Genomic DNA, 144179 nt, shown 5'->3' with positions numbered 1-144179 from the left:
ATTCTCAGTCTGAACATATTTTGTAGTTCCTGTTTTCTCTGTTTCACACACCTTGGTTGGGCTGTGAGGTAGCGACCGTAGGCTATGCCTTGTTTTTAATCTGAGACTTTGACCGTGTCGAGAAACAACCCCGTGTCACCACAACTTTGATGTTTTCATATCTAAAGACACTCAGACAGGCCTAGCTTTTAGCAATCTGGTGATGACTCCAAGTCTTCCAATGCTTCTACTACCCAGGCAGATGGCACTCAAACGATCTTTTGGGATTTGTTTCATTAGTCCACTGTTGATACAGTCTCAAAATATTTTGCATGTCAGCAATTACTCTTTCAAAATATAGAACTTTCAAAATACAGCAAGTGTCACAGTATGATGCTTTTTGCAACAACAAAATGTACTAACCCATTATAATCTAACAATCTTGCTCTCTTCTCCCTCTTTCCCTTTCCCTACAACAGACCCCCTAGCTCTGGAGGCCCTGAGCCAGCAGGCGCGGCTGGGCCAGTGGGGTGAGCCCGGGCCCTTCCTCCAGGGCGGTGTGGCCTTCCCTCTGCCCCAGCAGCTGGCCCATCTGGCCCAGCCCGGCCTAGCACGCTTCCCTCCTCAGCTGCTGGCACGGGCCAACTGGAGGATGAGCGCCGGTATGGAGGACGAGGCTGGCGGACCGCCTTTCACCAGGTAACCTTTGTCCTCTTTCTCTCTCCATTTCGCTCTCTTTCACACTATATCTCTGTCGGTTTCTCCTCTCGACCTCTTACACCCTCTCTTTCTACTGATTTGACTCCCTTGGGATTTTAAGGGTATGTATCGGTCTTCTCTTCTCTGTAGGTTCCCAGGCCTCCTGCGAGAGATGCCCCCTCAGGATCAGCCCGATCCCAGGGACCTGGCAGAGATGCAGCCCCCTCCCCAGTCCCGCCTGCTCCAATACCGCCAGGTCCAGTCCCGCTCCCCAGGAGACCCCTCCTCCCCCTCGTCTGCAACCTCCAACCACACCGGCCCCTTCCCCCCTGGCCCCTATCCTGGCCGAGACCCTACCAGCCACGAGCTGGACCTCCTCAATAACCCGGGTCTCCAGCAGCACCCGGGGAACCAGCTCTACAACCCCAACGCCTACCCCCACCAGCTGGGCCACTCTACTACCCCGCCCCCGCAGGTCAAGTACCTCCTCCAGGAGGCCCAGTGGCCTCACGGCGGAGCTGGCGTTGCTCAGAACCACATGCTGGCCCAGGGCCAGGGCTTCCCCTACGGGCTGCCCGTCATGGCCCACCCCAGTAGACAGGAGCAGGTCCACCTCATGCAGCTCCACCACCAGCACCACCAGCAGCAGCAGCACCACCAACAGCAGCAGCAGCAGGGTCAAGGCCCAGGCCAGGAGCCCTACCACCCCCTCTCCCCCAGAACAACAGGTGCCACCGCCCTTCACAATGTAGAAGAGGTAAGGGCTATGCTCCACCCGTGTGTGTGTGTGTGTGTGTGTGTAGAATAGCGTTGCTGTGACTATTATACTAGTATGCCCTGTTTGTCACCATTACTAGTATGCCCTGTCTGTCACAGTTTTGTGCTACAGTCTTTTCACCTAATTTCCAATGCTATGTTTTAACACGGACGGGTACATGCAAACGTATTTCAAGATTTGAATACAGAAATGTTTGACAACATCACAGGAAATGGAAGCTATGCCTTTCTCACTTTCTGTAATTGTCTGTTTGACCTAAAAATGACTGAGAGAAATGTATCAGCTAAAGCGCAGCATATTGCTCAGAAGCTCTCCGTGGGGCCCTAACGCTGGGAAAATAATTTCCCTACCGTTCCCTCGACGTTGCTGACTTTGTCAGAGTAGAAAATTAATGCCAGGTGACTGAGGACAGGAGATGCTAGGGCATAGCATAAAGGATTCCTGTGGGTGAAAGTGTGGTCCAGGGTTTGGGCGACCTTGGTCCTGGAGAGCTCCAGTGTGTGTGCAGGGTTGTTTATCAGGCACCAAACGGAAGAAAATGGACAGGGGCTACGTGGGCTTGTCCAAAACTCAGTTTCGTTTCCCAGTGCATTATGTTTTAAAACGTTTTCCATTGCATGCCCTAATGAACACGACCCAGACCTTTGGTCCTACCCAGCTGGGTCAGACCACAGAGTGAATAAGCAGCCCTCTCCATCTTACTTTTGTGTTGTCTAGCCTGTTCGATAACATGGCAGCCCAGTTGACCTCGTGGCATTTTCCTTTATTATATTTGAACAGGAAATTAACGTTATTGGAAGACGTTGCTCTTTTTGGATGCCAATATCCGGGCTGAAAGGGATATTTGCCCAGTGTGTATTCAGGTGAAGTGTTAGGACTTTCCAGTGTTTGCAACTCCCGTACAGACTCGGGAGAGGCAAAGGTCGAGAGCCGTGCGTCCTCCAAAACACAACCCAACCAAGCCGCACTGCTTTTTGACACATTGCCCACTTATCCCGGAAGCCAGCCGCACCAATGTGTCAGAGGAAACACCATACACCGTGTCAGTGTGCATGTGCCCGGCCCGCCACAGAAGTCACAAGAGAGCGACGGGACAAGGATATCCTTGCCGGCCAAACCCTCCCCTACTTACGATCATTTGTCCAGGTGCAACATCGTTCTTAAGGTTTTTTTAGGTCTTTTATGCCGCTGTGGCAGTCAAACCTGCCTGATCACGAGAAACAGCACGCTGTCAAGACGGTGGCTCGTCAGACCTGGAGAGATGGCACACCACCTCACCTAGTCAAGTCTCAACACTGCACTAGTCAAGTCTCACCCTTCCTCCTAAAAAAAAAAAATGTTTTAGGGGGATAACGGCAACTTCTAGCAATTTCTCCCCAATTTCGTGATATTACAATATTGTCTCATAGCTGCAACTCCCCAATAGGTTCGGGAGAGGTGAAGGTCGAGTCATGAGTCCTCCGAAACATGACCCGCCAAGCCGCATATCACCCACACGCTTAACCCGGAAGCCAGCCGCACCAATGTGTGGGAGAAATCACAGTTCAACTGGCCCGCCACAAGGAGTCACTAGAGCGAGATGAGCCAAGTAAAGCCCCATCGGCAAAACCCTCCCCTAACCCGGACGGCGCTGGGCCAATTGTGTGCTGCCCTATGGGACTCCCGGTCACGGCCCGAACCCCAGGCTGTATCGACGCCGCAACAGTGAGATGCAGTGCCTTAGACCGCTGCGCCACTCGAGAAGCCCAATTTTACTGTCATTCTAAACACCCCCCCCCCCCAATGCAACGAACATTTCTGGAGATAAAAGGGTCTCTCACAGGGTGTTGGATCTAACAGTCACTCCCCAAAGGCTCATCTCACCACAGTCATCAACACCTCTGGATGGTGTTCTGGTCCGAGGGCTGTTCTGTTTTCATACCACTGTCCAATTTTGGGAACGGGTGTTTTCTCGACTGCTCTTCGGAAGGCTCAGCCTGTCCCGTCACGTGGCTCTCATCCCGTCTTATTGGTATTCCCATGAGTTTCCCAGGATTTGTATCATGATTCCCTGCATGTTCCCAGCTTACGGGAACTGTAATGGTTACTCTGGCTGAAGAGTGAATGTGTTGTGTAAGTGAAATGAGAATGTTGTGGAATGGATTCACTCCTGCTGTTACTAGTTGACAAATAAGAGGAGCACAGAGGAGGGTGTTGTGATTTCTACAGCAATGACCTGCCACTGTGAGGAAAGGAATAGGAAAAGGGATGATCTCTCAATGTACCATGGGCGATTTTGATTGACTTATATCGTCTTCACTTTTTTTTTTTTTTCCCTATCCCACCTTGCCTCCTTTCTGTATCACACCTGTCTCTGTTAATTTTTCTCTCCCTCTTTCAGTATGAACCCAGGGGTCCCGGGCGGCCCCTCTACCAGCGGCGGATCTCCTCCAGCTACCCAGACGAGGGATCCCCCGCCAACGCCGCCGTTATGGCCCAGCAGCAGCCACAGCCCTGCCCGGCAGACCCCCAGGAGCACCCCCACCAACACCCTCACCCCCACCAACACACTCACCAACACCCCCACGCCCCCTACGGCTACCCCCCGCCCGAGCTGTGGCCCGGCAACGGGGGTGGCCCCGGCCCGTTCCAGAACATTCCATGCAACGGAGCCAGCACACTCGTTCAACACCAACACCGGGATCTCCTAGGTACGCATCAGAAGCACCACAAATGACTTTTTGAAACCGTTATCAAAGTGTTGTGCTAATTATTCAGCATTCTATTGACTGTACCTGAGTGAGGTACAGTGCAGATCACTACATTTTTTAAATACAAATATATAATGGTTTAAGTGTAGTCCACTGCACTCATTGTACTTGGCAGTGCCTTTGTTAACGCTCTCGCAGTGGCAGAATAGTGACAGCAGACACCATGGCCAATCCGGACGTGCAAATAGAATTTGTCTCCTCCACACCAAACGCGATCACGAGACGCAGGTTGAAATATCAAAACCAACTCTGAACCAATTATATTAATTTTGGGACAGGTCCAAAAGCATTAAGTATTTATGACAATTTAGCTAGCTTGCAGTTGCTAGCTAATTTGTCCTATTTAGCTAGCTAGCTTGCTGTTGCTATCAAATTTGTCCTGGGATATAAACATTGAGTTATTTTACCTGAAATGCACAAGGTCCTCTACTCCAACAATTAATCCACACATAAAATGGTCAACCGAATGGTTTGTAGTCATCTCTCCTCCTCCCAGGCTTCTTTTTCTTCTTTGGACTTTATATGGCGATTGGCAACTAACCTTCATAATATGGTGTATTACCACAACCGACCTCAGTTCATCTCTCAATCACCCACGTGGTTATAACCAATGAGGAGATGGCACATGGGCATATACTTCTAAAAGCCAACGAGGAGATGGGAGAGGCAGGACTTGCATCGCGTTCTGCGTCACAAATGGAAGCAACTTCTATTTCAACGCCTGGCCACGCATACGCTCGTTGGCGCGCGCAATGATTGAATAACATGAATGTGTACATTTATTTTGCAACGCACGTGTCCGGTTTGGTCAGTGTCTGACACTCAGGTGAGAGCCAGTCGGGTATTCAATTTCTGACGGTTGTCGTCAGGGTTGGACCTGGTGAATACAATTTGAAGGCTGCTGGCCATTTTAACATTGACGAATCCGCATGCTGAAGCGGCTGTCATTGTCAATGATTTCAACAATGCAAGCGTGACAAAAACAAAAGTGTCAGTTTCCTTACTAAGTGCCCATTTGTTCTCCTGACATTGACAAGCAACCCCCAATGTATTGTATATTTTGGAAGTTGAAACTAATCTCTCCAACCCTACTTTTTCCTCTTTCCCTTTCTTCCTCCTTCCTACTCTTCCCTCATCCTTCTTCCTCACTCTACCTTCCTCCTCCTCCTCCCTCTCTCCAGTAGCTTCCAAGGCCCTGCGGCAGGCAGCAGAGGAGCAGATGAAGGCTGAAGCGGCAGCAGCAGTAGCTGCGGCCCAGCCTCCCGCCCACTCCCTCCAGCACCTCGGACAGTTCCCCCCTCTCATGCCCAACAGCAAGCAGCAGCAGCCGCCGCAGCAGCAAGCCCCCCCAGAGCCCGGCCAGGGCCCCGGGGGCCCCCAAAACCCTGGAAAACCCCCCACCATGTCCTACGCCAGTGCCCTCCGCGCCCCACCCAAACCCAGAGCTCGCCCCGAACAGGTCAAAAAGCACAGCGACCCACTTTCCCTACTCCAAGAGCTCAGCATAGGAAGTTCAAATGGTAGCAACGGATACTATTCCTATTTTAAATGAGTTCCACCCCTGAGAAATAACCCTTAGAAAAATATGGAAATACAAAAAAATACGTAAAAAATATAAAAAATTGAAAAAAATCGAATAATGGCAATACTTTTGTGAAAAAGACAAAAAAAAACCCGCTTTTACAAATTGTTTCTATTTGTTTTTGTTTCCCGCTTTTTGTTTTAAACTTTTATTTGTAAAAGTCAAATCTTTCTTCTGTTTCACATATCTGACATAAACATTTTTTTTTTTAAAATATGTAAAACTTAAGTATATATAATGGATGCATTACTGGTATATACATACACATGATGTATATATGAATATATACTTATATTATGTACACTTATATATGTATGTAATGCAAAAAAAAGTTTTAAAAAATGAACTAAAATGATTTTAAAAACAGCATTTGGTTGACCACTTGGCTGCTTGTCTGTTTTCCCTTATTGAAGTTTTTTATGTTGAAGGGTTTTTTTTTCCCGTTATTTTTTTGTTTTTTGTTTTTAAATTGTGTTTGGACTTTCTGTCTTGATTTTCATAATAGTTGTGTAAACAGGGAAAAAGCTAAGTGGTCAACTAATTTCATATAAAGTATATGGAGCATTGTATAGAAGTAGATACATTTTCCTCTAATCTGTACATATAAAGAAAATAAATGACTGAGTTGTATGCAACAGACATGTACCTAAATTCCTGTATCATGTTAGCATTTACATTAGACTTCATTTGGTTTTGCTTTTCATCCTCAACCTTAGACATTCTCGCCTGAAAATCATCTTCAGTGACAGATTAGTGCAGTAAATGGGATTCTTACATCCATACAAACATGCACATGCAAACACACACCATTCAGAGAAACGATTACTTTATTATACATTTATACAAATGTGTTGTACGTAAATTCCTTTTTTCACTGGCCCTCTCTTTTTAATTTTTTTTTTTTTTTTAAAGAGAAAAATCTAGGATAGATGATATGCATGCAAAGCCACATCAAAGGGAGGTCTACTGTTGTCTGATTCCAACTTGGACAAACTAGTTTCAGAAAGAACCACTGTGTGCTTCCTCTGCCGTTTTCACCTGAGGCCCAAAGAGGGTTGTTCTTCCTGTTGGGCGATTGGCTTTCCCTTTAGTCTTGTCGGTTTAACCACGGTCTTCGATGTAGGCGTATTGCGTGATAACAACGGTGTGGAGAAACTTGAGGCCAACTGCATATATTGGTGGATGGGTAACGTGAGTCATAACTAAGGCACGGCTGATGAGGGAGTCTGACGGTATAGAGAGGCATCACTGCCAAGTTGGAAGTGTTTGTTTCATGTTGAGTGAGATGTTGGGTCTACGTCAATGGTCTCCTTGTTTTTCTTTGACCCACTTCAGAGCTTTAAAGGTCATTTTTTAGAAAGTATTGAGAAAGATCCTGTCACAAAATTTCCCAACATTCCCTGGGAATTTCTGAAATCCCGTTTGGTGGTTTTCTTTAATCAGCAAGGGGAGTAAGCAACTAGGGAATCGTCCCGACTTGGAATTCTTCAACTGGGATTTCTGAAAAACCTGGGAATTTTGCAACCGTAGACTATTTTTGTGCTTTATGTAGGACTTCGGCCCGAAATAAAACCGTCTGGTTTAGACCAGCACTATCAGTTACTTTTTGGTTCTGATTTGTACTGCAATACCAGTCTTTTTCACCGATATTCCATGTACTCTGTGTCATCAGTGGACATCACTTTTAGCTACCAGCCTCTTGCTCTGAGTAGATGGTTGCTTAGATGACTGTTTCCCCTGGAAATTTAGACAGGAAAAATATTCAGTTTTTTTTATTTTGAAGACTCAATGTTTCAATTTTTAACAAATAAATGCAATTGGTGTGGGTTATTTTAACCACAAAATAGAGATTGTTCACTGTTTTGTAGGTCTTTTCTGACATGCATTCCAATCAGTGAGGTATTTTGTTTTTGTCAAATAATTTGCAAACAACCATCAAGCTGTCCAATCTTTATACATTTGTATTGGTGTGCACGCTCAAAAAATAAATTGGCAGTCGGATAAAATTATCATGACAATTATTGACGATTGTTATCAAATGCAAATTTGTGACTGATTTTTTTTCTTTTGAGTAATAGCCATATTTGTCACATTTACTGGAAACCGTTTTCTCTCTTCATGATTCATTTGTGTTGCAGCCTTTTTCTCCCCCATCAAATATATATTTTTAATTGGTTAATGGTTTGTTTCAGTATATTGTAATAAAAGACCCTTGGATTCTAACTGGTACATTTATTGAACTATTTTGTCATTCTTTTTAATGTAGGAGCCCGTCAATCAGAAGTATCAGGAAGCAAATCTAGTCTGAATTAAAAACATCTCTTAAACAGTTGAAATGATCATTCAAAACATTTACGGGGACTTAAGTTTATTTAAATATTTGGTCATTAGCTTTCCAAGGTCCAGATTCAAGAGGTTGTGAATTCATCACTGAATTCATCACTACAAAAAACATACTTGTAAATATGCGTTTTCTAGGTATTTACAAACGAGGTTTAGGGAGCGCCTCAATTTTGTAGAAGCTGTTTAAAAGAGGTATGCCCTTTTTAATTATGCAAATTCAAAGACCTGGACCGTGTTGGTAGTCACAGCATCTTATAGTAATAACTTTTTAAATTCATTTTTCTAAGATTGTGTCTGGCTGCTTTTACAAAGTTTTTCTGTTGCAGGCATATACAACATGTTATTGTAGAATACTTCATTTTAAAATCATTCTTGCAGGAATTATTTGTCCTTGTTTAAGTTTCTTCGCTAAATCAGTTGAAAAAAATCTATTTTAATTTCAGCGGTGCTTTGTGGTTCAACAATGATTTTTCACGTAAGACTTCATTCATTCATTCTGTGCATGCCAAGATGACATGGCTTGTTTATATCCCCGGTTTTATCAAATCGTTTGATTTGTGCAACAACAATGAAAATGTTTTTGTTCTCTCCCTACACAGTAACATTTTGGTATATTGTTTGATGTGTACAATGACTTGTGACATACAAAAAAAAAGTATGATATTTTACTAACATGTCAATGAATTATGTAACGCTCATGTAAGAGTTGTTTTCCCTCAATTATTTTGCTCGGCGAAAGTTGCTCCCAGACATACGGGGGGGGGGCACATATTATAAGCTTTGAAAATATTTGCAAAGAAGTGGATATTACATTTGAATCAGTTTTCCACAAATTAGTTGTTGGTTAACCTCCAAATTGTGCAATATTTATTATTCTCAATTTATGCCGTGTCTGATCCGGATTTGTGTGAAATCCAAACCATAAGAGATTGAGCCATTCTGTGTTTGTTCTTAGTAATCTTGTCCAAGAGTAAGTAATAGATCTGTGCTTGTTTCCATACCGTGCCTTTTCAGGCCTTCATTTATTGCTCAAAATCTCAATTTTGTGCCGTTGTCATGACTCGTGACCTGACTGACTTTGCATCGAGACAGAAGCTTTTAATGTGTTTGTCGTCAACAGAGTTTGAATGTCAGTTAGCCTCCACCCAGTCACACATCATCGTGTGTAAAAGGCTTCTGAAAGTTCTTCGCTATGCCCTCATAAAACACCTAAAACAACCCTAACTTGAACAGATGGTTTTGTCTTGGGAGCAGCCTTTAGCCCAGCCAGTAGAGAGCACTGTGTTTCAGCCTTTGTAAAACCACATCTCCTGTTGTCATCCATTTTGTCTCCAGTCTCCTCTGTTTTTTCCCCTCCCACAGTAAATCAATGACACACCTGTTAACTGTTACCCCCCCACTTGACCCACAGGAGTGGGCTACATAATGATGAATATTTCCCTTTCACTCGTTTCAATTCAATTGGTGGTGGTCGTGATAAAGGATTTAGACTTTGTTTCAAAGGTTTTATTTTGTTTTTTGTTCTTCAAAATTTGTTTCTCTATTAAAGTGTTTTTATTGACTCAGTTACTCCTTGTTTTTATTGCAGAGACGTACTTCAATTGTTGGATTGGATGAGGTAGAGTTTTATCTCTCTGAGTGATTTCCCTGTGTGGAAAGGAAGTGCACACCATGTGTCTCAATGTCCCAAAAGGGACCGAAGGGTTACGCAATTGACTTTACTCTCATTAAATCTCCATCATGCGGTTACTTCCTCTCTTCCCTCTTCACTGCCACCAGACTAACCCTGGCTGTGAGTTTGGAATCTAAATGAACCCATCAAGGGAGTGGAGACTGAAAAGATCTGGATCAAAAGCCTCGACTCTTTCTGATGTGGCGAAGGACAGGGAGGGTGCTCTTGCTCCTCTTTCATCACCCCCTACACAGTGAAGATACGCTTCTAAAGATTCCTCCTTCCTTTCATCACCCCCTACACACAGTGAGGATCCTCTTCCAAAGACTCCTCCTTCCTTTCATCACCCCCTACACACAGTGAAGATACGCTTCTAAAGACTCCTCCTTCCTTTCATCACCCCCTACACACAGTGAGAGACGCTTCCAAAGATCCTTCCTTTCATTACACACAGTGAGACTCCTCCTTCCTTTCATCATCCCCCTACACACAGTGAGGATACGCTTCTAAAGATTCCTCCTTCCTTTTTCATCAGATTCCCCCATCACCCCTACACACAGTGAGGATACGCTTCTAAAGATTCCTCCTTCCTTTCATCACCCCCTACACACAGTGAGGATACGCTTCTAAAGATTCCTCCTTCCTTTCATCACCCCTACACACAGTGAGGATACGCTTCAAAGATTCCTCCTTCCTTTCATCACCCCCTACACACAGTGAGGATACGCTTCCAAAGATTCCTCCTTCCTTTCATCACCCCCTACACACAGTGAGGAGACGCTTCCAAAGAGTGAGGAGACGCTTCCTCCTTCCTTTCATCACCCCCTACACACAGTGAGGAGACGCTTCCAAAGATTCCTCCTTCCTTTCATCATTCCTCCCCCCTACACACAGTGAGGATACGCTTCCAAAGATTCCTCCTTCCTTTCATCACCCCCTACACACAGTGAGGATACGCTTCCAAAGATTCCTCCTTCCTTTCATCACCCCCTACACACAGTGAGGATACACAGTTCTTCAAAGATTCCTCCTTTCATCCTTTCATCATTCCTCCCCCTCACCCCCTACACACAGTGAGGATACGCTTCTAAAGATTCCTCCTTCCTTTCATCACCCCCTACACACAGTGAGGATACGCTTCCAAAGATTCCTCCTTCCTTTCATCACCCCCTACACACAGTGAGGATACGCTTCAAAGATTCCTCCTTTCATCACCCCCTACACACAGTGAGGATACGCTTCCAAAGATTCCTCCTTTCATCACCCCCTACACACAGTGAGGAGACGCTTCCAAAGATTCCTCCTTCCTTTCATCACCCCCTACACACAGTGAGGATACGCTTCCAAAGATTCCTCCTTTCATCACCCCCTACACACAGTGAGGAGACGCTTCCAAAGATTCCTCCTTCCTTTCATCACCCCTACACACAGTGAGGAGGCTTCCAAAGATTCCTCCTTCCTTTCATCACCCCCTACACACAGTGAGAGACGCTTCCAAAGATTCCTCCTTCCTTTCATCACCCCCTACACACAGTGAGGAACGCTTCCAAAGATTCCTCCTTCCTTTCATCACCCCCTACACACAGTGAGGAGACGCTTCCAAAGATTTCCTTCCTTTCATCACCCCCTACACACAGTGAGGAGACGCTTCCAAAGATTCCTCCTTCCTTTCATCACCCCCTACACACAGTGAGGAGACGCTTCCAAAGATTCCTCCTTCCTTTCATCACCCCCTACACACAGTGAGGAGACGCTTCCAAAGATTCCTCCTTCCTCATCATCACCCCCTACACACAGTGAGGAAAGGCTTCCAAAGATTCCTCCTTCCTTTCATCACCCCTACACACAGTTCACCCCCTACACACAAAGATTCCTTCCTTTCATCACCCCCTACACACAGTGAGGATACGCTTCCAAAGATTCCTTCCTTTCATCACCCCTACACACAGTGAGGATACGCCCAAAGATTCCTCCTTTCATCACCCCCTACACACAGTGAGGAACGCTTCCAAAGATTCCTCCTTCCTTTCATCACCCCTACACACAGTGAGGATACGCTTCCAAAGATTCCTCCTTTCATCACCCCCTACACAGTGAACGCTTCTAAAGATTCCTCCTTTCATCACCCCCTACACACAGTGAGGATCCTCTTCCAAAGATTCCTCCTTCCTTTCATCACCCCCTACAAACAGTGAGGATACACTTCTAAAGATTCCTCCTTTCATCACCCCTACACACAGTGAGGATACGCTTCCAAAGATTCCTCCTTCCTTTCATTCATCACCCCCTACACACAGTGAGGTGAGCATCACCCCCTCACAAAGATCCTCTTCCAAAGATTCCTCCTTCCTTTCATCACCCCCTACAAACAGTGAGGATACACTTCCAAAGATTCCTCCTTTCATCACCCCCTACACACAGTGAGGAGACGCTTCCAAAGATTCCTCCTTCCTTTCATCACCCCCTACACACAGTGAGACGCTTCCAAAGATTCCTCCTTCCTTTCATCACCCCTACACACAGTGAGGAGACGCTTCCAAAGATTCCTCCTTCCTTTCATCACCCCCTACACACAGTGAGGAGACGCTTCCAAAGATTCCTCCTTCCTTTCATCACCCCCTACACACAGTGAGGAGACGCTTCCAAAGATTCCTCCTTCCTTTCATTACACACAAAGATTCAAAGATTCCTCCTTCCTTTCATCACCCCCTACACACAGTGAGGAGACGCTTCCAAAGATTCCTCCTTCCTTTCATCATTCCTCCCCCCTACACACAGTGAGGAGACGCTTCTAAAGATTCCTCCTTCCTTTCATCACCCCCTACACACAGTGAGGAGACGCTTCCAAAGATTCCTCCTTCCTTTCATCACCCCCTACACACAGTGAGGAGACGCTTCCAAAGATTCCTCCTTCCTTTCATCACCCCCTACACACAGTGAGGATACGCTTCCAAAGATTCCTCCTTCCTTTCATCACCCCCTACACACAGTGAGGAAAGGCTTCCAAAGATTCCTCCTTCCTTTCATCACCCCCTACACACAGTGACGCTTCCAAAGATTCCTCCTTTCATCACCCCCTACACACAGTGAGGAAAGGCTTCCAAAGATTCCTCCTTCCTTTCATCACCCCCTACACACAGTGAGGATACGCTTCCAAAGATTCCTCCTTTCATCACCCCCTACACACAGTGAGGAAGACGCTTCTAAAGATTCCTCCTTTCATCACCCCCTACACACAGTGAGGATCGCTTCCAAAGATTCCTCCTTCCTTTCATCTACACACAGTGAGGATACGCTTTCCTCCTTCCTTTCATCACCCCCTACACACAGTGAGGATACACTTCAAAGATTCCTCCTTTCATCACCCCCTACACACAGTGAGACGCTTCCAAAGATTCCTCCTTTCATCACCCCCTACACACAGTGAGGAGACGCTTCCAAAGATTCCTCCTTCCTTTCATCACCCCCTACACACAGTGAGGAGGCTTCCAAAGATTCCTCCTTCCTTTCATCACCCCCTACACACAGTGAGGAGACGCTTCCAAAGATTCCTCCTTCCTTTCATCATCCCCCTACACACAGTGAGGAGACGCTTCCAAAGATTCCTCCTTTCATCACCCCCTACACACAGTGAGGAGACGCTTCCAAAGATCCAAAGATTCCTCCTTCCTTTCATCACCCCCTACACACAGTGAGGAGACGCTTCCAAAGACTCCTCCTTCCTTTCATCACCCCCTACACACAGTGAGGAGACGCTTCCAAAGATTCCTCCTTCCTTTCATCACCCCCTACACACAGTGAGGAGACGCTTCCAAAGATTCCTCCTTCCTTTCATCACCCCCTACACACAGTGAGGAAAGGCTTCCAAAGATTCCTCCTTCCTTTCATCACCCCTACACACAGTGAGGAAAGGCTTCCAAAGATTCCTCCTTCCTTTCATCACCCCCTACACACAGTGAGGATACGCTTCCAAAGATTCCTCCTTTCATCACCCCCTACACCTTCCAAAGATTCTTCCTTCCTTTCATCACCCCTACACACAGTGAGGATACGCTTCCAAAGATTCCTCCTTTCATCACCCCCTACACACAGTGAGGAAAGGCTTCCAAAGATTCCTCCTTCCTTTCATCACCCCCTACACACAGTGAGGATACGCTTCCAAAGATTCCTCCTTTCATCACCCCCTACACAGTGAGGATACGCTTCTAAAGATTCCTCCTTTCATCACCCCCTACACACAGTGAGGATCCTCTTCCAAAGATTCCTCCTTCCTTTCATCACCCCCTACAAACAGTGAGGATACACTTCTAAAGATTCCTCCTTTCATCACCCCCTACACACAGTGAGGATACGCTTCCAAAGATTCCTCCTTTCATCACCCCCTACACACAGTGAGGATCCTCTTCCAAAGATTCCTCCTTCCTTTCATCACCCCCTACAAACAGTGAGGATACACTTCTAAAGATTCCTCCTTTCATCACCCCTACACACAGTGAGGAGACGCTTCCAAAGATTCCTCCTTCCTTTCATCACCCCCTACAAACAGTGAGGATACACTTCTAAAGATTCCTCCTTTCATCACCCCCTACACACAGTGAGGATACGCTTCCAAAGATTCCTCCTTTCATCACCCCCTACACACAGTGAGGAGACGCTTCCAAAGATTCCTCCTTCCTTTCATCACCCCCTACACACAGTGAGGAAAGGCTTCCAAAGATTCCTCCTTCCTTTCATCACCCCCTACACACAGTGAGGAGACGCTTCCAAAGATTCCTCCTTCCTTTCATCACCCCCTACAAACAGTGAGGATACACTTCTAAAGATCCTCCTTCCTTTCATCACCCCCTACACACAGTGAGGAGACGCTTCCAAAGATTCCTCCTTCCTTTCATCACCCCCTACACACAGTGAGGATACGCTTCCAAAGATTCCTCCTTTCATCACCCCCTACACACAGTGAGGAGACGCTTCCAAAGATTCCTCCTTTCATCACCCCCTACACACAGTGAGGGTACGCTTCCAAAGATTCCTCCTTCCTTTCATCACCCCTACACACAGTGAGGAAAGGCTTCCAAAGATTCCTCCTTCCTTTCATCACCCCCTACACACAGTGAGGAGACGCTTCCAAAGATTCCTCCTTCCTTTCATCACCCCCTACACACAGTGAGGATACGCTTCCAAAGATTCCTCCTTCCTTTCATCACCCCCTACACACAGTGAGGAGACGCTTCTGAAGATTCCTCCTTCCTTTCATCACCCCCTACACACAGTGAGGAGACGCTTCTAAAGATTCCTCCTTCCTTTCATCACCCCCTACACACAGTGAGGATACGCTTCTAAAGATTCCTCCTTCCTTTCATCACCCCCTACACACAGTGAGGATACGCTTCCAAAGATTCCTCCTTTCATCACCCCCTACACACAGTGAGGATACGCTTCCAAAGATTCCTCCTTTCATCACCCCCTACACACAGTGAGGATACGCTTCTAAAGATTCCTCCTTCCTTTCATCACCCCCTACACACAGTGAGGATACGCTTCCAAAGATTCCTCCTTTCATCACCCCCTACACACAGTGAGGATACGCTTCAAAGATTCCTCCTTCCTTTCATCACCCCCTACACACAGTGAGGAACGCTTCCAAAGATTCCTCCTTCCTTTCATCACCCCCTACACACAGTGAGGATACGCTTCTAAAGATTCCTCCTAAAGATTCCTCCTTCCTTTCATCACCCCCTACACACAGTGAGGAGACGCTTCCAAAGATTCCTCATTTCATCACCCCCTCACACACAGTGAGGATACGCTTCTAAAGATTCCTCCTTCCTTTCATCACCCCCTACACACAGTGAGGATACGCTTCTAAAGATTCCTCCTTCCTTTCATCACCCCCTACACACAGTGAGGAGACGCTTCCAAAGATTCCTCCTTTCATCACCCCCTACACACAGTGAGGATACGCTTCCAAAGATTCCTCCTTCCTTTCATCACCCCCTACACACAGTGAGGAGACGCTTCCAAAGATTCCTCCTTCCTTTCATCACCCCCTACACACAGTGAGGAGACGCTTCTAAAGATTCCTCCTTCCTTTCATCACCCCCTACACACAGTGAGGAGACGCTTCCAAAGATTCCTCCTTTCATCACCCCCTACACACAGTGAGGAGACGCTTCAAAGATTCCTCCTTCCTTTCATCACCCCCTACACACAGTGAGGAGACGCCAAAGATTCCTCCTTTCATCACCCCCTACACACAGTGAGGAGACGCTTCCAAAGATTCCTCCTTCCTTTCATCACCCCCTACACACAGTGAGGATACGCTTCAAAGATTCCTCCTTCCTTTCATCACCCCTACACACAGTGAGGAGACGCTTCCAAAGATTCCTCCTTTCATCACCCCCTACACACAGTGAGGATACGCTTCCAAAGATTCCTCCTTCCTTTCATCACCCCCTACACACAGTGAGGGTACGCTTCCAAAGATTCCTCCTTCCTTTCATCACCCCCTACACACAGTGAGGATACGCTTCTAAAGATTCCTCCTTCCTTTCATCACCCCCTACACACAGTGAGGAGACGCTTCCAAAGATTCCTCCTTCCTTTCATCACCCCCTACACACAGTGAGGATACGCTTCTAAAGATTCCTCCTTCCTTTCATCACCATCTACACACAGTGAGGATACGCTTCTAAAGATTCCTCCTTCCTTTCATCACCCCCTACACACAGTGAGGATACGCTTCCAAAGATTCCTCCTTCCTTTCATCACCCCCTACACACAGTGAGGATACGCTTCCAAAGATTCCTCCTTCCTTTCATCACCCCCTACACACAGTGAGGATACGCTTCTAAAGATTCCTCCTTCCTTTCATCACCCCCTACACACAGTGAGGATACGCTTCTAAAGATTCCTCCTTCCTTTCATCACCCCCTACACACAGTGAGGATACGCTTCTAAAGATTCCTCCTTTCATCACCCCCTACACACAGTGAGGAGACGCTTCAAAGATTCCTCCTTCCTTTCATCACCCCCTACACACAGTGAGGAGACGCTTCCAAAGATTCCTCCTTTCATCACCCCCTACACACAGTGAGGAGACGCTTCCAAAGATTCCTCCTTCCTTTCATCACCCCCTACACACAGTGAGGATACGCTTCTAAAGATTCCTCCTTCCTTTCATCACCCCCTACACACAGTGAGGAGACGCTTCCAAAGATTCCTCCTTTCATCACCCCCTACACACAGTGAGGATACGCTTCTAAAGATTCCTCCTTCCTTTCATCACCCCCTACACACAGTGAGGATACGCTTCCAAAGATTCCTCCTTTCATCACCCCCTACACACAGTGAGGATACGCTTCTAAAGATTCCTCCTTCCTTTCATCACCCCCTACACACAGTGAGGAAACGCTTCTAAAGATTCCTCCTTCCTTTCATCACCCCCTACACACCTCTAAAGATTCCTCCTTCCTTTCATCACCCCCTACACACAGTGAGGAGACGCTTCCAAAGATTCCTCCATTTCATCACCCCCTACACACAGTGAGGATACGCTTCTAAAGATTCCTCCTTCCTTTCATCACCCCCTACACACATACAGCTTCTAAAGATTCCTCCTTCCTTTCATCACCCCCTACACACAGTGAGGAGACGCTTCCAAAGATTCCTCCTTTCATCACCCCCTACACACAGTGAGGATACGCTTCCAAAGATTCCTCCTTCCTTTCATCACCCCCCTACACACAGTGAGGAGACGCTTCTGAAGATTCCTCCTTCCTTTCATCACCCCCTACACACAGTGAGGAGACGCTTCTAAAGATTCCTCCTTCCTTTCATCACCCCTACACACAGTGAGGAGACGCTTCAAAGATTCCTCCTTTCATCACCCCCTACACACAGTGAGGAGACGCTTCAAAGATTCCTCCTTCCTTTCATCACCCCCTACACACAGTGAGGAGACGCTTCCAAAGATTCCTCCTTTCATCACCCCCTACACACAGTGAGGAGACGCTTCAAAGATTCCTCCTTCCTTTCATCACCCCCTACACACAGTGAGGATACGCTTCTAAAGATTCCTCCTTCCTTTCATCACCCCCTACACACAGTGAGGAGACGCTTCCAAAGATTCCTCCTTTCATCACCCCCTACACACAGTGAGGAGACGCTTCCAAAGATTCCTCCTTCCTTTCATCACCCCCTACACACAGTGAGGATACGCTTCTAAAGATTCCTCCTTCCTTTCATCACCCCCTACACACAGTGAGGATACGCTTCTAAAGATTCCTCCTTCCTTTCATCACCCCCTACACACAGTGAGGATACGCTTCAAAGATTCCTCCTTCCTTTCATCACCCCCTACACACAGTGAGGATACGCTTCTAAAGATTCCTCCTTCCTTTCATCACCCCCTACACACAGTGAGGATACGCTTCCAAAGATTCCTCCTTCCTTTCATCACCCCCTACACACAGTGAGGATACGCTTCAAAGATTCCTCCTTCCTTTCATCACCCCCTACACACAGTGAGGATACGCTTCAAAGATTCCTCCTTCCTTTCATCACCCCCTACACACAGTGAGGATACGCTTCTAAAGATTCCTCCTTTCATCACCCCCTACACACAGTGAGGAGACGCTTCAAAGATTCCTCCTTCCTTTCATCACCCCCTACACACAGTGAGGAGACGCTTCCAAAGATTCCAAAGATTCCTCCTTTCATCACCCCCTACACACAGTGAGGAGACGCTTCCAAAGATTCCTCCTTCCTTTCATCACCCCCTACACACAGTGAGGATACGCTTCTAAAGATTCCTCCTTCCTTTCATCACCCCCTACACACTGCTTCAAAGATTCCTCCTTTCATCACCCCCTACACACAGTGAGGATACGCTTCCAAAGATTCCTCCTTCCTTTCATCACCCCCTACACACAGTGAGGAGACGCTTCCAAAGATTCCTCCTTTCATCACCCCCTACACACAGTGAGGATACGCTTCCAAAGATTCCTCCTTCCTTTCATCACCCCCTACACACAGTGAGGATACGCTTCTAAAGATTCCTCCTTCCTTTCATCACCCCCTACACACAGTGAGGAGACGCTTCCAAAGATTCCTCCTTTCATCACCCCCTACACACAGTGAGGATACGCTTCCAAAGATTCCTCCTTCCTTTCATCACCCCCTACACACAGTGAGGATACGCTTCTAAAGATTCCTCCTTCCTTTCATCACCCCCTACACACAGTGAGGAGACGCTTCCAAAGATTCCTCCTTCCTTTCATCACCCCCTACACACAGTGAGGATACGCTTCCAAAGATTCCTCCTTCCTTTCATCACCCCTACACACAGTGAGGATACGCTTCTAAAGATTCCTCCTTCCTTTCATCACCCCCTACACACAGTGAGGAGACGCTTCCAAAGATTCCTCCTTCCTTTCATCACCCCTACACACACTCTTCAAAGATTCCTCCTTCCTTTCATCACCCCTACACACAGTGAGGATACGCTTCTAAAGATTCCTCCTTCCTTTCATCACCCCCTACACACAGTGAGGATACGCTTCTAAAGATTCCTCCTTCCTTTCATCACCCCCTACACACAGTGAGGATACGCTTCTAAAGATTCCTCCTTCCTTTCATCACCCCCTACACACAGTGAGGAGACGCTTCCAAAGATTCCTCCTTCCTTTCATCACCCCCTACACACAGTGAGGATACGCTTCTAAAGATTCCTCCTTCCTTTCATCACCCCCTACACACAGTGAGGATACGCTTCCAAAGATTCCTCCTTTCATCACCCCCTACACACAGTGAGGATACGCTTCTAAAGATTCCTCCTTTCATCACCCCCTACACACAGTGAGGAGACGCTTCCAAAGATTCCTCCTTCCTTTCATCACCCCCTACACACAGTGAGGATACGCTTCCAAAGATTCCTCCTTTCATCACCCCCTACACACAGTGAGGAGACGCTTCCAAAGATTCCTCCTTCCTTTCATCACCCCCTACACACAGTGAGGAAAGGCTTCCAAAGATTCCTCCTTCCTTTCATCACCCCCTACACACAGTGAGGAGACGCTTCCAAAGATTCCTCCTTCCTTTCATCACCCCCTACACACAGTGAGGAGACGCTTCCAAAGATTCCTCCTTTCATCACCCCCTACACACAGTGAGGAGACGCTTCCAAAGATTCCTCCTTCCTTTCATCACCCCCTACACACAGTGAGGAGACGCTTCCAAAGATTCCTCCTTCCTTTCATCACCCCCTACACACAGTGAGGAGACGCTTCCAAAGATTCCTCCTTCCTTTCATCACCCCCTACACACAGTGAGGATACACACGCTTCCAAAGATTCCTCCTTCCTTTCATCACCCCCTACACACAGTGAGGAAGGCTTCCAAAGATTCCTCCTTCCTTTCATCACCCCCTACACACAGTGAGGATACGCTTCCAAAGCTTACACAGTGAAAGATTCCTCCTTCCTTTCATCACCCCCTACACACAGTGAGGATACGCTTCCAAAGATTCCTCCTTTCATCACCCCCTACACACAGTGAGGAAAGGCTTCCAAAGATTCCTCCTTCCTTTCATCACCCCCTACACACAGTGAGGATACGCTTCCAAAGATTCCTCCTTTCATCACCCCCTACACAGTGAGGATACGCTTCTCAAAGATTCCTCCTTTCATCACCCCCTACACACAGTGAGGATCCTCTTCCAAAGATTCCTCCTTCCTTTCATTACAAACATCTAAAGATTCCTCCTTTCATCACCCCCTACACACAGTGAGGATACGCTTCAAAGATTCCTCCTTTCATCACCCCCTACACACAGTGAGGAGACGCTTCCAAAGATTCCTCCTTCCTACACACAGTTTTACACACATCCAAAGATTTCCTTCCTTTCATCACCCCCTACACACAGTGAGGAGACGCTTCCAAAGATTCCTCCTTCCTTTCATTACACACAGTGAGGAGACGCTTCCAAAGATTCCTCCTTTCATCACCCCCTACACACAGTGAGGAGACGCTTCCAAAGATTCCTCCTTCCTTTCATCACCCCCTACACACAGTGAGGATACTAAAGCTTCTAAAGATTCCTCCTTCCTTTCATCACCCCCTACACACAGTGAGGATACGCTTCCAAAGATTCCTCCTTTCATCACCCCCTACACACAGTGAGGATACGCTTCCAAAGATTCCTCCTTTCATCACCCCCTACACACAGTGAGGATACGCTTCAAAGATTCCTCCTTCCTTTCATCACCCCCTACACACAGTGAGGATACGCTTCCAAAGATTTCCTTCCTTTCATCACCCCCTACACACAGTGAGGATACGCTTCAAAGATTCCTCCTTCCTTTCATCACCCCCTACACACAGTGAGGAAACGCTTCTAAAGATTCCTCCTTCCTTTCATCACCCCCTACACACAGTGAGGATACGCTTCTAAAGATTCCTCCTTCCTTTCATCACCCCCTACACACAGTGAGGAGAGATTCCTCCTTCCTTTCATCACCCCCTACACACAGTTACAAAGATTCCTTCCTTTCATCACCCCCTACACACAGTTCCTAAAGATTCCTCCTTCCTTTCATCACCCCCTACACACAGTGAGGATACGCTTCTAAAGATTCCTCCTTCCTTTCATCACCCCCTACACACAGTGAGGAAAGATTCCTCCTTCCTTTCATCACCCCCTACACACAGTGAGGAGACGCTTCCAAAGATTCCTCCTTTCATCACCCCCTACACACAGTGAGGATACAAAGATTCCTCCTTCCTTTCATCACCCCCTACACACAAAGATTCCTCCTTCCTTTCATCACCCCCTACACACAGTGAGGAGACGCTTCCAAAGATTCCTCCTTCCTTTCATCACCCCCTACACACAGTGAGGAGACGCTTCCAAAGATTCCTCCTTCCTTTCATCACCCCCTACACACAGTGAGGAGACGCTTCAAAGATTTCCTTCCTTTCATCACCCCTACACACAGTGAGGAGACGCTTCCAAAGATTCCTTCCTTTCATCACCCCCTACACACAGTGAGGAGACGCTTCCAAAGATTCCTCCTTTCATCACCCCCTACACACAGTGAGGACGCTTCAAAGATTCCTCCTTCCTTTCATCACCCCCTACACACAGTCCTTCTAAAGATACACACAGTCCTCTAAAGATTCCTCCTTTCATCACCCCCTACACACAGTGAGGAGACGCTTCCAAAGATTCCTCCTTTCATCACCCCCTACACACAGTGAGGATACGCTTCCAAAGATTCCTCCTTCCTTTCATCACCCCCTACACACAGTGAGGATACGCTTCTAAAGATTCCTCCTTCCTTTCATCACCCCTACACACAGTGAGGATACGCTTCTAAAGATTCCTCCTTCCTTTCATCACCCCCTACACACAGTGAGGATACGCTTCCAAAGATTCCTCCTTCCTTTCATCACCCCCTACACACAGTGAGGATACGCTTCTAAAGATTCCTCCTTCCTTTCATCACCCCCTACACACAGTGAGGATACGCTTCTAAAGATTCCTCCTTCCTTTCATCACCCCCTACACACAGTGAGGATACGCTTCTAAAGATTCCTCCTTCCTTTCATCACCCCCTACACACAGTGAGGATACGCTTCCAAAGATTCCTCCTTCCTTTCATCACCCCCTACACACAGTGAGGATACGCTTCTAAAGATTCCTCCTTCCTTTCATCACCCCCTACACACAGTGAGGATACGCTTCTAAAGATTCCTCCTTCCTTTCATCACCCCCTACACACAGTGAGGATACGCTTCTAAAGATTCCTCCTTTCATCACCCCCTACACACAGTGAGGAGACGCTTCCAAAGATTCCTCCTTCCTTTCATCACCCCCTACACACTCCAAAGATTCCTCCTTTCATCACCCCCTACACACAGTGAGGAGACGCTTCCAAAGATTCCTCCTTCCTTTCATCACCCCCTACACACAGTGAGGATACGCTTCTAAAGATTCCTCCTTCCTTTCATCACCCCCTACACACAGTGAGGATACGCTTCTAAAGATTCCTCCTTCCTTTCATCACCCCCTACACACAGTGAGGATACGCTTCCAAAGATTCCTCCTTTCATCACCCCCTACACACAGTGAGGATACGCTTCTAAAGATTCCTCCTTCCTTTCATCACCCCCTACACACAGTGAGGAAACGCTTCTAAAGATTCCTCCTTCCTTTCATCACCCCCTACACACAGTGAGGATACGCTTCTAAAGATTCCTCCTTCCTTTCATCACCCCCTACACACAGTGAGGAGACGCTTCCAAAGATTCCTCATTTCATCACCCCCTACACACAGTGAGGATACGCTTCTAAAGATTCCTCCTTCCTTTCATCACCCCCTACACACAGTGAGGATACGCTTCTAAAGATTCCTCCTTCCTTTCATCACCCCCTACACACAGTGAGGAGACGCTTCAAAGATTCCTCCTTTCATCACCCCCTACACACAGTGAGGATACGCTTCCAAAGATTCCTCCTTCCTTTCATCACCCCCTACACACAGTGAGGAGACGCTTCCAAAGATTCCTCCTTCCTTTCATCACCCCCTACACACAGTGAGGAGACGCTTCTAAAGATTCCTCCTTCCTTTCATCACCCCCTACACACAGTGAGGAGACGCTTCCAAAGATTCCTCCTTTCATCACCCCTACACACAGTGAGGAGACGCTTCAAAGATTACACACAGTGAGGAGACGCTTCCAAAGATTCCTCCTTTCCTTTCATCACCCCCTACACACAGTGAGGAGACGCTTCCAAAGATTCCTCCTTTCATCACCCCCTACACACAGTGAGGAGACGCTTCCAAAGATTCCTCCTTCCTTTCATCACCCCCTACACACAGTGAGGATACGCTTCTAAAGATTCCTCCTTCCTTTCATCACCCCCTACACACAGTGAGGAGACGCTTCCAAAGATTCCTCCTTTCATCACCCCCTACACACAGTGAGGATACGCTTCCAAAGATTCCTCCTTCCTTTCATCACCCCCTACACACAGTGAGGATACGCTTCTAAAGATTCCTCCTTCCTTTCATCACCCCCTACACACAGTGAGGATACGCTTCTAAAGATTCCTCCTTCCTTTCATCACCCCCTACACACAGTGAGGATACGCTTCTAAAGATTCCTCCTTCCTTTCATCACCCCCTACACACAGTGAGGATACGCTTCTAAAGATTCCTCCTTCCTTTCATCACCCCCTACACACAGTGAGGATACGCTTCCAAAGATTCCTCCTTCCTTTCATCACCCCCTACACACAGTGAGGATACGCTTCTAAAGATTCCTCCTTCCTTTCATCACCCCCTACACACAGTGAGGATACGCTTCTAAAGATTCCTCCTTCCTTTCATCACCCCCTACACACAGTGAGGATACGCTTCTAAAGATTCCTCCTTTCATCACCCCCTACACACAGTGAGGAGACGCTTCTGAAGATTCCTCCTTCCTTTCATCACCCCCTACACACAGTGAGGAGACGCTTCAAAGATTCCTCCTTTCATCACCCCCTACACACAGTGAGGAGACGCTTCCAAAGATTCCTCCTTCCTTTCATCACCCCCTACACACAGTGAGGATACGCTTCTAAAGATTCCTCCTTCCTTTCATCACCCCCTACACACAGTGAGGAGATGCTTCCAAAGATTCCTCCTTTCATCACCCCTACACACAGTGAGGATACGCTTCCAAAGATTCCTCCTTCCTTTCATCACCCCTACACAGTGAGGAGACGCTTCCAAAGATTACGCTTCAAAGATTCCTTCCTTTCATCACCCCCTACACACAGTGAGGATACGCTTCCAAAGATTCCTCCTTCCTTTCATCACCCCCTACACACAGTGAGGATACGCTTCTAAAGATTCCTCCTTCCTTTCATCACCCCCTACACACAGTGAGGAGACGCTTCCAAAGATTCCTCCTTTCATCACCCCCTACACACAGTGAGGATACGCTTCCAAAGATTCCTCCTTCCTTTCATCACCCCCTACACACAGTGAGGATACGCTTCTAAAGATTCCTCCTTCCTTTCATCACCCCCTACACACAGTGAGGAGACGCTTCCAAAGATTCCTCCTTCCTTTCATCACCCCCTACACACAGTGAGGATACGCTTCCAAAGATTCCTCCTTCCTTTCATCACCCCCTACACACAGTGAGGATACGCTTCTAAAGATTCCTCCTTCCTTTCATCACCCCCTACACACAGTGAGGAGACGCTTCCAAAGATTCCTCCTTCCTTTCATCACCCCCTACACACAGTGAGGATACTCTTCCAAAGATTCCTCCTTCCTTTCATCACCCCTACACACAGTGAGGATACGCTTCTAAAGATTCCTCCTTCCTTTCATCACCCCCTACACACAGTGAGGATACGCTTTTCTAAAGATTCCTCCTTCCTTTCATCACCCCCTACACACAGTGAGGATACGCTTCTAAAGATTCCTCCTTCCTTTCATCACCCCCTACACACAGTGAGGAGACGCTTCAAAGATTCCTCCTTCCTTTCATCACCCCCTACACACAGTGAGGATACGCTTCTAAAGATTCCTCCTTCCTTTCATCACCCCCTACACACAGTGAGGATACGCTTCCAAAGATTCCTCCTTTCATCACCCCCTACACACAGTGAGGATACGCTTCTAAAGATTCCTCCTTTCATCACCCCCTACACACAGTGAGGAGACGCTTCCAAAGATTCCTCCTTCCTTTCATCACCCCCTACACACAGTGAGGATACGCTTCCAAAGATTCCTCCTTTCATCACCCCCTACACACAGTGAGGAAAGGCTTCCAAAGATTCCTCCTTCCTTTCATCACCCCCTACACACAGTGAGGATACGCTTCTAAAGATTCCTCCTTCCTTTCATCACCCCCTACACACAGTGAGGATACGCTTCTAAAGATTCCTCCTTCCTTTCATCACCCCCTACACACAGTGAGGATACGCTTCCAAAGATTCCTCCTTTCATCACCCCTACACACAGTTCATCTAAAGATTCCCCCTCACACACAGTGAGGAGACGCTTCCAAAGATTCCTCCTCCTTTCATCACCCCCTACACACAGTGAGGATACGCTTCTAAAGATTCCTCCTTCCTTTCATCACCCCTACACACAGTGAGGATACGCTTCCAAAGATTCCTCCTTCCTTTCATCACCCCCTACACACAGTGAGGAGACGTTTCTAAAGATTCCTCCTTCCTTTCATCACCCCCTACACACAGTGAGGATACGCTTCTAAAGATTCCTCCTTCCTTTCATCACCCCCTACACACAGTGAGGATACGCTTCTAAAGATTCCTCCTTCCTTTCATCACCCCCTACACACAGTGAGGATACGCTTCCAAAGATTCCTCCTTCCTTTCATCACCCCCTACACACAGTGAGGATACGCTTCCAAAGATTCCTCCTTCCTTTCATCACCCCCTACACACAGTGAGGAGACGCTTCCAAAGATTCCTCCTTTCATCACCCCCTACACACAGTGAGGATACGCTTCCAAAGATTCCTCCTTCCTTTCATCACCCCCTACACACAGTGAGGATCCTCTTCCAAAGATTCCTCCTTCCTTTCATCACCCCCTACACACAGTGAGGAAAGGCTTCCAAAGATTCCTCCTTCCTTTCATCACCCCCTACACACAGTGAGGATACGCTTCCAAAGATTCCTCCTTTCATCACCCCCTACACAGTGAGGATACGCTTCTAAAGATTCCTCCTTTCATCACCCCCTACACACAGTGAGGATCCTCTTCCAAAGATTCCTCCTTCCTTTCATCACCCCCTACAAACAGTGAGGATACACTTCTAAAGATTCCTCCTTTCATCACCCCCTACACACAGTGAGGATACGCTTCCAAAGATTCCTCCTTTCATCACCCCCTACACACAGTGAGGATCCTCTTCCAAAGATTCCTCCTTCCTTTCATCACCCCCTACAAACAGTGAGGATACACTTCTAAAGATTCCTCCTTTCATCACCCCCTACACACAGTGAGGAGACGCTTCCAAAGATTCCTCCTTCCTTTCATCACCCCCTACACACAGTGAGGAAAGGCTTCCAAAGATTCCTCCTTCCTTTCATCACCCCCTACACACAGTGAGGAGACGCTTCCAAAGATTCCTCCTTCCTTTCATCACCCCCTACACACAGTGAGGAGACGCTTCCAAAGATTCCTCCTTTCATCACCCCCTACACACAGTGAGGAGACGCTTCCAAAGATTCCTCCTTCCTTTCATCACCCCCTACACACAGTGAGGAGACGCTTCCAAAGACTCCTCCTTCCTTTCATCACCCCCTACACACAGTGAGGAGACGCTTCCAAAGATTCCTCCTTCCTTTCATCACCCCCTACACACAGTGAGGAGACGCTTCCAAAGATTCCTCCTTCCTTTCATCACCCCCTACACACAGTGAGGAAAGGCTTCCAAAGATTCCTCCTTCCTTTCATCACCCCCTACACACAGTGAGGATACGCTTCCAAAGATTCCTCCTTTCATCACCCCCTACACAGTGAGGAAAGGCTTCCAAAGATTCTTCCTTCCTTTCATCACCCCCTACACACAGTGAGGATACGCTTCCAAAGATTCCTCCTTTCATCACCCCCTACACACAGTGAGGAAAGGCTTCCAAAGATTCCTCCTTCCTTTCATCACCCCCTACACACAGTGAGGATACGCTTCCAAAGATTCCTCCTTTCATCACCCCTACACAGTGAGGATACGCTTCTAAAGATTCCTCCTTTCATCACCCCCTACACACAGTGAGGATCCTCTTCCAAAGATTCCTCCTTCCTTTCATCACCCCCTACAAACAGTGAGGATACACTTCTAAAGATTCCTCCTTTCATCACCCCCTACACACAGTCCTCAAAGATTCCTCCTTCCTTTCATCACCCCTACACACAGTGAGGAGACGCTTCCAAAGATTCCTCCTTTCATCACCCCCTACACACAGTCCAAAGATTCCTCCTTCCTTTCATCACCCCCTACACACAGTGAGGAGACGCTTCCAAAGACTCCTCCTTCCTTTCATCACCCCCTACACACAGTGAGGAGACGCTTCCAAAGATTCCTCCTTCCTTTCATCACCCCCTACACACAGTGAGGAGACGCTTCCAAAGATTCCTCCTTCCTTTCATCACCCCCTACACACAGTGAGGAAAGGCTTCCAAAGATTCCTCCTTCCTTTCATCACCCCCTACACACAGTGAGGATACGCTTCCAAAGATTCCTCCTTTCATCACCCCCTACACAGTGAGGAAAGGCTTCCAAAGATTCTTCCTTCCTTTCATCACCCCCTACACACAGTGAGGATACGCTTCCAAAGATTCCTCCTTTCATCACCCCCTACACACAGTGAGGAAAGGCTTCCAAAGATTCCTCCTTCCTTTCATCACCCCCTACACACAGTGAGGATACGCTTCCAAAGATTCCTCCTTTCATCACCCCCTACACAGTGAGGATACGCTTCTAAAGATTCCTCCTTTCATCACCCCCTACACACAGTGAGGATCCTCTTCCAAAGATTCCTCCTTCCTTTCATCACCCCCTACAAACAGTGAGGATACACTTCTAAAGATTCCTCCTTTCATCACCCCCTACACACAGTGAGGATACGCTTCCAAAGATTCCTCCTTTCATCACCCCCTACACACAGTGAGGATCCTCTTCCAAAGATTCCTCCTTCCTTTCATCACCCCCTACAAACAGTGAGGATACACTTCTAAAGATTCCTCCTTTCATCACCCCCTACACACAGTGAGGAGACGCTTCCAAAGATTCCTCCTTCCTTTCATCACCCCCTACAAACAGTGAGGATACACTTCTAAAGATTCCTCCTTTCATCACCCCCTACACACAGTGAGGATACGCTTCCAAAGATTCCTCCTTTCATCACCCCCTACACACAGTGAGGAGACGCTTCCAAAGATTCCTCCTTCCTTTCATCACCCCCTACACACAGTGAGGATACGCTTCCAAAGATTCCTCCTTTCATCACCCCCTACACACAGTGAGGAGACGCTTCCAAAGATTCCTCCTTCCTTTCATCACCCCCTACAAACAGTGAGGATACACTTCTAAAGATTCCTCCTTTCATCACCCCCTACACACAGTGAGGAGACGCTTCCAAAGATTCCTCCTTCCTTTCATCACCCCCTACACACAGTGAGGATACGCTTCCAAAGATTCCTCCCTTCATCACCCCCTACACACAGTGAGGAGACGCTTCCAAAGATTCCTCCTTTCATCACCCCCTACACACAGTGAGGGTACGCTTCCAAAGATTCCTCCTTCCTTTCATCACCCCCTACACACAGTGAGGAAAGGCTTCCAAAGATTCCTCCTTCCTTTCATCACCCCCTACACACAGTGAGGAGACGCTTCCAAAGATTCCTCCTTCCTTTCATCACCCCCTACACACAGTGAGGATACGCTTCCAAAGATTCCTCCTTCCTTTCATCACCCCCTACACACAGTGAGGAGACGCTTCTGAAGATTCCTCCTTCCTTTCATCACCCCCTACACACAGTGAGGAGACGCTTCTAAAGATTCCTCCTTCCTTTCATCACCCCCTACACACAGTGAGGATACGCTTCTAAAGATTCCTCCTTCCTTTCATCACCCCCTACACACAGTGAGGATACGCTTCCAAAGATTCCTCCTTTCATCACCCCCTACACACAGTGAGGATACGCTTCCAAAGATTCCTCCTTTCATCACCCCCTTCCAAAGATTCCTCCTTTCATCACCCCCTACACACAGTGAGGATACGCTTCTAAAGATTCCTCCTTCCTTTCATCACCCCCTACACACAGTGAGGATACGCTTCCAAAGATTCCTCCTTTCATCACCCCCTACACACAGTGAGGATACGCTTCTAAAGATTCCTCCTTCCTTTCATCACCCCCTACACACAGTGAGGAAACGCTTCTAAAGATTCCTCCTTCCTTTCATCACCCCCTACACACAGTGAGGATACGCTTCTAAAGATTCCTCCTTCCTTTCATCACCCCCTACACACAGTGAGGAGACGCTTCCAAAGATTCCTCATTTCATCACCCCCTACACACAGTGAGGATACGCTTCTAAAGATTCCTCCTTCCTTTCATCACCCCCTACACACAGTGAGGATACGCTTCTAAAGATTCCTCCTTCCTTTCATCACCCCCTACACACAGTGAGGAGACGCTTCCAAAGATTCCTCCTTTCATCACCCCCTACACACAGTGAGGATACGCTTCCAAAGATTCCTCCTTCCTTTCATCACCCCCTACACACAGTGAGGAGACGCTTCTGAAGATTCCTCCTTCCTTTCATCACCCCCTACACACAGTGAGGAGACGCTTCTAAAGATTCCTCCTTCCTTTCATCACCCCCTACACACAGTGAGGAGACGCTTCCAAAGATTCCTCCTTTCATCACCCCCTACACACAGTGAGGAGACGCTTCTGAAGATTCCTCCTTCCTTTCATCACCCCCTACACACAGTGAGGAGACGCTTCCAAAGATTCCTCCTTTCATCACCCCCTACACACAGTGAGGAGACGCTTCCAAAGATTCCTCCTTCCTTTCATCACCCCCTACACACAGTGAGGATACGCTTCTAAAGATTCCTCCTTCCTTTCATCACCCCCTACACACAGTGAGGAGACGCTTCCAAAGATTCCTCCTTTCATCACCCCCTACACACAGTGAGGATACGCTTCCAAAGATTCCTCCTTCCTTTCATCACCCCCTACACACAGTGAGGGTACGCTTCTAAAGATTCCTCCTTCCTTTCATCACCCCCTACACACAGTGAGGATACGCTTCTAAAGATTCCTCCTTCCTTTCATCACCCCCTACACACAGTGAGGAGACGCTTCCAAAGATTCCTCCTTCCTTTCATCACCCCCTACACACAGTGAGGATACGCTTCTAAAGATTCCTCCTTCCTTTCATCACCATCTACACACAGTGAGGATACGCTTCTAAAGATTCCTCCTTCCTTTCATCACCCCCTACACACAGTGAGGATACGCTTCTAAAGATTCCTCCTTCCTTTCATCACCCCCTACACACAGTGAGGATACGCTTCCAAAGATTCCTCCTTCCTTTCATCACCCCCTACACACAGTGAGGATACGCTTCTAAAGATTCCTCCTTCCTTTCATCACCCCCTACACACAGTGAGGATACGCTTCTAAAGATTCCTCCTTCCTTTCATCACCCCCTACACACAGTGAGGATACGCTTCTAAAGATTCCTCCTTTCATCACCCCCTACACACAGTGAGGAGACGCTTCTGAAGATTCCTCCTTCCTTTCATCACCCCCTACACACAGTGAGGAGACGCTTCCAAAGAGTCCTCCTTTCATCACCCCTACACACAGTGAGGAGACGCTTCAAAGATTCCTCCTTCCTTTCATCACCCCTACACACAGTGAGGATACGCTTCTAAAGATTCCTCCTTCCTTTCATCACCCCCTACACACAGTGAGGAGACGCTTCCAAAGATTCCTCCTTTCATCACCCCCTACACACAGTGAGGATACGCTTCTAAAGATTCCTCCTTCCTTTCATCACCCCCTACACACAGTGAGGATACGCTTCCAAAGATTCCTCCTTTCATCACCCCTACACACAGTGAGGATACGCTTCTAAAGATTCCTCCTTCCTTTCATCACCCCCTACACACAGTGAGGAAACGCTTCTAAAGATTCCTCCTTCCTTTCATCACCCCCTACACACAGTGAGGATACGCTTCTAAAGATTCCTCCTTCCTTTCATCACCCCCTACACACAGTGAGGAGACGCTTCCAAAGATTCCTCATTTCATCACCCCCTACACACAGTGAGGATACGCTTCTAAAGATTCCTCCTTCCTTTCATCACCCCTACACACAGTGAGGATACGCTTCTAAAGATTCCTCCTTCCTTTCATCACCCCCTACACACAGTGAGGAGACGCTTCCAAAGATTCCTCCTTTCATCACCCCCTACACACAGTGAGGATACGCTTCCAAAGATTCCTCCTTCCTTTCATCACCCCCTACACACAGTGAGGAGACGCTTCTGAAGATTCCTCCTTCCTTTCATCACCCCCTACACACAGTGAGGAGACGCTTCTAAAGATTCCTCCTTCCTTTCATCACCCCCTACACACAGTGAGGAGACGCTTCCAAAGATTCCTCCTTTCATCACCCCCTACACACAGTGAGGAGACGCTTCTGAAGATTCCTCCTTCCTTTCATCACCCCCTACACACAGTGAGGAGACGCTTCCAAAGATTCCTCCTTTCATCACCCCCTACACACAGTGAGGAGACGCTTCCAAAGATTCCTCCTTCCTTTCATCACCCCCTACACACAGTGAGGATACGCTTCTAAAGATTCCTCCTTCCTTTCATCACCCCCTACACACAGTGAGGAGACGCTTCCAAAGATTCCTCCTTTCATCACCCCCTACACACAGTGAGGATACGCTTCCAAAGATTCCTCCTTCCTTTCATCACCCCCTACACACAGTGAGGATACGCTTCTAAAGATTCCTCCTTCCTTTCATCACCCCCTACACACAGTGAGGATACGCTTCTAAAGATTCCTCCTTCCTTTCATCACCCCCTACACACAGTGAGGATACGCTTCTAAAGATTCCTCCTTCCTTTCATCACCCCTACACACAGTGAGGATACGCTTCTAAAGATTCCTCCTTCCTTTCATCACCCCCTACACACAGTGAGGATACGCTTCCAAAGATTCCTCCTTCCTTTCATCACCCCCTACACACAGTGAGGATACGCTTCTAAAGATTCCTCCTTCCTTTCATCACCCCCTACACACAGTGAGGATACGCTTCTAAAGATTCCTCCTTCCTTTCATCACCCCCTACACACAGTGAGGATACGCTTCTAAAGATTCCTCCTTTCATCACCCCCTACACACAGTGAGGAGACGCTTCTGAAGATTCCTCCTTCCTTTCATCACCCCCTACACACAGTGAGGAGACGCTTCCAAAGATTCCTCCTTTCATCACCCCCTACACACAGTGAGGAGACGCTTCCAAAGATTCCTCCTTCCTTTCATCACCCCCTACACACAGTGAGGATACGCTTCTAAAGATTCCTCCTTCCTTTCATCACCCCCTACACACAGTGAGGAGATGCTTCCAAAGATTCCTCCTTTCATCACCCCCTACACACAGTGAGGATACGCTTCCAAAGATTCCTCCTTCCTTTCATCACCCCCTACACACAGTGAGGAGACGCTTCCAAAGATTCCTCCTTTCATCACCCCCTACACACAGTGAGGATACGCTTCCAAAGATTCCTCCTTCCTTTCATCACCCCCTACACACAGTGAGGATACGCTTCTAAAGATTCCTCCTTCCTTTCATCACCCCCTACACACAGTGAGGAGACGCTTCCAAAGATTCCTCCTTTCATCACCCCCTACACACAGTGAGGATACGCTTCCAAAGATTCCTCCTTCCTTTCATCACCCCTACACACAGTGAGGATACGCTTCTAAAGATTCCTCCTTCCTTTCATCACCCCCTACACACAGTGAGGAGACGCTTCCAAAGATTCCTCCTTCCTTTCATCACCCCCTACACACAGTGAGGATACGCTTCCAAAGATTCCTCCTTCCTTTCATCACCCCCTACACACAGTGAGGATACGCTTCTAAAGATTCCTCCTTCCTTTCATCACCCCCTACACACAGTGAGGAGACGCTTCCAAAGATTCCTCCTTCCTTTCATCACTCCCTACACACAGTGAGGATACTCTTCCAAAGATTCCTCCTTCCTTTCATCACTCCCTACACACAGTGAGGATACGCTTCTAAAGATTCCTCCTTCCTTTCATCACCCCCTACACACAGTGAGGATACGCTTCTAAAGATTCCTCCTTCCTTTCATCACCCCCTACACACAGTGAGGATACGCTTCTAAAGATTCCTCCTTCCTTTCATCACCCCCTACACACAGTGAGGAGACGCTTCCAAAGATTCCTCCTTCCTTTCATCACCCCCTACACACAGTGAGGATACGCTTCTAAAGATTCCTCCTTCCTTTCATCACCCCCTACACACAGTGAGGATACGCTTCCAAAGATTCCTCCTTTCATCACCCCCTACACACAGTGAGGATACGCTTCTAAAGATTCCTCCTTTCATCACCCCCTACACACAGTGAGGAGACGCTTCCAAAGATTCCTCCTTCCTTTCATCACCCCCTACACACAGTGAGGATACGCTTCCAAAGATTCCTCCTTTCATCACCCCCTACACACAGTGAGGAAAGGCTTCCAAAGATTCCTCCTTCCTTTCATCACCCCCTACACACAGTGAGGATACGCTTCCAAAGATTCCTCCTTTCATCACCCCCTACACACAGTGAGGATACGCTTCTAAAGATTCCTCCTTTCATCACCCCCTACACAGTGAGGAGACGCTTCCATAGACTCCTCCTTTCATCACCCCCTACACACAGTGAGGATACGCTTCTAAAGATTCCTCCTTCCTTTCATCACCCCCTACACACAGTGAGGATACGCTTCCAAAGATTCCTCCTTCCTTTCATCACCCCCTACACACAGTGAGGAGACGTTTCTAAAGATTCCTCCTTCCTTTCATCACCCCCTACACACAGTGAGGATACGCTTCTAAAGATTCCTCCTTCCTTTCATCACCCCCTACACACAGTGAGGATACGCTTCTAAAGATTCCTCCTTCCTTTCATCACCCCCTACACACAGTGAGGATACGCTTCCAAAGATTCCTACTTCCTTTCATCACCCCCTACACACAGTGAGGATACGCTTCCAAAAATTCCTCCTTCCTTTCATCACCCCCTACACACAGTGAGGAGACGCTTCCAAAGATTCCTCCTTTCATCACCCCCTACACACAGTGAGGATACGCTTCCAAAGATTCCTCCTTCCTTTCATCACCCCCTACACACAGTGAGGATCCTCTTCCAAAGATTCCTCCTTCCTTTCATCACCCCCTACACACAGTGAGGATACGCTTCCAAAGATTCCTCCTTCCTTTCATCACCCCCTACACACAGTGAGGATACGCTTCCAAAGATTCCTCCTTTCATCACCCCCTACACACAGTGAGGATCCTCTTCCAAAGATTCCTCCTTCCTTTCATCACCCCCTACACACAGTGAGGATACGCTTCCAAAGATTCCTCCTTCCTTTCATCACCCCCTACACACAGTGAGGATACGCTTCCAAAGATTCCTCCTTCCTTTCATCACCCCCTACACACAGTGAGGATCCTCTTCCAAAGATTCCTCCTTCCTTTCATCACCCCCTACACACAGTGAGGATACGCTTCTAAAGATTCCTCCTTCCTTTCATCACCCCCTACACACAGTGAGGAGACGCTTCCATAGACTCCTCCTTCCTTTCATCACCCCCTACACACAGTGAGGAGACGCTTCCATAGACTCCTCCTTTCATCACCCCCTACACACAGTGAGGATACGCTTCCATAGATTCCTCCTTTCATCACCCCCTACACACAGTGAGGATACGCTTCCAAAGATTCCTCCTTCCTTTCATCACCCCCTACACACAGTGAGGAGACTCTTCCAAAAATTCCTCCTTCCTTTCATCACCCCCTACACACAGTGAGGAGACGCTTCCAAAGATTCCTCCTTTCATCACCCCCTACACACAGTGAGGAGACGCTTCCAAAGATTCCTCCTTCCTTTCATCACCCCCTACACACAGTGAGGAGACGCTTCCAAAGATTCCTCCTTTCATCACCCCCTACACACAGTGAGGATACGCTTCCAAAGATTCCTCCTTTCATCACCCCCTACACACAGTGAGGAGACGCTTCCAAAGATTCCTCCTTCCTTTCATCACCCCCTACACACAGTGAGGATACGCTTCCAAAGATTCCTCCTTTCATCACCCCCTACACACAGTGAGGAGACGCTTCCAAAGATTCCTCCTTCCTTTCATCACCCCCTACACACAGTGAGGAAAGACTTCCAAAGATTCCTCCTTCCTTTCATCACCCCCTACACACAGTGAGGATACGCTTCTAAAGATTCCCCCTTCCTTTCATCACCCCCTACACACAGTGAGGAGACGCTTCCATAGACTCCTCCTTTCATCACTCCCTACACACAGTGAGGAGACGCTTCCATAGACTCCTCCTTTCATCACCCCTACACACAGTGAGGAGACGCTTCCATAGACTCCTCCTTTCATCACCCCCTACACACAGTGAGGAGACGCTTCCAAAGACTCCTCCTTCCTTTCATCACCCCCTACACACAGTGAGGAGACGCTTCCATAGACTCCTCCTTCCTTTCATCACCCCCTACACACAGTGAGGAGACGCTTCCAAAGACTCCTCCTTCCTTTCATCACCCCCCACACACAGTGAGGAGACCCCCCCAGAACATGGCCTCGCTCTACCGCCACTCACTGTCCCGAGCCCTGAGTTTTCTGGATATTCCCCGCTATGGCTATGATTCAAGGCTTTATTCTCAAAATAATGTGTTCGTTGGGCCAGCCCATTTCTTACGTTTTGTACCTTGTACCTAAATGAACACGACCCAGGTGTCTTGTATACAGGAGAGAAGGACGGAAGAGATACAGGAAACTGGCCTTCTTCCAAGCTAGATATGTGAATTTATTTGACTTAGAAATGCATGGTTTCATGGTTATCATAACATGTACGCACAACTGAAGACAACCACTGTACTGTAATTCATCATTCCATACCAAAAGCTAGTTCTTTCTAACAGACAAGGACCGATAAGATGGCGAAGCAAGTTTTTGTCTGCTACATTCACGAAGTCTTATGGAGTGTTTAGTAACCATAGTGCCAGTACCTTTATCAACTGCCCTCATCTATTCAATCAAAAATCTAATGGGGAAAGCAATGGTATTAGCACTTGCAAGCTTGTTTTGAGACATTAGTAATGTACATTTCTGTATCAAAAAGAATCCTTGTTTAACACATCCACTGAGTAAATACAAAAGCGGTATCATTCATAACAAAAAGAAAAAGTCTGTCCATAGAAGCCAAAAGATGAATGGTTACATGGGAGAGAAGTCCAGTTTAGTTTGGCTGAAAAGACTGGACATTTGGGAAATATTGGTACATATTAAGGCTCTCGAGTTTGTTGAACTGAATGCCCCTGAAAGTGTTGGCTACTGAGTACCTTCCAAGTTTTGAAGTTAAATGCATCAGATGCTAATTAAAATCAGAACTAGAAGAAATTGATACCTTCATCAACAACAAAAACAGATTGCTTGGTTCACCTAAATTGAATGGGATCAAATAGTCCAAGAAATTAGGCTGCAATGTTTTTTCAGCTCTTAAAAAGCATTTTTTTTTGTGTTTGGTGTGCACCTGCTAGAACTGAATCTTTTCCAACCCAAGCATTCAGTGGGCTGTTGGTGTTTAGCATTCTGCCTGGTATGCACACTAAACTCACTAGACAACATTATTTGCTTCTCCAATTTGCTGCGACAGCCATGTATTATTCTTATAAAAGTAAGTCCTTTTGAATACTGAAAAGACTTCTTTTTTCCCCCACTATAAATCTAACATGACCTAAATTCTATAATTAAAATGGATCATTTTAATATCACTTTACATCACAATTAGTGTTATGTATGCTGTGAATATTTTTTTTTAAAAGGAGTTGCAATATTAAATGCTTAATTATGAAGTAATAATTTGGCATCTGATCTGGCATCTGACAATTTCCTGGTTTATCTTGAAATCTGCCTGAATACATTTGACATAAATTCATTGCAATTCATTGCAAGCTTGATGCACTGGAAATAACAGAACCATCCCAGTTATAAATCGATTGACTTATGTACAGAATTATCATAAAAAACACACATTGTGAAAAAGGTGGATTCATAGGTCAAATGTCAATCCATTACTATTTATACCATTAAATAACATGTCAAAATGTGTCATTAACCAGGTTTCCATCCAACCATTTCATGCTGATTAATTACCGGACACTTGAAAAAAAGTAACGACTGGGCTGATGGAAACAGGAAATGCCGGTGCAGTTTTATAAAACAGACCATTTGCATCAATCGACATGGTGGGATGTTTTATGTGTCTGTAAAATTAATTATGCGAGAAATGGCAGTGGAAATGCCTTTTATCTGCAAATATTTATATAATAACTATCACATCGGCGTAAACTTGGGAGTCACACAATGACACTGTTGTGTGGTCCTCCACTATGACTCGGGAAAGCATGCAGGACTCGACTGCTCCCAAGCGCTGTGTGAAATAATCCTCTGGTTCCACTACATCACAACACAAAGTTTATCTTGATCGTGATCTTATTGCTTTTAAAACAAAGTGTCACTCTCTTCCTCGTCCCTCTGTCTATTACTCCACTTCGTGTTCAGCGTCCATGCAGGACTCCCAGGGGTTTTGGGGCATGCGGGGCATGGAGAGCAGGAGGAGGCCGAGGCCACTGAGGAAGAGGAGGCAGAAGCCGGCACAGGCACAGGCGAAGGACCAGGCGTAGGAGTAGTCTATCCAGATGGTTTCCTCGCTCTCGATCATCCGCTTTACCGACTGACGCATCACCTCCACTGAGATGATGGCGCACAGACCTGCGATTGGGCATATAGAGGGAGAGAGGAGGATGGGTTAACGGGCATGACCTCAAAATCAAGCAGTTGAATCAGATATTATTTGTTTTTCATTTTCTATACTATATTATGATTTTAGTACTGTATCTGTTCCCTTAACACACTGATAACAGTACAACCAAAAGATTACAGAGGTAATGTGTTATCTGCGTGTCTGGTCTCACCTGCGAAAGCGAAGAACATTCCGGCAGGTTTGAGGATGTAGTCATTTCCCTTCTTGAAGGAGCACAGGAGACACAAGGTGCCCAGGATCATAAAAGCCAGGCTGAAGATGGCGATGGCCGCTGCCGAGATATTGTACTCTGAAAAGAGAGAAAATAGAGGTCACTTCAAGATGACCCCTGACCTATGAAAATATAGTATGCCATTTAGCAGACGCTTTTATCCAAAGCGACTTACAGTCATGCATGCATATGGGTGGTCCTGGGAATAAAGCCCACTACCTTGGCGTTACATGTGCCATGCTCTACCAACCAAGATGGAATGTATGTAAATACACAACACAGGAAGAGGTTAAAGTTTCCTCTTACCACTGATACAGGGTCAGACATTTTGCCATCCAGATAGGATTGAGGGAAGGGTAGTCTGATCCTAGATCTGTGGTTAAGCGCAACTTCTATCTTACGCAATTGTACATACTGTAAACTTGTAGAGTGCTACTTTCCTTCTATAACACTAAAAATACCTCTCTAAACTGGATCTGCAGAAATTAACTTTAGCTTTTCAATACTCAAATTGTTTTTGTTTTTTACGTTACAGTACACGAAAAGGTAAGAAGGAGTCATTGTGGTGGGTTGTGAGGGTTAATGTCTTTGTATGTGTATATAAAATCAGCCATAAGCCGATAGGAGGCTTACCAAGAAAAATTGTTTCATTCCAGAGCAGCATGAGTCCTTATGTCTCTAGCTGAATTATATCAATTATTTTTCATGACACTGCAGCACTGGCGTGACTGGATGTGCAAACACTCATGGTGATTTTTTCCATTTGTCTTTAGTTTATGCCTGAGAAAATAGTTGAAAGGACCTAACTGAATTGTTACGTGTGCAGACCAATTTAGTTTGTCACCTCATTACCTCAGTACATGAGGTTGTGTACAGTCACAGAATGGACAATTAAATATAGATATTTTTTAATGAACAGGAGTGTAAAGCATGATAAGGAAAACGGAATTTCACTTGGTTGGTGGAATCTGCCATCAGTCAAACTAACAAACTAACGAAATGAAATAACGAGGTTACATTTGAAATGACATTGAGCTCGAAGTCAAAAATTGTTGTGTGAAATGAGAGACATGTTACACAGTGAAAAGATTCCTCATGCAGTAAGGCAGCCATCTTTATTCAACCAAAGGAGAGAACTACGCTTGGCATTATTGTACGTTGTTCCAAGCGGCTTAACCAGCCATTCCGGTTATGTCGGTGTTGTAATGTGGATGGAGGAGCTAGGCTTTGATCTTCCACCTGCGCTCCTAGAATCGGTGCCCAGGGGAGAGCCTCTCCTCGGGGGCTCCCCTTCATCTCATTCTGGGGGAGGATGGGCCAATGCTGGCTCTCACCCCTTGAGTAGTCCTGGAATCATGCTATATCCTGCATGGAGTGCTAGCGCTCTTCCCCTTGCAACCCCAGAGAGAGGGGTGAGTGATGTCAGTCTTGGCTGGATCAGTGGTTTAATGTCTCAGGTTTGGGCTGAAAGATCTCTTTTGCGCTCTATCTGGTGCTTTAGTGATTTATTATCCCAGTGGCATTTTCAGTTTAGCTCTGTTTACGCTGCTTGGATCGATCTGCCTGTGGCTAGTCGTACTGACGTACTGACAGCGCTGGATCTGCCTGTGGCTAGTCGTACTGACAGCGCTGGATCTGCCTGTGGCTAGTCGTACTGACAGCGCTGGATCTGCCTGTGGCTAGTCGTACTGACAGCGCTGGATCTGCCTGTGGCTAGTCGTACTGACAGCGGATCGGAGCTCTATGGCCATGTTCCATATAAATGGTAACCATTGGTTTATTGAGGAGTGAAGAATCCCAATGGTCATTTGGAATGGGTCAGTGCCACATTTCAATGTAAGGGCTATTTCTATTTCTGGGGCTAGCCATTAGCAATTTCATGAGGTTTGTGTGTGTAAATATATTATGAGGTTACACAAACTTACACAAAATAAGCTTTAGACCACACTAATTATCAAGAGATGTCTTATCTATATTCTTCGTATCTGTCTATTTACCACCACAAACCAATGCTGGCACTAAGACCGCACTCAATGAGCTGTATACGGCCATAAGCAAACAGGAAAACGCTCATCCAGAGGCGGAGCTCCTAGTGGCCGGGGACTTTAATGCAGGGAAACTTCAATCCGTTTGTACATCATTTCTACCAGCATGTTAAATGTGCAACGAGGGAAAAAAAACTCTAGACCACCTTTACTCCACACACAGAGACGTCTACAAAGCTCTCCCTCACCCTCCATTTGGCAAATCTGACCATAATTCTATCCTCCTGATTCCTGCTTACAAGCAAAAACTAAAGCAGGAAGCACCAGTGAAGCAGATGCTAAGCTACAGGACTGTTCTGATAGCACAGACTGGAATATGTTCCGGGATTCTTCCGATGGCATTGAGGAATACACCACATCAGTCACTGGCTTCATCAATAACTGCATCAATGACGTCTTCCTCACAGTGACTGTATGTACATACCCCAACCACAGGCCATGGATTACAGGCAACATCCACACTGAGCTAAAGGTTAGAGCTGCCGCTTTCAAGGAGCTGGACTCTAACCTGGAAGCTTATAAGAAATTCCGCTCTGCTCTCCGACGAACCATCAAACAGGCAAAGCGTCAATACAGGACTAAGATTGAATCGTACTACACCGGCTCTGATGCTCGTCGGATGTGGCAGAGCTTGTAAACTATTACAGACTACAAAGGGAAGCACAGCCGCGAGCTGCCCAGCGACACAAGCCTACCAGATGAGCAAAATTACTTCTATGCTCGCTTCGAGGCAAATAACACTGAAACATGCATGATAGCATCAGCTGTTCCGGACGATTGTGTGATCACTCTCTCCGTAACCGATGTGAGTAAGACCTTTAAACAGGTCAACATTCACAAGGTCGCAGGGCCAGATGGATTACCAGGATGTGTGCTCCGAGCATGAGTCTGTAACACCAACATGTTTCAAGCAGACCACCATAGTCCCTGTGCCCAAGAACACTAAGGTAACCTGTCTAAATGACTACTAACCCGTAGCACTCTTATCTTCATGTAGCCATGAAGTGCTTTGAAAGGCTGGTCATGGCTCACATCAACACCATTATCCCAGAAACCCTAGACCTACTCCAATTTGCAACCTATGTGAGAATGCTATTCATTAACTACAGCTCAGCGTTCAACACCATAGTGCCCTCAAAGCTCATCACTAAGCTAAGGACCCTGACACTAAACACCTCCCTCTGCAACTGGATCCTGGACTTCCTGAGGGGCCGCCCCCAGGTGGTAAGGGTAGGCAACAACACATCCGCCACGCTGATCTTCAACACGGGGGCCCCTTGGGTGCGTGCTCAGTCCCCTCCTGTACTCCCTACTCACTAGGCTGATACCTATGAAGTGTGCACCCATGAAATGGGGTAAGGCTGTACATTTGCAATATATGAATTTCCAATACACACAATAGACTGAGTGGGAAGGTGATTTCTCACAGTCAAAGTCCTGCAATAAGAGAGCCCACAGCTCATCCCGCAGTACACTGCATCCTTCTCCCTCTGAAATGCTGCACCTCTCTCCCGACCTGCTGCAGCCACACTCTGCATGTTGCTTTAAACAGATGTGCGATTCAACAAACACCATGTTGTTAGTTCTCAAACCGTGCTTATTGCGGGACTTTAAAGAGCGACTTCCTTTAAAAAGCAACAAACCCCTTTGAAAACGGCCTACGTTGTATCAGTATGAGCCAGAAACAGTTATTTTAAAGTCAAAATGTACTGCAAAGTGTAAATATTATATATTTTTGTGATGAAGTCAGTCTGGTCTAAAACGGAGTTTGGAAAATCCATGCATCACAACAGGTAGAAGGTTGGGTTTTGATTTGACGATGTCCATTTGCCCACTAACATGGAGTGAACCGCTTCGGTGATTGCTCCCTATCCAATAGCATAGACAGTGAGACAGACCTGCCCAGCAACTCCGACTTTGTTTACAAAAGACATCACCTCGTGCATTTTTTTTACTCGAGAAATACTGCCGCAAACACCTTACAGGCTGACTACACCGCTCACATCGGGTGCCTGAGCGTTGCAAAATACATTTAGAACTCTATATTATTCAATTATTGCACCCACACTGCTAGTGCGCGCTAACGAGCGTCTGCGTTGCCAAGGGCTAAAATAGAAGTCAGTTCCATTCCTGACGCAGATCGCGCTGCAAGTCCTGCCCCTCCCATCTCCTCGTTGGTTTATAGAAGCAGGTAGCAACGTGCCATCTCCTCATTGGTTATACCCACGTGGGTGACTGAAAGACGAACGAGGTCAGTGGCAGTAATGCACGTAATTTATGAAAGTTGCCAATCGCAATATAAAGTCAAGAGAAGAAAAAACCTGGAAGGAGGAGAGATGACTATAAACGATCCGGTTGACCGTTTTTTGTGTGGATTAATTGGTGGAGTAGAGGACCTTGTGCATTTCAGGTAAAATAACTCAATGTTTATATCCCAGGAAAAATTAGCTAGCAACATCAAGCTAGCTAAATAGGACAAATTAGCTAGTAAGTGCAAGCTAGCTAGCTAAATTGCCATAAATGTTTAATGCTTTTCGATCTGTCCCCAAATTAATATACATGGTTCAGTTTGTTTTGATATTTTAACCTGGTGTCGTGATCGCGTTTGGTGTGGGGGGACAAAATACATTTATGCATGATGGCGCACGCGCACAGCCGGTTCGGGTTCCGTGTTAGTCAGATGAAAGATTGCACAACTAAAACATCCTTGGCAAAAACGTCAAAATTAATTATAGATTTCTTCTGGGGATTTTTAGGAAGTGAAGTAGGCTTCTGCATCTACAAATGTCTCATGGGGGACAAACATTAACCAAACGTGTTATTAGTCAGAAAACAAACCACCAAGACTGAAATCCAATTTTTCTAATGAGCGACAGAAAAAATAAACATGTGCCGATCGGCGTGTTCAGTGGCTCTTTAACTGTGTGAAATCACCTCACTAGTCAGCCTATTGTACGTATTGTACATTCATCTAGCTTTACCTATAGTGTCTGCCCCCATGAAATGGTGCATCAGCCTACTCACTGACACCCACAGATTACAATTCGGAAGTGTTTACACAAATATTAGCATCATAGCTCTTATTGCAGAAATCACCTCCCCAGTGACCCCTGCAAACAAAAATGAGTCGTTAGGACGTCCTCAGAACGTCAAAAGGTTTTGTCATGGTCACCTGGACGTCAAAACAGTGACATGCTCGTATCTCCTGATCTATGTGAACTGTCTTTACGTTTCTTAACAAAAAATATTGAAAATATTACACCACAGATTTGCAGTAGCCAGTCTTACACCAGCAATTCTTGTTCAGAGGCACAAGAGGCAATTACTCTGGGACAGTCTAATGCTTCCTATTGCTCATTTGAGAAAAAAATCCATTACAACTCTTCTTATAACGTATGTTTTTATAAACTATGTCTTTACAAGCCAGTGAATTTACAGGTATACATGTATATTATTTCAATATGATCCGATGTACACAACTGAAGTTAGATGTACAGTGGGGCAAAAAAGTATTTAGTCAGCCACCTATTGTGCAAGTTCTCCCACTTAAGAAGATGAGAGAGGCCTGTAATTTTCATCATAGGTACACTTCAACTATGACAGACAAAATGAGAAAAGAAATCCAGTAAATCACATTGTATGATTTTTATTGAACGTATTTGCAAATTATGGTGGAAAATAAGGATTTGGTCAATAACAAAAGTTTATCTCAATACTTTGTTATATACCCTTTGTTGGCAATGACAGAGGTCAAACGTTTTCTGTAAGTCTTCACAAGGTTTTCACACACTGTTGCAGGTATTTTGGCCCATTCCTCCATGCAGATCTCCTCTAGAGCAGTGATGTTTTGGGGCTGTTGCTGGGCAGCAACACGGACTTTCAACTCCCTCCAAAGATGTTCTATGGGGTTGAGATCTGGAGACTGGCTAGGCCACTCCAGGACCTTCTTTGGATGCAACTTAGCATTCTTTGTCCTCCAAACACGACAGGTTGAGTTTTTACCAAAAAGTTATATTTTGGTTTCATCTGACCATATGACATTCTCCCAATCTTCTTCTGGATCATCCAAATGCTCTCTAGCAAACTTCAGACGGGCCTGGATATGTACTGGCTTAAGCAGGGGGACACGTCTGGCAATGCAGGATTTGTGTCCCTGGCGGCTTAGTGTGTTACTGATGGTAGGCTTTGTTACTTTGGTCCCAGCTCTCTGCAGGTCATTCACTCGGTGTGGTTCTGGGATTTTTGCTCACCGTTCTTGTGATCATTTTGACCCCACGGGGTGTGATCTTGCGTGGAGCCCCAGATTGAGGGAGATTATCAGTGGTCTTGTATATGTCTTCCATTTCCAAATAATTGCTCCCACAGTTGATTTATTCAAACCAAGCTGCTTACCTATTGCAGATTCAGTCTTCCCAGCCTGGTGCAGGTCTACAATTTTGTTTCTGGTGTCCTTTGACAGCTCTTTGGTCTTGGCCATAGTGGAGTTTGGAGTGTGACTGTTTGAGGTTGTGGACAGGTGTCTTTTATACTGATAACAAGTTCAAACAGGTGCCATTAATACAGGTAACTAGTGGAGGACAGAGGAGCCTCTTAAAGAAGAAGTTATACAGGTCTGTGAGAGCCAGACATCTTGCTTGTTTGTAGGTGACCAAATACTTATTTTCCACCATAATTTGCAAATAAATTAATAAAAAATCCTACAATGTGATTTTCTTTATTTTTCTCCCCTCATTTTGTCTGTCATAGTTGAAGTGAACCTATGATGAAAATTACAGGCCTCTCATCTTTTTAAGTGGGAGAACTTGCACAATTCGTGGCTGACTAAATACTTTTTTGCCCCACTGTTTCTTCTACATATAAAATGAAAAAATGTGATGTGTTTCATTTATAGGACCAAGGAAACGGTGGGTCCCTATAAACCATGTTATAAACTGACGGACATCATAAACTATAAAAACAAGTGTGTGTGTGTGTGCGTAAATATATTCTAATTTACACCCTACTGATTGGGTCTGACAAGGCCCTGCATGTGCTTAGCAGTCCTGTCACATGTGAGAGTACATACGTTGAATGGGCACAGTACTGGCAGGGTCACAGAGGGGGCTAGTGGAAAGATGGGGGAAGGAAAATATCTAAGTGAGAAGGGAATGGGCGTTGAGCGGAATTAGCTCTGTCACATGGTGTTCCATTGATGCTACCTGCCAGATCATATACTCAGCTAACACATAACATTCTGAGAACCATATGTTTTTTGATGGGAATTTCAATACTTCAGCATAACGTTTTCTGCAAGAAAAGAAAACATTAGTAACGTTCAAAGTAGTGTTCTCAAATACCAGTATCGCGATACGAGGAAGTGCGGAAGAAAAGGAAACAAATTATGAAGCGGATTACATTTCTTGAGAGAAACATTCCTAATGTTGGATGCAAGAAGTCATGTTGTCACCCAGTGTCACATATGCTTATTTTCCAAGCTATAGCACATCATACTTAACAAAAGTAGGTTTTAAAGGACCATAGAGTTGAGTCTGCGTCGTGCTTTCTTTTTTTGCCATGGAAAATCTGGTATCGTAGTATCACAATACTGGTATAGTGACAACAGTAGTTCAAAGAATGTTCTAAGAATGTTTTTTTTTTAAAACATATACATTCTGCTCTCAGCGTAGACAAAACTCTCTCTATCCTCTATCTTGCTAAAGTGTGTTCAACTAATTGGCCACACCTGATGTTAATGAGTGCTTGTTTCCTTTGAAATGGGGTCTGTTTGAATAGACAGCTGAGTAAAAAAACAAACATGGCATGCTTGCTCCGTCCTGCTGACGCAGTGGACTAATTCCATGGATAGAGAACAGAAGATCACAGGTTTGAATCTCACTAACGCTGTGCCATATTAAAAAATACATGTATTTGCATGATTAATGCCTAAGCAAGATTTCCATGTTCTTTAAACATTCAGGGAAAGTTTAAACGGGTAGTTATTCAAAAAACACCAAATAACCTATAATTTCTGTTCTCAGAACAGAAAAACTTCCAGGGAACCATAGTAAAACGTTCTCAGAACCTCCCTGCCACCTAAAAACAAACATTCCCAGAACATGCTAAATTATCATTTAGTTTTCAGAATGTTTAAAAGAAAAATCAGTTCTACTGGTCAGGAAACATATGGCTTCGTTCGCAGAACCAATGGGAAACCAAAAATGTACATTTCCACAATTTCCTAGGAACCAAATGTGCTAGCTGGCTATACTGGGAAAAGTCCATATACTTCAATGTTTCTGCTTGTGTTGAAACCAAGGCTTATGGACAAACGCTAACAAAGACCAAGGGCCCCATTCAACCCGTAGCGCTGAAGAGCTGCACTACTGCGCGTTAGGAAAGTAAAGGCAATCTTCCGACTGCATTGACAGTTAGGACTCCATAAGTCGGCTCAATCGGAAATTACCTGTACATTTCAAACGCGCTGTCGCGCTGAACTTTGGTGACGTGGATTGAATCCAGCCCCAAGGCACCATTGGTTATGTGGGTAAGGCTTAGAATGAAGGGGTATGTCTGGCTGCAACACAATAGTAGGAAGATGTTCCTAATGTTTTGTACACTCAGTGTACATGAAAGTTACAAATCAGAATCATGGTGCGTTAGCCATTATTAACTTGTGTATGGATGAGGCACAAAATAAACCTTACCTTTCTGGGTTTTGACTTCAAAAATCTCAGACTCGTCCCCAGGAGTGAAGTGTTTGAAGTAAGTGCAGTTCTCCGCTGTTGGAGACATGAAAACACAGTCAGCTGGAGGTTCAGATAGTAGCACTTCAGGCAATGTTTCTCATCAATACACTGAACATCATAGAAGTTACTAAATCATTGTGAAAATAGCTATATTTCATAATAGATGCACAACACTTCGGAAATAAAAATGGTGTAATTAGACCAATGTGTTTACCAAAAACTGTTTCACGAGACTTCCACAAATGTAAAGATGCTAACTTCATAAAAAACAGATACAAGGATTTTGATGCTTTTTACCTGGACTACCTTAAAACTACTTGCATAACCGATGAACGAGCATTCTGTAGTTGTTAATCCACATGGATCAACATTTAGGCGCACCCCTTTCATCTGATGGTTTATATAAAACCCTTATCTATCTGCACCCTGTTGATTGACAGTGTCTGATTTTGTGTTAACAGGTTATGTTGGGCATCCATAAATTGCGCATCCAATAGGAAGTACTTTTAATTAAACTTGCCAAAATGATATAATTACTTCTGTGTAAACAAAAATAAATAAATGATTGAGCCACAGAGGATGATTTGCTTCTTTAAAAAAAAATAGCTGTGGATTGTTTTAAATCACAATGCCAAGGGCATAACCTACAGTTGAGAAGCGTGAAATTGGGCAGGCGGCACACCATTTCAGATAGCTGATTGTTGATTTGCTGCTGTCAGTGCAATTAGGCTATCAAAATTCTCAACTCACAATAGGCCATTGAGCGAACAGTAGCGTATTTTATTGGCACTCTATAGCGGAGACCATCGGCCATATCCCCGGTGAGTGTGCATATTCACTGTCTTATTCATTGGGTCCCTGTTCCTGTAAGGACAATAATTTCCTCCCCCAGGCTAGTTAAACGTCATAGCCTGTGTCTCCATTGTTGCCAACTTAGCAACTTTGTCGCTATATTTAGCAAGTATTTACTTTTATTTTTTAAATCGACTAGCGACAAATCTAGCGACTTTTTGTGGTGTTATTGGAGACTCTGAAGTGAAAGCACATATCGTTCTTACTCTTCTCAACGAGCAGCGGGTGCTGCCGTGGGCCCCACCCCTGTCCCAAAGCACTCGCAGGCGGCCCAGTCCTCGCGCAACAGTCCCTCCCAGCTGCAGTCAGAGCAGGAGATGTTCACCCCTCCACGTCCAGACTGTAAATGAATCGCGCATGCGGGAAGCTCCCGCTGGCTGATTCCGCCCTGGCTTACATTCAGGGCGGGATGTAAATGTAAAATGTTCTTTCTCTAAAATAAATCACTGCACAAATTTGACTCACACAGCCTCAGTCACTTACTCACCTTGTCCACTGTGTGTGCCTCTCTGTGACATAAGCTAAACATCTAGCTGGCTAGCTCATCATGTCTCAGTCTAAACTGTACACTCAAAAATACAGAAAGGAGTGGGAATCAAACCTTGAATTCAAAGGTTGGTTGAATCCGTTTATTGGAGATGATACACGGGCATACTGCCTGTATTGTAAGGCAGACTTCTACGCCAAACTGAGTTCCACCCCAAAAAAAACAAGCTGCCAGTTATGGTTTAAAAAATTGACTCTGCAAAAAAGGCTGTGGCCACCATGGCATGAGCTGTCGCTGAACACTGTTCCATGCTGGCATGTGATCACATTGGAGAAGCTTGTAGAGCTGCTTTCTCAGACTCCACTGCTGCTACCCACTTCAAAATGCACAGGACAAAGTGCACAGAGATGATTACTGGTGTTCGTTCTAGCACCATACTTTCTGAAAAAGTTGGTCGCAGATGTGGGTGACCAGCCTCCTCCTCGATGAGTCCACAGATGTAAGTGTTTCTAAGTACCTGGGGGTTGTGATAAGGTACTTTAGTGATACCAAGCAGACAATTGTATCAACATTTCTGGGGCTTGTTGAGTTGGAGAGAGGAGATGCCAAATCTATAGCCCGTGCTGTTGTGGCTTTCCTCGAGAAGTGTTGTCTTAAAAAAGAGAAACTTCTGGGGATAGGGACTGACAATGCCTCTGTTATGACTGGAATTAACAATGGGTCCATAAAGTGCTGAAGGAGGAGTATGGCCTCAAATATCTGGTTCTTATTCACTGTGTGTGTTCTAAACATATTTAGGATGTTTTTTTACTAACTTTTTGTCTCTCACCAGGACGTTAATTCCTCTCTCTTACAGCTTCCATCACAATTACAAGCACATTGCAAATTAGGCGATGACGTCATTTAGCGACTTTTAGGGCAGCCAATAGCTACTTTCCTTACTGAGGAGTTGGCAACACTGTAGTGCCTTCCCTTTTCAGAGGCCTTGATTAGATGGTTGCATTTTTGACGTCTTTATTGATCTGAGTCTGTCAGAGTAGCCTGCGATTTTGGTGGCATTAAAGATTCTGTTAGGAGACGAAAGTGTCGTAGAACTGTATGAAATGTTTATAAATGGCCATTTCTTTTCGGATTCTCGTAAAAATGTCCATCTAGCCGAGCTCTGGACGTGTGCAAATAAAGGAAAAGAAAAGCAGAACGGTATCTTTTTGCGAACAGTGAGTTAGTTATATTATTAGCCTAGTTTATGACTATCCAATCTACTCATCATGTTAGGAATAGAAGGCTATATCTTACATTAGTCTGCAAATAGATAGATGCATGCATTTCTTTATTTTTAGCCTCCACTAACTTGAAACTCACACGCAGCCTATCGGGGCATCCCATTCACTTTGCCAGGACCAATGTGTTAACCCCTGGGGATCCGTGCTAAGCACAAGTAAAAGCTGACCCACAGAATACGATCACAGCGATTGCAGAGGGCTAGGAGTATCGCCCTACGCTTTGATGCTAAACCAGAACTTCAAAACATCCATTCGCCAGGGAAACTATATTTGTAAACAGCGGCGACAGACTGCTGTGTCACTCAGACGTTTGGGGGGTGGGGGCTTCAGAGTCGCTCAACTCTGTTCTGTCACCCGAGAGGCCTGCTCTGCATCAGATACGTGGCATCTAATGTTCTGGGCCAACTGCAACGACCACGCAGGAGTAAGTTACAGGCTGTCATGTAGAATTATGTGAGCTAAGCATGTTATCACATCAGCTCCAGCCTTTCTTATATCCGCCCATACATGGCGCCAGCAAAGCACTCTTTAATGAGTAGAATCCAGCAGACCAAATTTGGCACGTGATTAATGACTTAATTTTCTCGGTGTAAACTGGTTTTCTGGTTGAGAAGACATCATCATATAATCAGAGTACAACCAACTGGTCTGTGTTACAACCAGTTAAAGATGTATTTTTCAGTACAGGATGAAAAGCTAAAGTTAAATATGTCACATTTTGCTTGTTGTCTAGTCAGATCACCAGATTTCCACCAGATAAAGATGTATTGTTCTGGTTACTTAAAATATGCTCACAAAACATCCTTATACGACTATTATACAACCTGACAATGATTGGTTTTGGTAAGGTAAAGGACCATGAAAAAAGATCTAAATGTGTTCATGTTTTCACTCTCACTAATAGAGGATGTTTTTGTGAATGAGGACAGAGACTGGCCATCAAGGGAAAACCCAGAGGTGGTTACTTAGCAACTGGCTTGTCTGCTCTTTTTATTAAGTAAGGCGGGCAGGGGAATGAGGTGGCGAGCCACAGAATTCAATTTTTTTTGTTTAGAGAGAGAGAGCTAGTTTATAGAAGAGTCAGAGTACATTCGGGCCTTTAAAGGTCAATTGCTGAGTCGCCTCAGCTCAACCCAGCCATTTTAAGTCGTTCACCCCTCAAACAAAAGCCTTGGCTCTAGCTTCGGTAGTATCTCTCAGCACCACGAACTCCTGTGTTAATAACTGTAATGGACCAGAAGGGATTGTTGTCGTCATGCTGAAGACCAAGTGTCCATTTCATTGCGCTGAGAGGAGAGAGAGCCCACGCTGCATCATGATACACTTGAACAGGCAGTGTTGTTGTCCTTCTGTGTTCGTTAATTGAAACACTAAATCCAGGGATTATGCCAATTATGCGGTGGCGGCGCTCGCCTCATTAGCTTTTGATGTCCTCGTTACACACTCCCATCCTCACCTTTAGAGACACACGCACACACACAATATGAAGGCAGTCAGTCAGGTTGGCACAAATACACACACACACACTATGAACGCAGGTAGGCAAGCACACATGCACGCTCCTTCGCACACACATGGTATGTGCTCTCTAATGGCATTGGAAGACACTCAAAAGGTCTCTCTAATGATGGGTAGAAGAAAGAGACTCAGGCCTTCCAGGAACTGGCTTACAGTATATGTGCTTGGAATTCAAACCCAGGTCTCTATAAGGACTTGTATCTAAGGCTCCCCCATGTCTATCCACATCTGTAGTATTATCTAAAAATAAGGACGCACGACAATGAGGTTCTCGCTCCCGCATGTTTACTAACCTAACCCTCGCATGTCATACCTAGGTACGGATACCCCCAAGGGACATCCTACAACATCTTCCCCTCTCCCATGAACAAGAACTCAACATGCATAACCACTGAAGCATAACTGAAATGCAATTTGGAAACCAGTATTATTCTCTAACATGCTACTTCCCACCCTGAAACAGTATGAAAGCATTAAATCACACAGTATGAACATTAACTTAGGTACAACAGTCTCTTTTTGCTGGGTATGGTCCCCAACAGTATGTTTTCTCTTCACGTAACATAGTCTTTCAGAGCTTCACATCCCTTTTTTTATTTTTTCTCCCCAATTTCATGGTATCCAATTGTTAGTACTTACTATCGCTACAACTCCCGTACGGGCTCGGGAGAGACGAAGTCGAGAGCCATGCGTCCTCCGAAACACAACCCAACCAAGCCGCACTGCTTCTTAACACAGCGCGCATCCAACCCGGAAGCCAGCCGCACCAATGTGTCTAAGGAAACACCGTGCACCTAGTGACCTGGTCAGCGCGCACTGCGCCCGGCCCGCCACAGGAGTCGCTAGTGCGCGATGAGACAAGGATATCCCTACCGGCCAAACCCTCCCTAACCCGGACGACGGACCTCCCGGTCGCGGCCGGCTGCGACAGAGTCTGGGCACAAACCCAGAGTCTCTGGTGGCACAGCTAGCACTGCGATGCAGTGCCTTAGACCACTGCCCCACCCAGGAGGCCCCTCACATTGTGGCTCTGTGGGCATTCTCTCTCCTTCACCCTCTTTTTGTGCATTTTCTGTAGCCTCAGTCTGTACGGCTGAAGAAAGGAGAGCTCTGAGGTGCGTTTTGTTCCTTTTGTACCTCTTCTGAGCCTGTGTCCACCACATAGGACCGTGGGGCATCCGCTTTCCTCAGCACTATTGCTGATGTCTTTGAGTTTGTAATCCGTTGACCTTCTGCCAGCTCTTGCCTCTCCGTAGCACGGTGTCTCCGATTTAAAGTCTCCAGTTTGCATTTGTTTCAGCCCTTTGTCCCTCTCACCGAAGGCCTTCCTGTTAGGCCATCAGGGTTTAAGCTGAGCCGGCGAGACAGGCAATGGGGAATGCAGCCTCCTGCCCGTCAGGAGCTCGGCAGGCGACGGCCCATGATGCAGTGGTGTAACTCTGTAAGCTAACAGAGCCCTGTATGGATCCTTGTTCTTTTTCAGCAGTCCCTTGACTGTTTTCACAGCTCTCTCTGCCTCACCATTACTCTGTGCATGGTAGGGGCTACTGGTCACATGTGAAGTCATACTCTGCGGCAACAGCAGAAAAGGAGCTTGCAGAGAACTGGAGAGCGTTATCTGTAACCAGGACCTCAGCGACCCCTCGCCTGGAAAAAATTTACTTTAATCCATTGATAACACCAGCTGATGTGGTTATGGGTGTCTTTGCTATTTCAATGTATCTTGAGTAGTAATCTACCACTAGCAGATAAGTGTCATTTTCCCAATAGAACATATCTGCCCTTATCCTTTTGCCATGGCCGTTTTGACAGCTCTGTTGCCATTGGCTCCGGATGACAAGGTTGACATTTTGTACAGACCTCACAATGGGCTACCAGCTTGGCAATCTGAGTACTCAGACCAAGCCACTACACTGACTGTTGAGCCCTCAGTCTGCATTTGATTATCCCCATGTGTCCCTCATGCACTCTGTCTAACATTTCTGGTTGTAGAGTCTCTGGGATAACTCTCCGTTGTCCTTTCATGAGAAGGTCTCCATGACAGTGGAAGTCACTTTGGTGCACCCGATAGGGCTTCAGCAGCTGAGGCAGTTCCTCCTGCCTGGGCCATCCCTTTTTGCACTGCTGCACTATCTGTCAGCTTGGCCTGGCGGCGCTGAAATGAACATTCTCGAGGCCATCAAACTACTACGCTCTGAGATAGTTGAAATGAAAACGGAGGTGGTTGCTACGATTGAGGCCCGAATACAGGTTTCTGATACTTTAAAAGCAGATTTAACCATCCTGTGGAACGAGACTATGCCAGCAATCACATCACTCAAAACAACAACGGCGTCGCACACTACAACGATTGCAGCACTGGAGACCTCCGCTACCAATGTCTCCGACTTAACTACATCCCTGTAGGCTGAAGTGAAACGCCTAGCTGCGGATTTGAAAAAGGTGAAGGAAAGCTGTGTGAGTTTAGAGGGATTCTCCCGCTGCAATAATCTGAGACTTGTTTCGGTCCCAGAGTCAGCGGAAATGCATCTCGCCACGGATTTAGTTTCAGGGCTGCTGAAGGATGTTCTTGCCTTAGATGAAAAGCCCCTGATTGAGAGGCCCCGTGACATGATTCTTCAAGTGCACTTTTTTCATGAGAAGATGGAGATCCTCCGACGAGCCCGCAATACCACTCTGAGCTTTCAAGGACAGAGCTTCTCCATCTACCAGGACTACTCCCCCACTGTTTCCATGCAGCGCGCATCTTTCGGACAGGCCAAACAGGCCAAACGAGTACTTCGGGACCATCCAGGTGTGAAGTATGGACTGCGATTCCCGGCCCGTTTATGGCTATCTCATGAGGGTAAAGACCACACATTTGAGTCTCCGGATGAGGCTATGGCTCACATTCAACGTCACATCAAGAAGTCTTGAACATGCTCACAGTTCAGCAACTGTTGCTTGCGAACTGTGGATAGTAAGTAACCCACCGGTGGTACAATTATGTTTAGATATAACAGGCTAGTCTTGTATAGTTGGCGAACCCATTCAGGCTTATTTGATGTGATCTAATGTTTTGATCATCTAGTGTGGGTGCCTTACAAGCATTCAGTCACTTTCATTTAATTGTATTAAGGTTTTACTTAACTCCTGTGTTTCTAGGCTGTATGCCCAGCAAACGTTCAACGTTGCGCACACAGTTTTTTGGTATTGGTTGTAAGCTGTCTCAGCGTCAACTAGACTACTATTATAATTACTATTATTTTTGATTGTCTTACTACGATTTTCTTACTTCAAATTAGGTTTTTGGCTGAGAGCCTTTATACATTTGATTTATTTTCTCTCTCAATGCCTGTTATAAGACTGGGAATATCATTATATACAAGTCTACAAGTGGTGCTTTTGTCATTCCGTTTACACAAGGGATTCACCTTTTTCATTTATTTTACATTTTTTATAAATACATAAAAATCTTTATTTTTGCTGCTTGATCCACTAACAAAACGAGACTTTAAAGAGTGGGACTGTGGGTTTAGGTTTAAGACCGCACTCTCACAGACAGGCTGTGCGAAGAGAACATGTTCTATTTAGACTTGTACCTCGTTTGGGGAGGTATTGTCTGGGATGGGGAGGTTGAATTGTTCAGTTCTAATGTTGTCATTCTGTCTTTTTAGTTTTTCTTCTCTACTTTTTCCAAAGATCTACCACCGTACATTATTACTCTGAGACAAGTTATTCTGGGGGTTTTGGGCGCTCATTGCTTTTCCATTCTATGCTGTTGGTCAAGTGTTCCACTCGAACTTTCATCGTAAATCAAGAGGTGCTGCTATTCTGGTTGATAAAGCTACTCCCTTTGTAGCTTCTGAGGTTATTGCTGATCCTAAGGGACCATACGTCATAGTAACCGGTAAACTGTTTTCTACCCCTCTTGTTTTGGCTAGTGTTTATGCTCCCAATTGGGATGACACAAGTTTAATTTCTTCCTTTCTGTCTGCTATTCCCAATTTAGATTCTCATTTGTTGATTTTAGGGGGGGATTTCAACTGTAAAATGTCCCCAGTTCTTGACAAGTCCTCACAAACAACTACAGGCCCATCTAAATGTGCCCTGCTTATTCAATCCTTTCTTCAGAAATATGCTATGTTTAAGGCCTGGCGTTTCCTACATCCTACAGATAGACAGTATTCCTTTTATTCTCATGTTCATCAAACATACTCCCGGATTGATTACTTATTTTTGGACCAAAACCTTCTGCCTAACCTTCGGCAGTGTACTTACGAGAATATTGTTATTTCTGACCATTCACCATTAGTGCTTGAACTAGAGTTTCCCCAGCGACCTCTTATGTGTTATCAATGGCGTCTCAACCCCATTTTACTCTCAGATAAGGAGTTTGTCAATTTAATTTCTTCTGAAATCACCTTATTCCTAGAAACTAATTCAACACCAGGTATGTCCTGCTCTACCATATGGGAGTCTCTCAAAGCATACCTACGTGGCCGAATTATTTCTTATACAGCCAACCAAAACAGAGTTCTCTCTCAGTGACTTCGGGACCTGAGCGAGTCCATAGCCACACTGGATGAGAAGTATGCTACGGATCCTTCCTCTGATCTGCATAAAGAGCGCCAACTACTCCAATCTGAATTTGATGAGCTTTCTACCAGGCAAGCTGAACAGTTACTCTTGCGAGCTCGATACAAAGTCTATGAACAAGGCGACAAGGCCAGTAAAACTCCTTGCACATCAGATCCGTAAATCTGAGGCCTCACGTTTAATCACACAAATAAGGACCCCGTCTGGTGCCACCACAGTTATACATAAAGAGATCAATGATCAATTCAAACAATTTTACTCTGCGCTATACACCTCTGAATCCCCTCAAGACCCTTTGCTGATTGATTCCTTCGTTAATGGCTTGAATATGCCTTCAATTGATACAGACTCCCATGACTGTCTAGAAGAAGAATTTACACCTGAGGAGATTGCAACAGCAGTGTCCGCAATGAAAAGTGGTAAATCACCGGGTCCGGACGGTTTTCCAACTGAATTTTACAGGACGTTTTCTGGTCTGCTTTGCCCATTCTTGTCTCGACTATTTGCAGAGTGCCTTAAAACTTCAAAGCTACCGCCTAGTCTTTATCAGGCTTCAATTTCATTACTATTTAAAAAAACAAAGACCCCCTGGAATGTGGATCCTATCGCCCAATCTCGCTTTTAAACTGTGATTACAAAATCCTAGCTAAGCTTTTAGCCATCCGTATGGAAGGCTTGCTGCACCAAGTAATACACTCTGACCAGACTGGCTTTGTGAGAAATAGGCATTTATTTTTCAATATTAGGTGCCTTATGAATATACTGTACTCCCCAGCGTCGGAGGACCCGGAGGTGGGGGTCTCACTTGATGCCGAAAAAGCGTTTGACCGCGTTGAGTGGGATTACCTAACAGCTGCCCTTTATAGATTTGGCTTTGGCCCCAAATTCATTGCGTGGATAAAGATTCCTTATTTTTCCCCCATGGCTTCGGTACGGACTAATAACTTGTCCTCTGACTATTTTCCCTTGCACCGCGGATCCAGACAGGGTTGCCCACTCTCCCCCTTGTTGTTTGCTTTGGCAATCGAGCCTCTCGCCATTGCACTACGCTCTAATGATGCCATTCAAGGCATAATCAGGGCGGGCTGGGAGCAGAAAGTCTCGCTATATGCTGACGACCTCCTTTTGTTTATCTCCAACCCTGATACCTCATTGCCACGTGCCCTATCTGTTCTTAAAAAGTTTGGATCAATCTCAGGGTACAAGCTGAATCTAGGCAAGAGTGAGCTTTTTCCGGTAAACAAGGCTGCTTTAAAGTGCTCTTTTACAAGTTCTCAGTTTAGGATTGTCTGGGATCAATTCACCTACTTGGGAGTTAAAGTGAAAAGGAAATATTCAAATTTGTTTCAGGAAAACTTTGTTGCTCTAGCAGACAGTTTGAAACAATCTTTTACTTTTTGGAATTCGCTACCCCTTTCTCTTATCAGAAGGATTAATGTCATTAAAATGAATGTGTTGCCCAAATTTTTATATTTATTTCAATGTTTACCCATTTTTATGCCAAAATATGTCTTTATTTCACTGGATCAAACATTCATGCATTTGATTTGGGATGGCAAGGTACCACGGATTGGTAGAAAACATTTACAGAAGCCTAGGTCATTTAGCTCTACCAAATGTTCAGACATACTACTGGGCTGCAAATTTCAGAGCCCTTCTGTACTGGCTGCAGACTGATCCTACTGGCCCTAGACCACTCTGGGTCCAGATGGAGTCTGAATCGTGTAAACCTGCAGCACTTTCCTCTGTGTTGTGCTCGTCTCTCCCAGTGTCCCTAGGCAAAAGGTGTGTCAACCCAATTGTAAAGCAGTCTCTTCAAATTTGGAATCAGTTCCGTTTAGCCTTTAGCCCCCGAGGCTTCTCTCTACCAGGCCCAATCAATCAGAACATATTTCCTCCATCTTTGAATGATGGGGCATTTGGCACTCACTAGGCCTCTCCTCGCTAGCCCAATTATTCTTTGATGATACATTTGCCTCTTTTTCTCAGCTGCAGGAAAAGTTCAATCTCCCCCAATCCCACTTTTTCCACTATCTCCAGACTAGAAACTTTGTCAGAGCTAACACACCTGGATTTCCCCATAGGCCTGCGAATACAGCTATAGAGAGCATCTTGGAGTTGAACAAGCTTCCTAGGGGCGCAATTTCAGATGTATATGCAATCATTCATGACTTACAGAACTCGTCCTCTTTTATCACTAGACACAGCCTCATTCAATTGGTTCACCGTATCCAAGAGGACGAGTGCACCCTGTGCAGCACAGATTCCCAGGCGTCTTCCCCCAAATCCTTTTCCCATCGAGTCTTTAAAGGCACCAAAGAAGGTTCTGTAAGTCATGAATGATTGCATATACATCTGAAATTGCGCCCCTAGGAAGCTTGGAAGAATATTCTCAGATTTTGATCCTACCTGTGTCAGATGTAAAGTGGAACCAGCCACACTGTTGCATATATTTTGGGGCTGTCATAAACTGTCAGGTTTCTGGGAATTAATATTTAAATGTTTCTCTGATATATATGACACTGTTATAGATCCGTCTCCCCTTATAGCCCTTTTTGGAGTACTGCCCATGGGTACCCCCCTATCAAGAATCCAGTCAGACACTGTTGCTTATACAACTCTTTTAGCTAGACAGCTAATACTACAGAACTGGAAGATGGCAGCTCCCCCATCTTATAAATATTTGGTGAGAGATGTGTTGTGCTCTCTGAAACTAGAAAAAATTCAATTCAATTCACGTGGGAACCCCAAACTGTTTAATGAGGCTTGGGCTCCATCCCGGTCTTACTTTAAACAGTCCATCCTCTGATGGAATTCCAATTAATACTAAAATACGTCTGTATTTGACCCCCCTGTGACTTAAGGGTTGGAGGAGCTTCTCTCTGTGTTTTTGCTGGGGGGGCATTAAGGTCCATGTGCTTATCGATTGTGGCCCTCAGATGCCTTGTTCATCTTGCCCAGGCAGAGACTGAAGTGTGAGCTCCCAGTTATTTGTACACTTTGTTCACGCCTACATGAATAATCATTCTATTTTTTTTATTTTAAAGCATTGTAAACTTTATTTTTGGTCCAGTGGATGGTCGGTCTGTGGCCATGACTGTCTGTGAGTGGTTGCATTTCTCCACCCTTATCCCTTGACTGTTTACAGGAACAATGGTAAGGTGTTTGCTCTGTCCCTGTACTATAGATTGCCCTTTGTAGCCTTCTGCCTGGTGTGTTTAACTTGTCTAAAGTATGGTATATTTAAAGCTATTTTTATTTTATTTTTTTATATATTTTTTCTAGTTGAGTATATTATTTATATTGCTTTGTGTTGTGTGTGTAAAACTTAATAAACAGAGTTAAATATATATAATAAAATGCACTACTACAGGATATTTCTTAACGTAGCTCTTTATTAGCTAGCTATAACTGGCATGTTCACGTATCGCCAACCAGGATCAAACTGACCATGACCTAACCATTTGAGTGGTCTTAACCAATCATAGCACAGTATGATAAGGCGGGAAAATGCATCCAATTATAATTCAATATGTTTACACATATCAATATTACATAGTTTAAATGACACAACCTCCCCATTGAGTTTAATGTTTGAATGCCAGCCAGCATTGTTTTCCCTTACTTCTCCCAGAAAGATGCTGTCCTGCTGTACCTCCTCTGAGACCTCATGCATTTGCTTGAATCGACAGACAGCTGAAAAGTGTCCTCTCCTGTGACATTTCCTGCATTCCGCATCCTTTGCTGGGCAATCTTTCCATCTGTGGAAAGGGGATTTTCCCACATCTGCGACAAACACTTGAACTAGCTACTGGTGCTGTCTGTGATTGTTTTCTCCAGTCTGTCTCTGTTCTGTGTTTCCCCCCCCCTTTTTTTTTTAGCTCAGGTATGAAAATGCATTTATTTCCTCACTCTTCGCTCTTCAGGGAGCTGCTGTCGCGCAGCATCGTCTGCTGTCTTTTTACTGTCTCACTCTGCCTAACCTGATTCACAGCTTTGGACAAGGTAAACTGGGAGTCCAACTGTAACTTTTCAGAAAGTGATCTTTCTTATTCCCACTACAATCCGATCTCAGATCAGCTCTCCCCTGAGCGCGCCAAACTGACAATGTTCTGCTAGTTTGTGAACAGCTGTGATACAACTGTTCGCGGTTTCACCCTGCCGCTGTTTGCGCATATTAAACCTAGCTCTTTCAAATATAATGTTGTGTCTCCCTACAAAATGCGTTTCAAAACAGTATTTAACTGTAGTTAAGTTTCTCTTCCTCAGTCAACGTTGAAACATTTAATATATTCTCGGCCTCATCACCCATAGAGTAGATCAGTGTATTAACTTGAAATGCCTCATTTTTCACGTTTAAGCCTGATGCTACCCCTGTACCTTTCAAAGTGCCTGATCCATTTTGGCCAGTTTTGAATGTCCATACAATCAAAATTCTCCGGGGGACTAATGCGAAATCCGTCAGCACTAGCCACTGGCCTGTCCGTGTTTGCGCCAGAGCCTGTTGAACTTAGAGTCGCAAACCCTGAAATCGCGCCTGTTTTTTCCTCTTGCAACATGTTGCTTAACAGTAACTTAGTCCTTGCTCGTTAGCTAGCAAAATAATGACATGCGGTCTTTTATCTCCAACACTGTGCCCTCCCCTCCCTGCTTCGAAACAGCCTGAATGTACGATTTACTTGGTACGTCCTTCACATTTATGTGATTATTAAAACCACTTCTGACACCATGTAGTATTGTCTAAAATAAGGACACAAGACAATGAGGTTCTAGCTCCAGCATGTTTACTAACCTAACCCTCGTCATACCTAGGTATGGATACCCCCAAGGGACATCCTACTACAACATCCATGGATATAGTCCCACACTACTAGATGCCGTGGCTCTCTTTGTGTTGTATTAATTCCACCCCGGAACCGTATGACTCGGCACATGTCCAGACAATGCTCTGTCTATCAGTGAGTGGATTAGTAATGCCAGGGTGGTCCAACTTTGTAACATTCCAGTGACACCCACACCAACAGGGTTATATACATTTCAGTGCGAATGGAGTCCAAACCGCAACCTAACTAGGAGCCACTTCGCCGACGTCAACATCTCAAAGAGACGATAAGTAAATAGCACGCGATGGAACTCAACTGGTAAGTCAATAGCGTATCAATTAGCTGACCTACTCAAAACAGAAATTCTACGCACCACTAAACAAACCTTCATCTATCTTTAGAAAGGTGAGGAGATGAAAATAAGCCTCCGCTATCGTGTTGTAATGAGGCGCTTCACAGTAAGTTTGTGTGCAATTTCATCAACATAAGTGAGGCATTTCTTTGAGCCCCATGTTTTCATTCTCTTTGCCTGGCTATAGCTACAACGTGTCGTGTTGTAGCCGAAAATGACCCACCCTATGATGACCCACTCGAAAATGACCCACAAATATTTAAGCTCACGTCTAAAATAGAAATAGGGACATATAACCAACCATTTAGATAGTCTACCATTGAGATCATTATATACAGAAAAGCAAACCAGAAAGACCAACATGCAACAAATCATCATTGGCACATCCACAGCCCGGGTTGCCCCTCCCAGCACTGGTGTGTGGTTGAAGTTCCGGTTGTCTACATGCCCGGGCTTTGACTAGCCTACCCCAGGACCCTTGTAGACCACCCCGATGGGATGGGAAATGATTTTGGACGGTGGGTAGCAGGGCAGCGCCAGGGAGGGGGTTAGGGGTTGAAGGGCTATGCCTGGCTTGTGCAGGTGCCCTTGTCACTCAGATGGGCTCTGAAGGTGTGCACACACTTGACTCCCTCACGGCTCTTACCCCAGGACAGCTGGGTATTTGCACAGCCTATATTTATCCTCCATTGGCCCCCTGCATAGTGCTGCGCACAACAGAAAATCCCGCCGATATCTTTGTTTCTGTAACAGTTGCTATATTGGATTCTGCTGAACATCTCGCCACATCCCTGACCTAGATTGTATGTTTGCTGTTCTGGACAGTATTCATATGTAATGAGTTATGTCAATATCCTGTTTTACAGTCATTCTTATTTTTTTTAACCATCTGTTATGATTATTTAGGAAGGCAAACAAGGTGAGCAACAGTGGAAAGCAACCTTTATGTACACATATACATAGATCTCCATTTCTCCTTGATCTATGTAGACTACTAGCTACAATATACATACATTGTTTATTCCAACAGATGGCAAAACCCATGGAGGATCACTTAGAGATGACAGAGGGGCAGGAACTGTCATAGTGGTTGGTATTTCTCTCATTAAGATGTGAGGCTATAATAAATATTGCTATTCATTCCCAAATAGAGTTAGCGATACCAAATGAAACCCTGGTGCCTGGCATTGTACCTACTAGAAAGGTTATATTCCTCTTGGCGTCTATCCACTGCATTACTTTTTTTGTTTGCTGACCGCGTTATCTTCCAAGAAGATTAAAGTCACAGCTGTGAATACCCCCCTCCCACCATCGCTTTTAATCATAGCAAGGCGACCAGAAACAGACGGAAAACAAACTGTGCAGCTATTCCCTCCGCATGGTAATCAAACAGGCAAAGCGTGAGTAGAGAGAAAGTAGAGTCGCAATTCAACGGCTCAAACACGAGACGTATGTGGTAGGGTCTACAGCCCCCCAGGACACCCACAGCACCCGATGTCACCCAAAGCCAAAAAGATCATCAAGGACAACAACCATCCGAGCCACTGACTGTTCACCCCGCTATCATCCAGAAGGGGAGGTCAGTACAGGTGCATAAAAGCTGGGACCGAGAGACTGAAGAACAGCTTCTATCTCAAGGCCATCAGACTGTTAAACAGCCATCACGAACATAGAGAGGCTGCTGCCAACATACAGACTCATATCTCTGGCCACTTAAATAAATGCACTTAATAAAGTTATATCACTAGTTACTTTAAATAATGGCACTTTAATAAGGATTACATATCCTACATTACTCATCTCATATGTATATACTGTATTCTATACCATCTACTGCATCTTGCCTATTCCGCACGCCATCGCCCCTTTACATTTGTGTGTATAAGGTAGTTGTTGTGAATTTGTTAGATATTACTGCATAGTTGGAACTAGAAGCACAAGCATTTCGCTAACCTCGCATTAACATCTGCTAACCATGTGTATGTGACCAATAACATTTGATTTGATTTACTTCACACGCAATGCTGTATGTGTGGCATTAGCAATGTAGGCACATTTTGTTGTTAGCAACAAGGGAGTTTTAGCAACAAGATATTCATTGAGTTTTTCCCCATAAAGACTATTTGAAAATAGGTTTAGGCTTTTTCTTTTGTGATCAGGGTTAAGGAATGTGAGTTGTCTGTAGTTTCGCCAATGAGTTATTTTTCAAAAATGTACAGTTGAAGTCGAAAGTTTACATATACCTTAGCCAAATACATTTAAACTCAGTTTTTCACAATTCCTGACATTTAATCCTAGTAAAAATCCCTGTTTTAGGTCAGTTAGGATCACCACTTTATTTTAAGAATGTGAAGTGTCAGAATAATAGTAGAGGGATTTATTTCAGATTTGACTTCTTTCATCACATTCCCAGTGGGTCAGAAGTTACATACACTCAATTAGTATTTGGTAGCATTGCCTTCAAATTGTTTAACTTGGGTCAAACGTTCGGGTAGCCTTCCGCTTCCCACAATAAGTTTGATGAATTTTTGCCCATTCCAGACAGAGCTGGTGTAACGGAGTTAGGTTTGTAAGACCTCCTTGCTCGCACACACTTTTTCAGTTCATCCAACACATTTTCTATAGGATTGAGGTACGGGCTTTGTGATGGCCACTCCAATACCTTGAGTTTGTTGTCCTTAAGCCATTTTGCCACAACTTTGGAAGTATGCTTGGGGTCATTGTCCATTTGGAAGACACATTTGTGACCAAGCTTTAACTTCCTGACGGATGTCTTGAGATGTTGCTTCAATATATCCACATTATTTTCCTGCCTCATGATGCCATCTATTTTGTGAAGTGTACCAGTCCCTCCTGCAGTAAAGCACCCCCACAACATGATGCTGCCCCCCGTTCTTCACGGTTGGGATGGTGTTCTTCAGCTTGCAAGCATCCCCCTTTTTCCTCCAAACATAAGTGGTCATTATGGCCAAAAGGTTATATTTTTGTTTCATCAGACCAGAGGACATTTCTCCAAAAAGTACAATCTTTGACCCCATGTGCAATTGCAAACCGTAGTCTGGCTTTTTTATGGAGGTTTTGGAGCAGTGGCTTCTTCCTTGCTGAGCGGCCTTTCAGGTTATGTCTATATAGGACTCGTTTTACTTTGGATATAGATACTTTTGTACCTGTTTCCTCCAGCATCTTCACAAGGTCCTTTGCTGTTGTTCTGGGATTGATTTGCACTTTTTGCACCAAAGTACTTTAATCTCTAGGAGACAGAACACGTCTTCTTTCTGAGCGGTAGGACGGCTGCATGGTCCCATGGTGTTTATACTTGCGTACTATTGTGTGTACAGATGAACGTGGTACCTTCAGGCATTTGGAAATTGCTCCTAAAGGATGAACCAGACTTGTGGAGGTCAACAGTCTTGGCTGATTTCCCCATGATGTTTGAAGGTAGGCCTTGAAATACATCCACAGGTACACCCCCAATTGACTCTAAATATGTCAATTAGCCTATCAGAAGCTTCTAAAGCCATGACATAATTTTCTGGAATTTTCCAAGCTGTTTAAAGGCACAGTCAACTTAGTGTATATGAACTTCTGACTCACTGGAATTGTGATACAGTGAAATATTCTGTCTGTAAACAATTGTTGGAAAAATTACTTATGTCATGCACAAAGTAAATGTCCTAACCGACTTGCCAAAACTATAGTTTGTTAACAAGAAATGTGTGGAGCGGTTGAAAAACGAGTTTTAATGACTCCAACCTAAATGTATGTAAACTTCCGACTTCAACTGTAAAAGCCAGCTCTGTGTGGATTTTGACCACCCACACTGACCACCAAATGTATCCATGATACGTCTGTTGGTACTCAACACTATGTATCTAATAAGACACTGTAAGTTTGGGTATCTCTAAATAACCTGCACAACAGTGTTCCTTACTTTAGTAAGGGTCTGATACAAAGCAGAATGATTTATGCTACGTTCAGCCCTGCGTTTCTTGAGGTCTTTCTGACTGCTCCGCTATTTAAAGGGTTCAATCAGCAAAGGTGCCTTGCCCGAACACACACACACCCTTAGGACAATCTTGGCTAGATTCTCTGAAGCAAATGTGCCCACTCCATAGTTAGCTCACCTCTGGGCCTCTGGGAATTTCATAATGTCGACTGGTGCAGGCACTTTAATGAACAGGTGGAAATGCCGGGTTGGGACTCATTTTGTAAACATTCTTGGCTGACCCCTCCTAGCTATAAAGAATTAAGGGATTTACAATGTTAAGCTTGGCGCATTCCCGAACCAACGGCGCAGTCAGACAGTGGTAGTGCTCCTTACATTAAAGCTATGTGTTGTATTGCTTTTACAAGCTCCACTCAACTATTCCCCTTCCTGTCGATGAGTTTATTTCTCACTCAATGTGATATTGACTCAACATTTAGTGTGAGTCATCACAAGTTAGTGTAGTGGGATCAAAGCATCAGTTGTCATTCAATGGTCGGATAAAGCCGGGATTCAATCCGATCGCCCCTTTTTGGCTGTGCACCATTTAAAGGCAATGTTACCACAGTCGCGGAGATCACATTCAAAGTAAATGCTGCAGATTGGAAATTACCTTTTTAAATGTCAACCGTGCTACAAAACGGATCTTCCGTGGTCCAGATTGGATTCTGCCCTAGGTCCTGTTTTGATTGGAGTAAATGATAACTGCAGTCATTATAGAGTGTATGTTAAGGCCTTGGAGCTTGCCTTGTTAGAGCTGGGACTCAGGGGATACTGCAGCTTCAAGAGTTCTTAGTTGCTGAGGAGCTGGCAAACACCTCAGCTTGGGGGAGAGAGACACCTCATCGTTTGATTACTGTGGGGATGTAGCTGGATTGGGACTTTAAAGGTCAAGATTAGTCTGAAAGTATTGTGGTCAGTCTGAACGTGCTCGACTTAGTTTATCTTATTGCTGTGCTATTTATTGTAGCATATGCTAATCCTCACACTGTTGAGCTTCTGAAGCCTCAATATCTCAATTAAATAAAACAAGCAGTTTTACACACCAGGAAGGCTTGTGGTTTAAGAGGAACATTAGCTGACCACATTGCAAAGATGACTGGTGCTTGGTGACATGGCTAACCACTAAGTGTTGAACCATGACCTTAACAAGAGCTAACTGACCCCCTTCCACCAAACCCCGTCTCTCAGGCCTGTTCCAACAATCCAAATACTGTTTTTAATACTGTGTGATAGCACATATTTCTCAGTCAGTAATTAGTGTGTATCCGTTTGAACTTATAGACACAGACAATGTTTTAAAGTGTGTTACATTAAGTAGCCTCAGACATTGGATAGTGAGGTTAGAGATAGAGAGGTTCAGGGTTAGCATAGACACAGACAGTGCAGATTTTCAGGTCCAACCTATAAAGCCGTCTCCGTGTTATCTTGTCTTACCTCCAGGTAAGCTGATGGGGCCACAACCCTTTCCATTGTAGTCCACCTCACTGATGTAGATGACCTTCTTACACAGCCTCCAGAGGCCAAAGTGGGCCGCCTCACACGTCGCGTTCACCTGCTCCACCCGCGGGCTCAGCACGGCCCAATGGTCCGTCACCACCGCCGTAAACATGGACGCCATACCCACCAGGATCACAAAGAACGTCATCTTCACCTTCGTACGCTTGTGCATGGTGCAGTTTGTACGTGGAAACACTGACCAGAAAATGGACAATGAAGAGGAAATGCGTAGCGCCGAGGTCCTCACTTGGAGCAGACTTGAAGGGACATCAAACTTGTGGGGACATCGGACTTCTGGGGACGTCGATGGTGGATTTCTGTGGGCTTCGCTCCTTTAACAGCCACACAGCCTTCCACAAATGTCTCTCTCTTCCCCAGCCTACACCCTCCCACTCTCTCTCTGTTGGATCTGTGCCTCTGGTTTGAGGGAAAGGGGTCAGTTTTGTTGTGCCCTAGTTTTCACGGCCCTCTCCCATCTCTGACTGTGTTGACTGAGGGGGGCCTGTGTGCTTCAGACTACAGCTGTTAAGGTGGATCAGGAAAGTTGATGACCAAACCGACTGCCGTGGGGTGGGGGGCTGCTGCTATAAATGTGTGCTGTGATTCAAGATGTCAGGCTGTCTTTATTGGGTTACATCAAAGTGTGCATGTGTGAAGTGCCATGATAAGGGACGTGACTCATTTTTATTTCCCAGTACTTACTCTAATATATTCAACACACTATTTGGCAAACATCTCAGTGAACTATACATGTGCTGTGACACAGAGTAAGTCTAGGACCTGCCATTTTTACCAGTTCATTTACAACTGTACTGGGGTACTGACATCTCATGTCCATCCTATGGCAATTTGTGGATGCTGTTTTAAAAGGATTTGTGTTATTGCTATCCTCACTGCTTGGTCTGAGTTTCTATGTATCTCTAAACTATTTACAAGGACTAAATGTGTTTGTAAACAGCAGCTGTCTCGCTGCAGGCCTGAGAGTGGCTTTGACATCCCCTCAAGGAACCAGACTCCGGTATTGCCAATCCTGACATTGCTGACTCTCTGCCAAACTCCAGCACATATCAGATTGATAGTACATGGTAGTGAGCTTCACCAATGTCCCAAAAAAGTAATAATACTTGAAAGTCTTAAGCAGTTTTTTTTGGGGGGTATCTGTTTGACAACTTGTACTTTTACTCTGCTCTATTCCTACAGAAAATATGTACTTTTGACTCCCATACATATTCCATGAAACAAAAAGTACCTGTTTCATTTCAAATGCTCAAGTAGAAAAGCAATATGGTCCAATTCACGTGCCTATCAATATAACACAATAAACACAAATATTGCGTTTGAAATTGACTTTGGAGTATGTGCCCCCTCCCCTGTCTCTCCATCTGAGGCATAGGCAGAAATTGCTGTGTCTGGGGCCGAGTAAAAGTGTCTGGAGATGGGCCAACATTTTCCAGCAAAAACATCGACATTGTAAGTGAAAATTTGTGCAATTGCATCACATAACACGTGATACATGTGACCAAGAAACACCACACGTTTCCCTTGTCAAACAAGCCCGTTATTAGGCCTAATGCCAAGTCAGGCAGCACAGGTTAAAACCGTTTACAACACCGCCGACCATCCGAGACCGACAGTAAACAAACATAATTAAATACACATCATAGGAGGCGTGTGAGTTTCTCATGTTTGGCGTAGCAGCTCAGCCCGAACTAGAATACATTTATTTAATCGAATCTAGGCCTGCGAAAAGGGGATACGATACATATTGTACAATATGACATACATCTAGACAGGAGGAAAGTATTGCGCGAAACTTTCCAGTGGCACTGACTTGCCCAATGAAGACAGTGAATATGCGCACTCAACAGGCATATGTCCGACGCTCTCCGCTGGTGCCAATAGATTAGTCCTGGTACACCAGTTTGTTGTAGCCTACTAATGGGAATAAACTACAGTACGTTTTACAGTTAAATCATTTGAAAGGATCAATCAGGAAAAAATGTGCCTTGTGTTTATTCTGCGATTGAATTTTTGAAACATTGAGATAGGCTAGGGCTGTTTTTAGATGCTTTTCACTGACAATATTTCATATTTGCCGGGCGTGCGCTGACCAAGCTGCAGGCTTCCCTGTAGCCTAGGTGCTCATGATTTACCACATGACTGCGATTTAACCAATTAGGTCCCAGTAACTTCTTACTGCATATGCAATGTTTCTGATTAGTTAGGGGACAATACAACCAGCGATATATATATATATATATATATATATATATATATATATGCGTAATATAAGGAATATGAATTACTTTTTACTTTTACTCAAGTATGAAAATGTAGTACTTTTCCCACCACGGTACATAAGTACATTTAAAACCAGATAGTTTTAGGCTTTTACTTAAAAACTTCTTATGGCTGGTAGTAGCTTGGATGAATAAGGTGCCCAGAGTAAACTGCCTGCTACTCAGGCCCAGAAGCTAAGATATGCATATTATTAGTAGATCTGGATAGAAAACACTCTGAAGTTACTAAAACGTTTTGAATGATGTCTGTGAGTATAACATAACTCATATGGCAGGCAAAAACCTGAGAGAAAATCCAACCAGGAAGTGGGAAATATGAGATTTGTAGGTTTTCAAGTCTTTGCTTATCCAAGATGCAGTGTAAATTTGGTCTGATTGCACTTCCTAGGGCTTCCACTAGTTTTTAGAACCTTGTTTAATGCTTCTACTGTGAAGGGGGAGCAAATAAGAGCTGTTTGACTAAGGGGTCTGGCAGAATGCCATGAGCTAAGTCATGCGTGCGGTTGTGAGAGCGAGCTGCGTTCCTTTTCATTTCTAAAGACAAAGAATTGTCCGGTTGTCAAAGGAATTGTCTATACATCGTTTGACATGTTTCTACGAACTGTAATGGAACTTTTTGACTTTTCGTCTGGACTAAGTGCCTGCATCTCGTGAATTTGTATTTGTGAATTAAATGCAAGAACAAAAAGGAGGTATTTGGACATAAATGATGGACTTTATCGAACAAAACAAACATTTGTTGTAGAACTGGGATTCCTGGGAGTGCATTCCGATGAAGATCATCAAAGGTAAGTGAATATTTTAATGCTATTTCTGACTTCTGTTGACTCCACAACATGACGGGTATCTGTATGGCTTGTTTTGGTGCCTGAGCGCTGTACTCAGATTATTGCATGGTGTGCTTTTTCCGTAAAGCTTTTTTGAAAGCTGACACAGTGGATGTATTAAGAAAAAGTATATATATAATTCCATGCTAAACACTTTCTATTTTCATCAACATGTATGATGAGTATTTCTGTAATTTGATGTGGCTCTCTGCACTTTCACCAGATGTTTATTTGAGGCAATACATTTCTGAACATAACGCGTCAATGTAAACTGAGATTTTTATGAACTTTATTGAACAAAAAATGTCCTATGAGTGCCATTTGATGAAGATCATCAAAGGTTAGTGATTAATTATATCTCTATTTCTGCTTTTTGTGACTCCTCTCTTTGGCTGGAAAAATGGCTGTGTTTTTCTGTGACTAGACGCTGACCTAACATAATCGCATGGTATGCTTTCGTCGTAAAGCCTTTTTGAAATCGGACACTGGTGGGATTAACAACAAGTGTATCTTTAAAATGGTATATAATACTTGTTAAAATTGAGGAATTTTAATTATGAGATTTCTGTTTGAATTTGCGCTCTGCACTTTCACTGGCTGTCAAATCGATCCTGTTAACGGGATTTCAGCCGTAAGAAGTTTAAGTAGTATTTTACTCGGTGACCTTTATCTGTACTTAGTCATTTTCTATTAAGGCATCTTTGTTCAAGTATTTGAGTACTTTTTCCACTGTTACCTAGGATAAGATCGGGTCAATGCAGATAGAATGGGTAACCATAATTTTTTGCAGTTAAAGTTTTTGATTTATAATATGCTTTCCCTCATATTTAGCTTAATCACATTTTGATTGTTTTCCAATCTAATAATGTTGTACTTTGAATTACACATTACACATTACAAATGTTTTTCATTGTTAATATATCACTGTAATGTGAACAACTAAAGTATGAAATGCTACTGGTGCACAGTTATTAACAATTTTACTTCTACATTGCTGCTCCCATCACAAGTGCTTTGTTGTAACATTGGCTGAGATGATGCCTTGGTCAATCAAGTTAACCTTTACATGGCTAATTACAATAGCCAATGTGGTTAATGAGTAGAAGTCTATTTGTAAAAGTATACATGAAAAACATAAATACACTTTATTTGTAAAGAAAATATAGGAATTCTAATTCAAAAACCATTTAATTGATCATGCTAGTATACAAATAATACAATGGCGTTTGGTCAACTACATCAAATGTACAACATTTACGATTAATTCGAATTTGTGTATACTTCTAATTTGAGAAATATACATAAAATGAAGTTAAGGTGTATTCAAAGTATATTTGTTGTGCTCTATATCTAATATACTAAGAATATAAGTACAGAAAAGTGTCCCAATTTAGATCATTTTCAATATATTTAATATACATAAATGCTAATAAAGTTTATTAAATGTATATAAAAAATTATATTTACACCATTTTAAATACACAAGTATATTTTTCACAGATACTTAAATATATGAATGAAGTATGATTTAAGTATATTTAAATGTATTTTTCTGCTTGGGTTGTGATGGAGACTATTGCTAACACCTAGAAAGGACACCAGTCAGTCAGTCCCACCCTGTCGCTACACTTTAACAGCAAGTTCAGATTTGTTACGATGTTTCTGTGGCTGAAATAGACTAATCCCCTAATTGAAGGCATGTCCACATACTTTTGGCCACCGAGTCTATATAAATTCACAAACTTCGTGTTAGTTTGTTAGTATTTTTCCTGAAGCACAAAATGCATTGTTATGATTGAAAACAATTGTTGTATTCAACACACTTAAACCAGACACATACTACATACTACTCCACTTCAAGTTGTTTTCATTGTTATCTTAAAGTAAAAGCATAATACTTTTCGGAATTGAGGGAGAAGGAAAAGGAGAGACTTCATCTTAGCACAGCAAACTTCTTTGTATGTTAATTTCTAAACCAAAACACAAAAGAGAGGGCAAGTAAGCATTCAACCACACTTTCAGATTTGATATCAATTGCGGTAGAACAGTATCGACATTTCGCCTTCTGAAACGATACAGTCCTCAAACATAATCAGATGAATAAAAAAAGTACCCTCACACATGGATGTATTCTACAGAGTGATTAGGAACAGAACACTAGGGGATTGAACTCCCACTATGAAAAATGTCAGCCATTTTGAAAATGAGGATTCAAGCTTTTAAGAAGGAAAAATGTATTGGGGATGGCAATGCTTCTTTCCAGTTCTGTGTTTGAGCATTCAGACAATATCTTGGAAATATAAATGTGGATGAGTACAACTCTTTGGTGCTCTCAACTCAATCAAATCACATTTCAGACAGTGACATTACCTTTTTTATTCAATTAAAACAAATGTTCAAAGACACTTGAAATCAATTACAGTACATATATTTTAGAGCCTGACAGAGATTTCAGTGGAGCTACTCTCATTCATTCTGTATTCTCACTTTCATGTGCCCCAATAGAGTTTTCAGAGATTAGCCAAAATAAGGCCTGTAGCCTAATATTATCTACCCAGAATAACATTACCTTAAGGTAGCACTGGCTGTTACCAAGACAATGGCAGACATCAATATCTACATTGAGAGAGGAAAAACATCAAGCAGATGGATACACTTTTCTCCCTGTTCACCCACGACTACTGCCTGTTCACCCACGACTACTGCCTGTTCACCCACGACTACTGCCTGTTCACCCACGACTACTGCCTGTTCTCCCACGACTACTGCCTGTTCTCCCACGACTACTGCCTGTTCACCCACGACTACTGCCTGTTCACCCACGACTACTGCCTGTTCACCCACGACTACTGCCTGTTCACCCACCACTACTGCCTGTTCTCCCACGACTGCGTGGCCAAATACGACTCCAACAACATCATAAAGTTTGCTGATGACATGACGGTGGTAGGCCTAATCACCGACGGTGAAGAGTCACCGCCCTTTACAGCAAAGTGCTACAGAGAGTGGGGGGACGGCCCAGTACATCACTGGGGCCGAGCTCCCTGCCATCCAGGACCTCTATACCAGGCTGTGTCAGAGGAAGGCCCGAAAGATTGCCAATGACTTCCGGTTCTCAGGCCAACTTCTACCCCCAAACCAGAAGACTGCTAAATAGTTAATTAAATGGTTACCCATTCTATCTGCACTGACCCGATCTTGCACTGACGCTATGCACACAAGACTATACAGTATATACCCTCACTCACTCTCACACACTACACTGACACTCTCACACAAAACCACACACATTCACACCCATATGTTTGTCTATGGAGATTGCATGGCATTGTACTCAATTTTATACTCCTGCGTTGTCTTGGCTGTGTGCTTAGGGTTGTTGTCCTGTTGGAAGGTGAACCTCTGGAGCAGATTTTCATCAAGGATCTCTCTGTTCTTTGCTCCGTTCATCTTTCCCTTGATCCTGACTAGTCTCCCAGTCACTGCCGCTGAAAAACATCCCCACAGCATTATGCTGGCACCACAATGCTTCACCGTAGGGATGGTTCTAACCAACATCTCCAATCTCGTCTCATTGATTGGACTCCAGGTTAGCTGACTCCAATTAGCTTTTGGAAAAGTAATTAGCCTAGGGTTTCACATACTTTTTCTAACCTACACTGTGAATGTTTAAATAATGTATTCAATATAGATTAGAAAATACAATACTTTGTGTGTTATTAGTTTAAGTCCACTGTGTTTGTCTATTGTTGTGACGAAGATGAAGCTCAGATCAACTTTTATGACTAATTTATGCAGAAATCCAGGTAATTCCAAAGGATTCACATACTTTTTCTTGCCACTGTGTCTGTTAGTAGACTTCCCTTCATTCACACCCTGTGAATGCTCGTAATGTCTTAATGCCTTTCGTGCTGCCACAGAATGGAGCATTTACAGGCCTATCAAGCCTGCTTCATTAGCTCAATGTGAGGGGGAACTGAATACCATGAACAATGTGGCGTTTGAGGGAAGAAGGTTGTGTACTGTGCTACACAGATTATTCAATTTAAAGGAAGTTGGCTCTGACTAGTGGCCTTTTAAGCCTTGTTCACACAGCAGGCTTTAATGCTCAAATCAGTTTTGTTTTCAAAACCTTTTTGGAATATTGACTGTCCATTACATCAAGTTACCAAACCGGATGCGTGTTCAGACAGAAGTCATTTGCTGACATGGCTACGCTAGTTGTCATAGTGACGACAGGTGTGTGTGCAGTGGTGGTGCTACTACTTCCTGTTGCTCAGAAGTTATGTAGCAAGTTAAAGTGACAACAATGCCTGCCATGGATGTTTCCCAGTTGTTTTGAATGTTTAAAATTATAGTGTAAGATCACTTGTCAACAGACAAAATTATCCAACTTTCAAAACAAGTCCTGTCCTTTTGGCTAGCCACAGCAGTCAACTAGCTAGGTAGCGGTCTAGCACATTCACTCATTTGTTTGCAAACAATCAACTAGCTCACGTTAGTTGGCTACCACATGTTCTTGTCAAACTGTCAAAGGTGTAGCTATAAAGGAACAAGATATTTCAATTAACAGCCTAAAACCGACTTAAGGGCAAATAAATCAGATTTGACCGTTCCGACACAAGTCGCAGGGCCAGGAATCAGATTTGTATCTGACTTTAAACCCCCTACAGAGGTGGTTAGAAATGTGGCTTCAACTATACAATTCCATGTGCTTTTTGGTTGTTTAGACTGCAGGAAAAATAGCACATTCAAGGATATTACATTTTTGGAAGATTTGAGTCACTTCAAACTGCTAATGTGAACAAGACTTTAGTTTTCCAACACATAAGGGAATGACATTTTCTCAAGATGCTGATCCGAGGTTTTTATCCACTCATGGTTAAGGTTAGGATTTTGGTAAGCTGATGCTAGATCTGTGCCTACGGGCAACTTCTACATGGAGTTTGCCATACACACAGTCCTCCACAGAAGTACATGATTAAAAAGTGGATTCATAAACAACAAGACATAGCCTACAGTGTGATCTCACCTCTATTTTTGGACACTGATGACAGTCTTTATGGCATTAGACAAGATATAACGGCATAAATGCTTTTATGTAATATACCTAATAGGTAATGCTTCATAAAGGTGTAAATTAGTTGATATCAATACAGCTTCCCTGAGCAAAATCCAAATAATATATAACACTCAATGAAGACAATGCCCATTTGATTGAAATAAATCTACGTATTTATATTGATTGGAATGTTATTCATGAAACATGAAAATGAGTTCAGTATTTCCATACATCCCCCTTATTTATTTTCAATCTACAACAGGTTTGTATTTGGATATTTACTAATAGTAAGAGTATGGCAGTGGGTCAGATCATAGTACAAACATACGTAGAGTACAGGTACACCAGTTCCCGCCAATACAAAGACCACAGAGGATAGATAGATAGATGAGGATCACATGACAGTTAGTGAGAAGGATTAGAGTTACAAAATTTACAAAAAAAAGTTTACCAAAATTCCCAGGTTTTAGAAGATTTGCTATCTAGGACTGAAAAGGGTTCTTCAGCTGTCCCCATATGTGAACCCTTTGAATAACCCTTTTTAGTTCTAGGTAGAAACTTTTGGGGTTTTATGTATACTGAACAAAAATATAAATGCAACAATTTCAATGATTTTACTGAGTTACAGTTCATGTCAGGAAATCAGTGATTTTAAATGAATTCATTAGGCCCTAATCTATGGATTTCACATGACTGGGGCACAGGCATGGGTTGGCCGGGGAGGGTATAGGCCCAACCACTGGGGAGCCAGACCTAGCCAATTATAATGAGTTTTTCCCCATAAAAGGGCTTTATTACAGACAGAAATACTCTGTTTCATCAGCTGTCTGGATGGCTGGTCTCAGACGATCCCGCAGGTGAAGAAGCCGGATGTGGAGGTCAGGGGCTGGCGAGGTTAGATGTGGTCTGCAGTTATGAGGCCAGTTGGATGTACTGCCAAATTCTCTAAAACAACATTGGAGGCGGCTTATGGTAGAGAAATGATCATTCAATTTTCTGGCAACAGCTCTGGGGAACATTCCTGCAGTCAGCATGCCAATTGAACGCTCCCTCAACTTGAGACATCTGTGGCATTGTGTTGTTTGACAAAACTGCACATTTTAGAGTGGTCTTTTATTGTCCCCAGCACAAGGTGTGCCTGTGTAATGATCATGCTGTTTAATCAGCTTCTTCATATGCACCTATCAGGTGGATGGATTATCTTGGGATTATCTTGGCAAAGGAGAAATGTTCACCAATAGGGATGTAAACATATTTGTGCACAACATTTTAGAGAAATACGATTTTTGTGCATATGTAACATTTCTGGGATCTTTCATTCCATTAACACTTTACATGTTGCGTTTATATTTTTGTTCAGTATAGAACCCCTTCTACATGGGGTTCTACATGGAACCCAAAGCAAAAAGGGTTCTACAGCACAAAACTATTTTGGAACCCTTTCTTCTAAGAGTGTAATCAGAATATTCAAAGTGTGTTGAAAGTGTATAGCACCAGTTACAATGGCAAAATCAAACCCCTCCAGTGAGTTATCACTTGACAACATCAAAACAACAAGATATGACTACCATTTGTTGAGGGATATGCAAAACACATACTTTTCTTATGGTGTATCACAGAAGCATTGCTACTAAAGGTCTGGGTTTCTGTAGTCTTTGTAAATGGACTAATAGTAGCTTTACCAAAGGTTTTCCAAATATTCCTTCAGCGTCCATTTCTCCTCCACATTCAAACGAAGACGGATGGCAATTTGTTAAAACAAAAAAAGAGCACACTCCATCATATGAACTATGACCTTTCAGCGTGGAAGATAGTCTGTGTATTGTAGTTGCAACAATGATCCTGGATCATGTGCTGTCCAAGTGTTTCCTTTACAGTTTAGTGAAGTCTCCTGTATCCTACCAAGTTCAGAGATGCATTCCAACCCTCATACGGGAGTCGTTCTCCTGTTGACACCCTCCTTCAGATCTTTCTGGAAGCAGTTGTGGACCTGCAGGAAGCTTGAGTCACGCTCTGGACTACAGTACCCAGCTATCCCACTTTTCATAGTGTCCCTACTGAGGGCGTACATGGAGATACCATCCATGGGCATCCCAAAGCTTGCTCCACTTCCTATGCCTGCTCCCCCTCCTCCTCCCATCTTAACCCCGACGGGTGAGGTCTCCCGGGACGGGTCGGTGGAGCGGGAACTGGAACGGGAGCGTCGCCGCCGGTAACGGTAACTAGGGATACGGGAGTAGGGCGAGGTGGACGAGGTGGTCTTGATGAACTCCCGCCTCGCCCGGCACCGCGTCTCCTTGTTCTTCTCGATGTAGATGTTGACAGCGAGAACGCCAACGGACTCCGCCACGATGAAGGACAGCGCTCCGAAGTAGAAAGACCAGCCGTATCCATAGCTACCCTTATTGTCCTCGTCCTTCTTGTCGCTAGGGTCACCGGCATTACTGGAGATGTAGACAATGATGCCGATGATGTTGCTTAGACCTGAGGAGATACATCGAGAAAGAGGTAGAAATGTAGGGCCTTGCCCATACAGTAGCTTAGTTTTTCAAAAGTATATACACAGTATATGTAAACATCAATATGTGGGTAGTGTCTACTCCAAGGCAATGCTAGATATGCAAGGAATCGCTGCCATTGCAATGTTTTGAATAGCTGTGTGACGTCACCTACCTGCAGCCACAAACAGGATGCCGGCGCTGAGCAGGATGTTGTTCCTACTGCTGTAGATCCTCCCAGCCCCGACACACAGTCCTCCCAGCAACAACAAGATGTTGCTCAGGATGGGGAAGAGGCTGGAGGCCCGCACTATACCTGTATAGTACACAGCAGTTAGGATGGTTAGCATGTTTACAACGTTAGCTTTACTTTACTTTACTTTGTATGAAAACTTTTTTCCCCACTGACGGCTCTATATAAACCCAGCACTTATGCCATCTGTCTCTCTCTCCATAGCTCCAATTACTGTCATGACAGCCGGGGCCAAGGGAGTTATGACAGATAAAGCACCCCTTGATCACTGGCTACCATTGAGTATCTATGGGCAATGTGTGCTTTACACACGATGATAAAGGATGAACAGACATCTGGATGTGGTGGCAGGAGACAAGCACTTACGTAAGATGTATTCCGAGCTGTCTGTGTCGTAGTTGTTATCTTCTGGGAAGTGATTGATCCGAAGACAGCTTCCTTTGTTGATTCCTGTGGAGTCAAAAGAACCACAGAAAGTCTATTATAAAAGAGTGCACACTTCAGACGGAAGGGTCGAGAAGTTGATTCTAGCTCATGCAGTTTAGTGGACATTTGAAACACAGCTAATGATTTTCATACAGTACCAAGACCAAATCCATATTGTGGCAAGAACAGCTCAAATAAGCAAAGAGAAAAGACAGTCCATCATTTCTTTAAGACATGAAGGTCAGTCAATACGGAACATTTGTTTGAAGTTTCTTCAAGTGCAATCGCAAAAAACCATCAAACGCTATGATGAAACATGAAGACCGCCACATGAAAGGAAAACCCAGAGTTACCTCTGCAGCAAAGGATAAGTTCATTAGAGTTTACCAGCCCTAAAAATTGCAGCCCAAATAAATGCTTCACAGAGTTCAAGTAATAGAGACATCTCAACATCAACTGTTCAGAGGAGACTGTGTGAATCAGGCCTTCATGGTCAAATTGCAGCAAAGAAATCACTACTAAAGGACACCAATAAAAAGAAGAGACTTGCTTTGGCCAAGAAACCTGAGCAATGGACATTAGACCAGTGGAAATCTGTCCTTTGGTCTGATAAGTCCAAAGGTGAGATTTATGGTTCCAACCCCCGTGTATTTGTGAGATGCAGAGTAAATGAAGAGATGATCTTTGCATGTGTGGTTCCCACCGTGAAGCATGGAGGAGGAGGTGTGATGGTGCTTTGCTGGTGACACTGTCAGTGATTTATTTAGAAATCAAGGCACACTTAACCAGCATGGTTATCGCAGCATTCTGCAGCCCATCTAGTTTGCGCGTAGTGGGACTATAATTTCTTTTTCAACAGGACAATGACCCAAAACACACCCCCAGGCTGTGTAAGGGATATTTGACCAAGAAGGAGAGTGATGGAGTGCTGCATCAGATGACCTGGCCTCCACAATCCCCCGACCTCAACCCAATTGAGTTGGTTTGGGATGAGTTGGACCGCGGAGTGAAGGAAAAGCAGCCAAAAAGTGCTCAGCATATGTGGGAACTCCTTCAAGACCGTTGGAAAAGCATTCCATGTGAATCTGGTTGAGAGAAAGTCAAGCGTGTGCAAAGCTGTCAAGGCAAAGGGTGGCTACTTTGAAGAATATAAATATATTTTGATTTGTTTAAAACTTTTTGGGTTACTACATGATTCCATGTGTTATTTCAGTTTTGTCTTCACTACTATTCTACAATGTGGAAAATAGTAAAACAAGAAAGAAAGAAAAACCCTTGAATCAGTAGGTGTTTCCAAACTTTTGACTGGTACTGTATATATGTGTTAACTCCAATTGAGCATGGTTCAGATTGTTTAATAGTCAGAGTTGCAGGTGCTATTGCAGGATACAGCGAAAATCTTAGGCTTCGAGCTCCAACATGCAGGGGAGCAGAAGGAGAAATAATGTCCATTGGGGGAGTAGCAGGTAAGTGAGCTTTGAGACAACACTATACTAATTCAATAATGGCTGTACATCAACCATGTCTGTTCGTTAGAAAAATATATTATGCCTCATGACATGTCACAGTGGAAGTGAAGCTAAAATGGTTCCCAATACTCAATGCACGTCTGTGTTGACCTGTAAAGGCACTCACTAAGTAGAGAGATTAGAGGTTGCCGATTTGCCGTACATTGGGTTTGCTTAATTGTCATAATTAAAAATGACAATACAAATTGATTGCCAAAGAAGAGATGCCTATTATAATGCTGATTATTTTGTTTCCCCACTGATTTTCATACGAAACAAATCATTTAACCTAATGAATTATTTATTTAAAAGGATTCTCAATCTGCCAGAGACATTTTCTACCACTGCTAGGAAATTATGTATTCTAGTGGTTAGTGTACCACAGTTACAGTCCATTTTCAATATACACATCCCACCACTAGGGGCAGCGGCGGCCAGGCTAGGTCATTTTGATCACAGGTAGGAGTTGGGACCAAAATTATTTTCCAATCATTTAGTTCTGAACAGAACCATATATTTTTTTCGTTCTGTTCCACTGTTCTAACCTGCAAAATAAAGATTTGAACTAGGCAAGTCAGTTAAGAACAAATTCGTATTTACAATGACAACCCACTGTTTCTAGGCTAACTGCCCTTGTTCAGGGGCAGAATTACAGCTTTTTACCTTATCAGCGGGATTCGATCTAGCAACCTTTTGGTTACTGGCCCAATGCTCTAACCACTAGGCCACCTGCCGCTATATTGTTCCATTCTATTCCTTTTTTAACCTCAAATGTTTACATTTAGTTCAACATTAAAATAATTCACCAATCAGTGCGGATAGAGCGGCTTGCTATGGAGTGGGCAATCTATAGTTGTTTACATGTGCGATGGACAGACAACTGTAGGGCTCAAGATGCGACAGAAATGTTGTGTATGGTGTAAAGAGCGAGAGATGTTGGAGGAGGCTTGGCTTGAAGAGCTGGGCATTATTGACATGCATTATCTGAATTAGGCCCACATAATTATATCTACAGGAGAACAGCTTCTATGGAGGAACTTTGAATGAATGAACGTTAAGAGAGTTGGCTAAACGTTGAACCAGAGCGAGCTAGCTAGCTAACAAGCTGTGTGTGCAGAGTGGCACCAGAATTAAAAACACGTCTTACCTTTTTAAAGTTAATACATCCAATGTGAAACGTGATAACTATAGTATCCTTAACGAGCATTGAAAAAGTTCATTAGAATTAAATAACTTCACCCTAATTTCTGAATTCCGCTTGCAACTTCAGTAGACTACAGTAGTTTCGGGGGGAGGGGCAGGTAGACTACACACATTGGCAAAGATTTCCAGGTCAGGTAGACACTGGAATCCATTTCTGAGTGACAGAGTAAGGGCTTTGTTGTGTTTTTTTTTTTTGTGGGACTGAAAAAAGTGCCCGGAACTTAAAACTTTGTCACATGCGCCGAATACAACAGATGTTACCGTAAAATGCCCTTAACTCGATTTTCTTAAAACTGCGTTGTTGGTTAAGAAAATATTTACTACATGAACTAAATAAGAAAATCCTAAATTAATAGTCTTATGTCTTGGGATTCTTATGCAGTCTTATGGCTTGGGATTAGAAGCTGTAAAAGAATGTTATTACCTGGTTTCCATGCTTTTAAAAGAACGGTTCTGTTCCGGAACAGTATAGATCGCTTTCGTTCTCGGTTATGTTACAACAAATGTGTTATTTTCTGTTCTGTTCCCTGAACCAGTTCCAACCATTGCTTACAGGTAGGTAGGTACAAGTGATTGACAGGCAATGGTAGAGTGAGAGGTAAATTGAGTAGCCTCCCATCCCGAAGTGTTTTTCTGTGTTTGTTTGGACACTTTTCATTTGATATGCCATTTGTCAAAAAACAAAATATATATATTGCCGTTTAAGTCACTATCTATGAACATTGATAACCTGCTTGGACTGGCTGACCAAGCTTAGCCTGAACCCTGTGGAGAACAATGTCTGCCATAAGGTCACATGCATTGCTTAACTGACTTCTCACGTGAAATGAAATGTGAAATTATATCAGATTATGGATGACTTAGGTAGATCTCGGTCCCCTAGATGTAGCAAGCTTAGTTTCACCCCCATATTTCAAACCAACTGAGGACAGGAAAGTCAGTCTGCACACCCATAAAAGAGTTCTGATGTTCTTCAGCCCCAAGGCATCTTCCATTCAAAGAGTTTGACTCTTGGTTAAGAAAATCTTCTTTGCACTCTTAAGAGAATAAAACATGTCGGTGACATGAATATTGAAACGTTTCCCACTTTCCACTGAAATTGCTGCCTCAACCAGAGGTTGGGAAGTCAAGTGTGCGAATGAACAAGGACTTACTTCACGCTTGGACTTAATTCACTCTAAAACAGATATCAATCATTTATGAGACAGGATAGTAATGTAAACATGTCTTTTAAGTGGTTTATTTGTCTGTGTGTGGTGATTCTACATGTCTATGATTGGTATCTCCAAGACAGCGCAGATTTGTATTCTTCCCCTCTAATCAGGATCTGATTCAGGACACCAGGTGAGTGGAATCTATGGACAATCAGTGACTTTAATGGCTACCCGGACTATGGCATTGACCCTTTTTTTACACTGACTCTATGCACACTCACTGGACTCTACCCACACATTCACACTGACACACACACAAAGCACACCCACACACGAAACACACTCTCCACATACGCTGCTACTACTTTGTTTATTATCTATCCTGATTGCATAGTCACGTTTACCCCAACCTACATCTACATATTACCTCAACTACCACCTAATACCTAATATGCTCCCAAGTGGCACAGTGGTCTAAGTCACTGCATCTCAGTGCTAGAGGCGTGGTTCAATTCCAGGCTCTATCACAACCGGCCGTGATTGGGAGTCCCATAGGGCGCCGCACAATTGGCCCAGCGTCGTTAGGGTTTGGACGGCCGTCATTGTAAATAAGAATTTGTTCTTATCTGACCTGCCTAGTTAAATAAATTTTGAAATAATAAATACCCCTGCACATTGACTCTGTACCAGGACTCCTTGTATATAGCAAAATGATTGTTAAAACTATTTATATTATTATTTGCAAATGTTCTTACTTTATAACTCTGCATTGTTGGGAAGGGGCTCGTAAGCATTTTGCAGTTTGGAGCAACAACCACCAAACAGTCTCCACTGTCACAATGGAAATCAATGAGAAAGCTACGACCAGGACACCCAACTTGAAAGGGATTTGAGAGACCCCTAAAACGCCTCCAAACTAGGCCCCCTGGTCTGGGCACAACCCCAACATTGTGGGCCACTGCCCCAGACATCCCATGGGCCCAAAAGCGGCCCACACTCCAATTTAAAACGAACAGAACACAGCTGGAGTGCACCACTCTCTAACACATTACATGGGAGAACGGTGACACAGTCACCCAACTGCAACAGCATTGGAAAAATGGAAAAACACCTCACAGGGACAAAACTCTGGGCTGGTTCCAACCCCAACATAGGATACATCTACCCCCTATAGCCCCAGGACCCTAACCCACACTCACGAAGAACCAAGGCCAACAGAACACAAGAGCCCACCGCTCTCTACCTCTACCTTTACAATGAAGTCTATGGGAAATCGATAACATTAGACGCCTGACTTTACAGACATCCTAAGACCTTGAAAACACTTCCAAAATGGACCCTCTGGTCTGGGCACCTATGGCAAACCACTGCCCCAAACACCCCCCTGGGCATAGGAAAGGCCTACACCCAAAATCGAAATCAACATCGTAATATCGGAGCCCACCACTCCCAACGCACCATACAAGTCAATGGGAGAGAGAAAGAGAGACGACTTCCCCACCTTCAACGATCCCACAGTCAGCCCTCCTGCAATCTCAGGACAGCACTGGAACACCACTGAAAACGGACCACACCACAACAACACCTTTAAATCCAGCAACATTGGTTAACCCAACCGGACATCCACACTACACCCCATGGACCCAGCAAAAGAATCTCTCTATAATTGCAGAACCACCTAATACCAACTCGGTTATGACCCTCCTCTTCCACCGCCCCGTCACCATCTACGTCTCTGTCATCCCAACCAACCTATTCCACTCAACACATTAGGACATCATCCAACAACACCATCATGGATTACACCACACCTGAAAAGGTGGCGTCATTGTAAATAAGAATTTGTTCTTAACTGACTTGTAAAGGTTGAATAAAAAAAAATTCAACGAAGATCACAGGAACAGTCCAACAATTCAACCATAACAACAGCTCAGGCCAAGACACAGGGCTGGCGTGACCACGGGCCCTGTCGAATCTTCGGCGGCGGCTAATGGAATAGGTTTGCCGTGACCACGGATCCTTCCAAAAATCTGATAAAGACCCTCCGCCCCTGAGGGTTGCCATGACCATGGGCCTTACATAACTTCTGGTCCGAGCCATCAACTCATCACAACCAACATGAACCATCACAACAACCGACTTAACTACGTCACAGGCTCGGACTGAGACATCAGAGGTGCCACTACCATGGGCCTCTACACGTCTCTGACGAGGGGCAATAGCGAAGAGTTGCCACAGACCATTTGGAGGATGATGGAGGCAACAGGGGAAAGAGCCTCAGATCCACAAAATCCCTTCCACCATGTGGCTGATGAGATATGTTGGCATGACTGCCATATTGTATCTCCATCCCAAAGCCCTTGCTTGGAAGTGTACTTCGACAGACTGCCAAGAACCTTGCCCTCGTCCAGGCCAAGGTGGCGAGACACAGCAGTGATGTCACCATAGGCCTTGTTGATCTCTGCACCAGACAGGATGCTCTTGCCAGCATACTTGGGGTCCAACATGTACGCTGTGGCGTGTTTGGGCTTCAGGCAGAAGTCTTCATGCTTTTTGATGTATTTCAGATCTGCAGTTTCCTCTGCTTGGAGCAACAGTGAAGTGGGCAGGGCAGGGCAGTACGGATTTATTCTCTTACATCTGCAAGCAGAGTCCGAACATCAGACAGGATGACATTGTCTCCCTCAATCCGTGCAATGGCTACTGCTATAGGTTTCAGGAGTTTCAGGCTGCTTACCACTCTCTCCCAAAATACATCATCCAGGAGGATCCTCTTGATGGGGCTGTCCATATCGGCAGACTGTGACACGGCCATTTCTTGGAGACTCCTTCCCCTCCAGGAGACTGTCCAACATGACAACCCCAACCCAACAGGTGTTGCTGGGCAGCTTCAATGTGGTGCTCTTCTTCTTCTCACTTTTCTTGGTGAGGTAGATTGCTGCTATAACTTGATGACCCTTCACACACCTAACCATTTCCTTGGCTCTTGTGTAGAGTGTATTAATTGTTTTAGCTGTTGCTATCGATAAGGTGTCTGATTCATCATTTTCACCTCGAATAGAAGTAGAGGGACTTTTGTCAGAGATTGCTTGTTGTGAGCGCTGTGGAAACTTTATGCACTTGGTCAGATGATTCTGCATCTTTGTTGCATTCTTCACATATGATTTGGCAGAGTACAGTGCCTTGCAAAGTATTCGGCCCCCTTGAACTTTGCGACCTTTTGCCACATTTCAGGCTTCAAGAAGAATCGACAACAAGTGGGACACAATCATGTATGTCATATAAAATATATTCACTCCACCCAGTATTGTAATCAAAACTTACCAGAAAACGTGTAGTCTTTGGCTCAGACAGTGTAGTAGTGTGGGCTCAATAGGATCTCATTAGTGTGCAAGATCTTGAGAATCAGCTGTACATGTGATGGAAGAATGTACTATGCATGCAGAGGGTTGCAATTCCATTTAATTGGGGAAAGTTTAACCAAAATATGGCACAATACCTAGAATTGCCTTATGTGTTAACCCACAAAAAAAGGTTCACTGTTATAAGCAAACTTTTTTAATGGATTTTGCAAAATTCCACATATTCCCGGGTTTAACTTTACATGGAAAACTTCCCCCAAAATTCTGGAAATTTACCGGAAAGTTTCCGACCCATTGCAACCCTAGACGCAACAGCAGGGCCCCTTTGTCAATAGCCACCGAGGGAACAACAAAAAACACACTGAGGTAACAACCCTCCTGTGTTTCACCACAAATAGACACTCTACACTCTACTCAACAAGCTATACGACCAGGGACGGACGCAACAGCAATGCTCCTCTGTCATTAGCTGCCGAGGGAGCAACAAAAACACACAGAGGTGATAACCCTCCTACATTTCAACACATCTACTCACACCCTTCCACCCACCCACCTACTCAGCAATCTACGAGAAGACAACTCTACAACCCACCAACACGCTCACCAGACTGAGAGGACTAACACTCCTGCAACCTTTGGTACTCTCGCCGGTGCACCTGGCCTTCACTAAAGCAACTAGGCATGGCAGCCGGTTGGCCATGGATGCATGGGTGAGACGATCTTGGAAGAGAGTCACCCCTGGATGGTCCTGTCAACTGGAGGTCCTGGGGTGGTATGGTTACACGTGGTCTGCAGTTGTGAGGCTGGTTGGATGTACTGCCAAATTCTCAAAAACAACATTGGAGGCAGCTTATGGTAGAGAAATTAACATTCAATTATCTGGCAACAGCTCTGGTGGACATTCCTGCAGTCAGCATGTCAATTGCACGCTCACTCAACTTCAGACATCTGTGGCATTGTTGTGACAAAACTGCACATTTTAGTGGCCTTTTATTGTCTCCAGCACAAGGTGCACCTGTGTAATGATCATGCTGTGCACCTGTCATGGATGGATTATCTTGACAAAGGACAAATGCTCACTAACAGTGATGTAAACAAATGTGTGCACAAATTGAGAGAAATAAGCTTTTTGTGCGCATGGAACATTTATGGGATCTTTTTATTTCAGCTCATGAAACATGGGACCAACACTTTACATGTTGCATTTATATTTTTGTTCAGTATAGAATAGGCTATCCCTACTGCAGAAAATAGATGATTTCCTCATATCCAAAGGCCTACCTGTCATTTAGCAGGAGGAATGTAGTAAGGTCTGGAATATAAATGCATATTGATCTGCATATCATTGTGGCAGTAAGGGAGAAACACACTATGAAACCATCTTTAACTTACTCTTCAGATAACTTTACACTCTATATTTCACCCATACTTACTCTACCTCCCTCACACACCTTCTCCCTCTCTCACACACACATCCTCTCTCTCTCTTACACACACAGACTCACATCACTCTCTCTTGACATGAATTGTAGCCCAATGTTCTAACAAAACCCTAAGGAGGTATCGCTCTGCCTATAGAAGTGTCTATGTGCGTATCAGCTAAGCATACAGTGTCATGATTTACCCAAGAGATTTAGAGGGAGATATAATTAGCATTGGTTCTGATGTACGCTGTAGCGTTGGATACAGGGCAGTACTCTCAATCTATTATGGACTCAAGGTCTCACTCACTCGTTCACACACACACACACACACACACACACACACACACACTGCTCCTAACTTAGAAAATAATTGAAGGAACACTGGAAAAATATAGATATTTGATTAAGATATAGTTTTGAATGATTTATATTAGGCATATGGCATCTTACTTCTGAAACGCATTAGTTTGAGTAGGCTATCTTTTCCTTTTCCATTCTTCCTGTGCAAATCCACATTTGTGCATAGACTATTGGTCAAGTTACCAGGATGTTTAGCTAGCTAGCTAGGTAACATGACTGGACAAAGTAGTTTATCAAAACAACAATCAGCGGCCCATTAGTAGTTTAATATGGCCTGCGACATGGTTTATGAAATGATATAAAATGTGAGACGGGGTTTTCAGCGACATAAAGGTGCAAGCATGACTGTCGATATGCTCCGCTTTCTCTCTATGGCACTGAGGCTGCGTGCCTAGCCTAGTCTCATGGACTACACGTAACAAAGTAATCTAAATCCGGGACACTCAAATTAGTATGATATGTGACGTTTAGTATGGTTGCATAAGATAGTTACTTTAGGCAAAACTAAAGTAGGTGGTTGGGCGGGCATATAACGCGAACCTCTAGCAACCCAAAGGTTGCGAGTTCAAATGTCATCACGGATAACTTTTGCATTTTAGCTAATTAGCAACTTTTCAACTACTTACATTATTAGCTACTTTGCAACTTCTTAGCTAACCCTTCCCCTAACCTTAACTCCTAAACTTAACCTTAACCCTAACCCCTAGCCTCGCTTAAGTTAGCAAGCTAGCTAATGTTAGCCACCTATCTAGAATTCGTAACATGTATACATATATACGCAAATTGGTAACATATTGTACTTTTTGGCAAATTTGTATACCATACAAAATGGGTGATGGATATCCACAAATGAAAACATACCATACGAAATGTACCATATCATACTAAATGGAGTGTTTCGGATTTACATAAGGAATAATATAAGAAATGCTCTGAGACCAGGTTGGCTTCATAGCCAGACTGGCCTGTGCTCTTGGTTCTAACAATGAAAAGATACAATGTATCCACTTCACTCGCACTGCGAGCCACTCCAATAATTAAACAAATGTAACAAAAGATTCCTCAGTGTCTGCCGACCCCAGCTCGCATCACTGCTCGATTTGATTTATTTCATTTTTTTGTACTTTTACCCATTTTTCTCCCCAATTGGTAGTTAGAATTGTCCCATCGCTGCAACACCTGTACGGACTCGGGATAGGCGACGGTCGAGAGCCAGGCATCTTCCGAAACATGACCCTGCCAAGTCGCACTGCTTCTTGAGACAATGCTCGCTTAACCCAGAAGCCAGCCGCATCAATGTGTTGGAGGAAACACTATACAACAGGTGACTGAAGTCAGCTTGCAGGTGCCCAGCCTGACACAAGGAGTAGCTAGAGCGCGATGGAACAAGGAAATCCTGGCTGGCCAAACCCTCCCCTAACCTGGACGAAGCAGGGTTGCCTCATGGGTCTCCCGGTCACAGCCAGCTGTGATACAGCCTGGGATCGAACTTGCGGCTGTAGTAACACCTCAAGCACTGTGATGCACCGGATGTTGTCCGGATGTTGAATTTGATCCCACTAGCGGGATCCGTGCGCTAAGTGTTTTTTTAACTGATGGAGATGTGCAGAAAGAGCGAACAGAAAGAAGCGGGTGAGTAGGGGAGAGCGGGAGAGCGTCTGTAAGTCATCACTAGTTACCACAGCCACAAAGTCATATACCCTGCTGTTACGGATACAGGTATCCTGTGTGTGTATCCTGTGTGTGTGTATTTCTTTTCTCTCCTTCTCCCCTCCTCACAGGTGGCAATCATCATTCCCCAATCAGTCACCATGCAGTCATCAATCATAAGACACACCTCCTGTTTCCATTACCCAATCACATCCCCTTTCCCATTCAGTTGGTTCCTCTGGAGCTCAATCTCTCTTGTTTTTGCACCTACATGTCACTTTGTCCCCAACTGCGAGTATTGTTCTGTTATGGTGTTTAATGGTGGGAAAAGGGGGTACCAAGACAAGTCGCCCATGGGCATACACTACCCGTAGTTAAACTTTGTCAAAATACACTAGTAAGAACTGGGTGGACCACCCACTGTATTTTTGGTCAGTTAGTTAGCTGTATTGAAGTAGGCTAGTCTTAGGGGTGATTTTGGATATTTGTTTCTTTCCTTGGGTCCAGCTACCCATCCGGGATATGTCATTACTGACACCCATGCCGCTCGTGCAGATTGTTATAGTGGTCTAGTTGAGTGTTGAGTGTCATAGCTGATGTAGCATTAGTGTTTGCTATTTGTTGGCTCTTGTTTGGTAGTAGTGCAAGATGGCTACTTTTGATTTGAAATCCTTTTTGGATAACCCTTTGTGGGAGGTTTAATGTACAATTGAGGTAGACGGAGAACAACGGCATTTGGAGTTCAAAATGTGCCAGATGGAACTGGAGGCAGAGATGGCGAGGCTAGCCTTCGTTCCTGCTGTGCCTGTTAGTGAGCCGTCCTCACCAACTGGAGCTTCCAACACTTTTGCCATTAGTAGGCAGATTGACTCTCTGAACAAAGGTACCAAGGCAGAAGTTGACTCCTATTTTTGTGTTTTTGAACGTATAGCCGTAGCATTGAAATGGCCTGAAGAGGTATGGTGCCTATTGCTTCAGTGTAAATGAACTGGTAAAGCCCAATAGGTTTTGTCAGCGCTACCTCTGGAAGACAGTTTGAATTATGAAGTGGTCAAAGCTACTGTTCTTCGCGCCTATGAGCTTGTGCCTGAGGCATACCGACAGAGATTTAGGTCTCATAGGAAGTCTTCTAGTAAGACTTATGTGGAATTTGCTAGAGACAAGGGAAATCTGTTTGATAAATGGCATGCTGCTAGTAAGGTAACTGATTTCAACTCTCTCCGGGAATTAATCTTGTTGGAAGAGTTTAAAAATTGCTTACCCGAACGCATTGTAGTTTACCTAAACTAACAAAGTATCCTCCCTGTCAGAAGCGTCTGTGTTGGCAGACGAGTTTGTGTTGACGCACAAGAGTGTGTTTGCGGCTCATACTGAGAGTAGAGCCACTGAATTGCCTACTTTTAGCCCTAGTCGGCCAGCAGTACTATATCAAGCACGCCAGAAGAATGAGCGTCCCTGTTTCTATTGCCATAAAGTGGGACATATGATTAATGATTGCTTCCTGCTAAAACACAAACAAGGGATGCCTCTTCGTGCCAAGCCACCAAAAGGTGTTGCTCTAATTCGTACAGTGGTGAGGTCTGAAACTAAACAGGTGCCTCAGGGTAACTGCAGTTTGCAAGTCTCAGTCCCCGACCGCAGTTATGAACCTTTCATTTGAGGGGGTTTGTGTCCCTAGCGAATGACGAAGTGTCTCAGCGTCCGGTTAAAATCCTTAGAGATACTGGTGTGGCGCAGTCATTTATATTGTCTGATGTGTTGCCCTTATCTGACGATACATACTGTGGTTCCAGTGTGTTAGTTCAGGGTATTGAAATGGGTTTTGTCCCAGTGCCATTGCACTTTGTGAAATTACACTCTGAGTTAATCAATGGAATATTCAGAGTGGGGGTACGTCCTAGGTTACCAGTAAAAGGTGTGACCTTTATAATGGGTAATGATATTGCCGGAGGAAAGGTAATACCCGTATTGGAAGTGTTGGATAAAAGTGACCACTCTCTCTCTCCAATGAGCTGGCACAGAGGTTTCCACATGTGTTCCCCGCTTGTGCTGTCACTCGTGCTCAGGCACGACAAGTGGGTGACGTGATTGAACAGAACAGTGTTCAACAAATCTGAGGTTGATCAAGAGGGATGGGTTGTGCGCTACCTCTGGGAAGCTGATCACCTCTGACAAACAGCCCAGGGAAGAATCGAAGTATGTTGAACTTATTGCTAATGCAATACAGCTACCAATCACTCGTGAGCAGCTGATTGCTAACCAAAAGGTTGACACCAAGCTTGCTAAATGTTTTTATAGTGTTGTCTCATTGGAAGAGGTAAAGAAGAAGAATGTGGCGTACTTCATTGATGGTAATCTCCTCATGCGTAAATGGACATCCCATGTAGACGTGGACGGAGATTGGAATGCTGTTTCCCAAATAGTGATTCCGACAGCGTAGACGTGGACAGAGATTGGAATGCTGTTTACCAAATAGTGATTCCGACAGCGTAGACGTGGACAGAGATTGGAATGCTGTTTACCAAATAGTGATTCCGACAGCCTTTCAACAATATGTGTTATCCCACAAAGACTTATGATCGGATCCTTCGACATTTCTTTCGGCCAGGTTTAAAACAAGATGTGGCTCAGTTCTGTCAGACATGCCACATAATGTCAGATAACAGGAAAACCAAATCAGGTTATTCCTCCCGCTCCTCTTTGTCCAATACCTGTCATAGGTGAACCATTCGAACATGTGGTGTTGGATCGTTACCGAAGACAAAATCAGGTAACCAGTTTCTTATGTGTATGGCAACAAGATACCCCGAGGCCATTCCTCTGCGAAGGATTACAGCCCCGGTAGTGAGTAAAGCCTTAATTAAATTCTTCACGACATTTGGGTTACCTAAGGTGGCACAAAGTGATCAAGGTACCAATTTCCTATCAAAGCTCTTCAAACAGGTGTTACAATCCTTGTCAATTAAGCACCGTGTGGCAAGCGCATATCACCCAGAGTCTCATGGCATCAGACACTGAAGTCTATGCTATGTAAATATTGTTATGAAATCTGAGAAAGATTGGGATGAGGGAGTTCCTCTAGTTTTGTTTGCTGCTCGTGAAACTGTACAGGAGTCTCTAGGGTTCAGCCCGGCTGAACTAGTGTTTGGTCACACAGTGAGAGGACCAATGAAAGTCCTTAACGAACAGTTTTTGTCCCAAGAGTTGTGTACAGGAGATGAGAATGTGTTGGACTACGTTAGTCACTTTCGTGAGCGCCTACACCAAGCTTGTGCTCTCGCAAAGGAAGCTCTGTCTTCCTCACAGAGGAGTATGAAAAGACACTATGATAAACTGTCTGTTTCTCATCCATTACAGCCAGGTGACCAAGTAATATATGCCATTTAGCAGACGCTTTTATCCAAAGCGACTTACAAGTACTGGTGTTATTGCCTGTTCACGGATCTTCACTGTCAGCTCGTTTCTCTGGTCTGTAATTTCATTGAAAATAAATTAAGTGAAACTGATTGTGCTTCAAACTCCTGAAAACACCAATCTCGTGTGTGCCACATTAACATGCTGAAAGCATATCACACCCAACCCATCAACCAGTTAGTTCAAAAACAGCGGAAGGAACTGCTGTATCATAGGATAGTGGACTGTCATATTGTTGATGGATTGGAGTTGCGCAATACTCAGCAGCAGTGCATTAGATTGCCCAACTCCGAAATGCTGCTGTCTATCCAATCAGGTCTGGTTCATTTAACGGACGGACAGGCCGACGATATTGTGAGGCTGCTACACAGTTTTCCATGTCTCTTTAATGATGTTCCTACTCGTACAAATGTGTTGGAACATGACATTAATGTTGGAAATGCTGCCCCTATCAAGCAACACCCATATCGTGTCAATGCTTCTAAGAGGAAGATAATGAGGGATGAAGTGAAATATTTGTTGGAGAATGACCTGGCTACGCCAAGTTCCAGCCCTTGGAGTTCTCCTTGCATTCTGGTTCCTAAACAAACCTGATGGTACATCCAGGTTATGTACGGATTATCGAAAGGTAAATTCTGTCACAATGCCAGATTCGTTCTCACCGTTACTTTGTCACTATTACACTTTGCATGAGTTATGTTAAGGGTCTCAATACCATCCCCCCTAGACTGCCGGGACAAAGGGATTCGTAACACCTGCTTAATTCTACAATTTCTCTTCTTAAAATGTGATTTTACATCTAACCACACTACTGACCTTATGCCTAACCTAAGCTTAAATTAATACCAAAAATAAAAAAACAATATTTTCATGATTTTTTTTTAGATATAGACCATTTTGACTTTGCCTGTGGAAACTGTCTGCCTGCGAGACAACAGTTCATCCTTTATTACTCAGCATAGCATTGCCATGGCAACCTCCTCCTGGTGCCCAAAGAGCAACATTTCGTGCCTACATCTCTGAGGAGCTCTTTGACATTTTACTAATGTTTTCATATGGGGACTGGCGAGTGTGCGAGTAGACCTGCGTACACAAACACCATGATTTTAGACCCCCAAAATGTGTTTTGCTAGCTATAAAAAGTATCTCACGAAGCCCCTTTGCTTATTACAAACATCATTCAACAATTACCTCACAGAGCAAAACACCCAACAAGACCCATGCATCATCGTCCTTATCATCAAGAAGTCTTTCTTATTCAGTCGGGAAAGCAACAATAGCTACTCAAAATCAAAAGCTATTCAAAAACACAAAGAAAGAATGACAGTCATTCAACAGGTGTCTTATCTACTTAGAAGGAAGTAAATAAGACCCCTCCCACTCTGTCTCTTTCGCGCTCACTCTCACTCGTTGAAGTGCGTCATTTCGTCTCCCGTCGACACAGAGAGAGACACAGGAGGGAAGCGCCGGTTAAGTGGGAGTTCTTGTTTGATTTAAGGCGAGCTGGGAACAAGACTCAAGTTGTTCCGTGCGCGTCTTAAAAGCCTCCCCTGTGCTCTCCCGCAGCTAAGAACATTTTGTTTTACAAGGCACTAAATAAAGAGCTTTCCATTTGGAACACGTCGTTAAAGAGATGAGCAGTGTAAGGTCAATTTAGTCATTTATAGTTCGCTACATACATGTTAGGGGTTGGAGAAAAGTATGGGGTTGAGAAAGGGAAAGAGAATTGTGGGTAATGTTGCCACTTGACATTGTGTTGCCTAGCTGTGGACATAAATGGAATAGCAATGATTGAGAATTGTATTTTTTTTTTTGTCAACCTTGACTTTTCTCGCCCTCTTTCTCGCTCTCTCTATCTCTGTGTGAGTGTCTGTACTTCACTTGCTAACCTACAGAAGAAATAACAAGTAATATTTACCTATTCATATTGCAAGGTTTGATAATCAAAATGATAAGTGGAAGTCTCCATCTTTCCCCAGGTGCACTTCAGTTCGCTTGCAGTTCGCTAGAGAATTATTTCCCCATCGCAACACTACAGCGGTTAGCGGCTGCATATTTATTAACGTGGTTGATTTCGCCTAACAATGACGCAAGTAATCCTGAAGAGCTGGCTAGTGTCTACTTCAATGGAGAAGATTAAATAACTGGGTTTTGGTGGGAAAAAGTAGAGACCCAACATCCATTATGTCATTTAGATGCTATATTCATCTGGATGTGACCAAATCGAAGGACACCACTGAACAGATTTATCGTATTGATTAAGATGTATTGATACAATTCTCAGCACCTGGCTCAAATGGGTAGACATTATGAAGTTGACTGAATCTTTCATTGCTGTGCAACTCTCTTAGCAAAGCCCAACCCATGTCCTATGTTGAAACGAGAAAGTAACTCACATATTCGTTCCATCTCATGTTGGTGAAAAACATACATGCTTTGAATTTGATTAAGTTAACCCTATTTGCCGATAATTATTTCTAAATCTCACTCATGTTTCCATAGCAATGGCTTAGGTGTAGTTGCCAAGCAACAGCATCACATACACTGAACTGGATGGACAAAGAACCTCCGTTTGGAGAAGCGCATCTAAACAGTTTGAAGTTAAACTCGTAGTTTTGCACTCCTAAAAGTAACAGCCATTGATTATAAACGGGTTGAGTAGGCTATGAATTAGTTCTATTGCACATTTCCATACAGCCGTGCATTATGCATGTACAGTATATGGTAACGAGGCCACGTCATATCCGAAGCAAAAATATAACGTAGTCCTAATACATTGCATTACGCACATGGATACATAATGGTATAACGTTCCCACAATTACTGAGCGTGCACGCAGGAGTAGCCTACACCAGCTTCTATCAAACGCCCTAACAACTTCACTCTGTGTGTGGACAGTTTATTTCAGTGTAGAAAAATGTTTTGTCACTTGTGTTTTTCCCCAAACGCCCTCAACACACAAAGTACTCAATGATTCATACATCAGAAATGTTCCTATATTAACCAAATAGAAAAAAAACCCTAAAAATAATTGACCAGAAAGCTGACAAAGTACCTTCTATACAACAAATCCGCCACAGCCCGGAGTGCGTCAGGTCGCCTCTAGTTTTCTTGGGTTGCATGTCGTCCGTGGTGACATTGGTGGCGTTACATATGTACGCCCGAGAATAGAGCCAGTAGTCGGTCCCAATAGCTATTGTCATCAGACTGAAAGCTGAAAAAGCGCCCACGATGGTCAGCAGTATCTGACACCCACGGTCACACCACGCCATGACGCCTCATAATAATCCACAACGGGCTATGAACACACTAAAGAGGGACGCGCTCTAACCATATGGCGAATTGGTGCGGCAGAATATGGCTATCGTTGCCGGTTTTTTTAGAACATCACTTTCATGTAAACTTCAACTGGAGTGCTTCTTAAGTTCAGTAGCTTTTTCCTCTTCACGCTTCTCATGGTTTTAATTCCCCAAAGTTCACATCGCAGAAGTCGTTGATTCCGCCACAGGTTGACGTTTTCCACCCCCAAGAATGGAATGGTGTTTTTCGATGTGGGAATTGCTTTCGCTCCTCAAATGAATTGAGCCAAAGAGCGCAATATCTTCTACCAAGACCACACCTTCTATTCAGCTAACCAATGAGAGACGACAATGATTGGCCTCGAGTCGGCATCAGAAGTATACAACATTACAACTGATATCAAACAAGGCAAACCCACATATGCCATTGAGGCATATGTGGGTATATGAAAATATATTGTACAAAAATATAAACGCAACATGCAACAATTTCTAAGATCTTACTGAATTACAGTTCATATAAGGAAATCCGTCAATTGGGGCCTATTTAATGTATTTCAATCTATGAATTTCACATGACTGGGAATACAGATATGCATCTGTTAGTCACAGATACCTTTTTTTTTTAAAAGGTAGGGGGGTGGATCAGAAAACCAGTCAATATCTGGTGTGACACCATTTGCCTCACGCAGCGCAACACATCTCCTTTGCATAAAGTTGATCAGGCTGTTGATTGTGGCCTGTGGAATGTTGTCCCACTCCTCTTCAATGGCTGTGCGAAGGTGTTGGATATTGGCGGGAACTGGAACATGCTGTCCTACACGTCAATCCAGAGCATTCCAAACATGCTCAATGGGTGACATGTCTGGGACATTTTCAGCTTCCAGGAATTGTGTACAGATGATTACGACGTGTGGCCGTGCATTATCATGTTGAAACATGAGGTGATGGTAGCGAATGAATGGCACAACAATGGGCCTCAGGATCTCGTCACAGTATCTCGGTGCATTAAAAAAAAAATGCAATTGTGTTTGTTGTCAGTAGCTTATGCCTGCCCACACCATAACCCCACCGCCACCATGGGGCACTCTGTTCACAACGTGGACATCAGCAAACCACTCGCCCACACGACGCCATGCACGTGGTCTGCGGTTGTGAGGCCAGTTAAACATACTGCCAAATTCTCTAAAACGATGTTCGACTCCTTCAAAACTTGAGACCTCTATGGCATTGTGTTGTGTGACGAAATTGCACATTTTAGAGTGTCCCCAGCACAAGGTGCACCTGTGTAATGATCATGCTGTTTAATCAGCTTCTTGTTATGCCACACCTGTCAGGTGGATGGATTATCTTGGCAAATGAAAAATGCTCACTAACAGGGATGTAAACAAGTTTGTGCACAAAATTAGAGTTAAATCAGGTTTTTGTGTGTATGGAACATTTACGGCATCTTTTATTTCAGCTCATGAAACACGGTACCAACATTTACAAGTTGCGTTCATATTTTTCTTTAGTGTAGAAATGGCCAGAAAATGACCATAATTTCACCAAAACATTTCAAAGTGTTGATAATTCACGCCTGAATTTAAGCTCGTCATTCAAACCTCCAATTCACATTTATTGGACTTTGAACAGCCCCTTTAAAGTCCGGGCTTCAGCTGGATCAGCTGTGGTCCACGCAGAGCGTTTCCCTTTCACATACACACAGAGAGAGAACCTGCTGGGCTTGGCTCGCTCGCTGCCGTTTCTGTCCCATCCCTTTGAAAGAAAGCCCCCCAGCCGCACTCTGATTCACTTCCTGTGTGTGTGTGTGTGTGTGTGTGTGTGTGCGTGTGTGTGTGAGAGAGAAATGGGCCACTTGAAGGGGTTGAATCATATCCTGAACTGCTCCAGTGAATGAGAGTGGAGACATCCTCTGTGGGGAGACATGACAGTGTTGTTTAGATAGGAAATCAAAAGGTACTCGGGACTGGGTTGTTTTCTCATTGTAAGCATGTTAGTTGGTTTATCTAAGTAGGATTATAGTTTAAGGATCATAGAGCAGCAGAGAGAGCCTTCTGGTTTGTGTTATTTCATCAACTTTCCTCTTAATTGCTAACTTTTCATTGCATAGAGGGAAAGACAATGCCCAGAAAATACACGTAATGTGTCAGGGAAATTGTGAAACGGATATTTTTGCCGAGTGTCAATGAAGACGCATATCCTTTCATAGATGTGTTGCACGTTGCAACAAAATGTTATTTTCATGACTTCTAGTCTGTGACCTCTCACAGACAGAAATATTAGAGACAATCTCCGTAACCCCCCTCCAAGGGGATTATGCTGGTCGGCAATGAGCTTGAACTGAAATGGCACGGATGCCATCTGTCTCAGTGGTAGGCCTCCTTGGTATTAGTATGACGTGTTGCATACAAATGTATAGTGCATTCAAAAAGTATTCAGACCACTTGACTTTTTCCACATGTTGTTTGCGAAACCGCTTCATTCTAAAATTGATTAAATTCCCCTCATTCATCTACACACAATACCCCCATAGAACAAAAGACAAAAAAATCTTATTTTATTTACATCCGTATTCAGACTCTTTGCTATGAGACTTGAAATTGAGCTTAGGTGCATCCTGTTTCCATTGATCACCCTTGAGATGTTCCTACAATGTGTTTGGAGTACACCTGTGGTACATTCAATTGGACATGATTTGGAAAGGCACACACATGCATTTATAAACGTCCCACAGTTGACGGTGCATGTCAGAGCAAAAACCAAGCCATGAGGTCGAAGAATTGTCCGCAGAGATCCGAGACAGGATTGTGTCGAGCCACAGATCTGGGGAAGGGTATGAACAAATGTCTGCAGCTTTGAAGGTCCCCCAAGAACAAAGTGGCCTCGATCATTCTTAAATGGAGCTGGTTGCCTGGCCAAACTGAGCAATTAGGGGAGAAGGGAGGTGACCAAGAACCCAATGGACACTCTGACAGAGCTCTAGAGTTCCTCTGTGGAGATGGGAGAACCTTCCAGAAGGACAATCTCTGCAGCAATCCACCAATCAGGCCTTTATGGTAGAGTGGCCAGACAGAAGCCACTCCTCAGTAAACGACGCATGACGGGAGTTTGCAAAAAGGCACCCAAAGGACTCTCAGACCATGAGAAACAAAATTCTCTGGTCTGATGAAACCAAGATTGAACTCTTTGACCTGAATGCCAAGCGTCACATCTGGAGGAAACCAGGTACCGCTCATCATCTGACCAATACCATCCCTATGGTGAAGCATGGTGGTGGCAGCATCATGTTGTGTGGATGTTTTTCAGGGGCAGGGAAACTAGTCAGGATCGGGGGAAAGATGAGCAAAGTACAGAGAGATCTTTGATGAAAACCTGCTCAGGATCTCAGACTTGGGGCAAAGGTTCACCTTCCAATAGGACAACGACCCTAAGCACACAGCCAAGACAACGCAGGAGTGGTTTCGGGATGGGGAGCGTATACCAGCTAAACTGCTTACTGACTGTACACTGTAACGTTACTGCATGATTTTAGTGGGTTTACTGACTCGTTAGTTCTCTGAATGTCCTTGAGTGGCCCAGCCACAGCCTGGACTTGAACCTGATCAAACATCTCTGGAGAGACCTGAAAATAGTTGTGCAGCAATGCTCCCCATCCAACCTGAAAGAGCTTTACAGTGAAGAATGGGATGAATCTCCCCAAATACAGCTGTGCTAAGCTTGTAGCGTCATCCCCCAAGAAGACTCCAGGCTGTAATCGCTGCCAAAGGTGCTTCAGCAAAGTACAGAGTAAAGGGTCAGAATACTGATATAATGTAACAAAATGTGGGAAAAGTCAAGGGGTCTGAATACTTTCCGAGAGCACTGTATCTGTGAGTGCTATGTGCATGTGGACATACTAAAGACGGCTTCTTTTAAAGCCAAGATGTCATTATTTGAAATAACTGGACATCATTTTGGACATTTATTTTGTTGGAGTGCCTCATGAGTAATTTCTAGAACTTTCTTCTGGTAAAACCTCACCTAAAAATAATTTTACTTACACGCTTTGGAAAAAAAGGTGGTATCTCAAACCTTAAAGGGTTCTTTGGCTGTTCCCATAGGATAATACTTTGAAGAACCTTTTTTGGCTGCAGGTAGAACCCTTTTGATTCCAGGTAGAACTCTTTTGGGTTCCATGTACAGTAGATGGATCCCAAAATGATTATTCCTATAACCAAACACTGTTTTACATGGAACCAAAAATAGTTATCCTATGGGGACAGCCGAATAACCTTTTTTAAGAGTGTAGGGAATAGGGTGCCATTCAGGTCTAGTATGGTCCTGGGTACAGAGATGGCTTCCCCCTATGATGTCAGAGGAGATAGTGAGTGTCTAGACGGGGCTTGGGGCAGAGGGGAGGAGAGAAAGAAAGGAACAAAGGAAGTGAGAATGAAGAGAACAAACCAATCCCTCAGGCTGTGGTAAGCTGCTTAGAAACAGAATTCTGGACTCAAACTTCACTGATATTGCCGTGTGTGTGTGTGTTGTTAATGATGGACATCTCCACCATACAGGAAAATGTGTTAAATTGCAACATTTAGGATCTTTTGAAGGGAAACTTCACCACTTTTTAACCTCCTATTAATTAGTTAAATGTGGTGAAGCGTCCCTCGACCATTGACATAAAGCCATGCAGGAAAGATTACCCTCGGTGGGGGGGGATTGCCTTCAAAAAAATCCTGCTACAGAGAGAATCAGTGATGTGCTATTTTAGCATTTCCCAAACTCTGTCCTGAGGATTTTTTTTTTTTTTTGCCATAGCACTACACAGTGGATTCAAGCTTTGATTATTTGAATAAGCTAGTTCAAAAAACCAAAAACGTGCACCCCTTGAGGTCCCCGGAACCAAGTCTGGGAAACGCTGTGCTATTTAGTCATAGTTTTATTTTTTTTTGAGGTTTGAAGACTGGAAGTGGGAGCCTGATTTTCAAAGGGCTGAGACTCCACTCCCCTGAGTTGAATCAGTTTGAGTCCCGTAGAGGTACACCAATGATTAAAAGCAAGATGCTCTTTTTTAAATACTTCAAGCAGGCACCCAGCTGTTCTATCTTGATACAAATGAGCTTTTTGATAATTGCCAGGGCAACAGACAGGGATACGCATGGATGAACGCACACACGCAAAAAAATAAACACAAACATGAATTTACCAGGGAGGCCATGTGCAAAGAGTAATCCTTTAGGGCTTTAAATAAGTATTCAAGCACTTGGTGACTTTGTTCACAACATTCTATATACATCAAGTTTCTCTCTTCATTCCCTCAGTTTTGTTACACACGATGAGACGCAGGACATGAATTGTAATTCCAATGTTCTAACAAAGCAGGAGGCATCCCTCGACCAATAGAAGTCTCTCTGTGCATTTCAGCTAAGGATACACAGGCTCGTGATTCACCCAGGCGATTTGGAGAGAGATATCATTTGCGTCATGTTGGAGACAGGGCAGTACTCTGAAATATCTATCTATCTATCTCACTCACTCACTCACTCACTCACTCACTCACTCACTCACTCACTCACTCACTCACTCACTCAGATCAAACCGTTTTCAGCAAAGTTCCTGAGGGAACGGCTGACCTGATATAACACTATTATATTGTAGCTATGGTTTGTGCCATTACATTCTGTGGCAGAAACAGTGTGTTTATCTATGCGGATTAGGAGTGCTATTTGGTTGATGTTGTCATTTCCTTTGAATTGTTTTGCAATAATGAAATGAGGCAGTCAATCATTTCACAATTCCCAAATTAGTTCATTTATGTACGCACCATTTGAATTTGTTATCAGACTCACTTCGTAATACACTTAACCTCCCGACTGGTGCATTTATTATTTTTAATCATAGCCCAAAAGGTAATTAATTCAATTCTTCAAATTTTCACTACTTTGTCAATCAACCTGTTCTTAACAAATCTTTATATTTCTGTATCAATATGGACTTAAAAAAAAACACAATTCTGGTCCTTTGGGGCCTTGACCCAAACCCAGAACACCTAATTCCACCTATAGTAATCTGGTAGATACATTTAGTTTCCCAAAAATTAGGAACACATTCTGGTCCTCCGTGGGAATCAAACCCACAACCTTGGTGTTGCAAGTGTCACGTTCTAGCAACTGAGCCACGCGAGAGACATGGGGTCATTTTAACAAGTGACAATAAGCGATCATGGCTTTCACCTGGATTAACCTGGTCAGTCTATATTAGCGTTTCCCATAATTAACAAAATTGCAGAGGATATATGCTTAGTTGGAGCCAAACAGCTCATAAAAGTCTGTTTACGTGTGATCAGGGGTGTATTCATTCTGCCAACTTTGTTGAAAAACGCTTCTTAAAACGGAAGCAAACAGAACGAAACAGGGATAAACATACCTGAATTGATCAAATAGAAACTCTCGTTTGCAACTGTTGAACTAATGATTACACCCGAGATCAGCTAGATGCAGGCAAGAGTGTGCAAGGCGGTATTGAATGGGTCACTCTCTGTCCATGTAGCAGTAGCCTGTCACCTAAAAATGTTAGCTCGAACTGTGTCCACCTAGCAACCTCATGATGGGTATAGGGAACATTTGATTATCATATAGTAGCCTAAACCTATCGCTCTTACATTGAACTGGGTGGATGTAATATGAATGACAGTCCTATAACATGGTGTAATAGAAATAAGGCCATGCTCGTGAAAAAACTGTTTTGTCCTCCCTCATCTTTAATGGCACTGACCCCCCCGATGTTGTATAAATACCCAAATTCCTACAATATCCTCCAATGTTCTATATGTGCAACTTGTGATATTGTTTCACTAGAAGTGATGCTAATGCTGGCTGTGGCGTAAGTAAATAAAGAAAACAAATGCATGTTTTTGGTCAATGTCTCTCAGGATCACCTTTTTAAAGTGAATTGAATCACTTTTTGCCAGTAAAATTAACTATTTCAAATGTTGGTGTACTGCCCCCTTAGTGGCAGTCTTTTTTACCACATAAATATGACAGGTTAATATTTACTTCAATTTGATCACTGACAGGGATGTAAACAAATGTATGCCCAAAATGGGGGAAATAAGGTGCTATTCAGGCACCTGTTATTTTATTTTAGATCATGAATCATGGGACCAACACTTTGCATGTTGCAGTTATCTTTTTATTCAGTATAGTACTAATGTAGTGTACTTTAGAAAAACATTACAAAAATGAAACATGTATATTTTCATTTGACATATGCTAGCTTGACATTTTGCTAATATAAGTCTGTTTGGGTCATGATTTGCTATGATTGTTGATTTCTCCAATAGTTTCTTATTGGGGTCAAAATGATCCCAGTTGGTAATAGATGTCAAATATGTGGATAGCTTGATGGTTAATCAACCTTACCCTCTTTCACCATGGGCCCATTGCTGGAAGTTCTTACATTCAAGTACGTTGCTTTAGTTAGCCTGTAACAGGGTCTTCACGTGGGGTTATGTAAGGCTGAGGAAGAAGGCATCCGGGGCCATAGTAATCATAATAGTCCTGAGGTCTATCTCGGCCTTCTTATTTTACATTTCGATCTTGTCTCATCGCTGCAACTCCTCAATGGGATCAGGAGAGGCGAAGGTGGAGTCATGCGTCCTCAGAAACATGACCGGCCTAACCTCGCTCCTGAACACCTGCCAGCGTAACCCGGAAGCCAGCCGCACCAATTTGTCAGAGGAAACACTGTTCAACTGGCGACAGGGGTCAGCCTGCAGGCACCCAGCCCGCCACAAGGAGTTGCTAGAGCACGATGAGCCAAGTTTTTCCTCATGGGTTCACAGTTGATATGTTTCGGACAAATATTTGAATGTCTTTGTTGAGACTGTTTTTGTTTTGTTTAACATGGTAAGTATAGAATGCAACTCTGACTTGTTTCTTTCTATAACCAACACTAGATGGCAGTGTAGTACAGAGGCACAGTGCCACAGCTCCCCATCTTCTGCATGGCTGTACTGAAGACATTTCGATCGCTCTGTTCATTCACACAGGGCGTATCCCAAATGACACTTTATTCCCTACATAGTGCACTACTTTTGACCTGCTCTGGTCAAAAGTAGTGCACTACGTAGGGAATAAAGTGCCATTTGAGATGCAAAACTGAATTGATGAGAGGGGTGGTAACACTGCAATCATCCTTAAAGGGTGCATCTCAATACAGCTGACATCTCAATACTACACCACTTAATGTAACATTTCTGGTGTTGATTCAGGAGTTAAATTCACTTTGTACATGTGAAATTAACACTAAGTGGGGTTATTTTAATTCCAGTGCTGGTGTTAATAACCAGAATTATTGTTCTACACTAGCGAGTAAAACAGTCCTATCAAAACCACAACCATTATTATATTTCCCAGCATGCTCTACTGCAGGTTTATTAATCTTTTTAGGATTGTTAACATCTGTGTTTTTGCATGTACATTGAAAAATTTCCTATACGAAGATAAATAGTGTGTTTAGTGTTAGTATCTTACCCCATTTTTCAGAGAGAGGTAGGTGAAGATTGAGTCATGTGTCCTCCAAAACATGACCCGCCAAACCGCGCTTCTTAACACCCGGAAGCCAGCCGCACCAATGTGTCAGAGGAAACACTGTTCACCTAACGTTGAGGTCAGCCTGCAGGCACCCAGCCCGTCACAAGGAGTCGCTAGAGCTCAATGAGCCAAGGAAAGCCCCCCCTGGCCAAACCCGGACGACGCTGGGCCAATTGTGCGACTCCAAAAGGAATGAAACATCACTTTGCAAGCCAGCATAACGTGACTTGCAGGATTGATGTGGCTTGTAAACAAGGAGTTTCCTAACACCACTGAGTTAGGACAAAACTAGATCATCAACTAGGCCAATAAGCAAGACCTTATGATGTATTTAATGTATTGTCAGAGTATAATTTTAATGATAACATTCACCCAGGAACTCACTTGGAAATTCAGAGGCCTTTAAAAGGAAAGAGTTCAACAACCATGTCTCTTATACTAACAAATACAGTTATGGGTGTTAACTCTGCAATTTACTCAAAAAGGCATCCTGGGAAATATGCAAATTAGGCCTTAGTGTTAATACACCTCCCAAAAATGATTTACTGCAACATTACAGGTGTTTTATTTCTTATACTGAGAAAGTCTAACAGCGTCAGCACTAAGCGAAGTGGGTCCAGTGTACTCTAAACCAAATGCTATGTTTTACACTGTAGGTGTTGCGTATTACTCTACATTAGAGCTATGCAAACACCGCAATCAAGATCCTTTGAACACGTTAAGGGTAAAATGGGGAACACTGCAACAGAGTTAAATATTTAACACTTTCAAAAGTATATATATATTTTTAACACCAATACAGTGAGACTCATTTGTTCACTAAAATAGTGTACATCTTACACTTGCAGAGTTGAATGTACACCATTGATTTTGCTGTGTGCATTACCTCATGCACAAATCCAAGGTCAGAATAAGCATAAAGAGTAATGTGCATGAAAAGGGAATTAAGTTCCATTTAAGCACGCGTCACCCGGGTCTGAAGCAGCCCGCATGTGTTAAAAAGTGCATCGCAATACTATTTAAAAAGGGCAAATCTCAACTCTTAATCAGGGGTGCATCTCAATACTCTTAAAAGGAGTATATCTCAATAGTCGAAAGGGAATTCTTAATCCATTTCTATACCAGTAAAGAATATTGGCGATGCAGTGTACAAAATATACTGAACTTCTAGACCAGTGGTTCCCTACCTTTTTTGGTTACTGAAGTTTGCTTTGCCGGAGTACCACTGAAGTACCCCCTCATGTGCATTTTAACCAGTAGGCCTATGGTCTCATGAGTCTTTTCAAGTACCCCTGTGGATAGGCCAAGTACCACCAGGGGTCCTAGTACCGCTGGCTGGGAACCGCTAAACTACAGGAAGACGATGTGTAGCACATCACACAAAATCAACAGATTATCGTTACTCTTTGTATTTATTCCTGTATTGATCTTTTTTCTCTCTCTGCATTGTTGGGAAGGGCCCGTAAGTAAGCATTTCACTGTTAGTCTACGAAGCATGTGACAAATACTATTTGATTTGAGATAACAATCAGTCTCCTGATGTAGTGTCGGATAAAGTGGATACATTCATATTTTAAGAGGTAAGAAGTTCCGCAATGAGGTACTTCATCAAATACAGCAATTTTTCTTTATTTTCAACAGAGATATAATACAGTAGATTGCACATTGAACATCGTAAAAAAAAAATGACTTCTCTGACTTGAATCTTTTCTAAAATATGTGTAAAACAAATGCAAAAGCTCACATTCTGAGTATGCGATGCAAGAGGCAGAGCAGCTATAACCACACTGAGTAGATAAATGGTTCACCATGGCTACAAATGAATAAAACATCCAGATGGTTATAACTTACACATGTAATAGTCTATATCAAAAGTTATTTCAGTCTATTTACATGTTGATGATTAAATATATACAGTGTTAACACAAAGGAGAAAACAAATATTGCGAGGACTGTTCTAATCTGAAGAAACACTCATATGGTGTTTGGACAACGTGAGATATTTCAGATTTGTTTGGTAGTTTTCACACTTGGATTTTTTTTTCTCAAAATATAATACTTATCCTTTAAACTGAACAAAGTTATCAAGTGGAAACATGCCGTATGTATTTTTTTGAGATCCCATGTAGAAATGTTGCCTGTGGAACAACCATAACACTATCAGATGTTTTTAAATTTAGCCACACGCTTCTCCACTCCAACACCCGTCTCCTTTTTCGCCATTACCCCCCTCCCTTATATAGCTACTCTAATATTTATCATATTGAACACTGTGGGTAGGAACTTCTAGGGTGTCAATGAGACTACTGAACAAGAAAAAACAATATTGTTCCTAAATAACAATTACTAACATCAGTCGCAACATTGAACACCGACAATAGTTGTCCTCTAAATTGATAATTGACTTTAAATGTACAAAGATGGAACTATGAGGTCTTACTATGGCATAAATACTGTAGCTTAAATATATAATGTACAGTTGAAGTCGGAAGTTTACATACACTGAGGTTGGAATCATTAAAACTTGTTTTTCAACCACTCCAGAAATGTCTTGTTGACAAGTCATTTTTCCAACAATTGTTTACAGACAGATGATTCCACTGTATCACAATGCCAGTGGGTCAGACGTTAACATACACTAAGTTGATTGTGCCTTTAAACAGCTTGAGAAACTTCTGAAAGGCTAATTGACATCATTTGAGTCAATTGGAGGTGAACCTGTGGATGTATTTCAAGGTCTACCTTCAAACTCAGTGACTCTTTGCTTGACATCATGGGAAAATCTAAAGAAATCAGCCAAGACCTCAGAAAAATAATTGTAGACCTACACAAGTCTGGTTCATCCTTGGGAGCAATTTCCAAACGCCTGAAGGTTCATCTGTACAAACAATAGTATGCAAGTATAAACACCATAGGAACATGCAGCCGTCATACCGCTCAGGAAGGAGACACGTTCTGTTTCCTAGAGATGAACGTACTTTGGTGCGAAAAGTGCAAATCAACTCCAGAACAACAGCAAAGGACCTTGTGAAGATGCTGGAAGAAACGAGTACAAAAGTATCTATATCCACAGTAAAACAAGTCCTATATCGACATAACCTGAAAGGCAGCTCAGCAAGGAAGAAGCCACTGCTCCAAAACCGACATAAAATAACCAGACTACGGTTTGCAACTGCACATGGGGACAAAGATCGTACTTTTTGGAGAAATGTCCTCTGGTCTGATGAAACAAAAATATAACTGTTTGACCATAATGACCATCATTATGTTTGGAGGAAAAAGTAAGAGGCTTGCAAGCCGAAGAACACCATCCCAACCGGGACGCACGGGGGTGGCAGCTTCATGTTGTGGGGGTGCTTTGCTGCAGTAGCGACTGGTGCACTTCACAAAATAGATGGCATCATGAGGGAGGGAAATTATGTGAATATATTGAAGCAACATCTTAAGACATCAGTCAGGAAGTTAAAGCTTGGTCACAAATGGGTCTTCCAAATGGACAATGACCACAAGCATACTTCCAAAGTTGTGGCAAAATGGCTTAAGGACAACAAAGTCAAGGTATTGGAGTTGCCATCACAAAGCCCTGACCTCATTCCTATAGAAAATTTGTGGGCCGAACTGAAAAAGCGTTTGAGAGCAAGGAGGCCTTACAAACCTGACTCAGTTACACAAGTTCTGTCAGGAGGAATGGGCCAAAATTCACCCGACTTATTGTGGGAAGCTACCCAAAACGTTTGACCCAAGTTAAACAATTTAAAGGCAATGCTACCAAATACTAATTGAGTGTATGTAAACTTCTGACCCACTGGGAATGTGATGAAAGAAATAAAAGCTGAAATAAATCATTCCCTCTATTTTGACATTTCATATTCTTAAAATAAAGTGGTGATCCTAGCTGACCTAAGACATGGGATTTTTACTAGAATTAAATGTCAGGAATTGTGAAAAACTGAGTTTAAATGTATTTGGCTAAGGTGTATGTAATACACAAGATGTATTTTCAAGTTAGTCACATTTAACACCTAAGATTTTTTTCTGACAGGGTATTTCCTTAATCAATGTCACATTCCTAACGGCACCCTATTCCCTACATAGCAAACTAGTTGTGGCCAGGGTCAAAAGTAGTGCACTATATAGGGAATAGGGTGCCATTTGGGACACAACCAAGAATCCAAAAGCAAACAGCTTGCTATGTCACTGTACACTTTATATGCATATGCAATCAGATACAAAACTTGTTTTAAATATACATTTTACATTTCAGTGATTTACTCAATTTCCAAAGAGCAGTAATTCTTGTACAGGTACACTGCCGGTCAAAAGTTGTACAACAGTTACTCCTTCAAGGGGTTTTCTTTATTTTGTAGAATAATTGTGAAAACATCAAAACTATCAAAACTATGAAATAACACATAGAATCATGTAGTAACCAAAAAAGGGTTAATCAAATCAAATCAAAATATCTTTATATATTTTCAAATAGCCACCTTTTACCTTGACAGCTTTGTACACTCTTGATATTCTCTCAATTATACCTGCCAGTTTGGGATGAGTCGGACCACAGAGTGAAGGAAAAGCAGCCAACAAGTGCCCAGGATATGTGGGAACTCCTTCGAGACGGTTGGTGAAGCCGTTTGAGAGAATGCCAAGAGTGTGCAAAGCTGTCATCAAGGCAAAGGGTGGCTATCTGAAGAATCTGAAATATTACATATTTTGATTTGTTTAACACTTGTTTGGTTACAACATGAATCCAGATGTGTTATTTCATAGTTTTAAAGTCTTCACTATTATTCTCCAATTTGGAAAATTGTAAAAAATAAAAAAATACCATGAATAAGTAAGTAGGTGTTCTAAAACGTTTGACCAGAAGCGTATATGTGCCTGGTGCACTACGAACAGTAAAATCAGGACTAGCTTAGATCAACTCTGCATTCTTCATCAGCTACATTACATTCAAACTGGCTCTCCATATCTGATGGTCACACTATTGTCTACACACTATTCTCTTTTCTCTCTCTCCTTTCACTTCATCATCCCTTGAGTAGCTTCCTGGTTTCTTTCCATAAAAAAAAATAAAAAAAACACTTATCTGTGTGTCTTCGTTGACAGTACAACAGTGTTTGAGCGTGAGATGGACGATGAAAAAAAGAATCAAATTGATTAAAAAAATACTTGTAATCAAGTATTTCTCTGGAAGTATGATTAAACCATAGTCATAATAAATAGAATCAAGATAAAATAATAAAAGAGAGGACAACCTTTCACTTTCAATCTCCCCGCTTATGGTATCATATTATCTGATAAGTTATACAGTTGACAGAAGTCCTATTTGGGTTACCGGGGAGATATCAGCTTATATATTGACCAAGATGGAGAACGTGCTGTATGGCGAAGGTGAACAAGGTCTGATTGAGAATCACTACTTCTACTGTACTTTGAGTAAAACCAGAGAGGGAAGGTCGGCTGTGGGGGTCGTCATCTCACAAATGTGTCAAAACTCGGGAAAAGTGCACTACAAGATGACTTCAAAATAGGCTGTCACACACGTGGAATAAGATACGCACCCCCCCACCCTTGCAAAACGCAACCTAGGCGCCTCCCAATCGCCACCCTCTAGACCGACCAACCTAATCTACCACCTCAGCAACCCAGCCAGACTCTCCCTTCCTGGGGATGTGTGAGCAACCCGCCGCCCAGGCTCCAGGGCTTCACGCGGGCCTCAGCATGGGGAGGAGGACATGCGGTCGTACTCGGGACACTTGAGGAGCGCTGGGTAGTTGGAGTGGAGGGAGTGGTTCATCTGGAGCGAGGCTTCGCTGGAGATGCTGGAGGGGCTGCGGCCGCGCTGATTCCAGGCGTCCGGGTGCAGGAACTGACCAGAGTAGTCGGAGCAGTTGCTGTGGCGCGGCCCGTATAAGCCCGGGTGGGGTCTGTACATCTCCTCGGCCGTGTAGCGCTTCATGAACAGGTAGACGGACATGACGCCGGCCGTCTGGAGATACATGACAGATGCAAGGGAGCAGGATAACATACCGGAAGTATCCTCTTCAACAAACGATGGCACAACTGCAGGGTTGTGCCTTTCTATGAATGCCTAATGAGGAACAGTTAATTGCTCAATCGCTGATCTGTATCAACAGACTTAATGTGGGTGTCATTGCGTAAAAGACCCCTAGACCCTATTCCCTATGTCAGCGTTTCCCAAACTCTCTCCTGTTTTCCCCCCGTAGCACTATACAGGTGATTCAAATAAACGACTAATCATCGAGCTTTGAGGATTTGAATCAGCAGTGTAGTGCTAGGGGGAAAAAAACAAAACGTGCACAACTTGGGGTCCCCAGGACCGAGTTTGGGGAAACGCTGCCCTATGTACTCTACATTGACAGCTGTAAGCAAAATGCATAGGCTCTAGGGGTAGGTTATGCTATGGGGGTGGATTTGGGATTACAATGTAATGAAGAAGCAAGGAGGAAGTTACCTCAGTGAGCAGGAAGGAGATGGCAGCGAACGCGAAGGACCAGCCGTACTGGTAGCTGAAGTAGGCCTCGTTGGTCTTGGTCCTGTTCAACATCTCATCATTAATACTGGAGATGTACAACACCAGGCCCACCACCAGAGACAGACCTAGGGAGAGAGGAGGGATGGAGAGAGAGAGAAAGATGGGTGGGGGGATAGGGAGAGAGGAGGGATGGAGAGAGAGAGAAAGATGGGTGGGGGGGATAGGGAGAGAGGAGGGACGGAGAGAGAGAGAAAGATGGGGGGGGGGGATAGGGAGAGAGAAAATGAGAGAGAGAGAAATGGGGGCAGAGAGAGCGAAAGCAAGAGAGAAAGCGAGAGATGGGGGAGAGAGAGAAAGCGAGAGATGGGGAGAGAGAGAAAGCGAGAGATGGGGGAGAGAGAGAGAAAGCGAGAGAGTGTTTGAGACAGAGCGATAGCAAGAATACAGATTCTGTAATTCTATGGTGATACATTTGCATACTTGTACATATATGCAACATTCCCTTAGAAATTGAAATGAATAGCATAGCTGTCACGATGTGATCACTGATACAGGACCCAAATTTCCTGTTACTACGGAACAAGGGCTGCATTCTATGGTAATGCCAAAAATAACTGTGCATGCGATTCACTAATAGATGAAACAACAAAGACTGTGTCCTGGGGATTTTAAACTAAACCATATTGAGCCAGTTTCCCCGGACACAGATTGAACCCAGTCCTGGACTAACACACATTGTCCATGGCGATTCTCCACTGAAATAGTTTATTAGTCCAGGACTGGGTTCAATCTGCGTCCGGGGAAACTGGCCCTTAGACTCAAACAATGTGAAGGATCTCTTTTGTTCCAACAAAAATGCATTCACAGAAGTGAAATGAGGTCATTTTACCTGAGAGGATGAAGAAGATTCCGGAGATGAAGGCCAGGATGGTGCGGTGGGGCCGGATGTGTCCGACGTTACTCAGGACAAAACCGATGAACAAGAAGAAGAGACTCACCAGGGGGAAGGGAGTGGCTGAACGAATCATCTCTGGAACAGGGGAAGGAGATAAAGAAAGAATGACACACTTTACTAGGTTTATTTGGTGTTTTTCGTTTATTCAGTCAATAGTGTCAACTCATCCCAAATCAAATCTATTGTGACGAGTCTTCTTGTGTTCTATGAAGCGTTTAAATTGAGTCAAATAAATGTGTCCTCTAACCACTGAGATAAAGCACAACGTGATTTGATTGACTGAGTAAAATAACCCTAAAGCAGTGTATGGCATATCGCAAACACTAGATTTGTTTCCTGGCTAAATTGGTTTTGGAACTTTTTTCTCAACTTCCCACAGTTTGATTGCTTTTTTCCGCTCTCGGGGTCTCTGACAAACAAGGAGCAATATAGCTACCACTGTTCCTGGTCTGGGATGTCTCCACAGGCATCTCAACTTAAAAAGATGTTGCCGGCACCCCCACTGTGAGAATGGTTTCTCCCTGGATTCTTCTTTAACCATACCAGCATAACTATGCTATGAAGCAGGAGCGGACCATAGGAGGTCAAAATGCATAGCCTGGGTAAAGAGGTAGGTCTATGCTTCAGCCTGAGTGCCGTATATGCTTTCCAGCGACTAAATGGGTTAAATTACTGGATAGTGCAGGAGATCCCATTGGATCAATCAAATCTTTAAATATTGGGAAAACAATATTGGGATATTGCATCTACAGATACAATTGTATGAGATTCGGGCCAATCAGCACAATATGTCTGAAGTATGTGTCTAATACAATTGAGTCTGGTAGTATATTGGCCTGGTCTGTGGGTTTTGCTAATTATTTAATTTGGGAGAGCGACACAGGTCTTGTTACTGCTTTCTGAGTTTTGTAAATATTAATTTGCCCATCTTGCTCACTTCAGGCCTTATGGGAATCTCTCTCACTCTGTATTTTAGATATACTCAAACTGCATTTTAGATAGCTGGCCCAGAGCCTCTATTCCTCTGACAGTGTGTCTCCATGGTCCTAGTGCCTGTCTGAGCATTACCCATCCTGTGTGTATCCATCTGCGTTTGGCCTGAGGGGCATCTCTCGCAAAAGAAATTGCGTCCTTGCGTCTTTCATATCTCCCCCTGTATTCCTTGTTAGAGTGGAATGAGCCATGCCTCAGGGGCAAGTCAGGAATAGCACATGTGTGGATTCTGTGGATATGTGCCAGTTAGGACCACTGTAGCTCTACTGTACCATTCAGTCCATCCCAAGCCTGTGTCGTATGGATTTATATTTTCTCTTACACAGAGCATACGGCAGGGGTTGGCAACAGGCGGCCAAAATCGGCCCTCGTTTAATTTATCCCCCCCCCCCCAAAGTTTTTAGCAACGGAAACTTTGACATTTTTGGAAAATCATTAAAAAAAACAAATCAGAGTTTAAAATGACTAAATCTGTTCCCAAGTATTTCCACAAAAAAGGCAAATAGACATATGTGATCCTGTCTCAATGTAATGAAGGTATGAAGTTATTGTTATTTTCAAATACAATCTGTTTTTGGCCTTAGTTGTGGTCAATTTGCATTTTCACAAATGATTATAATCAACCATCCGCTCAGACAAAAATCGTCCCGCGGCTGAATCTAGTTACCTACCCCTGGCATACGCCATGCTTCAAAGCATACATCATGAGCACCTTCGGTCTCTGGGGGAATGACATTTGTGTGAGACATACAGCATGTGTATCGCATCATTGTCCACAGAATTGACTATTATTCATTATGATAATTGTGAGTCATGTAGGCAAAGGAAGGACATTCCATTGAAACTCATGCCTTTTGTTTGACGTGATCAGAATGGATCCTGGGGGACTGACGATGAAGCATGTGCTTCCTCTCCTCAGGCATACCCCTCATATATTACTCAACTCATGTCAAAGTTATTTTTAGACTTTAAGAACAGAAATATCTTGAGCCCTAAAGTGACAGCAGTCTGTCCGGTGGCCTCGGAGTTAGGCCAAGAGCTTTTCCTGACCATGTGATCTGATCTGGAACAACTCTGGTTATGGGATAGTTAATGACTTGCCCGGTCATACATTCAGGAAAAACTCTTGTCTCTACATTTATGTCCTCCCACAACAGAACGGGTGTGTTTCTGCTAGGGACCAGAGCCCGTATTCCTAAAGCATCTCAGCGTAGGAGTGCTGATCTAGGATCAGATCCGCCTGTCCATGTTATCTTATACATTGTGATCTAAAAAGGTCAAACTGATCTTAAATCAGCACTCCTACTCTAAGACACTTGATATGTCCCCATGACAAGTCTTCTTCACTTACTCAGCACACTAACTGTAGACTCAGAGGTCAGCTGCACGTTGGTGGGCATCACATACTGAACGGTGAAACAACGGCCCTTCTCATCACCTGCAACACAAGCAAAGGAGAAGACGGCATTTATTAACCCTTTACGACACGTGAATACAAAGCCCACACACTAGGAGGCTCATCGCTAGAAAAGGGGGTAAGTAGAGTTAATCGATGGAATGGTGCAGGAATGAAATGGCATGACTGTAGATGAATAGGGAATAGACATAGAAGAGAACTGTTGCATAGAGTTGGGAATAGGGAATAGACATCGAAGAGAACTGTTGCATAGAGTTGGGAATAGGGAATAGACATCGAAGAGAACTGTTGCATAGAGTTGGGAATAGGGAATAGACATAGAAGAGAACTGTTGCATAGAGTTGGGAATAGACATAGAAGAGAACTGTTGCATAGAGTTGGGAATTGGGAATAGAGTTGGGAATAGGGAATAGACATCGAAGAGAACTGTTGCATAGAGTTGGGAATAGGGAATAGACATAGAAGAGAACTGTTGCATAGAGTTGGGAATAGACATCGAAGAGAACTGTTGCATAGAGTTGGGAATAGGGAATAGACATCGAAGAGAACTGTTGCATAGAGTTGGGAATAGGGAATAGACATCGAAGAGAACTGTTGCATAGAGTTGGGAATAGACATCGAAGAGAACTGTTGCATAGAGTTGGGAATAGACATAGAAGAGAACTGTTGCATAGAGTTGGGAATAGACATAGAAGAGAACTGTTGCATAGAGTTGGGAATAGACATAGAAGAGAACTGTTGCATAGAGTTGGGAATAGACATAAAAGAGAACTGTTGCATAGAGTTGGGAATAGACATAGAAGAGAACTGTTGCATAGAGTTGGGAATAGACATAGAAGAGAACTGTTGCATAGAGTTGGGAATAGGGAATAGACATCGAAGAGAACTGTTGCATAGAGTTGGGAATAGGGAATAGACATCGAAGAGAACTGTTGCATAGAGTTGGGAATAGGGAATAGACATCGAAGAGAACTGTTGCATAGAGTTGGGAATAGGGAATAGACATCGAAGAGAACTGTTGCATAGAGTTGGGAATAGGGAATAGACATCGAAGAGAACTGTTGCATAGAGTTGGGAATAGGGAATAGACATCGAAGAGAACTGTTGCATAGAGTTGGGAATAGGGAATAGACATCGAAGAGAACTGTTGCATAGAGTTGGGAATATACATAGAAGAGAACTGTTGCATAGAGTTGGGAATAGACATAGAAGAGAACTGTTGCATAGAGTTGGGAATAGACATCGAAGAGAACTGTTGCATAGAGTTGGGAATAGACATAAAAGAGAACTGTTGCATAGAGTTGGGAATAGACATAGAAGAGAACTGTTGCATAGAGTTGGGAATAGACATAGAAGAGAACTGTTGCATAGAGTTGGGAATAGGGAATAGACATAGAAGAGAACTGTTGCATAGAGTTGGGAATAGACATAGAAGAGAACTGTTGCATAGAGTTGGGAATAGGGAATAGACAGAAGAGAACTGTTGCATAGAGTTGGGAATAGGGAATAGACATCGAAGAGAACTGTTGCATAGAGTTGGGAATAGGGAATAGACATAGAAGAGAACTGTTGCATAGAGTTGGGAATAGGGAATAGACATAGAAGAGAACTGTTGCATAGAGTTGGGAATAGAGAATAGACATAGAAGAGAACTGTTGCATAGAGTTGGGAATAGACATAGAAGAGAACTGTTGCATAGAGTTGGCAATAGGGAATAGACATAGAAGAGAACTGTTGCATAGAGTTGGGAATAGACTTGTGTTGTTTTAAAGGGTTTAAACAGACATCGACACCAGGGTTGTTAGATCAGGAAAGAGGAAGATACAAGCGACCACTTTGTAAGACACATAATTGTACAAATATACACTAAGCTCTTCAATGTTTGTTTGTTCCAACACCCAGCCATGACATTCTATCACCCTGTCCTGTGGGGAAAGAGTGCTTATTTTAATGTCACCCTACTCACTGGTGATGGTGTGTGTGTGTGCATGTATTTATTTATTTTATTTAACCTTTATTTAATTAGGCAAGTCAGTTAAGAACAAATTCCTATTTACAGTGACGGCCTACCGTATGCGTGCGCTTGAATCTCTCTCTCTCTCGCTCTGCAGAGTCTTAACAGTAATTAACCCTCTTCAATAAGGGAATCTTTGCTGTCAGTCTGGTATAATTTAATTACTATAAGACTAGTGATGAAGAGCCATGGGATCCCTCGCTGCCTTATTAAGCCATCATTACCCCGTCCCAAATAGCACCCTATTCCCTATATAGACCACAGTAAGGCACTATGTAAGTCATAAGCTATTGCTGGTCGTCTACTTCGTAGCAACCTAGCGGTGCAAAAAGCCCCGGTTGGCCCTAGAAAGCTTATGTAAATTCCAATCGCCAGAAGGGCCCAATTTGTTTTGGGGGGGACGGACGTTTAGGGCTCTAAAATGTGTTTATTATGGATCAACTTCGATCCCCACTCTGAATTCATTTAAAGTCCGCTACAAGTTTAAGATATTTAATCATAAACGGATCCATTCTGACTACATCTGTTGTCATACAGGACCATGTACTGACACAGAACCAATTACGGGCCGGCAGCCTACGAGGAGGTGCCATGCAGCAATATGACGCGCTTCAAATTGTCCATAGGAATGAGTGGAAGACGTCAGCACTGTCTACTGTTTTTAATGTCTACGGTCCAAAGTCGATAGGTGGCCGATTTCATTCAATTTGATTCAATAACAAATCCCCTTCATGTTTCTTACTCGCTATGAGGTGGTTCAATCAGTGACCTGTTTGCAAGCTACCATAGCACCCTAGTATAGCACTACTATAGCACCCTAGTCATAACATAATCTTCATAGTCTCATGGGCATGAGAGAATAGAGCTTTTATACAGTGGATTGGCCAAAGTCAGCACCAGCACAAATCAAACAGAGACTGGGACCAACAGACGCATTTAATACCCCCACTCAATGGACGCTACGCAGCAGAAATACTGGGCCTAACACAGCCCATTCACTCTCTATGGTGTAATGATGTATCGTAACAGTACTGAGCCAGATAGACCCTGTGTGTCGGTCACTAACTAACCCAACACAAGCCTAGATTTTCTGGGTCAAACGGATAGCTAGTTGGGGCAGTTTAGAAACAAGGCCATTAAATCACAGCTAAAACCTCAATGGAAGTTGGTCTTTTGGACCGAAGCAAAACGTCCTCTATTTAATCACCACAGAAACATGTAATGTTGACAGTGTGTTGCTTGAGGATTTATGGGAGGGTAAGGATGGACACTGAGGGCAAAAAAAAAGACACGTTAAGTGGAAGTACCTAGGAGTGTGCTTTGTAACATCATGCCACTCTGTGATGCTTCCTGGAAAGTAGAATGCTGGTGGAGGGAGAAATTAGCCAGTCCTCCCCATTTATACCTCCACCAGCCTTCACTGGTATAATGGCAATATACAAACAAATCCTATTTATTGTCCTCACAAATATTTACTTAGCAAGTGCATGCATTTTAAATACAGTAAATGTTAGGTCACTAGTTTGATTCTCATGCACTGGCTACAGTTGATTGTGTCAGCCTCAGTATCCAGAGGCTACCTGGGGAGAGAGAGTACAGTACATCAGAGAGGAAGTGAATACCTGGTTTACTGCTCGGAAACACTTTGAAAGCTGCCGTCGCTAAGAGAGAAAAGGGGTGAAAGTTAGTGCTTCCTGCTTCAAGCTCCCAGCATGCCTCGGGGGTGGTGAGGGGGGGTAATAAGGACAGGTGCTGTATGCTGGAATGACGAGCGGCACGGGCCAGCACTGAAGAACAGTTCAGCAATGAGACACATGGGGTAGTGACAAAGGAAAAAGGGAATGTAGAAGAGCATGATTCCCCCCTCTCCCCCCCCGTCAGCGTACCAGAGCAAGAGAGCAGCCAGGGTGAGTTGACAGGACAAGTAATGGTCATAACCCAACATGGGTAGACAGGGTAACGCAAGGACAGATTATTGGGATGCAGCCGGGAGGGAGTGGAGAGAGGAGAGGATGAACATTTGACTCTCAAGAGTGGGTCCTGTGGCGGTCTAGTGAATCAGGACTGGAGTGCCAGCCTGTTTCGCCGCCTCGCCCAACTTCCTGTCATCACTTACCAAAATCAGAAACAGACTGGCACCGGGGCCAGCTAGAAGGTACCAGTCATTAGACATAGACACTGAAGTAAACACCGGTCAGTGTCCCTGAATGGTTAAGGGTTATGATGATCAAATCAAATCATGAAATCAAATGTTATGTCACATACACATGGTCAGCAGATGCTAATCAGAGTGTAGTGAAATGCTTGTGCTTCTAGTTCCGACAGGGCAATAATATCTAACAAGTAATCTAACAATTCCCCAACTACCTAATACGTGTGAATGAGAACGTGTACATGTAAGTATATGGATGAGTGATGGCCGAGCGGCATAGGCAAATTGCAATAGATGGTATAAAATACAGTATATACATGTGATATGAGTATTAAAGTGGCATTATTTAGAGTGGCATAGTATAAAGTGACTAGTGATCCATTTATTAAAGTGGCCATTGATTGGGCCTCAATGTAGGCAGCAGCCTCTCTGAGTTAGTGGTGGCTGTATAACAGTCTGATGGCCTTGAGGTAGAAGCTGTTTTTCAGTCTCTCGGTCCCTGCTTTGATGCACCTGTACTGACCTCGCCTTCTGGATGGTAGCGGTGTGAACAGGCAGTGGCTCAGGTGGTTGTCCTAGATTATCTTTTTGGCCTCCCTGTGACATTGGGTGCTGTAGGGGGGCAGGTAGTTTACACCCAGTGATGCGTTGCACAGACTGCACCACCCTCTGGAGAGCCTTGCGGTTGAGGGCAGTGCAGTTGCCATACCAGGCTATGACACAGCCCGACAGGATGCTCTCGATTGTGCATCTGTAGAAGTTTGTCAGGGTTTTGGGTGACATGGCCACGCAGTCGTGGGTGAATAAGGAGTACAGGAGGGGGCTGAGCACGCACCCTTGTTGTCCCCCAGTGTTGAGGGTCAGCGAAGTGGAGATGTTGTTTCCTACCACCTGGGGGCGACAGTCAGAAAGTCCAGGGCCCAATTGCACAGGGCAGGGTTGAGACCCAGGACCTCCAGCTTGATGATGAGCTTGGAGGGTACTATGGTGTTGAATGCTGAACAGCATTCTTACATATGTTTTCCTTTTGTCCAGATGGGATAGGGAAGTGTGCAGTGTAATGGCAATTGTGTCATTTGTGGACCTGTTGGGGCGGTATGAAAACTGAAATGGGTCTAGGGTGGCCGGTAAGGTGGAGGTGATATGGTCCTTGACTAGTCCCTCAAAGCACATGATGACAGAAGTGAGTGCTACGGGGCGGTAGTCATTTAATTCAGTTATCTTTGCCTTCTTGGGTACGGGAACAATGTTGCCATCTTGAAGCATTTGGGAACAACAGACTGGGATAGGGAGCGATTGAATATGTCTGTAAACACACCAGCAAGCTGTGCATGCTCTGAGGATGCGGCTAGGGATGCCGTCTAGGCCAGGAGCCTTGCGAGGGTTAACACGTTTTCCTCACGTCAGCCACAGAGAGTGGGGGAGGGGGGTTTGGGGTGCAGTCCTTGTTAGCGGGCCGCGACGGTGGCACTTTATTATCCTCAAAGCGGGCAAAGAAGGTGTTTAGTTTGTCTGGAAGCGTGACGTCGGTATCCGTGACGTTCTTTTTGTAGTCCATGATTGTCTGTAGACCCTGCCACATACGTCTCGTGTCTGGGCCGTTGAATTGTGACTCCACCTTGTCCCTGTACTGGCATTTTGCTTTTTTGATTGCCTTGCAGAGGGAATAACTACACTGTTTATATTTAGTCATATTCCCAGACCTCTTTTCCATGGTTAAATGCGGTGGATCGGACTTTCAGTTTTGCGCGAATGCCGCCATCCATCCACGGTTTCTGGTTAGGGTAGGTTTTAATAGTCACAGTGGGCACAACATCTCCAATGCACTTCTTTATAAATGCACTCACCGAGTCAGCGTATAGGTCGATGTTGTTCTGAGGCTGACTGGAACATATTCCAGTCTGCGTGATCAAAACAATCTTGAAGCGTGGCTTCCGATTGGTCGGATCAGCGTTGAATGGTTCTCGTCACTGGTACATCCTGTTTGAGTTTCTGCCTATAAGACGGTAGGAGCAAGATGGTGTCATGGTCGGATTTGCCAAAGGGAGGGCTTTGTATGCATTGCGGAAGTTAGAGTAGCAGTGGTCGAGGCTATTTCCCCCTCACGTAGCACAATCAATATGCTGGTAGAATTTAGGTAGCCTTGTTCTCGAATTTACTTTGTTAAAATTCCCAGCTACAATAAATGCAGCCTCAGGATATATGGTTTGTATATAGTCCAGTGATGTTCCTTAATGGCCATCTTGGTGTCTGCTTGAGGGGGAATGTACACAGCTGTGACTAACTGATGAGAAATCTCTTGGTAGGTATGCCTAAGGGGCAGCGTCTACCTTGATCCTAGATTCGTGCCGAGGGGCAACGTCTAGGGCGGCAGGTAGCTTAGCAGTTAGAGCGTTGGGCCAGTAACTTAAAGTTCGCTGGTAAAAATCTGACAATGTGTCCTTGAGTAATTTGCTCCAGGGGCACCGTACTACTAAACTCTTAGAAAAAAGGTGTTATCTAGAACCTGAAAGGGTTATTTGGCTGTCCCCGTAGAATAACCTTTTTTTGGTTCCAGGTAGATCCTTTTTGGTTCCATGTAAGAACCCTCTGTAGAAAGGATTCCAAATGGGTTTTTCGGCTGTCCCAATAGGAAACCCTTTTGGGTTGTGAGTTCCAAAAGGGTTCTACCTGGAACCAAAAAGGGTTCTCCACGGGGACAGTCAAAGAATATATATATATTTTATTGACCTTGATCTTACACTTGTGCCAGGGGGGAAACATCTACTCACCAAATATGAATCAGACTCTCCACATCTCTGACTGCAGGGACATATGCATGTCTAAGCTGAACTGATCCTAGATCTGTACTTAAGGGGCAACGTCTACCCCTAACTAGAAACTTACCAGCTGTGAAGCAGACCCGCCAGAGGCCTGAGTGCAGGGACATGCGTAACTCGGTACTCTGGTTGAGGGGCAGGATGACGCCCTCCTCCAGATAGAGCCAGTAGTCAGTACTGACAGCGACGCCCAGCAGGCCCAGGGCACACACAGCGAACACGCTGCTCAGCACCGTCAACACCTTCCTGCCACACAGGGTCATACCACATCAACAACTGCAGGGGGCGCCGCCGGCAGAAAAAGAAACTGCAGAGAGACAGAGGATGGAGTTAGTGGAGAGTTAATAGAAAAAGGTAGTGGTCGGTGTCACAGTAGTCAATGATAAGGCCATGTCTATGTCCTAATGGTCAATTGTAAGGCAATGGCTAAGACCCCATGGTCAAGCCTGCGTCCCAGTTGTCAATTGCCAGACAAACTTGTAGGTAGTTTAAGCCAGGAGCATTACCTGGGAGGCAGCGCTGCCTGCCAGGCATGTCTCAGTGTGTCACAAATGTCCCAGTAATCCTCCCTGCTCTCCTTTCCATCCTGACAACCAATCGGTGTATTATAGTTCAGTGTACTTTTATATTAGTGTATTACTTTGTCAGTTGTTTTGCTGTATTTTAGAAAATAGCCTCGTGCCCTGATCTCTCAAAATAAAAATAATTATTCAAATAACCATCGTGCTTCATGAACATTGGGCTGATTTTGAAAAAGCTGAACTTTGAACTGCAGTTGTCGGTTTGGCTGTCCTCGCCTTGCCTCAGGCCCCAGGCCCAAACCACACACCACTAATAGTGCTGGGGAAGCCTGTGAATGGCTCCAACACCTTACATTACTCCTCATATTCCTTAATTCAGCCCATCGGATTAACACAGCATGATCCGGTCAAGATCGATCGGATTAACACAGCATGATCCGGGATCGGATTAACACAGCATGATCCGGGATCGGATTAACACAGCATGATCCGGGATCGGATTAACACAGCATGATCCGGGATCGGATTAACACAGCATGATCCGGGATCGGATTAACACAGCATGATCCGGGATCGGATTAACACAGCATGATCCGGGATCGGATTAACACAGCATGATCCGGGATCCGATTAACACAGCATGATCCGGGATCGGATTAACACAGCATGATCCGGGATCCGATTAACACAGCATGATCCGGTCAAGACCGATCGGATTAACACAGCATGATCCGGGATCGGATTAACACAGTATGATCCGGTCAAGACCGATCGGATTAACACAGCATGATCCGGTCAAGACCGATCGGATTAACACAGCACGATCCGGTCAAGCAGAAGTCCAGCAGTCTTACACTATGATGGTGTGACATATGCAACAGCTTATTGATGTTGATGCTCCATCAGTCATAAGCAACACTGATCACTTGGTTGCAGTAGCCGTAACCCACGCTAGCCAGAAGCCTGGTTTCCTGGCATGCATGGGGATATGTGTTGAAAAGGCAGTCATTTCACATAATGAGTTGTCTGTTTACTGTCACTGGCTGTTTTCCAGTGGGAGTGTGTGTGTGAGAAATAGCAATCTAATCAGGCTTTGTTTTTTCTCTCTTTGCATCGACTTGGGTGGCTTCGTGTGGCTTCACCACCCCTCGTATCACGATGTCGATAACATGGCCTCACGAGCCCTCGTATCACGATGTCGATAACATGGCCTCACGAGCCCTCGTATCACGATGTCGATAACATGGCCTCACGAGCCATCGTATCACGATGTCGGTAACATGTGGGTACGAATGTATAAGATGAGACTAATGTATCTCATTTAAAGGGCTTTCGCATGTTCATCGTGTCAAAGGAGCGAGTCAGAGTCATTGTTGCAACAGCGGTAATGACTTGGTAATGTAAATATCTCATCTGACCTCGGTGACTGTGGATGCAACATGTCATCTCTCCCACTACGGTTGACTCACTATGGTACAGCTATGCGTGTAATGACACTGGTCTATTCCATCATTACCAATGAACCACTTTATAAATTTGGACAATTAGACAATCAATTACATTTAATTAGAAGTGGATGACAGCAAAATGTCCCATAGGCCTTCTCTTCAAACCAAAAGTACATTTGGGCCTTGTAGCTCACTCAGAGGTGGAACATTTCCATTGGTCAGCTATCAGGAAGGAAAGGAGATGAGGTGATAGGGACACAACCATTGACTCACCAGTCAATCAAATTGTACTTTTTTGTAGCACAAAGGTCCAGCATGTGTAAGCAATGAGGGGCATTATCAGGTAGCCAATCAGTCCCCATTCAGTAAAGCGTCGACCCACACGTCCACTTAGACATTAATACCAGCCTTTCAACACCAGTGGCTTCGCTAGCATGTGAAGCGCTAGTTTGCATGTGATGCACAAGGCCATTCATTGACAGGCTACTGTGTTTCATCATAGGGCGGTTAACATTCAATGCTAGCATCCCATTGCGCTCATTCCGCGTTACACCCACAAGGCATCATTACCAAACCTCTAGAAATAGAGATCTATCAAGGCAGTTTGAGCTTCAATGTATAGAAGGCCTACTTCCTGGTGTGGACACAATTACAGTTTTCTAAATAACAGAATTTGAAATGATAGACGACAAAAAGCTACGCCTAAATGACAGAACACTGAATGATAATACAAAAATGACAGAACACTAAATCACAATAATGACAGAGCACCAAATGACAGAATACTAAATGATACAAAACATAATGACCGAACAGACGTACAGACGTCATTAGTCCTTGTGTGATCAGTCAGAAATAGTCTGTCCATATTAAAGTGGCTGGGGAAATAGGGTAAAAAAAAAAGTGTGCGATTCTCTATTTCAACTGGATTTGGACACTTTTTATTTATGTACATTAATGTACATTATTTATGTACATTAATGACTGTTAACTTGTTCTATGAAAAGTGTCCAAAACAGCTACTTCCACGGGAAGTTATTAGCAAAGATATTCTATGTTGTTATATTCATGAACTCTTATACCAGGAGAAAGCAACCAGTGCAGGGTGTTGTTGTTGACCTTTGACCTTTGGGTCATATACAAGTAAAAGATTGAGAAATATCCAGACAGATTTATCTTTTCTGCAGTGAAAATACCAGGAAGTTAGATGTGGGAATGCAGTTTCATAGTCTAAGTGTCATTGTGAAATTGTTGTCGTTAGGGCAGAACAATATCCTCTACCTCAACATGAAAATGAGAAAAAAAGAAAAAAAACTAAAATATGAAATATTAATCATCTCTTTGACAACTTATTTCCAATTCCCTCAGATGTCATTATCCTAGTGGTAGCAACCTTTTGAGGAGCCATTTGCTCTGCTCTCTGCCTAAGGCAGTCTGTTTCTCCTACCCAAAGGATAGCAAGATTAAATGCATAACATCAGTAGTTAGTGGTTTTTTTATTTTGGAATCATCCGTTTCCTAGATTTGTATGGATCCACTTATAAAGGGCTGTTCTTAGGCACGACGCAACGTAATTAGAGCAGTCAAAAGACATGTTTTGTCATACCCATGGTATACAATCTTATATACCACAGCTTTCAGCCAATCAGCATTCAGGGCTCGAACCACCCAGTTTATAATTTCAAATATATAATAGTTGGAGTGTCATTGTGTCCAATCCTCGCCACTTGAAGCACAGTCTTGGCAAAGGCTTAATGCCAATGGTACAGTGCGGAGTACAGGAAGCTATGATGATGTCCAACTTGCCAGTTTAATGTGTGAGTCATTGGTTTCCAAGAAACTTATCGACAAATGCACATAACACACACATGCTTGCATCTGCACACACACTTTTGGATTCGATCAAAGGATGCCAATAACCATTGAAACTCTCCATCATGTCCATTCACACACACACAAAGAGATCAACAGGCCCCATTCAATCTACCATGAATACTAATTCAGTCCACACATTGTTTCAGCCCGTATGGGATTATGAACGGAGATTGAGCCGAGAAAAACTGTCTATTGACCAATGTGTCTCATTAGATGTTCAAAGCTTACAGGGCCTAAGCAGGGAGATCCAAAAAGCCCCATAGTCCCCCTTTGCATTTTTACAAACTACCTTTGAAGAAGGTGGACACATCCATTCTGTGACTGGAATCCAATACCAATCCAATACTTGGATGAACACCCAACAGCGACAATCTAGTGAACCGTACTTCCTGTTTAGTGTCTAGCATTTTCTATTACTATAGAAACCTAACAGTCTTATTTGATAGCACCTGAAGCCATTTTGACCATGCACCTACTCTGGGTTCTGTTCATAAAGGCAAGCGATAGAAAACTAAAAGGATGGTTTCTTATTTAGACAAGTCCCAGTTCCGTTTCATTTTTCTCCGGTTGGTGCTTTATGAACATGACCCAGGTCTGTTCTGTGGTGTGTTTCCCACCACTCGAGGGCGGAGTTCATTTTAACAGCGACTTAAAGCCAATTTATGCTTGATCCGAAAATGTGGTCGGAGTCTTCGTATGGAGGGTGTGACGCAATTGCGTAGCCTCCGGAGGAAGGCAGAGGCCAAATCAAGCGCCGTACTGCCTCGCCGTGCACCTCTCAAACTTTGTAACAATGCAGACGGCCCCGTAAAGCTCCACATTGACATGATTGGCTGACGGCGAAAGGCAAAAAGTAGATTTGCTCTGACTTCTGCGGAGGCCGCATCGCAGTAAATGCTGTACGGCAACAGCAGATGTCAGATTGACCACGCAGCGCCTTTCAGGCAGATGTGCACATGTATCTAACTGTCTCCAGAGGAATGGAACCCACTGCATCACCACTAAACTAGGTCAGTCGGTACTCTCTCTGTCCATTCAATTAGCATGCACCCAGCCTCATCAGCCTCCATTCAACCCAAAAACCAACTACCGTTTTTCAACACAACCGCCAGAAAGTCAATGATGCGGGGGGATGAACAGAACTCTGTTCCCAGAACTCTCACAGCCTCATGGAAAAAGGGGTTCATGGTGGTCAGTGGTCAGGATCGCATATGGAATGTATATGTTTAGTCTTTGGATATGTTTAAGGCTAAGGTGTTATCCATTGGTTGCTTGGAGGCACCGTCCTTGTCATGATCAATTTAGATGTCATCGACACTCTGTTTGTGGATGTTGCTAATAGGCTACACCGGCTCATTTTAATACCAAGCATTCTGAACATAGTAGCTCATGCAAATTCAACAGTATGAAACAGACAGTTGGGCTTCTATTACCCAACCGACTTGGTCCCTACCACAGAACGTGATGGTCACGCTAGGACCTGGTTATAATCCGGTAACCGCTGGAGTTACGCAAACATTTGTCAATAGCAGAACAGAAATGCATGTTAACTAAAATGTTTTTTTTTGTGTGTTTTAAAAAAAACATTATTTCTCTGTCAAGGACTCGTCTGTGCACTCCTTTCGGGAAAGCCACTGACCCAGTTTCCATGACGGCCAGATGTCGCTACGCACCGTCTCCAGAGTAACGTGGCCTGTGTGTTCCACTGATGCGAGCGGGCGGTCAGTGGGGTGGACAGCATCAGAGGACTATAGGGCCCTGGGGTCAGTGGCTCGACATGGGGGACACGACATGGGGCCATGGTGGAATCTAGCAGCTAGCTAGCCACAATCATCACCCTCCATAGCCCCTGTATATAGCACTAGCATACAGTAGCATAGGCACTACAGGGCTGTGCTAACTCAGCCATACTCATATGTCAGTCTTCTTGACCAACAAAACACTCAGACTCCCGGGTACTCTTCCCCAGGTCATAAAGGTCATGTTATTTCACCTCTGTACTCCCAAAACAACATTCCAACGGCCCTCCATCTAAATATTTCAATTTCCACAAAAAATAAAAAAAAGAGGGCTTCATTTTTTAACACAAACTCAACCCAACAGTTAAACCTCTGGAGACTCTGCAGAGGGCATCTTACCAGCCTAGAGTCTTTAGGGTTCAGAGGCAACAACGGACTGCCTCTGACTGAGTGCCTGGGGACAGTTAATGTCAGAACATGTTAATATGCTTGAGCAGTGCTTGCCTCGCTCCGAGCCTTTTATGTTGCTCCAAAGGCATCTCCCTGACAGATCTCAGCCAGTGTTTCTTGGCTCTGCTCGCCTCTTCGGTCACACTTCATTCGTATGGTTCCGATTTTCCATCTGTAAATGCTCTACAGACGGTCATACTATCTGTTGATAAGCAACTGCTTTCTAAGGTTACAGTAAGGGTGGGGTTTAAGTTTAGATTAAGGGTTAGGGTTAAGGTTCGGGTTAGAGATAGTAGATAGTTAGTTGAAATGCTACTGACAATCTGTAGAGCATCTACAGATGGACTATCCATAGAAAGTGTTACCGCCTCTTCAAACATGGCCAGATTGTCAACAGCCTGTCAATCAACTCCAAATCCCAAAATAAAATAAGAGGAACTGTGGTCATCATTTTCTCAAATCAAATTCTTTCAGATGACACTCCACTGTTGATTATGTCAGAAATCTATAATTGGATCTGATCAAATGTATTTTCACTTAAAAATGAAGACACATAAGTGAGTCTCTTCATACCTCAGCTGTATGCTACGAGGAACTCTCCCACAGTTCCTCATAAACGTAGAGGCAAACGTCATGGCAGTGCATTGCGTTTGAGAGGCAAATGGCACAACACAGCCAGTCACCCAGAGAAATGGCACATTCTCCGGCTTTGTCATGAGACCAAGTACTGCTCTCTCTTTAAGTACTTAGCTTGGCCATGTCTCTTTTGTGTGCGGCACAATACTAAGGTTCCCACATTAAGGAAGACCGAATAGGCTCATGGGCCAGTCGGAAGAAACAGCGCTTACATGTAAGAGTCACGAAGTCAGTGTGTTGTTATGACAGTGTCATAGGGGAGAGACAGACAGACAAACAGACAGACAGGGGTATAGGCAGGCTGGCTGAGACAGTGTAATAGTGTAAAGCGGACAGACGGGAGGACTGACTGTACAAGAAGAGGCAGGCTCTGTGATATGGGACCTCCACCAGAAAGAGAGAGAGAGTGGTATTAGCTCCCTGTCAAGCAGATGCTGACGCAGTGTCAGTGTACATCGGCTGTGAACTAGCCTGTGGTAGCAGCCAGGACATTGGTCCGTGTTCATGACTGCCAGTCTCCAAGGCTACAGACTACAGGCATGTATAGGCTTGACAGATAACAACTAATTTCTCTCTTACTTCATTATGACTTTTCAACGGCAATTTTAAAAGTCGGTTTTTATTGTATTCAGTTGTATCCAAAACGATACAGTTAGTTAGTCTTTGATTATGACAACTAATCATGGAATGACCTGGGGATGCGAAGGGAAGTCCGGCATACAAGGAACGCCTTTGTCACCAGTGTTACATGATTGTAAATAATAACCAACTGCAATTAAAAGCACAAGACAAAAATCACCCAATATCTCAGTCTGATCCTTGTTTTTGTTGATTATCTACATGAAAGACACGCAGCCCAATCTAACCTATCGGACGTTCGGCGGACACTTCCGATTGGGACTGTTCCATGACCGCATGCCCATGCCAATAAAGCACACATACCATTACCATGTGCTGTCCAACTCTGAAAAGTGTTGGGTTAATGTGAACCCTGTCTAACCTCCCTAACCTAGGTAACTCTACACGACTGAGACCACTAGTCATGTGTTTACAAAGTACTCAGAGGGCCGAGGCTGCCTGCAACTCATTAGTCATAGGTGACTCTAGACTCTATTCCACGGTGACTCTATTCCACGGTGACTCTATTCCACGGTGACTCTTTAGAAGAGGAAATATTTAATATCGCCTGCTGACAAATTCTTAGATTGTAAATATGATTAGGCCCAATGTGAGTAACATGACAGATGGACTAATTAGTCATTGTGTATAGGCATGCATAAGTAGAACATCTGCACATTTAATTTAGCATGAGCACTCAATTCAGTTGCATGTGCCTATAGGGACTACCATATTACTCGTAATGTAAATTCTATTCTAAAGTGCTATCCACCCAGCACACTCATTTAAGTGCCTCCACAGTTAAGATGAAACATTTCTTAGTCATTACCAGTCCCCACAAAAAAAAAAAAAATACAGGATTGTATTATTAAATATGTATTAGCTATGAGGTGCTGAACTTGGGAAGATTGTCAGACAAGGGGAGCTGAGAACTCAACAGCTACTTTAGCAGGTTGGCAGGAGGAAGGTAGGCAGGGTTTGATGGCTGCATGCGTCACATATACTGTAGGCCTATAGAAAACGCTTTGGTTAAAAGTTTCCGCCAACTATTACTTCTGGGCTTTGTTACAGTCTGTTGAGCTGTGGAAAATTGGCCGTTCAGTCCTTCTCATGACCCAGCTATTACAAATATTGGTCCGGGACACAATGACTGGCTTTCAGCCAAGTTTGTCTACAACCTTTTCTAGTGCAGAGTGCTTGGGATATTTGCATTGCATTTCACATTTGATCATGATACAAAATAGACTTTACACATTTATAATGGACGACTTAATAATTGAATCTAAAGGCGCAAAGGCTGAATCGTAAACGGACACACAAAGGAGTATCTAAACCATTACAATGTCCAAGGGCCACATTTATCGTAAGATGAAGTGGTCTCTGTACTGTTTTGGTCCATGAATACCTCGAATCGCTGTCCTTGGTCCTGAACTGAAAAAACGTGCATGTATCCCATTACAATTCAGTAAGGTAAATTGAAAAAGTTTACGATCGTTTCAGGTTTGATCATAGCGATAGCATATTTCACTATCAAACGTATTACAGCATCACAGATAACTCAAACCACCAAACAAAATCGATATCGACTCCACTTTCCACCATCTGCCTGGTCTCGCTCTTCAGTAATGCACTAAACCTAAATGAAATGACCAAGTGGGATGCGTTCAATATCGCTTCGCTTTTGAAAGCAAGGGCTTGCAATTATATCTATAAGTAGCCCGCCAACAACGTCAATTCCAGAGATATCTTTTAAAAAGCAAACCAATGCTTACACATATTAATTCATGCTGAACATATCGTGTCCACACTGTCGTAAAAACTACCTGTTCGTATTCACATCGACATGGTAAAAAAAAAGCTGTCTATGGAAGTGTGAAAAATAAGTTTTTCCCTCTACATAATACAGCCATCTCCTTTCGATTAAACTCAACAACTGACTAAATGGAGTTGAATATTTATACAAATGATACAGTGTGTAGTGTCATTAGACATTTAGAGTTAAATGTTTTTTTTCTCTTCTAGAGCCTACGTCACAGGAATAAGCTTAAACTTCTAAAAGTTAGTTATTTTTTTACAGAGCAGTGAGTGAAGAAAACAATATAGTCTATCAAGTGGAGAGGAAATAATTCAAATAAACATTGTTTACCTTCACAAAGAAGTCTCGTCGAGGAAAGCGCTCGTTTCCTTACAATACTGTTTCTCCCGCGTTGCTCTCCACTTCTCTACTGTTGACTCGCGGAGATGCAGTGCGCAGTGGATGTGCGGCAGGACAATACTAGTGCGCATTCCACTTCAGCCTGGCGCCAGCAGTTGGGCAGCGGCAGCCGTTGGGGATATGGATAGCCTATGAAGCTTCACTGATTAAACAAAAAAAAAAACAAGAGTTCGCTTTTGCGAAATGCAGCCCGCAAATAATGTCTCTCCTTTGGATAAACCAACGGTCCCGAGATTGACATTCATAGACTTCTCTTCCTTAACGTCATTCGGGATTCGAGTGAGTTGAATGCGACACAGCTGTTCAATCAAGTACCAAACCCACCACGAAGCTTCCATCATGTGACATTCAAGACACACATGCCTGTGGCTGACTTCAGCGTCATAACCCATTGAATTTCTCTCTCTCTCTCAATATTTTTTGTTTTTGGGCGGGTAGCCAACGACCCCCAACGTTTTAATTATTTATCATTATTGAACATTTTGGCTGATTCTGAGAGGGTATTTATGTGTGCATAAAATATACAAAGCAATCCAACTAAATTTAGCACTGACCCACCCAAAAAGAGACATATGGCCATTTATCCAATTATTTACGAGCATATGGCCTATCAGTGTAGTATGCATAATTAAAAGCTGTCTGGAAAACGTTGATTGTCCACATCTACATCCCTGATTACATCTCAGCTATTATATCGCCCCCGTGCATTTCCCTCTCCACCCAAGGGAGAACTACTTTTCCTGGCACAATCTGTTAGGCCTCTATGTGTGTTTGTTCTGGCATCCGTGAAGCTGCGACCTGTTATTCCCGCCGGTCTATCCATGTTCTTTCGAGCGTTCGCCGTCAAAAGCGTAGCTTTGGCAACATTTCCAGCGCCGTGGACAGCGACAGAATTTGCCCCAGAGGCTGCTATAAAATGTCGCTGATAAAAAATGTGTCCTAATGGATTATGAGGACCTCTATTAACGTTTTTGAAGTAACAAATTGCCGTGTTAGCAACAACCATATAAATGGACTTGAATGGAATTCTAATTCTATAACTCAGCAACAGCCATCTTTCAAAACCCACTGCTCCCTTTAACCCCCCCATTATGGACATTACAGAACCACTATGATTCATCCCCATCGTAGCTGGACATTAAATATGAAGCACCCAGCATCACCCAATTCCCTGTACAGTGCACTAGGGCCCTGGTCAAAAGTAGTGGACTATATAGGGAATAGGGTGTTGTTTGGGATGCACCCTGCAAGTGTGAAGGAGAGAGAAGGTCAAGGTTGTTGTGTTCATAATTGGATAAATAGAGAATTAGAAGGGTTTTGGGCCTGGTTCTCAAACCAGTGGCTCACTAAATGAGATTACACACTCTGGGGAAGAGGAGTGGCTGTCACTACACTCTGGTAAAATGAAACAGGGGATGTGTGTGTGAGTGAGTGAGACAGAGAGAGAGATTGATAATAGTAGGGATAGTTGTGGTATTAGTGTAAATAACAATGCAGCATTCATTTTAGTAGTATTAATAGTTGCTTGTTATTTTTCATGTTTAACCAATTATTGATTATACTTTCTATTACTATCCACTGTTATCAGTAGAGTTTTATTTATATTATTTCGTTTTTACTATTCTATTTTATTATTTATTATTTTATTACAATGTGAAGTATATTGAATACATTGATGGTTTGTTTCTCATGCCAATAAATTCATTTGGATTTGAGAGAGACCTTTTAACAAGTTCCCTGAACATACAGTACCCATTGATTTCACAGAGCTTCCAATACTCCCACTAGAGCAATGAACAGACTTTAAGAGCTGCAGGCTATAGCAGCTCAGACGTTGAGCAGACATCCCTAATGGTTACTGGTAGAGCAGAGCAGACAGTTCATTAGATTCAGATTCAGGGAAGCCGTTGACACAATGATATGGTTCTGCGTTCCAAATGGTACTCTTTTCCCTACATAGCGGACTACTTTTGACGAGAGCCCTACGAGCCCTGGTCAAAAGTAGTGTACTGAATAGGTGTGCCATTTGGGACGGGGCCCATGGCGGCTTAATACGGCAGCGAGGGATCCCATGGCTCTTCATCACCAGCCTTATAGTAATTAAATTATACCAGGCTTGACAGCAAATGCTGTCTTATTGAAGAGGGTTAATTGCTGTTAAGGGGGAGAGAGAGATTCAACAAATCTAATGGCAGTTCCTCTCCTGCCCACCACCTCACCCCACCCACGCGCCCACGACAGAGTGCTAAAGATGTCATTTGTTTGTGTTGCTTTTTATTTCGAAACGTATAAAGATCGAAGAGCTTGATGTATGTTTGTACCATTTCTGTGTAACAGCCTTTGGCCTCTTGAGGGAGAGAGAGAACGAGATCTGTATGTTTCCATGGGACTATCAGTGGGCTTTTTTTTGCTCATTCAGGTGAAGTCATTGTAAAGCCTTGTGTTGTATAGTGCAGTGCATTTAGAAAATATTCAGACCCCTTCCCCTTTTCCACATTTCATGTTACAGCATTATTCTAAAATTGATTAAATATTCCCCCCTCAATCTACACACAATACCCCATAATGACAAAGCAAAAACAGGTTTTGATAAATGTTTGCATGAGTATTCAGACCCTTTGCTATGAGATTTGAAATTGAGCTCAGGTGCATCCTGTTTCCTTTGATCATCCTTGAGATGTTTCTACAAGTTGATTGGAGTCCACCGGTGGTAAATGATTTTGACATGATTTGGAAAGGCACACACCTGTCTATATAAGGTCCCACAGTTGACAGTGTATGTCAGAGCAAAAACCAAGCCATGAGGTCAAAGGAATTATCCATAGAGCTCCGAGACAGGATTGTGTGGAGGCACAGATCTGGGGAAGGGTACCAAAAAAGAACTGCAGCATTGAAGGTCCCCAAGAACACAGTGGCCTCCATCATTCTTAAATGGACGACGCTTGGAACCACCGTCCAAACTGAGCAATTGGGGGAGAAGGGCCTTGGTCAGGGAGGTGACCAAGAACCCGATGTTCCCTCTGACAGAGCTCCAGAGTTCCTCTGTGGAGATGGTAGAACCTCGCAGAAGGACAACCATCTCTGTCAGAGGGACCATCAATCATGCCTTTATGTTAGACTGGCCAGAAGAAAGCCACTCCTCAGTAAAAGGCACATGACAGCCCGCTTGGAGTTTGCCAAAAGGCACTTAAAAGGACTCAAGATTATCTGGTCTGATGATACCAGGATTGAACTATTTGGCCTGAATGCCAAGCGTCACATCTGGGGGAAACCTGGCACCATCCCTTTGGTGAAGCATGGCGGTGGCAGCATCATGCTGTGGAGAGTAAAGGGTTTGAACACATGTAAACGTGATATCATTTTTTTTTTTGGGGGGGGGTACATTTGCAAACATTTAGAAAAAACAGTTTTTGCTTCGTCATTATGGGCTATTGTGTGTAGATTGGTGAGGAATCCATTTTAGAATAAGTCTGTAATGTAACAAAATTTGGAAAAGGACAAGGGGTCTGAATACTTTCCGAATGCACTGTATATCTGCTTGTTCACAATATTTGAATTTCATCCCTTGAATTGACCGAATTGAAATGACATGAAATGCTTGTAGCTCCTTCCACCTCATTGATTGGTCCCTCAGGCACCGTGGAGCCTGGTTGGTTGGTAAGACGTTCCGTAGATATCCGCTCTGTAGATCCGCCTCAACGCTGCAGTTTCTGATAAGTTCTAACAGATCTGACCATTACACCATAGTCCTCCATCAACACCAGCATTTCCTTCAGTCTACCCGGCAATGGAGCTGATGATCAACCTACTAACACATCTGCATAAGGTTTGGTGTACAGCACTCACGTCTGTCCGTGCCACATCAAAGTTGATTTGTCATGATGCACATGATATAGTGTAGCGTACACAGTACAAGAATATGCTTATCGCAAGCTCTTCCACAAATGCATTCACACAAACACAGATATGAAATTATAAGTATTAAGTACACAAACATTACAGTGAGCAATGTCATTACATACCTACCTACCTACCTACCTACCTACCTACCTACCTACCTACCACAGCTTAGTATAGTTTTTATATTCTGTTTCTCTGACCTGGTTGCCAAAGGTGCAGGGGCCTTCCTGTGCCAGCGAGCTTGTAAATGAGAAAGCCAGCGACTGACAAAAATACTTTGATTGTGCCGCAGCGTCCACAATGAAAAATTCAGCACCTCGCTTCGCGTGTTAAACTTTAATGTCCGTATGCACTCACCCCTGGTCCTCACATGTGATGGTAAGTCAGGCTTACTGAACCTTGGTTACGGTTCATCACGCTTTTCCAAATGGCAAGAGACACTTGGACGTCTGTTACGGAAGCTTCAGGAGATTGTGGACGTACTGTAAAACCTCTGCCGTACATCTTAATCGCGTGTGTTAATTCCCGTAAGGGATCATAAAATCAGGAGGCTTCATTTTCACCAGACATTTATGAGAAATGCCATTGTGAAATGCCATTTGTGTCCATATAACATTTAAAACTGGAGCAACTGTCAGTGGAAGTTGTTTCCTGGTTGTGGTCGGTCCTCTTGCTGTCAGTGGAAGTTGTTTCCTGGTTGTGGTCGGTCCTCTTGCTGTCAGTGGAAGTTGTTTCCTGGTTGTGGTCGGTCCTCTTGCTGTCAGTGGAAGTTGTTTTCCTGGTTGTGGTCGGTCCTCTTGCTGTCAGTGGAAGTTGTTTTCCTGGTTGTGGTCGGTCCTCTTGCTGTCAGTGGAAGTTGTTTTCCTGGTTGTGGTCGGTCCTCTTGCTGTCAGTGGAAGTTGTTTCCTGGTTGTGGTCGGTCCTCTTGCTGTCAGTGGAAGTTGTTTCCTGGTTGTGGTCGGTCCTCTTGCTGTCAGTGGAAGTTGTTTCCTGGTTGTGGTCGGTCCTCTTGCTGTCAGTGGAAGTTGTTTCCTGGTTGTGGTCGGTCCTCTTGCTGTCAGTGGAAGTTGTTTTCCTGGTTGTGGTCGGTCCTCTTGCTGTCAGTGGAAGTTGTTTTCCTGGTTGTGGTCGGTCCTCTTGCTGTCAGTGGAAGTTGTTTTCCTGGTTGTGGTCGGTCCTCTTGCTGTCAGTGGAAGTTGTTTCCTGGTTGTGGTCGGTCCTCTTGCTGTCAGTGGAAGTTGTTTCCTGGTTGTGGTCGGTCCTCTTGCTGTCAGTGGAAGTTGTTTCCTGGTTGTGGTCGGTCCTCTTGCTGTCAGTGGAAGTTGTTTTCCTGGTTGTGGTCGGTCCTCTTGCTGTCAGTGGAAGTTGTTTTCCTGGTTGTGGTCGGTCCTCTTGCCGTCAGTGGAAGTTGTTTCCTGGTTGTGGTCGGTCCTCTTGCTGTCAGTGGAAGTTGTTTCCTGGTTGTGGTCGGTCCTCTTGCTGTCAGTGGAAGTTGTTTTCCTGGTTGTGGTCGGTCCTCTTGCTGTCAGTGGAAGTTGTTTCCTGGTTGTGGTCGGTCCTCTTGCTGTCAGTGGAAGTTGTTTTCCTGGTTGTGGTCGGTCCTCTTGCTGTTAGTGGAAGTTGTTTCCTGGTTGTGGTCGGTCCTCTTTCTGTTAGTGGAGATGTGTTGACAACCATAGAACCAGGAAAGGTCGTCTGACTTCTCCTCCTCACATCTGAAACCCCCATTTTCTGTGCCTTTTTCATACTTTATTTGCTCAAATCTGATTTCCCTTATATCAACTGCAAACTTCCTGTCCATGTCAGCAGTAGAGAGGAAACTGTGACAGCGATATTGGGGCTCTGCAGGAGAGGCATCTCTTAAAATCAGACTAGAAAAACCAGTCCCATTTTGAGTGCAATCAGAACACTTGATGAATGTGAGTTGACAGCAATGTCACCTTATTTTCAGAGTCTGTAATAAACTATTTATAAGGCACTTATAAATGGTGTGTTCACCATATGAATCATTAGTACTGTTTTTGCAATGTAAAGTGAGCGCCATTTGTACTTTAGAAACACTTTCAAAATGTTTGGAGTGACCAGTGTAATTTCAATGTGGGAGTACTGATTAGTAAATGGCGAGCAAACTATTTGTAAATGCCTTAGAAATGGTTTATTATGGACCGCAAAGTGTTACCCAATACCTTTAAATAGAGTCAGGTCATTGCCAGGAATGGCTTTTTATAATGGTGGATTTTGATGAGTTGAGTTCATGTTTAAGTAAAAAAGACAGCTTCCGAATAGCCATTTTTTATTTTTTATTTGCATTATCATACAGTAGGTACAAATTACACTATTGATTACAAGGTAAGTAGCTCAGACTCGCTTTCAAAGGGTTTTTGGGGAGAATGAACATAAACCATTTGCAAAATACAATATATTCTTTCTTTTACAAGTCTATGTAGATATCTAAATCATTATGTACAGGGACAGAAGAAGCGCTTGGTTTGGACATGAATCAACAGAGAATGGGGGAGAGGCTGGCTGTTTCTCAGATGGCATCCTATTCCCTATATAGTGCCCTACTTTTGCCCAGGGTCTATGGACAAAAGTAGTGCAATATATAGGGAATAGGGTGCCATTTGGGACACAGGCGTAGGAGCTAAGGCAAAGGAAAATATAAAGCAGGATGTAAACGAAGGTGAAAAAGAACACATTTGGCCAATTCTTTCCCCAGTACGTTTTGGGAGGATTGGAAGGGGCAAGAAGGGCAGGTAGGTGTCAGCCTGTAGAGGCAAGTTTCTCAGACGAAACTGCTTTCATGAACTGATTGGATCTTGAAGGAGAAGGGATGAGGGCTTTGTCAGTTCGGGAATGGATCGATTGTCCAGGCACTGAGGAAGGGGGGAGGAATGGAAGGATGGACAGAGGAGATGAGCTACCCAGACGGACGGACGGACGGGGGATTTAACAGGCCAATAGGATGAGGAACGGGGTTGTTCACCGATCAATTATTCACTCATCCACACACTCACTCATTTATTCACTCAACAGCCACTCATTTATGGTTTCCTTCCTTCCCTCTCTCACACGCACATGTAAACACACACACTGACTGATAGGCACAGGGAGTTAAGGTAAGGGGTAAGCAGGCATGGTATTGCCGAAGGGTCATACTGCTGTCCGGCTATAAAGCATAAAGGTAAACTCCCACAGAGGTGTAGGCTGCTAACATGACATAAAAAAAAAACAATACCTACAAGAAACGACAGGCCGGATTGTCTGGCATCAGAACCACGTCGACATTATTTCAATTAGCAATCCCTTTAGCTACATATTTTTAGTGAGAAGCACATGGGTCGGAAAGACGTTGTGAAATGTGGTGTTGGCACGCTCTCTTGGACTAACCACTAAGAGTCTACCAGGGAGAGACATCTGTATTGACGAGTCATCGGCATTGAAAAAACATGTGTGTTGACAACACATCGGTATTGATAAGATTTCGGTATTGACGGGTCATTGGTATGACTAGAGCTAGTGCAACGCTGCTATTGTCGGGTTCTGGCTGTTTCAGGTTTGGCACAGTTACGAGGTTAGGAAAAGGTTTATAGGAGCAAAAGTCGAGGGAATTGTATAAATCTAGCAACAGTTGGATGTTAAGATATGAATTGCTATGATGATAATTCCGCAAAACATTCCTGTATCACTTGAGCAGAATCTATAACCAAACAAAAAAACGACGACAATACAAATAATGTAAGTTGTATTTTTTTTTTTACACGAACAAACAATACTAACGATACGAAGAAACAAAATCCCTTCATTGAGACACTAGAGAGCAAGTTGTCCCATCTGGTCTAGTACAGAGACGTGTTTAGGAGTTCCCCTAAACACATATCTGTAGTCAGATTTGACCATAGCCTCCTAATTGTGAATGGCTAGGATTAGGGTAGGTTCAGCTGATCTTGGATCTGGTGTTTGGGCAGAGACTCCTTGCTATCCAACCACGGGCCTGGTTACTGGTACTGAGTATCATGCAGCATTTATATCATTTTGTTAAACTTATTTTTAAATCCTCACCAACAACATGCAGATACAAGAGCCAGGCATACATTCAGTCAGCGATCGCATTCAAGGACATCGGATATGTGCGATGGAGACGAGAGCAAACGGGAAAAACGTTTGATAATTGCGGCAAAAGTCGTCCAGATGTTTCTCTCGCTTTGCTAATCCCGACCGACTCGATTAAAAGACTTTGTCACCTAATTGTTACAAAGATAATATTTTGGGGTACTTTATTTTTTTTTACATAGAAATATGTTAACCTATCTAACATAATAAAATCACATTCAGTTGTTGGTATAAAATCTGCGAGATTACTATACTTTTTTCTTTTTAAATAGCTCATTAATATTTACAAAAGAGTTAATACACTGGTATGTGTTACACTAAAATATTAATTAGAACTAATTGGGGGGGGGGGTGCATGACATCACATAAAAGCAGAAAAGGGAACTAATCGTATTAATAACGTGATACTCTAGTCAACATGGTTAGAATGGCGTTATAGCCATGTATAAGGGTATAAGCATGCAATATAATATTGCACGGTTCATTGAGTAAGCAAACAATAACTCGACATCAATTTAAATTTAGTCGCTACCTCTCGCTCTCTCTCTCTCGCTCAAAAAAAAAAAAAAGAGTTTTAGGTAATTTACTTCCTAAATCCTCAATAAATTTCCCTTGGGAACTTAACATTGAAGGACTTCTTCAGGTTAAAGAGAATCATGGCCATTGAGGGCCTTTTTGATAAGTGGGCAGAGTGACAACAAAGTCGGGACAGGAGGATAGTAAAAATGGCTGTCACAAAGTAGTGCTACCTGATCACCATTTGCTTTTGGAACGACCACCTTTATACCTCTGTTAACCTGTGATTCTTGTGTAGGTGTTGAAAGAAGATGGGACTGTTGCACTGCCTACTTCCTCTAACCACAACTTCTACTGCGTTCTGTCTCAATGTCCACTCACAGTTGTAAACCTAATGACAAGATAACCTGGAGTTCAAGGTTCAAGATATCCCTATGTTAATGTAATGTGTGTGTACAGATGTATGGTCTTAATTTGAGCCAGTTTGCTACAGCAGGAAAATAATCAGTGCGGCTACAGGAAATGTGAGTTATTATGTGGATTATAATTGATAGCCTTTTTTTTTTTTTTTTAAGGGGTTGATACATTTTTCGTAAGGGAAAAAAAACAAGTCTGAAATGTCTAAGTGGAAATTAAACTTCAGAAGCCTTTTTAAACCTCAAACACATTACACATTTTAATTTGCAATGCAGGAAAGTGTTCCTGCAATAGGGTGATCAAATTAAGATCCTACATCTGTATGTGTGTGTTATTGTTAGAGTGTCATGATATTTGTACTGGGTGTGTATTATTTGATGTATATTGAAACATAGGGGCACCTGTAATGACACATACTGAAATAAAATCTCACCAACATAAGGTAAAACTGTAAACATAGTCTCCCTGTACTGACCTCATATTTGGCTCTGACCCAATAGCTCAAAACAAGAGATTATGTTTGTAGTTGCCTTGGGTTTCAATGGAGACTAGTATAGCCAGTACAGGGTTTAACAAGAAGTTAACCCTTCGCTCTAGAATCAGAAAAAAAAACTGGCATAGTTTCATGGGTTTTGTCCCCACACATTCAAAACAACAGGTCAGTCATCTCAATATTTTTCATGATTCATTTCAATATCTATCATGATTCATTTCAAACAATTGCCCATCCGAAAACAAACAACAGGTGGGTGGGAAAGTATATCAACCCTACATACATCTCCTTCCTCAAACCTTCACCCTCCCCCTCACCATTAACACACAGCACTTCCACTCACCAACTCCTCTCACTCAGAGCCCCAAGTCCCATTCCTAGAGGACACATCATTAATACATTGATAGAGGAACTCAAAAGGGCGGTTGATATCAGGGTCTGTGTTGTTGTAGGGTTGGACCAGTTTTGGTGATTGGGAGTTTGGCTTGAAGAGGCTGCAGTTGGTGGAGGGTTAGTGCTAGGTAGGGAGCAGAGGTAGGAAGGGGGTCCGTGGCCCCCTCCCCCTCATACGGTGTGCAGGGAGACCAGGGAGGGGTGCACGAACTGGGGGTTGATGAAGGAGAAGCCTGAGAAGTCGGCTTGGTCGATGTTGGCGATGACCAGCTGGTCGGGGGGCGTGAGCTGGGGCTGGGTGCGCGTGAAGAACTTGTCGAAGTTCTCCGCCCCTTTGCCGCACTGCGAGAGAGGGATAGAAAGAGAGAGGGGTAGAAAGAGAGAGGGGTAGAAAGAGAGAGGGATAGAAAGAGAGGTTTTAAAATGGGAGGCGTAGGTGGCTGCAACTGTAGCATACGGAACACACAAAGGTAAGAAATACTGTACATGTGCAAATGTGAAACTGGGCTTCATTATATATCCCTCCACCTCCATCGCCTGGTCTGCTAAACGAGAGAACGGGGGGGAGAACATTTTGCACCTGATACCGCTATTTCTACCCCTATTCTCCCCCTCCTGTTTCCATGCTAACATCACATGACATGCTCTACATCCCAGCCTGAATCCCAAATTACACCCCATTCTCTTTCTTTCAACCAGAGCCCTATGGCCCTAAAGTAGTGCACTATAGAGGGTGTAGGTTGCCATTTGGGAGGAAACCCCAGTCACCTGGATTGTAATGTTTTTAATGCAATTGAATCCAATGGTTTAAAAAGTAACATTGGCGCGCGGCTGTGAAACACTAATCAGTACTGCACAAACAAGCCTTTGGACAGAGTCGCAGGGGGAATTGAGGGAGATGTCAGGACCTCTACAGTCAAACACGCCGTAGCCACTTCTGACCTAGGAACCTGTTTTGATCGAGCTCCTCGTGTTGTTTGGATGGACAGCGGGGTCTGTAATTATTGACACACTTGATTAAGTGCGACTCCGTTGGTGCAGTATAGGGTTCGATTCCCACAGGGGACCAATATGAAAATGTATGCACTCATTACTGTTAGTTGTGCTGGGTAAGAGAGTCTGCTAAATGACTCAAATGTAAATGTAACATAAAGATGAGCAATAACAACGGTGTTAAATAAATATGACCCCTTCCGTTTTGAAAAAAAAGAGATTACTTTTGAAAATATTTGTTTTTTCTCTGAGCAATTGTATCAGTATAAAATACTTTCCATTTTTGTCTTGCGCATACAATAGTTGAATTATTTTATACAGTCCTTATTGCTAATCTTTACCAAGGGTGTCAATAATTTCACACCCCACTGTATATAGAGGTCTTATGTAACATCTCACCTCGAATGTCAAATCTGATTGCGTTGCGACAGACGAAAAGCTCACTTGAATCAAAATAGTATGTATGTATGTATGTATGTATGTATGTATGTATGTATGTATGTATGTATGTATGTATGTATGTATGTATGTATGTATGTATTTAGTTCTCTTAGTTCTCAATGGAGTCACGCCAGCATTCAGTTGTCTTATTAAAAATTGTGTTGTGTATGTTTAAAAAGAAACTGCAAAATGGGCAGAGAAAATGGATTTACACTTCACATTTGAGTCATTTAGCAGATGCCCTTATCCAGAGTGACTGGGGAATACGTCTGCTTACGCAGTGTGCGTGGTTGTTACATGACAGTATGGCAATACATCTGAATAAGAGCAGCTGCTCTAGCCCTACGGCCTTACTGAAGAACATTAGGGCGACTGGGACGCAAATGGCACAAAATGGCCGCCAACACCAAAAATACCGCTGTGAGCACTGCTGTCAGTCGCGTCACACTTCTGACACCCTTAAAGTAGCCTCGCGCTGTGGCTTGAACTTGTGAAGGCCTCAATTCCACTTCGTGACACAGTGTGCCTTCTAACAGTCGATACGTGAAGGCCTGTAGAGTTTGTAACACTTCTTTTCAAAGGCAATCTCCCCCCCCCCCCTCCAAAATGGTGGTTTATTTTGGAGGATCCTGGTGCGTAGGTTGCAGTGATTCCCTCTTGGGTTGGGGTCTTAAGAGTCTAAGGATTGTCGCCAGTACCTTGGGCAATTGGGTAAATTCAAATAGATAACAGCTCGAACCGCTTTAGGACCATTACATTACCAAGGATCGAGTCAACACATAAAATGACAATGGTAAATCGATAATAAGACACCAAAGTTCATAGGGGCATTACAGAGAGCACAGGCAGTGGGGACTGGGGAATTAAAGACTTATTCTCCAACTTCACAGTGTGGTTCTGTGTTTACACCAGAAACCCTGCTGCACCTCTTCTCGCTCTGTCCTCATCAGTTATTCCACCTACACTGTGTGTGTGTGTGTGTGTGTGTGTGTGTGTTTGTTCTACTTAATGGGCTTTAAACCTCCCCGGGGACCTGGCAGGGAATATCCCTCCCTCTCTATATCTCTCTCTCTGTACTGTAAGCCGACACGGGAAAAGGATATGGGTTGATTCACATTACTTAGCCGAGACAAGTAGATGCTAGCTGTACTGTGCTGGCCCCGTTGCGCACCTGTAGCAGGGTTGGTTATGCTTCCTCTTGCTACCGCAGAAATATTAAATTTGATGTGTTTATGTGTTCAGATCAATTAGTTGAATTTACATGTCAATAAGGTGCAACGCCATTGGCCACCCTTGTAGATAGGATGAAGATTGGTGATATATTGACTCTAAATCTACATCAATCCCTGATTAGGACACCTCAGAAATACACCCAACATAGTTGCCGGAATCCATGCCAGAAAGAATCATGTGAAAGGTACAAATCTGAACCAGTCCGGTAACGTTTGGGTGGGCATAGTGGTTTTTCTATCATGGAAAGCCTGCGTCTGCATGTGGAAGTTCTTTCTCCAGAGTGGAATTCACTATGGATTCCCTATGGAGGCCTACATTGTTGTACAGCTGTGTGTGTTCCCCCGTGGTTGGAAAACCTCCATTGATTGGGTCGGTGTGGTCGTCTACACGGCACGTCGGTGGTGATTTCGAACGGGGAAAAGTCCCGTTGTCCTATATTCATAGTTGTGTGGTGTATGTGTGTGTCCGTGCGTGTGCGCAGTGGGCCTGGGGCCTCCGACTGTCCTCCTTGACTCCTACGCTGACTGACAAGTGACACCAGCCACCCACTGTCACTCTGTGTTAAGACGCAGTAGGAGGGAGAAGAGGAGAGATGGCAACAACACACATCAACGTAGAAGAGAGAAAGCACACAGTGATGTGGCCACATTTGTGGCGCAAAAGAGCACAGATCTCCCTATAATACATATTGTTGAAGAAAAGCCACAAATTCATTCACACCACAACAGATTATGATGAGGTTTATGGGATTTGTGTCCACAAAAGAGATGGATGAAAGGAGTACTGCACAAATCCCCTCCGTCACCCTCTATCAGTCTCCTCGAATACTGTAGTATTCGAGCGTAGTGGTGCCTGCATCACTATGCAAATAGCCATTTGTCTTGTTTGAACAGTGGCCAGTCAGTCACACAGATAGTCAGAGATCTCATACCCCCCCCCCGCCCCAACCTCTTATCCTCTTTTAAATCCTCCCCCTTTGTCTCTGAGACCTAAACCCCCCCATATGCAAATATATCTCTGGTCAATTAAACTTAAATTCAATTCAATCATGAAGTCAAGTGCAATTCCAGCTTACTTTCTGGATTGACTGACTGTCGACTCCAATGAAATTGACTCAAACCTGCCGCAGCTTCGTTTCCGTTGTGTTTAA

The 144179-nt window shown here is 43.9% G+C and overlaps 5 protein-coding genes across 5 annotated transcripts in view; 1 reads left to right on the top strand and 4 right to left on the bottom strand.

Annotated features, from left to right (window-relative positions):
- The window catches only part of LOC118364982 (probable helicase with zinc finger domain), a 58915-nt gene extending 49218 nt beyond the window's left edge, over positions 1 to 9697 (top strand). Inside the window, 4 exon segments of the mRNA XM_052490161.1 lie at positions 459 to 678; positions 829 to 1435; positions 3837 to 4146; positions 5388 to 9697. Coding sequence (XP_052346121.1) covers positions 459 to 678; positions 829 to 1435; positions 3837 to 4146; positions 5388 to 5758 — 1508 coding nt within the window. The 3' untranslated portion in view covers positions 5759 to 9697.
- Positions 9698 to 36862: 27165 nt separating this feature from the next.
- Positions 36863 to 67380, bottom strand: LOC118364981 (voltage-dependent calcium channel gamma-1 subunit-like). Its single transcript, XM_035746843.2, has 4 exons — positions 66798 to 67380; positions 47441 to 47515; positions 38653 to 38790; positions 36863 to 38449 (listed from the first exon to the last, which is right to left on the bottom strand). Exons 1-4 carry the CDS (start codon positions 67030 to 67032, stop codon positions 38220 to 38222), a joined length of 678 nt encoding a protein of 225 aa, XP_035602736.1. The 5' UTR covers positions 67033 to 67380; the 3' UTR covers positions 36863 to 38219.
- Positions 67381 to 71500: 4120 nt separating this feature from the next.
- Positions 71501 to 95861, bottom strand: LOC118364709 (voltage-dependent calcium channel gamma-4 subunit-like). Its single transcript, XM_035746403.2, has 4 exons — positions 95357 to 95861; positions 78167 to 78250; positions 77723 to 77863; positions 71501 to 77533 (listed from the first exon to the last, which is right to left on the bottom strand). Exons 1-4 carry the CDS (start codon positions 95571 to 95573, stop codon positions 76977 to 76979), a joined length of 999 nt encoding a protein of 332 aa, XP_035602296.1. The 5' UTR covers positions 95574 to 95861; the 3' UTR covers positions 71501 to 76976.
- A 13905-nt stretch (positions 95862 to 109766) lies between these two features.
- Positions 109767 to 130855, bottom strand: LOC118364708 (voltage-dependent calcium channel gamma-5 subunit). Its single transcript, XM_035746402.1, has 6 exons — positions 130462 to 130855; positions 121096 to 121335; positions 113978 to 114064; positions 111568 to 111708; positions 110658 to 110803; positions 109767 to 110171 (listed from the first exon to the last, which is right to left on the bottom strand). Exons 2-6 carry the CDS (start codon positions 121289 to 121291, stop codon positions 109899 to 109901), a joined length of 843 nt encoding a protein of 280 aa, XP_035602295.1. The 5' UTR covers positions 121292 to 121335; positions 130462 to 130855; the 3' UTR covers positions 109767 to 109898.
- A 5862-nt stretch (positions 130856 to 136717) lies between these two features.
- Positions 136718 to 144179, bottom strand: part of LOC118364978 (protein kinase C alpha type) — a 251842-nt gene continuing 244380 nt past the window's right edge. Inside the window, exon 17 of the mRNA XM_035746840.2 lies at positions 136718 to 140704. Within this exon, the coding sequence (XP_035602733.2) occupies positions 140534 to 140704 (171 nt within the window). The 3' untranslated portion in view covers positions 136718 to 140533. The remainder of the gene's footprint in view (positions 140705 to 144179) is intronic.

The sequence above is a fragment of the Oncorhynchus keta genome, chromosome 32 (assembly GCF_023373465.1).
Source record: "Oncorhynchus keta strain PuntledgeMale-10-30-2019 chromosome 32, Oket_V2, whole genome shotgun sequence".
In the NCBI taxonomy this organism is placed as follows: Eukaryota; Metazoa; Chordata; class Actinopteri; order Salmoniformes; family Salmonidae; genus Oncorhynchus; species Oncorhynchus keta.
The sequence above is the reverse complement of the archived record's forward strand: the minus strand, read 5'-3'. Positions and strand labels throughout refer to the sequence as shown.

Excerpts from the sequence above, each read along its gene's own strand:
- LOC118364709 (XM_035746403.2), bottom strand. The coding sequence starts at position 95,573 with ATGGCGTGGTGTGACCGTGGGTGTCAGATACTGCTGACCATCGTGGGC. Across the intron at positions 77,864-78,166 it reads CAGCTCGGAATACATCTTAC|GTATAGTGCGGGCCTCCAGC; the intron begins GTAAGTGCTTGT and ends TGTACTATACAG. Across the intron at positions 77,534-77,722 it reads CATCCTGTTTGTGGCTGCAG|GTCTAAGCAACATCATCGGC; the intron begins GTAGGTGACGTC and ends GTATCTCCTCAG.
- LOC118364708 (XM_035746402.1), bottom strand. The coding sequence starts at position 121,291 with ATGACCCTGTGTGGCAGGAAGGTGTTGACGGTGCTGAGCAGCGTGTTC. Across the intron at positions 114,065-121,095 it reads GCGGGTCTGCTTCACAGCTG|GTGATGAGAAGGGCCGTTGT; the intron begins GTAAGTTTCTAG and ends CTTGTGTTGCAG. Across the intron at positions 111,709-113,977 it reads GTCTACAGTTAGTGTGCTGA|AGATGATTCGTTCAGCCACT; the intron begins GTAAGTGAAGAA and ends CCCCTGTTCCAG.
- LOC118364981 (XM_035746843.2), bottom strand. The coding sequence starts at position 67,032 with ATGCACAAGCGTACGAAGGTGAAGATGACGTTCTTTGTGATCCTGGTG. Across the intron at positions 47,516-66,797 it reads CCCCATCAGCTTACCTGGAG|CGGAGAACTGCACTTACTTC; the intron begins GTAAGACAAGAT and ends TGTCTCCAACAG. Across the intron at positions 38,450-38,652 it reads AATGTTCTTCGCTTTCGCAG|GTCTGTGCGCCATCATCTCA; the intron begins GTGAGACCAGAC and ends GCCCAATCGCAG.